The sequence below is a fragment of the Carassius auratus genome, chromosome 2 (assembly GCF_003368295.1).
Source record: "Carassius auratus strain Wakin chromosome 2, ASM336829v1, whole genome shotgun sequence".
Taxonomy (NCBI): Eukaryota; Metazoa; Chordata; class Actinopteri; order Cypriniformes; family Cyprinidae; genus Carassius; species Carassius auratus.
The window spans coordinates 1-115,000 of NC_039244.1; the positions used below are offsets into that span (position 1 = coordinate 1).

General features: G+C 33.2%; 6 protein-coding genes, 1 long non-coding RNA gene and 1 pseudogene across 11 annotated transcripts in view; 5 read left to right on the top strand and 3 right to left on the bottom strand.

Moving 5' to 3' along the window:
- Positions 1–3,756: 3,756 nt before the first annotated feature.
- LOC113111222 (protein-lysine 6-oxidase-like) lies at positions 3,757–16,054 on the bottom strand (annotated as a pseudogene).
- Positions 16,055–19,607: 3,553 nt separating this feature from the next.
- LOC113111247 (uncharacterized) lies at positions 19,608–36,354 on the top strand. The gene is made up of 3 exons (XR_003293291.1): positions 19,608–19,677; positions 19,918–20,109; positions 36,172–36,354. It is a non-coding gene; the product is annotated as an uncharacterized LOC113111247 (long non-coding RNA).
- On the bottom strand, positions 24,099–27,143 carry LOC113111231 (nicotinamide riboside kinase 2-like). Of its 2 annotated transcripts, XM_026275827.1 has the most exons (8): positions 26,993–27,143; positions 26,818–26,908; positions 26,027–26,075; positions 25,168–25,342; positions 25,012–25,083; positions 24,826–24,932; positions 24,665–24,750; positions 24,099–24,575 (listed from the first exon to the last, which is right to left on the bottom strand). In XM_026275827.1, the coding sequence occupies exons 1-7, from the start codon at positions 27,016–27,018 to the stop codon at positions 24,665–24,667; spliced, it is 606 nt and encodes a 201-aa protein (XP_026131612.1). In that variant the 5' UTR covers positions 27,019–27,143; the 3' UTR covers positions 24,099–24,575. The 2 variants fall into 2 exon arrangements, with proteins under 2 accessions (XP_026131612.1, XP_026131620.1); XM_026275835.1 differs by lacking the exon at positions 26,027–26,075 and having other exon boundaries at positions 26,993–27,123.
- LOC113111226 (caytaxin-like) lies at positions 31,062–47,565 on the bottom strand. The gene is made up of 13 exons (XM_026275813.1): positions 47,069–47,565; positions 45,750–45,844; positions 42,572–42,618; positions 40,999–41,226; positions 39,601–39,750; positions 38,344–38,446; positions 37,038–37,169; positions 36,406–36,492; positions 36,228–36,326; positions 34,779–34,805; positions 34,424–34,453; positions 32,847–32,893; positions 31,062–31,662 (listed from the first exon to the last, which is right to left on the bottom strand). The coding sequence occupies exons 2-12, from the start codon at positions 45,824–45,826 to the stop codon at positions 32,860–32,862; spliced, it is 1,014 nt and encodes a 337-aa protein (XP_026131598.1). The 5' UTR covers positions 45,827–45,844; positions 47,069–47,565; the 3' UTR covers positions 31,062–31,662; positions 32,847–32,859.
- Positions 47,566–50,291: 2,726 nt separating this feature from the next.
- Positions 50,292–56,527, top strand: LOC113110340 (complexin-4-like). The gene is made up of 3 exons (XM_026274466.1): positions 50,292–50,588; positions 55,289–55,376; positions 56,183–56,527. The coding sequence occupies exons 1-3, from the start codon at positions 50,425–50,427 to the stop codon at positions 56,405–56,407; spliced, it is 477 nt and encodes a 158-aa protein (XP_026130251.1). The 5' UTR covers positions 50,292–50,424; the 3' UTR covers positions 56,408–56,527.
- A 5,914-nt stretch (positions 56,528–62,441) lies between these two features.
- Positions 62,442–69,737, top strand: LOC113111251 (retinal homeobox protein Rx2-like). The gene is made up of 4 exons (XM_026275855.1): positions 62,442–62,897; positions 64,742–65,120; positions 67,844–68,097; positions 68,384–69,737. The coding sequence occupies exons 2-4, from the start codon at positions 64,844–64,846 to the stop codon at positions 68,825–68,827; spliced, it is 975 nt and encodes a 324-aa protein (XP_026131640.1). The 5' UTR covers positions 62,442–62,897; positions 64,742–64,843; the 3' UTR covers positions 68,828–69,737.
- A 5,682-nt stretch (positions 69,738–75,419) lies between these two features.
- On the top strand, positions 75,420–81,478 carry LOC113111259 (calreticulin-like). Its single transcript, XM_026275867.1, has 9 exons — positions 75,420–75,616; positions 77,247–77,348; positions 77,435–77,638; positions 77,735–77,829; positions 78,655–78,864; positions 78,945–79,058; positions 79,151–79,294; positions 80,289–80,381; positions 80,474–81,478. Exons 1-9 carry the CDS (start codon positions 75,520–75,522, stop codon positions 80,675–80,677), a joined length of 1,263 nt encoding a protein of 420 aa, XP_026131652.1. The 5' UTR covers positions 75,420–75,519; the 3' UTR covers positions 80,678–81,478.
- Positions 81,479–83,454: 1,976 nt separating this feature from the next.
- Positions 83,455–115,000, top strand: part of LOC113111268 (epidermal growth factor receptor substrate 15-like 1) — a 32,033-nt gene continuing 487 nt past the window's right edge. The window contains exons 1-24 of one of the 4 annotated variants that reach the window (XM_026275879.1): positions 83,455–83,533; positions 84,565–84,606; positions 84,783–84,872; positions 84,972–85,019; positions 86,039–86,140; positions 86,403–86,468; positions 86,584–86,709; positions 87,264–87,323; positions 87,927–88,181; positions 89,410–89,573; positions 89,708–89,864; positions 91,081–91,143; positions 91,765–91,850; positions 91,967–92,039; positions 92,257–92,418; positions 93,587–93,784; positions 94,810–94,959; positions 97,043–97,157; positions 98,754–98,854; positions 100,328–100,388; positions 103,441–103,523; positions 104,763–104,856; positions 110,518–110,642; positions 114,597–115,000. The exon at positions 114,597–115,000 is cut by the window's right edge and continues 487 nt beyond it. In XM_026275879.1, coding sequence (XP_026131664.1) covers positions 83,507–83,533; positions 84,565–84,606; positions 84,783–84,872; positions 84,972–85,019; positions 86,039–86,140; positions 86,403–86,468; positions 86,584–86,709; positions 87,264–87,323; positions 87,927–88,181; positions 89,410–89,573; positions 89,708–89,864; positions 91,081–91,143; positions 91,765–91,850; positions 91,967–92,039; positions 92,257–92,418; positions 93,587–93,784; positions 94,810–94,959; positions 97,043–97,157; positions 98,754–98,854; positions 100,328–100,388; positions 103,441–103,523; positions 104,763–104,856; positions 110,518–110,642; positions 114,597–114,743 — 2,595 coding nt within the window. In that variant the 5' untranslated portion in view covers positions 83,455–83,506 and the 3' untranslated portion in view covers positions 114,744–115,000. Of the gene's footprint in view, positions 83,534–84,564; positions 84,607–84,782; positions 84,873–84,971; positions 85,020–86,038; positions 86,141–86,402; positions 86,469–86,583; positions 86,710–87,263; positions 87,324–87,926; positions 88,182–89,409; positions 89,574–89,707; positions 89,865–91,080; positions 91,144–91,764; positions 91,851–91,966; positions 92,040–92,256; positions 92,419–93,586; positions 93,785–94,809; positions 94,960–97,042; positions 97,158–98,753; positions 98,855–100,327; positions 100,389–103,440; positions 103,524–104,762; positions 104,857–110,517; positions 110,643–113,132; positions 113,150–114,596 lie in introns of all 4 variants that reach the window. The other 3 variants (XM_026275895.1, XM_026275887.1, XM_026275905.1) reach the window with 3 other exon arrangements.

Sequence of the window (115,000 nt, forward strand, 5' to 3'; positions counted from 1 at the left end):
TAGTTTGTAGACAAAACATGAAATAAATTAGAAATTTGCTAAATTTACCTTCATGATATCACCATTATAAAGTGTCCGGTTGGATGCCAGGTTGTCGGTAAGATTATTTTTGTGTGTGTGTGTGTGTGTGTTGTGGTTTTGCATGTTGCTGTGTGGTTGATGAGATGTTCTGAGTGTAGTTTTGGCGGGTTGCTAGTGTGCATGTGTAAGACCTTTATTATTATTTAATATAAAATGTCTGGACATTGGTTGATTGAGGCTGTAGTTCCATTAGCTGTGGCATGCAGTGACTGGGAATGTCTTCATTAGGCTGTGTGTGTTTGTGATCCTCTGAACGCAGCTGTACAAACATGACATGTTTGAGAGGAGCAAACTGCTCACGAAACAACAGCTTTTCCTTCATCAAGTGATCATGCGTGCTCCATATGCTCTTGAGCACACTTCCAATTAGCACCTAACAGGGTTTACACCCTTACTGAGTTTCACCAATGTTTTAAAGAACCCATAATACTGTATACTAGCATTTCAACCATGTAATTTCATTGCAGTAATAAGAACAATATACTAGAATGCAGATCCAAATTCAGCACTGAGTAATTTGTCTATGTGACATCAAGGACTTTATACATTTTATGATTACGGATAATAGCAACACAAAGGTTCTTGTTGTTCAGGTAATATTTTGCATCGAAATCAAAATAAATATATAAAATTACATTTTGAGCAAAGAAAATATTTGGTATTACATATATTATTTCACAAAAATAAACAAGTAATTATATTTTGCTTGTAGAAATGTTAACAAAAATAAATAAACAAACAAACGAATAAAGCAAAAGCAAAATGTTTGCATAATTATGTTAACTTAGAACTAGCTTATTTTTCACGAACATATAAAAAAAAAATCATAATGGGACAAAAGATTGTGTTGATTTATATATTAGCCAAAAATCTTTTCTGATTTGTTTTCATGAGATTCACCACACCATGAAAAATGACTCTTGGTAAAAATAGGTTTATTTGCTAAAAAAACACAGAGCAACTTTTTTGAAGTTATAAATAAAATATTATTTAGTATGTTTTACGAGAAAATACTACTTCAGTCTTTCAAAATTTCAGATTTAATTTAATTAATTATTAATTATTTGTGCAATTAATAGCAAATTCTGAGTGAAAAATGTTCCAACACCAAACTTGTAATCTGTTGCATTTCTCAGTAATTGGCAATAAAAGATTGCTTGCAGTAAATGAGCATCTTCAACAGCTCTCTGTTCAACAACAAACGCTCGTCTATTGACCTGAGAGAGACAGTAAATAACATGTGGAGCATGTTCACATTTAATGTCCTATAAACATCATAAAAACATGTCAATTCTGAATGTAACCATGAGTCAATATTAGAGTGGAGCAGAGCGAGAGCAGCAGAGGAAAAGGACTTCTTCCAGACACATTCAAAAACATACATATATATATATATATATATATATATATATATATATATATATACTGTATATATATATGTGTATGTATTTCTTTATGTTAAGCCACTCTATGAGTGTGCTGCTGTTTAAATGTTAGCTGTCATGAACAGGCTATACAGTGACGTCAAAGAAGGGTGCTGAATACAAATGATAACATGTCCATGTTTCTAATCTGAATCTGTGAGAGGGTCAGTGCTGGACAGAAGAGAGATTCATTCATTGGTTTTGGAGCATTTAATAACATCTCGGCCTTCACAGCTCTGTGTCAGTAAAACAGACCAAGATCCTTCTCCAAACCGTCTGCAGAACGACAAAATCACACCGTCTTCAACAGCACACTACATGTAGGCTATACAGAAGACCATTTAATGGAACGGTTCACCTGGAGAAATGTAGCATTGCATCAGTGTCTCATCAATGGATGCTCTGCGGTGAATGGGTGCCGTCAGAATGAGAGTCTGATAAAAGCATCACAATAATCCACAGCACTCCAGTCCATCAGAGAACATCTTGAGCATTAACAAAAGTCAAAAGCTGTTTGTTTTAACATTTCTAACTGTAAACCGTTGCTTCCAGCTAAAATGGTCAATAATCCATAATTCCTCCAGTAAAAAAAAAAAAAAATCTCCTCTTGTCTCACACATCAAAATCATGCACATATTTGTTTGGAGGTGTGCAGATTTCTCTACTGATTCAGACCAGACCACTTTTTCACTCTAAGAAGATTATGATGGACTCATATTTTAGCTGGAAGCAATGGTTTGAAGTTAAAAATATCTTAATAATGGTTTTGCTTTGCTTTTGTCTTCTCCAGATGTTAACTGATGGACTGGAGTGCTGTGGATTATTGTGATGTTTTTATCAGCTGTTTGGACTCTCATTCTGACGGCACCCATTCACTGCTGAACATACATTGATGAGACACTGATGTAATGCTACATTTCTACAAACCTGATGAATCACTAAAATAAAAAAAAATTACTAAAAACTTGTACTTAAATTGAAAGTAAAATAAATCAAGCTAATGTCAAAATGTTAATTAAAACTATAAATAATGCTAAAATAACACTGGATCCCAAAGCATTGTGGGATTTCTTTCTCCATGCACCGACTGTTTGTCTTAGAGGAAGTTAAATATTAGGTGAACTGCATATAAATACTCAGAAAAGGAAAGTTTATCCTATTTACGTCTGCAGTTTTCTCCGTTTCAATCTCAGAGTTTGTAAAGATTGAAAAAAGAAATAGTTTTTGCTCATTATAAAATATTAAATACAATCTAGAAGTCAGAAGTCATGATCAGACAGATATCTAGTGTGAGGATTTTCATCCAGACGGTTCGACCCAGTTAAACTTTTCCTCTCCTGTGCAGTAAATACCGAAGGAGGCAGTAAAACGTCTCAGACTCTGATATCTTTGGCTCGATTTGATCTCAACTCTCATTCCTTTGGTGCTTGGGAATGTTTTCGTCCCACATCTACACGTCTTTCTTTTTTAAAACATCTCAACAGAGAGCTCATGTTGAACGCATTCTGTATTTAATGAACTCGTGATTCAATGAAGAAAGAGTTTAGAAAAAAACAACCCCAATCCATTTTTCTCTATTTACATTCTCTGCATTTACACAAAAGACCTCATCCATTCCAAGTCCAGCATTCATGGAAGGAGTCTTATAATCAAGGCAAAGACGAGGGAAGCTCGCAACAACATTTTCAAGATGTTAAAGACAGAACATCAACCGAAACAAACTCTTAATAGTGTATATTTACACTATGATCTGAGCTGGAGTAAACCACTCCAACCTCTATCTAATAAAAAGCTAAAATAATCCCTCAATATTATCTTAGTTTTTAAAATATGTTTATATTTTCATAACCTATGCAATAATACAAACACTAAAAATTACTGATCTATTCATTAATAGTTCTTCATTATTAAAATAAAGTAAAATTACATTCTATTATAATGCAAACATCACAAACACATGTAGATTTGACTTAAAATTGCTTGCACTAGGGCAAGAAATCAAAACTCATCTAAAATAGATACAGTACACTAGTCATAAATTTACTCCAACAACTATACAGAGTGTTTCAAGTTACTTAAAAAAAGCTTTGAATTAAATTCCTATAATTAACCTATTATATAGGCCTTTAAAAATCACCTCCGACCCAAGGGCTTTACATTCTGTGGAATATAGAAATGAGGGCATTATTGCTCCGGTCTCATATTTGTGAAATATTAATGAGATGAAGTAAATAAAAATGCATTTCCTCACCCAGTTTAAGACGCAGTTTCTGGTTTGGATGTAAACGCCGGTGTAAATGACCTCACATCGCACAACGTTGTTGGAGAAGTCAGACTCGGGCACCAGGAAGTCTGGATTGACTGTGACCTGGACAGGAAGTAACATGCACATCAACAACAGGATCCCGTTTGGAAATTGTCTACATCATTTATATCTCATACCTTGAGAATGTAGTTCCAGGAAGGGACGTCTGTGATGTCGAATCCACTGGCAGTCGATGTGGCAGCGTAATGTGTCGGTGGCAGCCTGGACTCAAACCCTGAAAACACAGCAATTAACATCTCTGTGAAACCATAAACACTGATATGATCAGCACAAGTCTGTCTTCTTTAGATTTATTGCTGTTAAAAATATAATTATTATTTTTTGTTAATTGAAATTGAGCTAAAATAAAATAAAAAATGAGTAGAAAAACTTAAATGAAAATTAGAATCAGAAATGTATTACAGTTAGTTGCCTTAGCTATAATATTCCTATAATAAAAAATACACCAAGCACAAATTCATCTCAACCATGGTTATTATTGTCTAAACTGAAATTATTTTTGTTAATTTAGATAAAATAAATATAAATATAAAATGAAGATGGTGCAACTAAATGTAATTATTGATGTATGCAAGAACAGCAATAATAATTCAATGATCAGCAATAATGTTTAATCCAGGGTTATATAATAAAACTAAAAGTGTTACTATTTATTTATGTTAATTGATGGAAATAAAATAAAATAAATTATGAATAAGATGTAAATATGAGATTTAAAAGAACTTTAATTAACTGGAAATAAATAAAAACTAAAACTGATAGTAATAGTAATATAAAAAACTAATTAATAAAAATGAACAAAAAAATATTCATAACATTAACTTAAAATTATAAAATTAAAAATATAAAAATAAAAGCTAATCCAAAATAATAAAATAAAAACTTTAATAGCATATAAATATTAATAAAAATAACACTGATCTCCTAGTGTATTGAAGATTCTATTATAATTTTCATTAATCTTTTGAGTGGAAATGTTTTTTAGTGGACCTATTAATAATGCTGCTGTGCATTGTGGGACACTGTGATGTGTGTGTGTGTGTGTGTACCTTGTTGTGTGTGCGGTGCAGGCGTATCTGCGGTGAAATCCAGGATCACAGCCCGTATCTTCCAGACAGAAAACTGGCCTTGTGACCCTCAGCGACCTTTCAGTCCGGTGTTGATGTCCAGCAGATCATAGTGACTGAAACGCATCCATGCTGTGATAGTGCCTGTCAGAATCACAAAGATCATGCACTGCCCATGAGTTATGAGTAACCCATTGAAATGCATCACATACATAAGATTTATAAAACTCATAATAAATGTAACTTAATGCATTTATAATATTGCTGTTGTGCTGATTTTATAAGAAGCAAGAAGCATGAATTGCAGTGAATGCATTACAATAGGGTTTTTATTATTTATCATTTTATCATAATTATAATTCACATCACCTATTTGCTGAATGAAATCCAATACTTGTTTCTTAATAATTTGGGCTGTTGATTTTAAAAATACTTCTTGTTTTGCAGCAGCAAGTAACACTTTCACACAAAAATATGTGCATTTCATAGCATTATTCCTTTCGACAAGTATTTGTGCAGTGAAGGAAGTCTATCTGTTCAATTCTAAGCCCGTTTCACATATATTACAGTATTTGATAAAGAAATGAGCCTCATGGTTTCTGTGTTGATTTTTTTTTTTTTTTTTGCAAATCATCTGATTTAATTTAAAGATGCATGGCTGTGTAATCACTAGAATGATGATAATCAGACTCACTGATGACAGCTGTGCCCACTCCCACTTGATGTCTGGGTTTGACGGGCAGGGAAGTTCAGTCGTTCCCATGTTTCTGACCTTCTGTGGGAAGCGCAGCAGAACCCTGTAGTCGATGTCTCTGACTGTGGGTCTGTATGCAGATCTGAAAGATTAAAGACGGCAGAAGATGAGGCTCATGGACCATTGGGTCACGAGAGGTCATGCACCACAAAAAAAATAAGTTTGCATATATTTTTAGCAAAATAGACCAACATACAAACCGTGCAACATTTATTTTGTTAGGGTACACTACGCTTGCTTCAACTGGTCCAGTATGGCATCTCAACATATTGTTGCCAAAAATGTATCTGTACAATGTCTGAACACCAATGCATAAGACGAAAAAACTCAAAGCAAGATCTTTTTTCTTCACTAACATTCACTTTTCATGATTTTTTAATTCTATGTGTGTTTGAATCCGCTGGTGTTTTAGTGATTTTAGTTCATGTATAAATTTTAAGTTCACACCAGGGTCATAGTTAGAAGAAACCACAAGGTGGTTACAATTATTGCATGAAATCATACGATGCATTATAAGGTGCTTAAATTAATGTATTAAAATAATATTATAATGCATAAAGGCTTCAAGTAAAGTGTTACAGTTTTAGAGTCAAATGTTTAGCTTTGTGTGTGTGAAATAAATGAAATTTCTTTTGATATTTGTATCTAGTGCAAATGATTTTCAGACATTTTTTAACCTACCTTGTGTTCTGGTCTCATGTCTTAAAATTGTCTCATTATGCTGTATTACAACCCATTCTCACTCCAAAGGCGTCAAAAAACCGAAGCATGGTCAAGCGCCCCTAGCGTCACTTTTATGACGCCAAATGTGCCTCTCGGCGTCGACTATCGAAGCACTACGACCTTCATTGCTTTCAGTGGGAAACTTTTGGCGTCAGAATTCGACACGAGGACATGAGATGTTTATCGCTATGAAATCACGTTCAAGAAGTCTCATTCAGCACACATCGCGCGATACTTGCTATCAGTTCCACAGTTTGGGTGAGTAGTCGTATATACGCTCTTTTAATGCCTTTTATCAAATGTATTTCTGTCTTCTTTATTAATCAGATTAGTGCCATATGTTTAATCGCTGTATTATATCGGTCATCCGCGGCTGTCTTTGAGTTTCATTGCGTTTAAATAAATGAACACAGCTGCTAATTAGTGTGATTAAACTCTATCTGTCACGTGACGTGCCATAGACCTTCGATCCGTTTTATATTATTATTAATTTCAGGATCAATGATGTAAGTTGTATTGTAGTAAAATCATGGTAATCACGACACAATAGTAATAAATGAAATGTGAAGTTAAAACACAGTAAATGGGACATTAGTAACTGTAACTGTAGTTTTACTATGATATATTAATAATCAATACAACAATACAATAATCACCAAACCAGCTATGTTTGTATCACTGTAATGTTAGTGGTTTTTATGTGCTTTTATATGACAGATATCACAGTAATCATGTGTTCTGTACCATGCTTTTAATACCTTTTAATGTGAATCCAAAAAAAAAAATCAAATTAAAAATAAATAATAAAACATGTATTTTTCCATCTTGCAGTTCATTCATATCAGTTTATATATATATATATATATATATATATATATATATATATATATATATATAATATTTTGCTCACAGATCATTATTAACATTCTGTATATAATTCAATTTTATTTCTCTCCCCTTTTTTATTATTTTATTTTTAGCTGAAAAGACGTAAAGGCAGTCAGCCCAGTGGGTGTTTCTGGAGAGGGATTCCTTCAGAAATGGAGAAGACAGAAAGCAGCGGAGGCAGATATTTGCAGCAGTAAGTCTGTGATAGTTTGTCTCTTTTATCAAAAATTCCTGCTGTTATAATTTGTACAGCATTTGTTGTTTCTTAAACTGTTGCACTGTCCAAATACCCACACTTGCCATCTTTTCACTTGACCACTTGATTACTTATTTGAAGTCTTTCCTGTATTTGGCCTAGTGTTCGATGTGAGCATTGATGACCACGAGTGTGTGTCGAACTTTTCATGACCTGATGACTGTGTTTTCCCAATCCTGATCCTGGAGAACCCCAGCACTGCACGGTTTTGGCGTCTCTCTTATCTGCCTTGGAGTCTTCACTGATGAGCTGATGAGTTGAATCAGGTGTGTTTGATCAGGGAGACATCTCAAATGTGCAGTGTTGGGGTTCTCCAGGACCAGGATTGGGAGCCACTTGCCTTATGGGACACTTATGTGTTTAAAGAGATTTTTAATATCTAATTATCAATATTTCAACATACTGTACATTGGACAGCTTTCCATGACCTCTTGTGAGATCTCGGCAAAAAGTCTGACGATTTATTCCAAAACATGATGCATGATGGGATACACTAAGCTTTGTATAGTGCTCCGGAAGCAGTATTGGAGAGGTTTAGTGTGTTTAAGGACGCTGTGCTTTGGCATTATTAAGACCGGGGACAGTCTTGTGCACACACTGTCACGTACACACACTCTCAAGTGGCCAAGACTGCAAGTGTGGGTATCTGGACAGGGTCAAAGTCTTAAAAATGATCCCTAAACACATCACAGTCTTAATAATCCAGTTTAACCACTTGTATGATATTGTACAAGCCCCAGGACTGTCTCATCTGACACTATCAAAGAATTCATATGACTATAGCTTGTTATTAATTACTTGCTTTCAATAATGGATTCATTTAACATTTAATTATACAGCATCTTTACAGAGGTTGTAATGTACAAGCTGCACGTAATTAATAATATGTCCTTCCTTCTGTCTTACAGGATTTTTTCCAGATAATGCTGTTCTTCTTTTTCAGGTCTAAAATATTGAGCTCAACAGCTATTTTAAGAGCCAAACCCTCACAAACCTTCCTAAAACCTAAAAAGAGCTATTACTGAGTCTCAGCGAATCTTGCCATGATCAGCTCTTCCCAGGTACATTTGTTTACTCCAAAAATGCTCTGGTCTGAATCTTACTTTAAATTAACTTAATTATGTTTAATGAGCAATATTAATTGCACAGAGAGTAAGTAGAGATTATTTTGTTTCACAGAAGAGAAGGAAGACCAAGGATATGATTTGCTCAGGATGAGGAATGAAGATGGCCATCTTGTGCTCAAACAAACAGAAGTCCTCTGGTATGTGTGTGTTGAAGCAATGTTATACAACATTTATGATGATCTCTCACAGAACTGGTCATGTCAGCCTTGATTTCGTTTATACTATTACAATTACAGCATGTTAGCAAAGTGTGACTGGACATTTTTAATATTATGTTTTTAAAAACACACCACCTGTTTTATCAGCAGACAAGTGTCATGAAATTGGTTTAGTTGATATAAACACCAATTGACATTATTTCATTGTTTGTAAATGTTATGTTATTAATTGTGAATTGATAGTTGATTGGTTTGAAGCCAGGCCTTACACTGCACCGACCTAAAACACATTTGTGAGAGAAGTCAGGAACTTTGGAGAAAGATTCTAGAGGAAAAAAACACATTTACTGCAACAACAGATGAATTCTAGAGTCTCTGAGAACTACACATGCTAATGTCTCATGAGCAAGACCTTTGCTTCTGTAACTTTTTCTTAATTCTTGCAGAATGACATATTTATTGCAGTATTTTTATTTGTACAGATGATCTCATCAGCCAAATGAGGGGTTTTGACCAAGTGATGCTCTTGAAAGGAGTGAAAGAAGAGGATGTGGTAAATTGTCTTCAGAGAAAAGCTTCTCAAAAGATCTTAAAACAGCTTGAAGAATGGTAAGTGTACAGTACTACAAGGGTCATAGTTACTCACCCTGCTAAAACCACACAGAACATAAGCTGCGCTCTCTGTCCATTAAACAACTTCTTCTGCATTGTTTGTTTCACTTTGACCAGGTCTGGGATCTTAGGACTGAGAGATCCTCTGGCTGAGAACAAGCTACACCTCATCAGTGCTGGACATCAACCACAAACTGTTTCCAGACACGAGAGAAGAAGATCACGATGGGGAGATGAAACCAGTTTAGATGTGATGATGGGAATCATTATTTTCTGAAACAGTATCACATGTCTTATATGTATCACATGATCTGTATCACAGTTGACTGGATGGGACTGTGTGACTTTTAAGGACATTTCATCACTCATCTGTGTGAACTGATTTATATATGAGGTTAATGTATCTTTGATGATAATTATTTTCATTGAATCTTATTTGTCTTGATGCTACTTTATCAAGTTTATAGTCTATGCTTCAATAAAATGAAAATGGTGAATATTGTGTTCTGAAGATTCTTGGTAAATACATCATTTTACTAGGTAGGCTCATATGTGTTTATTTTAGACTTGGAAAAACAACATATTAATTATTGGGATTATTTTTTTATTTAAGACATGAACATTTTTGATCGGATTAATAACATCTGGGACATCAGTACACCAGAAAAGTAATTTTTTTATATTTTAGTAACAAATATGCACATTTTTTGTGAAATACAGGGAGTTACAAGATTAATTATTCTGCATTACAAGATGGTGCCATGGGCTTTATTGTTACAAGCACTTGACGGATAACTGAGAATGTAGCAGGAATGATCAACGTGGATCTTGTACTGCATTAAAACCAAGAGCACCCACATTACTGATGTCCAGCACATGAGGAGCAAGATACAGGGGTGAGGAGGACATTTTTACACTGATTTCGGCTAATTAGTTATATATAATGCTAATATATATATATATATATATATATATATATATATATATATATATATATATATAAATTAATATTCTTAGCACTGCATGAATTTGTCCTTGTGTAATAGTGAAGTATCACAATGTGTATACATTGTCCTTGATTACTGCTTTACAGTGGGGAATAGATAATGGCAAGTTGTTGCAGGTTCATCCATTATATTTCTTGCCATTTACTTCAAAAATCAAAGAAATAATCTATTATTTTCATTATTAAATCATTTCTTTATAATTTTTCCATGTTTCATCAGATGGCCTCACAATGTCCTGTCAAAAGGTATAATAGCCATGATGAATAGAATAGAAAACAGAGGACTGTGAAAACTGTCAGATATAAATGTGACTCAGCTCAGTTTGTTGTTCATGATGAGGAGAATACATATATGTAGGTTTTACTGCCCTGCTACCCCCAGGGGCCCAGTAGCACCCCCCGGAAGAGCCCAAAACTGTACATTTCAAAGGGCTGTAATCAGAGTCCAATTAACATATCAAAGAGAAAATGGGCAGGATTATTACTTATGCTATGCTGATAAAATAATGTTGAGCTCAGTTTTCAAAAATAAGTGGAAAGCTGGCATAAAAGCATTTTAAATATTGCTCACTGTAAAATACCACATTTCAGCCTGCCTCTCAAATATATCATAGAGGTTTGCACAATAAACATATTTTAGATATCCAGTTTTCCTTAAAATAAATAATTTATTTCGTTTCGTTAATAAAAAGTTTTAAACTACATTACCCACAAGCCTCCGTCGTTCTATCTATGCAAAGGCAACACTAGGGGGCTGTTTTTGTAGTTCATTGAAGTTATGCTTAGGGTTAGGATTAGGATCTCGCTAAAGATGTCATTTTTCTCAAGATAGCAACACTTCATTGTTGACTTAATATATTACTAATGTGATGATAGGAGCAAAACATACTTTTTAACATGATGCGCTGTTTAATATGGGTTAAAAGATAGTCCAACCACAGACTGTCCTGAAAATTCATAGCCAATGACATCAAAGCTGAGCAGCAGCGTCACACTTCCTTATCCATGTATGACAGATGTCTTTCGTTTTTCGGCTGAAGGGATAGATTCGGTTAACAATAGATTAAGCTTGCTACTTATTAGATTGTGTTTTATTAACGTCTTCACCTTCCTCCGTTGTTCAGCTTGACAAAAATTGGGCAATATTGATGTGCACATGCCCAGCAGTCGCAGTTGTATCCAACAGATAGATTCCTCTCATTAAATATAAGACACATTTTTAAGATTTGTATATTTTTTTTTTGACCAAAGACAAATATATTTACTAATCAAATGACGTGCTTCTAAAATTTACATTGTATATTACATTGTGTTTTAAAGTTAAAATTGTTCACATTTGTGTTTCTGTGATTTACCATTCTCTACCATTTGAACCCTAGGAATAAAAACAGAAATTATAAATTAATGAATGAATGAATGAACAAATAAATACATAAAGCATAATAAACATGCATATTTTTGTAAGGATCTTCCATTATTTATTGATATGTCAAACTCATTTAAAGTCAACATGCCCAAATTACTACACTGCATCCTCTGTCACCAAGCTCGTTTTTGCCACCATAAAGAATAAAAAGGCAGTTATGTTGTAAACATTAACTATTTTCAGTATGCAAATGAAAATGCTTTTATTAAAAAACAAAACAGTAAATACAGTATGTCTTTCAGAGAACACTGGAAAAAGATCAATTTTATTAAAAAAATTAAATTGACCAAAATGTTATACAACACAATGTAAATGTTTCAAACTCACAAAAAAACACCATGAAGACATGCATGTCAAGTGTGCAATATCATCTATAAAACTCAATCAGCACAGCATCAAATAAACACTGATTGTCTGAACAATGGAAGACAGAGAAAGTGTTCAGGAAAACAAACACCTGCTAGCTTTGACAATAACATCATGAATTCACTTCATGACTGGAGCTAGGGGATGACTGTGTATGAATATCTCCTTTACTAAAACTCTTAATTAAAGTCTAAAAAGTTCACTGTATGAAGCTTGAAAAAGAGAACAAAATGCTTTATCAATACGAAAAATACTATTTTTAACTATTGTTTTCATCACTGGTTCTGTAATGTATTCATTATGAGCTTATAAATAAAACAAAGTTACATCTTCTGCAAAAATCAAACCACTGCAAAGTCTAATCACTGATCCAGGGACCATATCTGTGTGTGTGGGGGATAAAGAGTTAACGAGGTGAGTCCTTGTGCATGATGGAGAACTGCAGTGTTATCCTCAAACAATCCTGTAAAACAGAAATATTACATTACATTCAACTTATACATTACACTGTGTTTTGTTTAGACCATAAAAGCAGCCTCTGTAAAGATGCTGTAAAATTAAATGTTAAATGAATCCATTATTGAAAGCAAGTAATTAATAACAAGCTATAGTCATATGAATTCTTTTGATAGTGTCAGATGAGACCGTCCTGGGGCTTGTACAATATCATACAAGTGTTAAACTGGATTATTAAGACTGTGATGTGTTTAGTACAGTATGTGAAATATTGATAATTAGATATTAAAAATCTCTTTAAACACATAAGTGTCCCATAAGGCAGTGGCTCCCAATCCTGGTCCTGGAGAACCCCAACACTGCACATTTGAGATGTCTCCCTGATCAAACACACCTGATTCAACTCATCAGCTCATCAGTGAAGACTCCAAGGCAGATAAGAGAGACACCAAAACCGTGCAGTGCTGGGGTTCTCCAGGATCAGGATTGGGAAACACAGTCATCAGGTCATGAAAAGTTTGACACACACTCGTGGTCATCATGCTCACTCGAACACTAGGCCAAATACAGGAAAGACGTCAAATAAGTAATCAAGTGGTCAAGTGAAAAGATGGCAAGTGTGGGTATTTGGACAGTGCAACAGTTTAAGAAACAACAAATGCTGTACAAATTATAACAGCAGGAATTTTTGATAAAAGAGACAAACTATCACAGACTTACTGCTGCAAATATCTGCCTCCGCTGCTTTCTGTCTTCTCCATTTCTGAAGGAATCCCTCTCCAGAAACACCACTGGGCTGACTGCCTTTACGTCTTTTCAGCTAAAAATATAAATAATAAAAAAGGGGAGAGAAAATAAAATTGAATTATATACAGAATGTTAATAATGATCTGTGAGCAAAATATTATATATATATATATATATATATATATATATATATATATATATATATATATATATAAACTGATATGAATGAACTGCAAGATGGAAAAATACATGTTTTATTATTTATTTTTAATTTGATTTTTTTTTTTTTTTGGATTTACATTAAAAGGTATTAAAAGCATGGTACAGAACACATGATTACTGTGATATCTGTCATATAAAAGCACATAAAAACACTAACATTACAGTGATACAAACATAGCTGGTTTGGTGATTATTGTATTGTTGTATTGATTATTAATATATCATAGTAAAACTACAGTTACAGTTACTAATGTCCCATTTACTGTGTTTTAACTTCACATTTCATTTATTACTATTGTGTCGTGATTACCATGATTTTACTACAAATACAACTTACATCATTGATCCTGAAATTAATAATAATATAAAACGGATCGAAGGTCTATGGCACGTCACGTGACAGATAGAGTTTAATCACACTAATTAGCAGCTGTGTTCATTTATTTAAACGCAATGAAACTCAAAGACAGCCGCGGATGACCGATATAATACAGCGATTAAACATATGGCACTAATCTGATTAATAAAGAAGACAGAATACATTTGATAAAAGGCATTAAAAGAGCGTATATACGACTACTCACCCAAACTGTGGAACTGATAGCAAGTATCGCGCGATGTGTGCTGAATGAGACTTCTTGAACGTGATTTCATAGCGATAAACATCTCATGTCCTCGTGTCGAATTCTGACGCCAAAAGTTTCCCACTGAAAGCAATGAAGGTCGTAGTGCTTCGATAGTCGACGCCGAGAGGCACATTTGGCGTCATAAAAGTGACGCTAGGGGCGCTTGACCATGCTTCGGTTTTTGACGCCTTTGGAGTGAGAATGGGTTGTGTATTATCTTTTTATCAGCTTGTTTTCTTTGAATGAGCACATGTTTTCTGTTTCTTTTTGCAACTGATTGGTTATCTGAGCTTATGTACCTCATTGCCCAAATTATTCACAAATAATGCTTTTTTCACTTAGAAACTGATGCACATAAATTCAGATGATATATAATATTATAAATAATATTATTTGAAAAAATGCTGTCATTAAAGCAAATGAGACACAAAATATAGCTACTATAAAACGTTCTTTAAGTTTAAATACATTTTAAATAAAAAAATGCTGTCATAAATGCAAAAGACAGACTATGCTATAAAATATTTACAATTATAGGATTATACGTAAAAATAAAAATAAAATAAAAAAACTCTTTATGTGATTTATGACCGGAACTAAATTAAATAGGCAATTTAGCATAACGTAAGTGTCTAAAATGCTTGTTATGGTCGCTGTAAATCCACACAGATACTCATATAACGCACCGCGCCAGGCAGTTCTCCTCCGCCGCGCACCGGAGCGCGTACATCTGGACGCGCTGGATGTATGAACCTCCCTGGATGGAATATGGATCTGGCACGAGATCAGGAAGACCTATAGTAGAGCACAACACAAGCTGTGTTAAAGAAATCCCACACATCCCCCGAGATGCTGAGGCTAAAACCGTCTATTGCGCGCAGCTCACCGTTTTGGAAGTATCTGGTGCCGTAACCGGTGCCAGGCGGCGGGCGGCGCGGGATGAGCGTCCTGCCTCCAGGCGGGTAGATGTTATAGAAAACTGTATTCCTTCTCCACGGATCATCTCCTGCCATACTTTCAGACGTGGTTCCCTGCTCCACATTTGGAGTTTGCGCTCTGGGGATCCCCGCTTCATTATAGCTTCCATTAGATAAAGTGTTTGAATTATATCTGGGTGCTTCCAGGTGTTGGAGATTGGCAACCGCTGGAGTCCTCCGTGCGCTATTATACCCGTGTGCCGGGGTTATTCCTCCGCCGGAGTATTCAGACGGAGCGGTGGCGGTGGATCTGGTTCCTGGAGGCGCTCTGAGCCGCTGACGCACCTGCATTTGTCTGGCGCCAGGCGCGCGGCTGTTGGCCGCGATGTATTGCATGCGGTCCCGACCCAAGAGCGCGGTGCTGCCGCTATTAGTGCTCGCAGGATCGGACGCGTCCATTCGAATTTGCGCGGTCCTGTCTGTCCTGGACTGTCTTCTGGACGCCACCGGTGCTTGGTACTCCGAGCCGGTACTCATTAAACTGAACACCTGGCCGTTATTCACCCATTGGATCCGGTTCCTCCAGCGCGCGGAGTGTTGCGCGCTGATAAAGTTATTAAGTCCTTGAAGTAAATAGAAAACCAAAAGCAGGTTTGGCATCTTGAGATGAATTTTAGAGCTGGACGGTCACTGAGATGGGCTCCCAGCACAGATGTTCCTCTGCCAGTGGATGATGCACTCTGAGGCGCGTGAACGGCATAGTCCGGATCTTCCTCGAGATACTGGAAACGGACCGAAGGACCGCGGACGGACATTTATCAAATTGTGGGAGTCCACGCGCGCGTGCACAGTCAGGGATACGCGCGCTTAACTCTCTCATCGCCGGACAAACTGGTGGCTCATTAGTTTCGCTAAAGCAATGCAATAATAAATGAATAAATATAAACAAGTAAACAAAAAATAAAAGAAACACATTTAGTTAAAATGCTTTAATTAAAGCAAAATAAACAAACCAAATACTATAAAACTTTTGTTTACAGGAATTATTAATACGTTTTTTAGAATTCTTAAAAAACAGAGACACAAACTTATTAAAGTTATGGGATATATGTGTACAAGTTTTTTAGGGACAAAAAAAAAGATTTTGAAAAAAATGCTGTCAATAAAGCAAAAGAGAAAAACAAAATAAATACTATAAAACTTTATGGGATATATGCCTACATTTATCAGGACTGCAGCAGAGACAATAAAAAAGTTTTTTTGTTGTTGTTTTTTTACAAAAGTAAAATGAAAGAAATTAAATAAAAACAAAAGCTGGATTTTTAAACAAGAACAACAGCAACAAAAGACAGATTTGGAAAATTGCTTATGTTACAAATATGAATTATAATTAATTATGGAATTATGGAATTAATTATATACAAAATTATAATGATAATAAAAAGTATGAAAAAAGTGATATTGACGTATATATATAAACAATTTCAGGTTTCAGAAAAAATATAAGAAAAAAAAACATTTTTATACTATACATTTATCAGGATTGTGGGAGAAAAAATAAAAAAGATTTACAACAACAACAACAACATAAAAAAGAAAGAAGAAGAAGGAGGACAGAACAAAAAATTTAAAGAAAGACAAAACAAATGTTTTGTAATGTATGGGATATATAATATGTGTGTGTGTGTGTGTGTGTGTGTGTATATATATATATATATATATATATATATATATATATATATATATATATATATATATATATATATATATATATATATATATATATATATATATATATATATATATGGGCCTATATGTTTATAAGGACTGTGAGGGATAATAATACTATAAAACCTTACATGATTTAAATGCAAGTGTATATTTAACAGGATTGCAGGGGTGTCATTAAAGCAAAAGTGTGTGTTTGTTGAGGGGGGGGGGGGGTCTGTTATCAAAGCAAATGAGAGACACAAAGAAAAGTTAAAAAGGCAGATCTTTAAAAATGCTAATTATGTATATACTGTATGTAAGATAATGATAATACAAAATTACAATCCAAGTGCATATATGTATACATTTTTTCAGGATTCTAAAAACTAACTACAAACCAATATTTGATTCTACACTGGGGAACGTTTCCCAAAACCATAGTTGCTAACCTGTTAGGAACTAGTTGGTTGGCAATGGGAAATTAGCCCCTGGTTAGCCCCTATAGTTATACTTGAATGTAGGTTCAATCTGCAGCCCTGCATGCGCTCCATGATGGTGTATTTAATTTGCTATTCCAAAGTTATAATGCTGCAACATGAAAATAATAAAACCTTCTTTTGGACTTTCTGAGTTGAATAAACAACATTCTTAAGGTAAAGAACCTTTTTTTTTTTTTATAACAGTTGAGTTCTATTTGGCACTGTATATTTGTAGAAAGACTCTGGTGAGATGTTTGTGAGACTGACAGAGTCCATTAGATGGCAGCACACTAACAGAAAACACACAGCCTGAAGTAGATTCATGTCATTAAAATTCAACATGTCATGTCAGCAATTCATGTCTCTGACAGTGATTGTTTATACTGGTCTCAAACATCCATTCAACAGCAATAACAACACACTGACACACATTAAGAAGAAAATTACTGTATAAAAAGATAGGGGAAAAGTGTTTTTCATATTTTCAAAACAATATTTTTAAATGCTATTATTATTATTATTTTTATTATGTTTAATTAATTCATAATTGTCTGATAATTTAAATTAGGCTGAAAATCCCTTATAAGGTTAATTATAATAGCAGGTTCTAGGGATGCACGATAATATCGGCACAACATCGGTATCGGCCGATAAAAGCTTAAAATGACCATTATCGGTATCGGCCGATATGAATATTTCTGCCGATGAGCCAAACCGATATTCTCCAAGTGAAATAATTGACCTGTTTTTCAGATGTGAATGTCTGTCTACATTTGTAAAATAATAAATTTATGGTAGAATCAGTACAGAAGAGATACATGGATTTCTCTTCAGTAAAATTAAAGTTTAAATATATCAGTATATATTTGTATATATATCGATATCGGTATCGACATCGGCCAAAATTATTTAGAAAATATCGGCATATCGAATATCGGCCAAAATCCAATATCGTGCATCCCTAGCAGGTTCCCAACAAGGTTATTGTCAATAACTAAAACTAAAACATAAACATCATTGTTATTACTTGAATTAAAATAGAAATTGAAATAAACTTGAATATGATATTTTTGTTTAGTTTAAGTATAGTCTAAATAAACATAATAAACACGATTAGACAAATGAAAAAAGCAACACATGAAACATAAAAAACATAAAATTACTTAAGTTTAAAATGAAACCATAAAAGTACTAACTACAAATAAAATAAAAACCTAATCTAAAAGAGATTTAATAAATATGACAAAAGCACAACAAAATTGCTAAAACTAATTAAAAGTTGAATGAAAACAGGAAAATATTAAATATAAAAAATAAAAAAATAAAAAAATAATAATAATCATGAAAAACACTGGTTCCATGTGTCAACTTACCCCAGATAACATGAAAAATGGTATTTGATGCTTTGTTAACTGCATTTACTATAATATACTTTCAGTAAAACATTTGCATTGTGTTTAAACAGGCTAGTTTGATGCATTTACACAGGTTTGACCAGCAGGCGGCAGTGATCAGATTTAACTGAAATAAAAAGCTTTTGTAACTCTATACAATCTACCATTCAAAAGCCTGGAGTCAGTTTAATTGTACTTCTTCTTCTTTTTCTTTTTTCTTGCGGTTATAGGAATTATTACTTTTATTTAGCAATAATGATGATAAAGACATTTACAATGTTACAAAAGGGTTCTATTTTTAGAACTTTTTTATTCATCAAAGAATCCTGAAAAAATATATTCTCATCTGTTTTCAACATAACAATAATAATAAATATTTTTTGAGCAGCAAATCAGCATATTAGAATGATATCTAAAGATCACGTGACACTGAAGACTGGAGTAACGATGCTGAAAAATCAGCTTTGCATTAGATGAATAAAATACATTTGACCATATATTCAAATAGAAAGCAGTAATTTTGAATAGTAAAAATATTTCACAGTTTTACTGCTTTTAGTGTATTTTGGATTAAATAAATGCAGCCTTGATGAGCAGAAAAGTCTTCTTTCAAAAACATTAGAAATCTTACTGTTGTGCATATAACCAAGTTAGGAATTATGAAACACATTAACAGAGCACCATTTGTCACAGCATATTCAGTTTCACATTCCTTGTATGTGTCACTCAGTCAAATCACAGTGAGTACTTGGAAAGCCAAACATGGCCAGAGCTGCTGATAGAGTAACGTGACACTGCGAGCAGGAATAGAAATGAGCTGGAAACACCCCTGACACCCTCCATAAGAGCAGAGAGCCGAGCAGACACACACACTCCCTCAGCAGAAGAGACTAAGATACAGTTTAGACTACAGTAAGTATCAAACATTACATTGAGTCTTTACTTGTGTGTCGAAAAGTGCCAAATGTGTAAAACAAACCACAAGCAGAAGCGTTGCTTTCCACCAGGTTTTGGACATTGAATGTACAGTAGCGAATAAACTCTGTTTCTCTGTTTCTCTGTTGGGTTTGCTGAATAAAATCTTCCCCGTGTTTCCTCCCGACATCAAACTAACGCTGCTACGCTTTGAAATTATTTCATTCGTAAATCTAGGTGTCCAGAGCTGCACTGATCTTTGTGTGATTTCACCAAGATGGTCTTTAATGGTTTGAGCACAAGATTTCCCAAAAGGAATATATTTCCACACACCTGATGCAGAAACACTATTCTTCGAGGAATTGCCATCTAAATGATAGAGCCTAAAATAAGGGCTGAAGGTCACCTTTAATTTACTTCTGGAAGCAGGTGAGAAAACGCATTTTTGCCATTCAAGGAGATACTGTACGCAGCATAAACGAGCTCTCGGGCTTGTGGATCATGGGATATGTGCCTTGCATGGGAGAATAGTGCAAGCGGATTGCCAGAATGGATGTATGATCTATAATCCGATGAACAAAATGTTTATTTGTCTCATTTTGAAGCTTCAACTTTGTGCGTAAAGCGCGCGTCTCCAAAGGCGCGCGAGGATTATCATGCGCGCAAACGAGAAAACGATTACAGCAAAAAATTAATTGAACTAGAAAAAAACAGCACTTGCATTTGTAATTCGAAAAATATACTTTATTTACAAATTATATACTAGTGCTTCTGTATGAGAAAAGCGTGTAAATGCATTACTATTATTTATTTACTTCTGTAATTATTATTTACACCTAAATATGCCAGTCAGTTCAACGGTAAATACAGTTTTTAATTTATTTAGTTTTAGTGAATATATTTACAGGTATTTAAAATGTTATTTAATATCTATTTTGTTGCTATTTGCATAAAATATGTAGCATAACTCTAACATTTTGTTTTAATAAACTATATAATTGAATGAATTATTTACAGACATTTAAATATGAATTAATACTGTTTTGATATGCACTGTGTTGTGATTTGTTTTTATAAAACTATAAAAATAAACTGCACAAATATGCTATGAATAAATGCTATATATTTCTATGTTATCCACGACAACAACATAAATATAAATTGTTTAAAATGTAGCACTTATTTAAAACAAACAAAAAACAACAACTAAAAGAACAAAAAATAATAGAACTAATATAACCAAGCAAGTATTTTCGCATAATAAGACATTATTTTTTATTAATATAAAACACTTGTTCAACACTTGTTCAAGAGTCAAGTGTCAGCAGGAATGCATGCAAGTTTTTACTTGCAAACACGAAAGCGCGCGGACACGTGTGTGGATCATGCGACATATATAAACTTGCATGCATTCTTGCTGACACTTGTCTCTTGAAGGCCGTAATGTCCTTTAAATTCAACATCCAAATTTGTCAGTGTCCATACTCCCTCATTTAAAGCGTCCCGGAGACCCATGAGTCTGTGTCACGTGGTCTGCATCAACCCGAGACACTGCTTCTCATCTAGAAATGGAGGAAGATGAAGATTTTGTGCCTAATGGACAAAACGAAACCCAGTTTGAATTTGTTGCTCGTGCACACTGGTCAGCAGTGACCTGGTGCCTGTCCTGTGGGTAAACCAGTCATTCTGATTGACCAAGTTAATCTTGCTATTAAAGCAGGGCTGGGTCTGATACTAAAACACCAGTAAACCACCACCTGTCCAATAATGACCGACATATACTGGTTACAGCACATATTTTATAAGACAATTAAATATATCTATTTTTTATGATAATATGATAATATAGAGTATTCAACATTTGCCTATTAATAATTAGAAATATAATTTTGTAATGATAAGCATATCTCTAGTTTGTTCCATGAAGTATTAAATTTTATTGAAATAGAAATTAATAATAATAGAATAATACAAATTACTAAAACAGTAAACATATTGACAAATATACACACACACATATACACACACACACACACACACACACACATATATATATATATATATATATATATATATATATATATATATACAGATATTTAATCAGAATGAATATTTTATTGACTAGTTTGTATTTGACAAAAATATAAATATTGTTATAATATTATACACAGCATATATATATATATATGTGTGTGTGTGTGTGTGTGTGTGTTTATATATCAATTTAATGAATGTTTATACTTCATAAAACACACACACACACACACACACACACACACACACACAGATTACATAACCCCAGTAATGTTGCTTAAAGGTTTAGATTAAAGATTAGACATTTATACTGATAATTAAAAAGATATCAGTGTCTCATCTGATCCCTTGTATATCTACACAAACAATAATACTCTATCAAATTTCTTCTGAGTATTTATATACTCTCTAGACACAAATACTAATAGTTCCTAATAATCCAGGACAAATAATAACAATCATAATATACTGGAAATGTCGTTGTTCGAAAGTGTCAGGTTCTATTAATAATCCACAAAGATGCCTCACACATTTGCAGCTGCTGATGGTCTTCAGCTGTCTCAGATATGATGGTGTATGACAACAAATTCGGCACACAAAAAGTCCCTCACACACACACCACTTCCTGGAGGCTCACACAGAGCAGTTGAGACTAAATGTCTAAAACTGCGATTGAAAACATATGAATAACTCGCATTTCAATTAAAATAGGAAAAGCTGAGCCGCAGCTCTGCTACTTTTTTGAGGTCTTGGTGACAAACTATGACGTTGGAGACCGTCTCACCTTTCCTCCAGCCATTCCTCGTGGTCCAGGGTCTGACACAGGCTTGAACCTGTTCGAGATCAGAGCATGCACATCTATTTACATCTCACACAAGCCCTTCTCTTCTGACACTGAAGGCATGTCACCTAAATATAACGGCTCACACACATAACCGTGCTCTAGACCCCTGACAATGCATCAGCAGATACCCTCCAGTCCAATCCAGTCATAGAAATGCTTTCCAATCTGTTTGACAACCTGCAGGACTGCAACGAGATCACATGGAGAGCAAACAGGGACTCGTGCTTCAGAAGAGATCTCAAAAATCTGTGCTCAGATTTGCTAAGACACATTTGTATTCAAGCCAGAGATCTAAATATAAACGTAAACATTGCAAGTGGTAGAGCATTGCTTACCATGCGCAAAATTGGGGGTTCGAATCCCAGGGAACACATGTTAGGAAAAATTGTTAGACTGAATGCAATGTTAGTTGCTTTGGATAAAAGCGTGTGCGTTCTAATTTTTTTATAAACGTGCAAATTTGTAGCTAACATAGTAGTTTTGTCTTGTTTTCAGGTACAGATATTTAAGCATTCTTAAATCAAGGTACATTTACTTATGCAAAATGATGTTTTACTTGTTTTACAAAAATAAATAAAAAAAATTAAAAGTTTTTTGCTTACAACAATATCCTATCAAACATTAATTTACAATAAATAAATTAGCAAACTAAAATATGTTTCACGAAGTATTTATGTAAATGCATTTTCTAACAGAATTTTTTTTTTATTTTTATTTTGTATCTAAAATATAAATATATATATTTTTAAAGCATATAAGAAATACATTCACATTTGAAGAAAAAGTCAATTTGTCATCTATAACACATAGATGAACAGAAATCAGCGAAGGCTGCAAGCGTTGATACTAAAATGAGGCAAAACTGAGATAACCTTGAAGCCATAAAAGCTCTCTATCATGTTTGACATTCACACCTGGTATTAGATTCCAGTCTGCATGAACAGATGCCAGTATAGAGGCCTACTGTTACACAACACGGTCACAAATGACGTCCGTTTCCATTCCTCTGTTTATTATCATGCATCAAACACTATCAAAGTGCCTTCTGTTTCTTGATATTACTTAATATTATGCCACAAATAAATACTTCACTGTACCATAGACACAAATCAATGCATATACATCATACATAAAGTACTTGATGTTCAGAGGATAAAATAAGCAAGGGAAGTTTCTGATTGTTTGTGTGCACTGAATGTACGTCAATAAAGTTTAGTAGCCTTTTGACATTTCAAACAAGCTATAAATACTAACACACTGACCTTGTGTCTGAGTGTCTGATAAGTGTTTGTTTTCCTGTTACATGACATATAAAACTTTGGATAAATGCTTGAATAAATGTAATAAATTGCTGTACCAAGTATTTTGCCAGAGTAGTTTTTGATGTATTAAGTGAAGGGATATAAATATATCAGGAAATAATGAAATAAACGATGAAATGTAAACATAAATAAACAAACTAAAATGAGAAATTGCAAAAAATGCCCTGTAATTTAATTAAATAGCCTTCAATTAATAAATATACAACACATAAACCATAAAGGGTGTAATGTTCTTTTTATGAAGAATGAAAATTACACAAAATATGATACACTGGGAATTAAATCAATAATGAAATGCATACAGAAATGCATATTTACTGTATATTTATTTCAACATTTTTATTAAATGATTTGATTCAATATTTAGTTTATCCCATTACAGTCCTCCATCAAAGTCCAGAAACTGAAATCATAAAGAGTTTGATCTTTTCTACACAACACAGATGTCTGTTCTGATTGAAGATGAAGATGGTAGAGCTTTGGCTAATTTATAATTGCCATATACTGTTCGTCTCTGGGCATCCAAGAGAGTAATGCTTGTTTTTAATAAAACAAAGTTACATAGAGCAATATAAAATCACAGGCTTTTGCCATCCGTTTTAAAATAAGTTAGTATTTATTTACAAAATCCGTCTAGTGGCAGAAGCTATTTACAGTTCTATACACACACCATCTTCATTCCAACTAAAGAGATGCTGCAAAGAGAATAAGGAAAATAGATATGAAAAACATCTTTACAATGATGCACGTCATACTGTAAATATTAAAGGATGGAGGATCTTACCTATAAGACGTTCAACAGGGAGTTCTGAATGCCTTCATAAACTTGGTCATAGAGCTCGTCTTTTGTTCTCATTCCGTCCAGATATTCTGCAGAGAGGAGTCATGCATGTAATGAGTTACAGATCACAGAATGCCTTTCTAACGCTAGACTGGTTGACTTACGGATATCTAGTCCGCTGTTTTCCATCTCCAGCCTGTGTTTCAAGTACATGGGCCACACGTGGCCATCGAACAGACCAGGAGGGTCAGGAACGGTGTAAGTTCTCATACTGAAACAAAGGAGACGGATTTGTTCGAAAACCAGCTAAGAATCATCCTCAAAATCTGATCTTAAAAAGCCATTCTCACCTTCTTCTTCTTTTGCACTCCCCGTATGGAATGGTGACATAGTAGCACTTGCTGTAGACGTCAAGCAAAGGCCTGGAGGTGAAAACAAGAGGAAACCATCAAGCTGAATAAAACCATTAAGCTGAATAAACCCAACAAGTCTTAGAAGACTCCTACTTGTAGTTATAAAGAAGAAATCCCTCTATAATGAGTATGTGGATTTCACGCTCAGGGTCCGAGCCGTCAGATTCGGGGGAGACAGTCACGCCGTGGGAACGTGCAAACTTCACCGGGTTCTCCATCCATCCCTTAACCGTGTTCACCATGGCATCCATGTCCAAGGCGGTCATCACTACACAAGGAGACAAAGAAGACAAAGCGTGTCTCACATGCTTGGATAACCAGAAAGAAAATAATCCATTGAAGACTTTATGTCTTCTAATTGTCCTTTGTCTTTTAAGGGATGTTAATAATTAATATAATAGGACTGTGAGTCAAATTTACACTACCAGTCTAAAGTTTGGACACGCTTATTTTTTATTACTGCTAGTAATAAAATGGTAAAAAGAAAACTCTCACTCTAGATGCTCATCTTGTGATTCTTTTAAACACTAATGAAGGAGGAACATGTATAATGATGAAAAAAATCTAATTCATTCACACACTCTCAGAAAAAAGGTACAAAAGCTCTTTTCAAAAGACACATCTTTGTACCTAAAGACTCGATATTGGTTCCTTAAAGACACATAATAGTAGCTAAAGTTTACATATCAGTACCTAAAAGGTACAAAAGTGTACTTTTTGAAAAGGTACCACCCCAGTGCCAGCCTTTGTACCTTTTTTTCCTGAGATTGCAGGCTGTTTATATTCACCTACAGAGAGCATTTCAATCATTAAGTGTGTCCAGACTTTTGACGTGCAATGTAAGAGAAATAGTTTTGCTGGGTTTTAGGATTATGTTACTATAATGCAGAATGTTTATGGAAAGGTGGGAATACATTACTGTTTCTCTTCCCACAGCGAAAGCCATTCTTACCATCCCATTGTTTAAAGCCGTCCTCCCCGAGCTCTATTTGATCCTGGGGCTGCAATAACAGTGACCAATAAAACAAAAAGGTGTGGATCGCTCAGGCAGTGCTGGTCCCACCTGGACATGTGACGCCAAGCCCTCAGGCTAGTCCTCTAAAATCATCTTCAGTTTCAACTTAATTTGGTTGCAATGCACTAAATGTGCAGTTATGCATTCACTAGACTGAATTATCTCTAGGAGAGAAAGAAGAGCCTCTAATGACAGTTAGGAATGTGTGTGTGATGCACTTAAGAGGTGTTATTAAATATATCAGTATGGGTGCTTGGAGTGAATGGTGGTATGAAGGTTGCCAGATCCTCTCACATGCCACAGAATGATAAATGCATGAGCAAGAGAATCAGATAAGTGGAATTAGGAGTTTAATGCTGCGAATGAATGCCTGCTAGACTCGTTTAAGGGTGTTTGAGGTTGGCTGTCCAGGAGAACACCAGCATATGGTTCATGAACCACAATATGGACAATGGATCCATAAATACAACAAATGACTAAGTCCTAATTTCTTTACCTTTTCTGTTCCTTGGAACTGCTGTGGCATTAATAACATTAAGTATTTAGACACTTTAATCAAACGTAAAATGCATTAAATTGATTGCATTAAATGGTTTTGTTATCTGTAATGCAACAGCGTTCACACATTCTTAAGTTTGTCTTAAATGTCTAAATACTTCTTAAAGGGGCCACACAGCATATCTCTATATAAAAGTACTTTAAGTTAAAATTGTGGGATCTCTCCATACCTTGAAAAAATCATCCTGATGTACAACACAACAGTTTGGTAAGTTCTTTATGAGTCTTCCCGTCAAAGTCGTCTTGCCTCCATTGGTCACACTGTAAAAGACGGATTACACGTGTATTAAATGATGATATCGTACAATAGAAGTGCAATCTGTGGATCTTGTGTATTATACTCACCCTCCTATTCCAATAATGAACTTCATTCTGATCCCTTTTGATCTTGGTCTTCGCAGTAGGACACTAGCAAAGGAATCGCTTCCTTTAGTTGCAGTCGGGAATGCTTTCTCTCTCCCTCTCTTTACTATTTCATTGATCGACTAGTCTTTCGCTTTATTATATAGGCGGCCAGGTTTTGCGTCACGTAGACGCGAATCGCATGCCTATCGAGGAACCAATCAGCGTTTGAGCCGTCCTGCTCATTTGCATATTTGCACCTGTTCCACCTGTCGCTGCGCGTCAGTCGAGGGTCGCGCGCGCGGTGGGGGCAGCTCTGAGGGGCAACTAAAGAGTGGAAATATACCACTAAATCATGCCAGCTAGCACACAGTTTGTGTTTAGCACGCATTTCAAACACTACCGAGATGAAGGACGTCAATAAACGCAGGTGTAATGGAATAAACACTTAAGATTCAGAAATCAAAATATTTTGCTTCATATATATACATATTCAATTGTATAATCAATGCTATGAAAAAACAGACTACAACTGTAATAAATTAGCTTATCTTAATACTGAAGATTGATCATTTTATTATTAATACAATTGTGTATTTTTATGAATAATTTTATAAATTATTATTATTATTATTATATGTAATCTGATCTCCCTTCACCATAATTAGTACAAAAAATAAAGTTAAAATAATAATTTGCATTACATTTTTATCCAAACAATTAATAAAGTAATAAAATAATAAATAAAGGATTATTTTTTATTCCAAATAAATAATGGTGATATCATTATTTTAACAAATAAAGGTGTTTTTTTTTAATATGTCCTCAAACTTCTAGCTGTGATATGACATACAAGTATAATATATTTGTTCCCGAATGCACAGTATGTGGTACACTTGTTTCTACACATTATTTCTGCCCTACATTTCATGGGTCATTTTACTCTGTGAACTCCAGTCTGGCCAGAATCCCACATGTGATTATTCATTTTCAACATCATCAAGTACTTACACAGAATGTTTAAGCTTGTAGTTTACGAGAGAGAGAGAGAGAGAGAGAGAGAGAGAGAGAGAGATGACTGCAAGAACAGACCTATGATTGATTTATGTTTGTGATTTATGCAATTTGGATGGTTGTTAATCAATATGGAAGTGCAGATCTCAGAGCCACATGTTAAATAAAGACAAGACATGTGCGTGGTATTTCAGTATGTTTCCTCTCATGATACTTGACCATCCTGATCAAATTGTTTCCAATTACTTGCCTCGTCTTGTTGGAACAGTGTAAGGGAACTTTTCTCCTGGCCTGAGGTGAATAGTTCCATACTTAATCAGCTCTTAGCGGATGCAGCCAAAGAGCTATATTTGGCATGATGTCTATGTGTGACACGGTACAAATGCTTCTGATGCAACTCACATGAATACCAGACTATCATTTAAATATCAAAAGACCTGATGGCAATAGCTCTGTTCCAAAACATTGTCATAAATACATAAATTGCTTTGAAAATGATCAGTTTCTCCAGCTTGACTTTACTTGACTCTTGAGATTACAGATAGCATGAGGTGACGAAGCTCAGGTTGCATTAGTTTCTAATGTTTTGTTTCTGACATCCTGAGATCAGATGTATTTACACAAGAGTGTGTGAGTAAATGACTCATGCATGACTCACCTCATTCCTGACCCACGAACAGCTCACAACATACGCCTGCTGGGACACGTGTCACTGGCCCATACTGAATTATAGACGCACTATAACCTTTTGCCCTCAAGCAGTAAAAATAAAGCGTAGAAACTTCCGTTACTCGTGGAGGAACATTGTTTTGGTTTTTACGTGAGTTCGGCTCCGCTATAACGAGGTTCAACCAACTCCGAGTTGACTTAGCCTGAGATCGAAACCCAGAGATTTTCTCATTTCTGTGTTAACATGCTGAGAGCTTTCACTTAACCTCCTTTCTGAAATGGGCAAATGATCAACGCTTTATCAGAGCAGACACAAACAACATCAAAACTCAAACAATAACAAAACAAAGGCTGGAAAGTACAGTATCTTAGTGTATACAGTGTATGCTGCTGTTGTTTTGACTTGTTCAGTTGTTTTATAGTGCTACAAAAGTTTGACCACGCTGACATTATATAACGATAGCTATTCATATCATATAATCGTGAAAATTACATTAAGCTTTTTATATAAGCAAATAAACTAAAATAGTAACTGGTTTAGAGATTGGCATTTTTACCAAAGTAAACATTGTTTTGCAAATCTATTTAATGCACAGCAAGGTTGATTGCAAACACTTCTCGCTTCGAGGTTCAGACGAGGTTAAGTGAAAACTCTGAGTATGTTAACCCTGAAATGAGGAAAACTCTGAGTTTCTCATCTCAGGTTTAGTCAACTCAGGGTTGGTTGAACCTCCTTACTGAAAAGGAATCAAGAGACTGTAATACATAGTTTTACAGTTAAATTGACCTTTTATTAATTATCACATCATCGATGTTAGCAACTCATTCACTTATTGCATTTCCTATGATACAGATGATTTACACACAGTACACTGTTGTACAGTCTGATAATGTACATTATACAATAATGCGGCTTTAATTATCCCTTCAGAAAACATTATGAGCACTTGCATACTGATTGGTTAATCCACATCACATTTCAGTATTAATATTTGCTAACATTTCTTAAAAACCACTGTTTTTCTGTTAGTTCATGTAATTCAGGTTCATTAAATAATGCTAACAGATACATTTTTTAATTTTAACAATGTATTGAAATCTATGGAGGACCTTACGTGTGAGAATAAATAAATATAAAAATAATGCTACAAATAAATTACGAACATAATAAAATAAAGAGGAAATTTAGGATACTTTTAATTGTATCATTAAAAAAATGTTTTGTTTAATTTATTTTTCCATTATTATATTTATTTATTTTATTTTTATTTTATTTATTTTTGCAAGCTTGTCCTCCATACAGAAATTAAACATTTAGTGTGCTTTAATACAATGCTTAAGTTAATTAAATTATTAGTTTATTTTAACTGATGCAGTTCACTAATGATAACGAGTAGAACCTTCCTGTAAATTGTTATTGAAACATTTGTTATAAGAACTCACTGAATCCTCTCTCTGTACCCATAATGCATTATGAAGGGAAGGAAAATAAGCTCCGCCTCCTGTGACGTCATAATTAGGAAGTTTGAGTTGGAAGCACACAAGTTTGTACCGCAGAGCTGCATGAAAGAGTCTATGTACATGGTTTACTTCCAGTGATTTCAGACGACGCTCTGAGTGCAACACTTCTGCTGTGTTTGGAGTATCACACTACAGTGCTTCTTCTACAGTATGCATATTGTGCATGGAGTTTTCTGTACTGTATTGCACAATGAAACACACTCAACTTGATCTTCAATTTCGAGTGGGATGAAAAGTAAATCATATCAGCCATAAATGTTAAAATCTTGCCTCATTTGATTTGACGGACAAAGGTTAAGACATTTTCAGATTTAAGTGCATTAAAAAGAGTTGAATAAAACATGCAATACAATGAGGTCTTGTGACAGCAATATAGCAGTAAGAAGCGTTTATCATTGCATACTGTTCCAAATATGCTTAAAAAAATAAGTATGCATTGTGCATACTATGCAGTATGCCAGTATTCCATTCGGAACACAGCCCCTGATACTAAATAAGCACAAATATTACAGTTGTAAAGTTCCAGTGCCAGTGACACACAGTATGTACAGCTCACTTTATGAGCACATGACCTTCACATACTGTCTTGATGAGTTTAAAAGTCAACATGAAGGTCAAGCTTTTTTCTTTATAAAATCCTTATTTGCTATTATTGCTGTACACTAATATTATTATAGCTTAACCACTATTGAACTGCTGTATTAAAGGAATAGTCCACCCCGAAATTTGCTGAATATTTGCTTAATATGTCCTCTCCCTCAGGTAATTCAAGATGTAGATGAGTTTGTTTCTTCGCCAAATTTGGAGAAATGTAGCATTGCATCAGTGTCTGCAGTGAATGGGTGCCGTCAGTTTGGACTCTCATTTAGATGGCACCCATTCACTGCATACACTGATGCAATGCTACATTTCTCCAAATCGGATGAAAAAACAAATTCCCCTGCATCCTGAATGGGCTAATTGAACTATTCCTTTAACCAAGATGTTAGAAAATAATATGTTACCTTCGGCAACAACCCAAAACTGTGACTAAATAATTTTTGGTGCTTGGTTGTTTTTTATGTCAAGTTGTCCAATGAAAGATTATGAAGGCAAACAGGATTTCATGTAAACTGCTGCATAATGTAACAGGCTGAATGCGTTTCCCATCAAGTTAAAATCGTGCTGGTATTAAACATCCCACGTTTTACATCTGCACAACACAAATGACTGTGACACAAGATGTTTGAGTTTGCACAGATGTTCCTCTTCAGTCCTCTTGTTCACACTTACTCAGCTGCGGTCCGGCTGTGGTCCAGGTCAAAGGTCAGTGTGTATCGAAAAACGTCAGACAGAGTGTCACAAACATCGTTATTGTGTTTTGAGATGATGATGATGATTGTGTTCAGCCGCTGAACATGATTGTTCTTTAAAATCCAACATTTTTGGAAAATGGCATGCACAGATGAATCAATCGCCTCGAAGTGTATCTGTAAATGAGAAAAATATCATTCACAATCACTATATTTATCATTTAATTTATTAAAAAAAAAGTTTTTGTATTTATTAAAAGTAAAAAAAATAAAAAAAATAAATCCAAAGGTCATGAAAAAAGTATGTATGCATTAGTTTTGTTTTAAAATGTGTCTATATACAGTAGGATTTATTATTATTATTTTTTTTCAGTTTAAGTTGAGTGCATCAAATTAAACTAAATGAAAATTAGAATTTTAATTTATTTCAGTTAACTTCAGTTAGTTTTCCAAGTAACAAAAAACATTTTTTTATGATTTTATTATTATTATTATTATTATTATTATTATCTTTTTTAACTTCAATGACCCTTTTCGGGGTTACTATATTATTTAATATATGTTCAATATTTAATATATACAAAATTATTTTTTTGTATACATATATTTAAAAAATTTAATCTAAAATACATTCAATGAATATTTTAATAGTATTAAATATATAATAAATACATAAATAACACATTTTAATATTTAAACACTTATATTTCAATGTCAAATATGAAATGTATTTATATTTAGGGTCTTCAGAAGCTTCCTTTTTGCTTAAGCTCTCAAATCAAATAGTCAGTCAATATAATGCATGTCACACAAAGGTGGACGTCAATGACACCGTAACCGGTTTTCGCATGTCTTATGACTTATATTTCAGTCTGTTCCTCGCACAAAGCTATCAAATGACTTCAGATGACTTGGAATAAAGCCCATGAGTCATATGGACTAACTTTATGGGAGTTTTGTCCTTGAGATAGCCATTGAGAAGGAAATAGTTATAGAAGGAGCAATGAGAATGAAATATAATAACAGAATGCAGAGTAAATACTGACTGAATGTTCATTTTTGGGGGAATTTAAGTAACTCCCCAACACTGAAGACAGACAGACACGCCGGGTGATATGCGTGTGATGGGATATCGTCCATGTGCCGGTCAGTAGTCTGGTCAAAAATAGCATTGATTGGTAGCAAGGTCACTGCGGCTGCTGTTCTGACGAGAGCAGCAGATGTGTTTTATGCAACAGAGCAGATGAGACACCGCTCCTCTCGGCATTCAGAGACCCCAAATATGGCGTATGGTCCAGAGGTCATTAAACCCCCCCACCGCAGCTGAATCTACTGTTACAGTCAGGCGTTCACTCTCTTACCCAATGAGACGCGTCAGGGACAGGCCTCCGCAGCCACGGACGGCGGCCTGGAATATAATACACAAATCAACATTACATTCAAAACAAAGAGTGTGCATGCACATTAAACAATCACATCAGATTTCATAGCTTTTAACCTGTTAAAATGATGTAGGAAAAGTAATAGATTAATTTATGGCAAGAGTGCACCTCAAAAACCTGCATCACAAGAGGAGTTCTGACATTTGTTAAAAAAAAAGTCTTCTTTGTTGCCTTTTTCTCTATCACACTTATATGATATATCACTTAAAATCTCAAAATTCATCCTTTGAAACCCATTTTAAAATCAAACATTGCATTACCATGAAAATGGTACATCAGAATCATGTTACAAAATGTTCTTTTTTAGTCATGAATTATAAAATTTGGATCATGCACTTTCAAGTCTATGTTAAAAAACGTGAGTGACAAGTTAACAGGTTAAAATCAACAGGCAATAGTGTTTGCAACACATTTTACTTTCATAATTTGACATATTTCCTAAGATATTCAATGAGTAATTTTAACAATGTGGAATTAGTTTGATCTGGAGTTTTAGTGCTAGAAAAAAAAAAATTATTAATTAAAAAAAATATAAAAACAATTACATATATATATATATATATATAGATAGATAATTTGAAGAATAATAGAGAAAAATAAATGATAAAATAAAATACAAATAATTATATACAAATAAACATATCGTTATTTTGAATATAGATTAAAATAAAAATATTAAAATAAATAAGTTAATGAGTAAATAAAAAAAATGATACATAAGTACAGCACTGTAAGCCCATTCCTTGCACGGAATAAATTATTAAAAAGTTAATTGTGACTTCTCATCTCACAATTTCGAGTTATAAAGACAGAATTGCAAGATAAAAATTCTATATAATATTCTTGCAATTCTGAATAATAATTCAAAATATTTTCCAAAATAATATTTTTCTCTTTTTAACATTAGTTTTTCACTTTATGCAAGTTTTGTTTAGGGGTCCATGGCATCTAAAAGATTGAAAACCCTTGGGTTAGATGATGAAAAAATCAATTTTGATTGCATGTTGACTTTAAAGCACTGAATCATATATATGTACATGCACTGTAATAAAATGTCAATGCATGATGTTTTCTCATTAAGCTTTCGCTGTCAATGCAGTACCCTTTGAAATAGAAGTCTGTTTGATACACAAGTCAGATTATATTATGGGTGCATTACAGGTTGCATACTAATTGCTATTAAAAATAGTATGAGAGATAAGAATTATTTGACATTATAAAATGTCAAAGGTGCTCAGATGGTTTACTATTCATAAAGGATTTCTTGTGTGCATCCACCCGCACTGTGCTTGATAATTCGGTTTTTAAAAGAAGCCTCTTCTGCTCATCTAGGCTGCATTTATTTGATCAAAAAATACTGTAATACTGTATGTATACTTTCATAACCAGTAACATATATGCAGTATCTTTAGTATGGAGTATGCCTGTGATTCCAGACAGAACATATCTCAAACACTGCTGGGCTTCACTGTGTATATGGATGTAAAGGTTTTCACCTCTCCGATGTCTTGGCCAGTTGTTCAAGCCTGTGAGGACATAATCAAAGTAACATATTAGTGCACAACAAACTGATACAGAGCAACAACTCACTGCCTGATGTAGTCCATAAATGCAGTTATACATGTTCTTACAACAACACAGAAGATTTGTTTCTGAATGAATCTGCATTTGAACGAATCAGGTGAACTAATGATTCAAAGTCCCATTTATAAAGAGAGCCATTTACTTCCTTCCTGAATGAATCAATGCACTGAATGAATGACTCAATGACATTTCTGAAAGTTTTGTTATTATATATATATATATATATATATATATATATATATATATATATATATGCCATGGTTTTACCTTGCTTTATTTCGCTCCTCGTCACATCTGCAGAAAGAAGAAACCACAAACTGTTATCATGGTCACACATCACAAACACTGTCTATTTCTGAAACCTCACATCTTCAACACAGAGGAAAACTGTGTTCAGAACTGCCCAGTATGCTACAGTATGCAGTAGGTGTGCTTTGCATTTATTGTAATCCTGGAATACACAAAGATGACATACCGTATTTTCCGGGCTATAAGTCACACTTTTTTTCATAGTTTGGCTGGTCCTGCGACTTATAGTCAGATGCAACTTATTTATCAAAATTAATTTGAAATTAACAGAGAGAAAACATTACCGTCTCCAGCCACCAGAGGGCGCTCTATGCTGCTCAGTTCTCCTGTAGTCTACACTGAAGACACAGAGCGCCCTCTAGCGGCTGGAGACGGTAATGTTTTCTCTTGGTTCTAAATAAATGCGACTTATAGTCCAGTGCGACTTATATATGTTTTTTTTTCTCATCATGATGTATTTTTGGACGGATGCGACTTATATTATACTCATTTATTCAAACGAGATACTGTTTCCTACAATACAATGCACTTAAATTAACCTTTAATTTCCAGCTGCAATATTGAATAAGATTTGAAGTAAATACCCTAAACATTTATTAAAATGACATTTTTTTCTGATATGATAATGGTGCGCCACTTGGCAAATTAAACTTATTAAACCTACCATATCATATATAATATGCACATTTATAAAGCCTCTAAATGATCAGCATGATGAAAATGTCCTCCTTGCCTTCTGTCGTCTGATTTATAGTTTAGTGTAATTGTACAAACGTCCAGCTTGAGCTCGTGCTTCACATGTTTTCACATAATATTCCTTGAGATCCTGATCAAATGTGATTCTCAACTAGGATCTTTAGGTTTTTAAGGAATGTTTATTTTCTCTCGATCATTGCATTGGATTGCATTGCATTATATGTTTCGATCATTTAAATCTCATCTTACTGAGAGATATAAAGTGACGACATCACTTTATGTAAGAACCTGCTATACTGTTATAAATATCTAATCGATTTAGAGTACAAGCAGCAGATTTTTTTGTCACTTTTTGTGCATATGAAAATCAGCATCTGCACCGAATTGCATATTTTTGCTCAGTTTGGCTCTCTGAATAATAGTGTGCTTCTCATTATAACATACTGTCTTAGACATAAAAGTCTGATGCATCAAATATTCATTTATACTCTGCCTAATGGTTTAATAAACTCTTCCATTTAAAAAATAAAGGATGTTTTTCAGACTGTTATCTCATATGTCAGGCTTCTCGGGATTAAATATGCAACATAGTGAGATCATGTTAATCTGAAATGTTCATATCTGCAAAACTCCACCCTGCCCTTGTGTGTTTTAGATTGTGTAAACCAATAGACATCCATGTGTCTCCATCTGCTGGTGAAGTTCACTTACTGCAGCACACACTCGGGAATCTGCACGTGCTCCATGGGGACGATCTGAGCCAGCTCCTCCAAACTCTGGACGTACCGGATCTTATCCATGAATTTTACACTGCAGAGTGATGAAATGGCATTAAAACACATTCTACAAACTCTTGAGGGTGTTTATGTGCTGTATGGTGTTTTCTGACCTGATGAAGGGCCGCAGGATGGCCAGAACCGTCCGGATGAACCAGGAGGGATGTGCGATGATCAGACATTTCAGATTCTTTCTTAACCTGGATGTTAATTTAAAAAATATATATATATATATGAAATTCCACACCAAAAATGGTCATAATAACTAACATCAGTGTCCCCCACACAGTATAAACCCAAAGTTTTTTATGTGTCCCTGAAGCACAAAAGCAGTCTTAAGTCTCTGGGGTATATTTGTAGCAATAGTCTAAAATACATTGCATGGGTCAAAATGTATGATTTTTCTTTTATACCAAAAATCATTATGATATTAATAAGCTCATGCTCAATGAAGATATTTTATAAATTTCCTAACGTGAATATATCAAAACTTAATTTTTGATTAATAATATGCATTGCTAAGACCTTAATTTGAACAACTTTAAAGGTGATTTTCTCAGTATTTAGATTTTTTGCATCCTTTTCCGAATATTGTCCGATCATAACAAACCATACTGCAATGGAAAGCTTCTTTATCCAGCTTTCAGATGATGCATACATCTAAATCTAAAAAAATTGAATTCACTTAAGACTGGTTTTGTGGTCCAGGGTCACATATGGGGTTCTCATCTACGTTGATTTGTACCGTCTTTCGATCATCTGGTAGCATCTCTTGAGCCAGCTGATGCCCGGCATCCTTCTGCGCGGCGGTGCTCCGTTCAGGTAGATGATCATGTAGTCTTCAGCTACCAGCAGCTCCAAACTACTGATCACATACCTGCAGAGACAACACAATAAAGCATTGAGATAAAATATCCATGATCCATGAGGAAGTGCAAACCTGTAAAATATCCGCATTTGTTTGTTTGTTAAACATGGTCTTTAAAATCCATTCAAAATGCACTTGTGTTCACAGAGACTACATTTATTTAATCTAAAATACAGAAAAAACAGTAAAATTGTGATATATTATTTAAATTTAAAATAACTGTTTTCTATTTGAATATATTGTAAAGTTTAATTTATTTCTGCGATCAAAGCTGTATTTTCAGCATCATTCCTCCAGTCTTCAGTGTCACATGATCTTCAGAAATCATTCTGCTCAACAAACATTTCTGATTATCAATGTTGAAAGCAGGTTCATATTTCTGTGGAAGCTGTAATACTTTTTATCAATCTAATGCATCCTTGCTGAGTAAGACTATTCATTTCTTAAAAAGTGCTTTGTATGTATGTAGAACAAGGTTATTATAGTTAATAAAAATAAAAATAAAAACATTAAACTACTTGAAATAAGCAACCTTTTACTAGCAACCTTTTTTCATTTATATTTAGTATAACTTAATGCAGTAAAACAACTAAAACCGAAATATAATTAATAAAAACTACATAGACACATAAAAATAAAATTACTAAAAATGACAAAAACACAAAAAAAGACTAAAATTTACCAAAATGAAAAAGAAAATGGAAAATCTAAATATGAAAATTAATTCCAAAATATTAATAAAAACTATAATAGTAAATCAATGATATTAAAATAAAAACAACATATCTGTTTAAATAAATTACTACATCTATATGTTTCTGGAAATATTCGTGTGTGTGTGTATGAAAACACATTTATGGCTAATTCCTAGAGAAATAAACGAAATGTAAATAACATATTAATATTAATAATAACAATAATAATTGAACAAGATAATAAAAACTGTAAAGCAGTTATAATAATTCCTCTAACATTCCATTTGGATTCTGCTTCCACACATTCTAAATTTTCTAAAATTATGATTCTGAATCTGTTTGCTAACGTGATTTAATCTGAACTCTGTCTAGGACACACAGTCTCTCTCTCTGTAACACAAAGGTTCATGTTTATCTGATTTCAAATGCACACTGGTCTACTCTTTGACTAAAGTGTGTGTGTGTGTGTGTGTGTGTGTGTGTCTTACAGAAAGAGGTTCTCCATGATGTAACTGTAGTCTGCGCAGCCGCTGTCGGGCAGATAGCAGGCAGCAAACACGATGATGGCATTCAGTCCTTCACCGTAATAACCTGTGAACAGAAACAGTAGCAGGAGATCAAGCTCAACACTTTCCATGTTCACTGATCCCACTGTTTGCGTAAAACACCCTTGGAACACAATGAGCTGAAGTTTCCCTGAAGTCAACTTACAATCTACCAACAAACATGAAACATTAGTCATTCAACTGTTTTTACTACTGTACCTTTAAGATACGAATGGCCTTGTTTTTGTATGTAAAGAGTGGGACGAGTTAACTCAGAAAAAGCTGAATTTAGTGTTTTTTATATAGTTACAACACAAATTTGAAATAAAATAAACTTTAACACTTTAAGATAAGGTTCCAGCAGTGAATGTTAGTTAATTTATTAATGAATGAACAATGAGCAATATATTTATTACAGTATTTATTAATATTTGTTAATGTTAGTTAATTAAAAAACAGTGGTTCATTGTTAGTTAATTTTAGTTCATAGTGCATTAACTAATGTTAGAAAGCACAACTTTAGATTTTAATAATACATTAGTTTAGATTAAGAAATGCTGTAGAAGTATTGTTCATGCTTAGTTCATGGTAACTAAAGTAACTAACGAACCTTATTGTAAAGTGTTACCAAATCTATTTATATATATATAAACCTTTTCCAATGCATTCATTCTCATTTTCTTTTATTTTATCTAAAACTAAAATAACTAAATCTGAAATAAAAATGTATAAAACTATAGACATGAAAAAGAATAAAAATGACTAAAAGGTTAAGTTAAAATAAAATGAAAACAGAAAATATAAAACAAAAGCTGATTCAAATTATTAATAAAACTATAACAGTATCTTATTGATATGAAAATAACAAAGGTTTAAATCTCTTAATCTAGTAAACAGCATCAATAATCAATAAGTTGAAGAACAGATGTGTACGTAGAAATATATACAAATTAAATAAGTAAATAATTCTATGGGTTTTAAAAGTTATATTATTAGTTAACAAATTTTGTTTACAAATATAACTGTTTAAATAATTAAACATAAATTATAAAACATTTTTTAGAATTAGTATATATATATATATATATATATATATATATATATATATATATATATATATATATATATTTTTTTTTTTTTATAAATTTATAAATTTAAATAAAAGTTCTGTCATTTTAAATGATGATATCATGTCCTGACCTCCATGTGTGACGACACGCAGGTACGGCCTGATGACCTGCATGTCTATCCTGTGCTCCTGATCACCGATGAGCACTGTCCTCCACAGACGAGACGCACCGCCGTCTCCGTCGCCACCTGGACCCTTCGCACTGGCCACCGGAGTGTCGTCTGATAAAACAATATGATCTTTATTTAACTGGGCAATGTTGTATGTTATAAATCATGCATTTAACTGAGTATGATACGAACTAGACGAGAGAAGCTTGATGGCCTCGTCTGAAAGTTTGGAACTTTGAAAAGCCATATCAATGATTTCAATGTTTCTAGCATGATTTATCACAGTTACCATAATTTAACAGATTGCTAACATGATTTGATACAGTGCTAGCAATTTAATAGTATGATTTAGCACAATGCTAACATGTTTCTAGCATGATTTAGCACTTTGCTAGCACGTTTCCAGTGTGATTCAACACATTGCTAACATGTTTCTAGCATGATTAAGTACGTTGCTAGCATGTGTCTATTGTGATTTTACAAATTACTAAAGTGTTTCTAGCATGGTTTAGCACATTGCTAACGTTTATCGCACAGTTAACATAATTTCGCACATTGCTAACTTGATTTTAAAACAGTTCTAATATTTTACTAGTATGATTTACACATTGCTAGTATGTTTTCACAAGTTGTTAGCGTGATTTAAGACATTGCTGACATGTTTTAGCATGCTGCTAGCATGATTTATGACTTTTCTAGCACACTTCTAGCATGTTTAACATGTTTTAGCATGATTTAATATTGTACTAACATGTTTCTAGCATGAATTTGCACTTTTCAAGCATGTTTCTAGTGTGATTTTACACATTGCTAACATGTCTTAACAGGTTGTTAACATGATTTACCACATTGCTAACATGTGTATAGCCCAGTTAACATAATTTAGCATATTGTTAACATGATTTTGATACAGTTCTAGTATTTTACTAGAATAATTTAACACATTGCTGAATTTTTTTTTTGCATGTAGCTCTCATGATTTAATACACTGTTAGCATTATTAAGTATGGTGGTAGTAAGACGATTTAGCACATTACTAGCGCAATTTAACATGTTGCTAGCATGATTTAGGATATTTCTAGCACATTATTTCATATTGCACTAGCACGTTTCTAACATGATTTAACACATTGCTAACTCGTTTTAGTATTTTGTTTAAATGATTTAAAAAGTGCGGTGCTAGGATGTTGCTAGCATGTTCGTAACATGATTTAGCACATTAAAAGCATGTTTTAACATGTTGCTAACATGATATAGCAACTTGTTAGCATTATTAGGCACACCAACATAATGAGATTTGGTTTGTAATATTTTCTGGAGACAAAACCACATGACCTTTGACCTCCGAGTCTGACTGACCTTCCCATTCCAGCTCGTTGGTGTTGTTGAGGGAGCCGAGCGAGTCGTCGTCAGGCGTGTCGATGTCGTCCACGTTTATGTCCAGGTCGTCTGGGGTTTCCAGTAAGTCGTCAGAAAGCAGCGAACCTTCGCTTTTATCCAGCGACAGGTTGATGTCCGGAGCGATGAGCGTGCGGCGCTTCTGTCGACCCGAATCCGTGTGATCCGCCGTCAGAGCGGCTCGGTGAGCTGGACAGAGAAGTCACAAACATTCACAAAACAGACTTTACAAAACACATTTACATAAAAAAGAAACCCTTAAATTTATGAAAAACACTCTTCAACCAGAAGACAGCAGTGAATTTATAGTATCATTATTAATATACTTATATAGGATTCATTCATTATTTTATCAAATTCAGAGTGATATTTTAGTAATTTTAATACTTTAACTTAAACTATGCATATAAAATATGCTCTGACAACTATATATATATATATATATATATATATAAACATACATATTGTTTTTTATATTTAATTTCAGTTAACGTTTTTATCAACTAAAAATTCTTTTTTTATAATTTTGTTTTTGTACGTTTTCCTTTTTTTGTTTTCCTTTCTTAACTGTCTATTTTATTTAACTTTTAGTAATTTTACTACTTCGACTTAAACTAATTGATAACATAACAAGTCGCAAACATTCGGAAAAAAGGCTGTGAAAATAAAACACATTTACATAAAAAGAAACCCTTTAATTAATGAAAAACACTCTTCAACCAAAAGACAGAAATGAATTTATAGTATCATTAATATTAATATTTCAGTTTGTTTTAATGAATCATTTTTCTGTTTGTTTTCTTTTTATTTCATTTCAGAGTGATATTTCAGTACTTTTAGTATTTTAACTTAAACTGCAAAAAATATGAACCAGCAACTAATTGAAAAAATAATGATATATATACTATAATGTTTTTTTATATTTAATTTTATTTGTTTATTAACGAATTATTAATAATAATTATTTTAATAAAAATTTTTTTTTATTTTGTTCGTTTTAGTAATATTGTGTTTTTGTCAATTGTTTTGTATTTGTTTTCCTTTTTTAGATGTCTTTTTGCATTTAGTTTGAGTAATTTTACTACTTCGACTTAAACTAATTGATAACATTAATTATGTCATGATCATGAAATTTATTTTAAAATGTTATGATTATGATATGTAATGAAATTATGTTGAAAAACAATGTTGCCCCGGCAACTAATTGAAATAAAATGTTTATTTAAAAAAAATATTCTAATATTCTATAAATATTTAAAAAAATCTATTTTAATTCAGTTAACATTTATGTTTACTATTAATTGCTTTTAAAAATAAATATACTCTATCTATAATATAACAAAAAATATTTTTTCAATATTTTTAATTAATTAATGGTGATTCAACTTAGAACTTGAATCAGTTTCCTCTTCTTCTAATGAAATCTGTGGATTAACTCTTCTATTTTATTAGCAGTGTGTCCATAAATACTACATAATAAAAGTCTTTTTCACAGTGAAGAACACATGGATGAGATGCACTCAGATGAACGTACCGGTGTTGTCAGTGAGTCCATCTAAATCACCGTCTTCAGGAAGAGGCCTGGAAATCAAACCAGAGAAATTAAACAGACCACAACAACACATTCGCTGTCATTAGAGCCACTTCTTAAATGCACAATAATGACACTTTCATTTAGAGACCCACAATAATAATAAGCACCTTTTGGGGCACTTTTTAAGTCGTTTCTTACTAGTCAAGTGAAAAGAGTCATGCATCCTCAAGTCTTAATTATAAATAAAGCACTTTTAGCACAAAAAAGGGACAGTTAACAAGCTTTAGCCTCGAGATTACACAACAATTAAACACGATGATTATTGTAAATGATGCCGTTTGCACTTCTGTGTCGAGCCTGAACCACAGCGGCTTCTAAACAGTATGTTTCAGCAGATAATTAACCCATCATTCTCTGGCATTACGATCAGCAGTGTTTGTGTATCTCATGCTGACTGCATGTAATTACCCAGCAGTCTGTGCGGTGTCAAGGGACAAGGTTAATTAGAGAGTGCAGTGCAGTAATGAGGGTTACAGAACTCAGTTCAGACAGTTTTGGTGACAGGATGCTTATAAAGATGTCTGCTGAAGCCATTATCTGTGTAAACCATTATCATGAACGAAGTTTTAATGTTTGACACTAATATAAAAGAGACTATTCTTTGCATATGCACCATTATAATATGTAGTATCTGGTATATTAATATCAGTACACTGAAAGCTAAAATAAAACCATGCAGTTGTTAAAGTTCTATTTGAACTATTTTTTTATAATAAATAAATTTATCAATAAATTGCATAAAGACATATCATGAATCAATCATTTATTTAAATATTAATTATTGATATTATAAATTAAACTAAATAATATAATAATAAATATAAAATAATATAATATAAATTGCATAAAGACTGTTAACATGTGAAGCATTATTTTAATATTACTTATTAATATTATAAATAAAAACATAAATGAAACCAGTTACTAAATGAAACATTTATTTAAATATTATTATTGTTTAATATTATAAAAAATATATATTACCTTTCACAAAAACAGTTACCACGTTAAGCATTTATTTAAATAATACCTTTTTTTTAATTAATTAACAAATAAACCTAATAATAAAACAAGTTAATAAAAAAAATATTAAAATTAATTAATTAATTAACAAACAAACCTAATAATTAAACAAGTTACTACATAAAGCATTTATTTAAATAATACAAATAAAAAATATTAAAATTAATTAATTCATTAACAAACAAACCTATTAATAAAACCAGTAACTGCATGAAACATTTATTTACATATTATTATTAATATTATGTAATATATTAAATTCCATAACAACAGTTATCACATGAAGCATTTATTTAAATATTTAATATTATTTAAATATTTAATAAATGTTTACATTGTACCATAGTATATATCAAAGTATTACGATATTGCCATAGGATATAATCGCTATGCCATGGTGATTTAGGATTATTTCATAAGAAAGTGTGAGTTAGACATTTAATGCAAAATTATCAAAAGCAAAAACATAATCAGGTTCATCAGAGAGAATGTGTCATACAGTACATCATCATCAAAAACCTACTTCAGCGAGATTCTGTTTAATGTGGGTTTATGTGATAATGTGCATTAGTGCAGCATCAATTATTCAGCACTCTGTGTTTCTAACTCCCCCTGTTGTCATCGCAACACTGATGACCTCATATTTGCCCAGAAATGGTCATGCATTATGATGTAAGGCTGTGCTCTTTATGTCTTCATGTATGTTGACCCACATGCTGCTTCTGGACTGTTTATGCCACGATTCACCTTCACTTCTCGCTCATGTGCAGATAGATTACACGCTCTGAGCTCTAATACTGATCCCACATTATCAATCGTCCACGTCCACGATGTGCATATGTTTACACGCCTGGTGTCAGAGATGGAAATATGCTTATGAGCAAGGAAAAATCATTATTACCAAATAGCATCAACATATAGATCAATGCAGTGGTAATTAATTCTTGAATGAAGTCTCTTCTGCTTACCAAGGCTGATCAAAAAAATACAATAAAATGTGAAATATTTTTACAATTTAGAATAACTGTTTTCTTTGTGAATATATAGTAAAATGTAATTTATTTCTGTTATGCACAGCTGTATTTTCAGCATCATTACTCCAGTCTTCAGTGTCACATGATCTTCAGAAATCATTCTAATATGATGATTTGCTGCTCAAGATACATTTCTGATTATTATCAGTGTAGAAAACAGTTATTTTCAGGATTCTTTAATGAATACAAAGTTCAGAAGGACAGCATTTATCTGAAATGGAAATCTTTTGTAATATTATAAATGTCACTTTTGATCAATTTTTTCATCCTTGATTCAATTGATTTCTTTAAAATAAAACTCTCACTGACCCCAAACTTCTGAATCACAGTTCCAAGCAAAATATGAAGCAGCTCAACTGTTTTCAACACTGATCATAATCAGAAATGTTTTAGTATTACAGTAGCAAACAGTCAAAAGTCAGATCTCAATATGAACTCAAACATTTATCATAAATTCTTCAAAGACCAGCTTCCATCCACATTCACTTTAGCTTTTATTTACCGTATTTTCCGGACTATAAGTCACACTTCTTTCATAGTTTGGCTGGTCCTGCGACTTATAGTCAGGTGCGACTTATTTATCAAAATTAATTTGACATGAACCAAGAGAAATGAACCAAGAGCAAACATTACCGTCTCCAGCCGCCAGAGGGCGCTCTATGCTCTAAGACATAGAGCGCCCTCTCGTGGCTGGAGACGGTAATGTTTTCTCTTGGTTCTTGGTTCTAATTAATGCGACTTATAGTCCAGTGCGAATTATGTTTTTTTCCTTGTCATGACGTATTTTTGGACTGATGTGACTTATACTCAGGTGCGACATATAGTCAGAAAAATACGGTATATCAAAAACTATTAGCATTAATGCTACAATTACAACCTCTCTGTGTTGCATTTGAAGTTGAGCACAATGCATTGTGGGATACAGAATCTCATGCACTGCATACTGTATATCTGGAAATGTTGCAGGTCATATTCTTTGCAAACAGAAGATTCATACGCAGTAATAGCATGGTAGCATGTTATTCTGAGCACAGATCAGTGTTTATGTCTGAAGCTCTTACCGTGGGAAATCATCGTCTTGCCACTCATCTTTCACCTCCATGTTCTCCATGCGTAAAGTGGCTTCAGTGGTTCCCATCCTCTGCTCCGGATCACACTGAGCAACACAATCACAGAAGATCAGCACATTACTTCTCTTAAAAGAGCTAATGCATTGACTGGAACGAGTTTCACGCCAGAACTTGAGTTGATCTAACAGTCACAGTGTTGTTGTGTTTAAGGCAGAAACACTCTCAAATCACTCCCTATCAGGGGTTTACAGTCAACATGACAAATATTCATATTTGTTTTCAGCTTAAACTTATTTTTATTTAGTTTATTTTGATGTATTAAATAACTAAAACTAAAATGCAAATGAATAAAAAACTATATGGACAAATTTGAAAACACAATAAATATAAAGTGATGAAAACACACAACAAAATTAATAAAAATGAAAATGGAAAATACTAAAATAAAAACGAATTCAATATATATATATATATATATATATATATATATATATATATATATATATATATATATATATATATATATATATATATATAAAATCTAATAAAATATTACGAAAAAAAATAGTAGACTAAATGGTGTGAACAATTTTTTTTTTTTTTCTTGCATGTCATGTTCGGGGCTCCGTAAAATACAAAAATAACTTATTTTATTTTTTGAGCAAGTTACCAAAGCAACATTTCCCATGTTCATTTAGTTTCAATTGATTTACTAAAATAACTAAAATAAAAATAGAATGTATTTAAGAAATAAAAAATAAAAATGACAAAACACAGAACAAATTTTTTACATTTTTTAACTAAAATTAAAATACTGAAAAATAACTGAAACTGAAAATAATAAAAATAACAAATAACAAAATAACAAAAACACAACAAAATAAATTTTTTAACTACAACTAAAATTAATCAAAAATTAAAAAAGGAAAATACAAAGGTAAATACTTAACCATTTAATTACAGCTATAGTTGCAAAAGTAACATTTCACTAAAACTAAAATATTCTTAAAAATTAATAAAACCCACAGTATATTTTAATAATGAAATACCAAAAACACACAAAACTGAATGAATATAAAAATACCAAAATAAAAATATTACAATTAATATATATATTCTATATCTTTCTTTTTTTCATCAAAATATAATAACTTCTAATCTAAAATATTTTTTTTTTTGTTGACTCTCCTCCAAGCAGCTTTCAGCATCCAATCAATTCCAGACGGAAAAATCCACATTTATCTCACTGAAGGTCCTGTTTACTCAGAAATACGTCACACTGTGGAATGAAAATGAGTTCAGACACTCACAGCAGACGCTGGTTTCTCTGTGTTTCACCTTCAGGTCTGTCGATGTCTCAGCTCTCGATTAAATCCACTCATGCTTCAGATCTGTCAGTCAGTCTGTCTGTCTGTGGGGTGAAGCCGGTGCCGTCTGTGCTTCTCCTCAGACTAAGCGAGGCGTCTGGAGGATGTTCAGCTTCTGTGCATGACCGTTATCATCCAGAAACCACAACATACAGATTCCTTCAGAGCAGTTATCAGATGTGTTTTATAATTCTTCCCAGACTAGCGCATAATCCCGCTCCAGGTTACGTCATATCACCTGGTGTCTCCTCCCTTTCCTTCAGTCCTTCTCTCTCTTATGTGGTGCATTTATTTCCCTCCTTTATAAAAGCCAAACCTTTCTGAACCGTGCTGTATGTGGAGCAAGCTGCAAAAGATGGAGGTCTCCTCACTGTTCCCTAGCAACAGCATCCCTGCGTCTCCATCCAGGCACAATCTCTCCTCTGTACATTCATCCCTCGTTCTCTCTCTCTCTCTTTCACACACACACAGACAGCTGCTTCAGACTCCTCCCTCGGTCTCCTGTGATTGGCGGAGCCATGTTTCCTGCAGTGCTCTGATTGGCTGAGGCTCTGTGTGATGATGTCATCTGTTTAGTATTTAGGAGGCTTTTGTGCTGGTTCATGTTCTGTATGTGCTCAGTGCATCTAATATATCATTTACAGCTTAGTCAGAAAATGTGTCAAATAATGCTTAAAAAAATATTTTATTAGTACATTTAATACAGTTATTCATTCATTAAAATCAAGAAAATGCAACTACCTGTAATCTGCAAAATACATTTTAACTGTAACATAATAGTAGTAGCAATAATAATAAATATTATTATTATGGTAGTTTTTGTTGTTGTTGATATAATAATAATAATAATAATAATAATAATAATAATAATAAAATTAGAATAGAATATATTAAAATATATTAATATATTAAAATTATTATAAAAATGTATAATAAGCAATATCAGTTATACTATTACAATTACAATAATATTAAAGCAATTAATATAATAGTTATTGTTATTATTATATTTTAAAATGCTACTGTAAATAATATATTGATATCATGGTTATTATACCGTAATTTAAAATTATTTTATTTAAAGAAATGTAACAATATATATTATTGTTGTTATTAATATAATAACAAAAGTATTATTTTTATTAATAAAAATATATTATGAATAAAATCACAATTCTAAAAATAAAAAATAATGTTTTGTTAATATTAATAATAATAATAAGTAAAATAATAATAATTAAAAACATTTTATAGTTTTTAATTACTATTATTTTACTTAATAATAATAATAATAATTAGTAAAATAATAATGCTTTCTTAATAATAATAAGAAAGAAGAAGAAAACATTATATATATAGCATATACATATATGATTATTAACCACAGTTATATTATAATAATTTAATAATAATAATAATAAATGCATAGCATCATCAACAACATCAAAAGAAAATAAACTACATCAACAAAATTAATAATAAAAACAACAATAATACTTATTATTATTATTATTATTATTATTATTATTGTTCCTGAATAATGCATTGGTTTGTGCCATGTGTGCCATTCTGTCTTTTGAATGTATACAGCCATAAACATCATAAACTCTGTTTAAGACAGTCTTCAAAATGGTTTTGTCAATCACAAAGATGACTTTGTAATGGACGAGAGTGAGTTTAGAGAGATGCTGTCTGTTCGAGACGGAGCCTGAGGTTTTCTGTCAACTCACCAGATACATCAGAGCGTCCATTAAAAGCCACTCAATCATTCAGGACGGCCAGCCATGTGGAATTCAGCACTGAGTGCTTTTGTTTGTAGTTCAACCTCGCATAGTTCACCAAATACATGCAGTGTTCAAAAATATCAAAATGATTTATTTCAGTATTAGATAGTTGCATTTGTTTGCACAACATATACATTTGTAGTGTTCCTGTAGCTCAACTGGAAGAGCACTGCGCTAGCAAGCAAGCAAGCGCAAGGTTGGGGGTTCGATTCCCCGGGAACACATGATAAGTAAAAATTGATAGCCTGAATGCACTATAAGTCGCTTTGGATAAAAGCATCTGCTAAATGTATAAATTTAATTTGTACCAGAAGAACAGCTTTGAATATTAAACCCAATATGGTTTACAAAGTTATAAAATATTCTAAATAAAATTTTCAGAGTGATAAATATAATATTCAACTGTTGAAATGTTAAGTTCAGAGCTGTACTTCAGTATACTCACCACAAGATGGAGCTAGAGTTCAATCAAACCTCCAGGAGGATCCTGTCCACAGCAGCAGAGCAGAACTTGATCTGATTGAAGAGAAGATAAAAACATTCAGTATTTAAACCACTTCACAAAGAGACCAGTGGGGTAAGGTGTGCCAAGGTTTACTTTTACTCTAATCAAAGTGAAATGAGGTTAAATTTAAACATCCAATTGCATTTCAGAATTTGAATTTAAAATAATAATAATAAAAAAGAATCACTATGTGCCATAATAACATTAATGCTTAAAAAACATAATCAAAAAAATTAATGCTGCATACTTAATTTGCAGTGCTAATATATATATAGGGTTATTTTAGTATCCTTGAGAAACTGTTATATTTTTCATTAATATTTTGTATAATATGATCATATTTTTATTCTTTATAAATTTTGTGTTGAGATTTTCATCTAATATTTATATCAGTTTTTATTTAAGTCTTATTTTATAATTGCACAATAAATAATTATTTTCACCTAATATTTATATTTTATTTCAGCCTTATTGTAATTATCAAACACATTTTTAAATAGTTTTTATTTAAAAATGGTATAACAGTAAAAAAAATTTTACTAATTAGGTCTAATTATTAATTTAGGTACAACAGTATTTGTAATAAAAAACTTTTATTATATTAGAAAAGCATGCAAACCACATTTTTTCACTAGTTGTCTCAGAATGTCGGACAACTTTGCATATAGTTTCTTTTAATATAAAGAAAAAAACTCCTTGATAGGATATATGTATTTCAGTTCAGCAGAATTATGCATGAAGATAACAGCCGTTCGTCCTTGGCTCAAGGTGAAGCATTTATAATGAGTTAAGCTCTTGAGCCGTTTTCATCACTCTCATCTTCATCACAGGTGTCAAATCTGTAACTCGCACACCTCTGTTGTCTTCATATTGTTATCGTTGCTCAAAGACAAGCTGAAGTAGCTTGAACTTCTGAACCGGAAACTTGCTTCTGGAGAGCCGTGGGTCAAACTCTTGAACTAGTGGAGACTGGATAGTTCATCTGTTCTTCAGGCCTAAAAGCAGAGAAGATGTCCTTCCTCCTGCAGCAGATGTTGGGGGACAAACTGAAGAACATGACAGGAGGAGGAACCACCGATGGAGAGGAGAGCGAGGGCGGGAAAGAGTCGGCGGCGTCTAAAGGAATGAGCAGAGAAGAGTTCGAGGAGTATCAGAAACAACTGATTGAGGAGAAGTGAGTCACACTGTTGTGTCATGCATGCACGAAATGTGAAATGCATGAGAAGTGTTGCTTGCGGTGTTACATTTAATGTTAATTTGCCCGCGTTGCATAAAATTTCTTTTTATTACGCGCGGTTCGCACCGTTGTGCGTTTTAACCAATCACACGCGTTTTTGTTGAGTTTAAGAACGCGGTGGCCAATCAGAAGCGGTTTGATTGGTCAGTGCGGAGAACTCTTGACTCATTCAAGCGCGCGCTCTCGCTGACTGAGAACAGAATCAACATTCCCGAATTTTATAAACAGCAAAGAAATGCAGAAAACATGTAAGAGATTAATTTTGAGACAGCAGTGTTGAGTTAGTAAGTTAGACTACTTAAAAAAGTAATCAGCTACAAATTTCTAATTAGGCTTCTCCTTTAAAATCTCAGTTTAATTGAATTGCTAATTAGCTACTGCATTTAAAAAGTAATATTGACTGTAAAATAACAAAAGCAACTTGAAGGATCACTTGCATTTTTTTTCTAAATAACAGCGAAAAGAGCTTTAAATGTTCCATCAATTTTGATCGTACAGATAAGAGTATTTCATCCAGTGCTTTAAGTGGGCCAGGATGCACTGATACTCAGTATACCGCCACTTCCAAATATAGCTCTTGAGCATGCCACCTCTCCATGCGCCCAGAACTTGATTTTATCATACCGGTAAGTTCATTTGGACATCTGTTTTAACAGAGGTTTTAATCATTTGCCTGCGCTGCCGCTTTTCAGGGCGCCCTTCACAATGCACGCTTCCTAATTCTTCCTAGTTCGGAGTAATGAGCTTGAATCATTTGAATCAGTTTGGGAGTTCGGAGCGGCTTCGCGGATCATTTGAATCAGTTCGAGAAATCAGAGCGGGTTCGCGAATCATTTGAGTCAGTTTGGGGATCGCAAATCATTTGAGTCAGTTTGGGAGTTCGGAGCGGCTTTGCGGATCATTTGAATCAGTTCGGGAGTTCGTAGCGGGTTCGCAAATCATTTGAGTCAGTTTGGGGATCGCGAATCATTTGAATCAGTTCGGGAGTTCGGCGTGGGTTCGCGAATCATTTGAGCCAGTTTGGGAGTTCAAAGCGGGTTCGCGAATCATTTGAGTCAGTTTGGGGATCGCAAATCATTTGAATCAGTTCGGGAGTTCGGTGTGGGTTCGCGAATCATTTGAGTCAGTTTGGGAGTTCAAAGCGGGTTCGCGAATCATTTGAGTCAGTTTGGGGATCGCAAATCATTTGAATCAGTTCGGGAGTTCGGAGTGGGTTCGCGAATCATTTGAGTCAGTTTGGGAGTTTGAATGCAGTAATGCAGCTCTTTCTAAGGCTATTTTTTCAAAATTATTTTGCACATTTTATTTATGTTCATTAGTTCTTTCTAGCTCAAGCAAATCCACAAACTAATAAAATGATTTATATGTTGACTGCTGTATAAACCCCTTCAATATAGTTGTTACCTCAGGGGATAAGGGGAGTCATCAAAAAAAAAAAGAAAAAAAAAGAAAATTGGCTATAATAGAGTACCGGCACCTCTTTTGGGCCACTTAAAGCACTGATTACATCATTAATTAATACATACATTAAGTAGCATAATTTTATTGACATCAGAAACTGTAATCAAATCACATACATTTCAAATGTAATGCATTGCATTACTGTGTTATCAGGAAAAGTAATTAGAATACAGAAACACATTAAACTCAACTGATTATACCGGAACTTTATATTCACATCAGACTGAAGACAGTTCTGTGCTCGCTTTAATTTACTCCCAGTTTGAATAACCCTTTTATTTTTCATGCTACTTTAATAACCAAAGTAAAGTCAGAAATAAAAAGCAATGGACAAGTTCAAAAAAGCTTAGCATTTAAAATTAATAAACAGTTCTTGATAAACAACAACACTTTCTATTAATTGACATTATACGCTATCAAGAGCAATGATTAATAATTTATCTTCATGATATTGCAGCTTTGCTATCTAATGAGTTCCTGTTTGTTTAATTAATAATAGGCTTTTACATTACGCAATTCTTGCATTAAACAGTCTGTAAATAAACACAAATGCAGTGCAAAGATGTTTTTGTTGATGCTGGAAAAAAAAGACTGGTGAGTTTTTATTACAAAGGTTAAAAAAACAACAGCCTTGGAAATCAGCTAATAAAAAAACTTTAACCACAATATGTCCTAAACAAATTAGGCAGCAGATACAGAACTATTTTTGATTGCTTTCAGTGAATCTTATTGGAAGTTACACATCATTATTAAGCATCATAATGTTCTGATTAGCTGATTTTGTTTTTGAGTTTTTTCTTTCAGAGAGCATTAACACTGGTGGCAATTTAAGCAGTGATAAACTATAATTCAGTTTAATCCAAGTTAAAACTGAATAAATGCATAAAACTTCACGTAAATAAGTAGTGATGGAGAGATGACCAATGAGAGCGCAGAAAGAGGATGTCATGTGACCACATTTGTGTAGTACATCTACTAACAACAACACAATGCCAGAGATTTATGACTGTCATTAATGATCAGATCTCAGTCTCAAACTTTTTTTTTCATTTATTACAGTATTTATATATTTTTATTTTACTTTAATTTAACAAAACTTAATTTTTAGTTAATAATACATTTTATAATTGTAAAAAGAATTAATTTAATATTTTTTAAATATAATATTAGATTTTATTTCCGTTTTATTTCAATTAACAAAACAATTTTATAATTGTTTAGTTTTTAGTTTACAGTAATTTTATAATTGTAAAAATAATTAACTTAACAATACTTATTTTTCATCCAATATATGCACACACAGTTACTAGGTGGGAGCTTATTTTAGCAAAGTTAGCATAGTTTTTATATATATAGAAGAATAATCAACTAAATTAAATATTAAAATAATACATCATTTATAATTATTATTAATTTATAATAATATAATTGTAAGCATAATTACTCATAACTTTGGATGTCTGAGAATCCTACTGTATTATACTATACAGTACCAGAGTAAATAAATAAATACAATTTATAAAAGCCTGATTGTTACGTAAAAATATTACATTCTAATGTTTCTTCCAAAGTGCATCATTTACTGACAGCTTCATTGGATTTTATTGAGATCCTTTGAGTTCCACGCAGTGCACCGTGATGTTTATAAACAAGATGAAATCGTCTTAGTCTGTAATTATTGTCTTATCCTAATTCCCATTTCCTGTGGCATCCTGCCGGCCAAAACAGCGGGATCAGTCCGTTACAGACTCCTGACACTATATTACAATGATTGTTTGTCATGATTTAAGATATAAACAAACAGTCTTGTGTGTATTCATCTGATTCTGGGATATAAGGACCCTAAACTCTCCAGCTGGACATCTGAAGATCAGGAGTGAGATGAGAAAACTCTGTTACTGTGACATCTCGGAAAAAAAGTCCAGAACTGGGGCACGAGAGTCCTTACTGGGTCAAAGGTCACGGCCTTTAGTGTGATCCGACCACAACAACTAGTTACATCAGAAAACCATCAGATTTACACACAGGTGCAGGTTGGCAGTGTTTTTTATTTTATATTTTTATTCATTATTTTTATATCTAATTATTTATTATAAAATAAAATAAAAAAGCAGTGCCAAAGCTACTATAGTCATTTTTTATTATTATATTTTAAAAATTATAATTAATTGTTTAGTTAATTATGTGCTTTTGTCATTTTTATATTTATATATATAAATATTTATATATATTTTATATTCTATATTTGTTTATATTTATTTTTTAATTGTGTAATTCTAAAAATATTAACTAAATAATTACCCAAAATAATGAAATAATTATAATTAAACAATATATATATATTTTGTTAATATTTATGCATTTAATAATTTTTTATGAATACAATGAAATAGCTTTCTTTTCATTTTAATTTTAGTTCAGTTTTGTGCTTTTGTCATTTTATCACTTTTTTATTATTTCCTCAGTTTTTTTTAACACATTTTAACACCAACAAAAGAACATAAATATATAATCAGTAATATAATAAAGTCGTTTTAGGGACTGCAAAGGTTGCATTTATATGTTGTTTAATAGCTGGACTGGGTTTGGTTAGTAAGTATTACAGCGTCGTCCCTGTTTGACTGGAGATATAAGCCACCTGCTCCATATTTTAGCTCTAAACCCTTCTAACCTTCTTAGGCTCTGTCCTGCTCAGGTCAGCTAGTGCAGGTGCTGGACGATTGCTTATTTCTGTGAGCAACAGTCTGTAGATCCGTGTGAATGATGGTTAATCTCTGGTTCAGAGTAATACGATTGTGAGGACTTGTTAGGAAGATGCTCAGATTGATTGGTTTCAGGTAAAACCACTGAACAGCACTTAATTTCTGCCCTTGTAAATTAAGCTAATTATGTCGCTTCAGCAATAAGGAGCTCAACATTAGAGAACAACCTACAATTTCCTAAAATTGCAATTTTGAAGTTATCCTCACAGGAGCCGAAGAGCAGTTTTTAAGCATATTTCATAAATTAATTGCAATCTGAAGCACAGTGTGAAAAAACAAAAAATAGATATTTAAAAACTACACGGATAACACTTACAGTTATTGGTGTTAATTTGGCACCTGGTGCTAATTTCTTAATTATATGACAAACCCTTTTGAAACAATGCATTAACATGTTGCATGCTTTATTGACAGAATCACCAGGGACAAGGAGTTTGCAACAAAAAAAGCCGAGCGAGCAAACTTACGAGTGCTGATGCGTGACAAATACAGAATACCACAGGTAACAGATCACAGGTTCATCATGATAACCAACAGGAAATATTTCCATTAATAATAGAAGATGCTGGGATAATCTCATAAATAACATGCTCAGATTACACTGATTTGATTTTGGGGTGTCATTTGTTAATCTATTGAAATGTTTATGAAATCTAATTAACCCTATCTATACTGTAAATAAAGTTTCTAAGGCTTCTAAATGATTCTTTATCAAGTAAAAGTTATTGTAGTGTAATTGTACAAACGTCCAGCTTCAGCTTTTGCTTCTCGTGTCTTTTTGCTGTGAAATCTTCACTGATTTTTATAAAGTAAATGTGAGAATATCTTTGTTATTAAACATTGTTAAAATTTCCAGATGAAACCATACTGGACTGACGCAACATGCATGATTATCTATAAAATCCTGTAATATAAACCTGCTTTATAAAATCATCATTGCATTGCATTATGTTTTGATAATCAAACTAAGCATCTAAATCTCATGTATTGATTTTAATATAATTTTATGTAAGAATCTGCTTTACGGTTATAAAAATCTCATTGATTTACATTACAAGCATCAGAATTTCATCACCTTTTGATCATATAAATATATCAGAATCTGCACCAAATTGCATGTTTTTGCTCTAAATAAAACCGCTGTTTTTCCTCCATATTCTCACTATATTAGACTATATGAGCCTTAAAATCCTGATGGATCGAATAGAATGCAAAATGCATATGCAAGTTTGTGTTTTGTCTGAATTGCTCCATTTCAAACAGACTTTACAGGGTTAAAACCGTTTTGTTATGTCTGTTTTTGCACAGAGTGCTCAAGATGAAGCCACCGTGCAGATGGCCGGAGACGACCTGGACATTCCCGAGGAGCTGGCGAAGATGGTGGATGAAGACGAGGAACAGGAAGAGATGAATGATTCTTTTCTGGGAAAACTCCAGAACATGGACGTGGACTTTGATTCGATCAAAGCCAAAGCTCAGAGCACGATGACGGAGGTGAAACAGGTGGCGGAAGAAAAATGTGTCATGATGTGATAATAAAGTTAAACAAACCAACAAGCGTGTATTAAAAAAAATCTATATTTTTTTTAATAATAAAGGAATATTTTACTCAAATGGAAATTCCGTCCACATTTCATCACCTTTTACCTCTAGTATGACTTATTAATATTATTCTGAACAACATAATACTGTATGCAGTGACACCAAGGTGACTGAAAAATGACTGAATTTTCATTTTCGAGTATACTGTCCCTTTAAGAGGGTTATAGTGTACTGTACCTTTAAGAGGGTTATATCGCAATATACTATAGAGGTTACAAGGCTTTCTACATGCTTCAGCCAAGCAGGAATTTCTGGATTAATATCTTGTATCACAGGAAAATAAACTAACAAACATGAATGTTGTCCAAACTGAGCTCTTAAAATCTGACTGAACTAGAATCATGTCCTAACTGGACAAACCATATAAACCAATGCAAAGCTGAAAATCAATAAGCATCAGTGGACATGTTCAAATAATGTTGCTTCATCTGAAGTAGTTTGCACTAATGAAACACTTAAAATTAGTGAAAATACAAATCATTTAAATAATATATCATTCTTTTTTCCACATTTGCATAACAAATATGCTTTATTTTCAATAAAATAATGGAAAAATGCAATGCAAAAAAATGTTTTTTTTTGTTTTTGTTTCTTCTAAGTGTTATTGATGGGTTGAAGTCCACAATTGGTTTGGGAATTGTTTTACAAATTATTATTATTTGGCTTCATTGTTTCATTCTTTATGTTTTAAGTCAGCATTACATTTCCAGATTAATTTAATATGCTTTACTGTATTATTCTATTGTCAACATGAATTCAAAATAAACTATTTGCCATCTTTACATACAGAACGAGTCCAAGTCCAAGTGTTTGATTGTATTTAAAGTACTTAAGATTAGAAAAATACCTCAGAATCTTATGTTTAATTCAGTGTGTTACTTACCATCAATTTGTAATTATTTGTAAAATGTACTAGCCATTTCTAAGTGAAAATAGTTTTAAAGAAAAAACTTATATAACACAAATTGTATGCAGTTGAGCAGTACTTGCATAAAGATGATGCACACTTTTAAAGCATGATTTAACCCTTGACGAGCTGGACTTTTCTGCACTTTTTAAAATTAAACATTTATTTTCTAAACTTTAAGACCAAAATGGCACATGATTCCTTAAACCTTACGTTTAGGTACGATTAAACATTGTTTCAAGACTTAACATTTACCTAATTCCAAGCCTGACCCTAAAAATGAACCGCTTCCTGACCCGCATTTTTTACAAGTAGTAAATGCGTCGCCCCTTTATATTAATTTAATTACTTAAATAGACTTTAGCATACAGGATAATAAGCGTTATGACGCACACATAAAGCTTGCCACAAAGAACTAGTTAAAGTAATAATTATTAATGTGTCTAAATTAGCAAGGAGACATTTAATTGTTTAGTAATAAACTGGTGTTTTTTGTGTCGCTGTGGATTATTGTGATGTTTTCATCAGCTGTTTTGACTCTCATTCTGACGGCACCCATTCACTACAGAGCATCCATTGATGAGATACTGATGCAATGCTACATTTCTCCGAATCTGATGATGAAACAAACTCATCTACATCTTGGATGGCATGAGGGTGAGCAAATTTAGGGCAGATATAAAAAAAATTTGCATTGACTATTGCTTTTAATATGAGCACCTGTAAATGATATGGTAGTAAACATAAAACATTCACAACCATAAACTTCCATAATGAGACAAATGCAAAAACCATTGTAGACTCACTTTCATTCATGAAATGAACAAACGTAATCTCTGTGAGCAGTGTGTGTATGGAAGGATGGAGTAGGTGGAGGAAATTAGCGCATAGAGACTAGCATTAATCCTGCTGGAACACCAAAGCATGTCAGTGTCTCACCGGGATTTGACGTCATCAGCAACCTAAAATTACACACACAAGATCCAGTTGTCCGGATTTAACAGAGCTGCTTGACAGGAAAACCCCAAAATCATTAAAAGCATGTGAGTCGTTTACATAGATACATGGAAGGCTGAAGACATGAGTGCAATGCTCTTGGTTTAATTTGATTTTCAGCCATAACAGGATTAATTACCTGCTTTCATTCTTGTCTTTGGTGTCTATCTATCTATCTATCTATCTATCTCTCTTTCTCTCTCTCTCTCTCTCTCTCTCTGTCTCTCTCTCTCTCTCTCTGTCTCTCTCTCTCTCTCTCTCTCTGTCTCTCTCTCCCTCTCTCTGTCTCTCTCTCTCTCTCTCTCTCTGTCCTGTGGTGGTAAGCTGACGCAGCTCCTTCAAGCGTTATCTGTTTTGTCACTAATAGGATCTGCGAGGCTTAAATTGTCTTCTGCTAAAACTAAGGAGCTTGATAGCTGCACTGCACCTCTTAGCTAATTTGCTCTCAATTAGGATAATGAGGAAACAAGCAAAGAAGGGCAGCCTTAATATTTTAATGTGATAACATGATTATTAGCCTCTTCTCTCACTAAGCGAAGCCAACTATCGATCACGTTTTTCACAGTGATTTTTGACGTTAATGATAAAGAATAATTGGATTTTGGAGAAGAGAGCATAAAGTCGATGATGCATGTGATGATGCATTCACTTTTACTTTTTCTCAGTGACATAAACATTTATTCATTAAAATTAATTTTAAATATAGCAGTCACATGCACAGAAATGAACTAAGTTTCAATCTAAGAAAGTTAATAACGTTGGAGATAACACTCTATTTCAATAACAGGCTTTGCATTTAATTAACAGCAACAGGTTGAGGGCAAATGTGCACCAATAAAATGCCCTTAAAATAAACTGATTGTGTTTCAGTTCCACCAGTTACAAAAATGTGACACACATTGCTAAACTTTACTGTAGCCTCCTGTGATCTTCCTTGATCCTCATTGTATAGCATCTCTGTATTTAATAAATAACAGAATTATTGTGTCTTTGATGGATTTTATTAAAAACACCATTCTATAAAAACACACAGGGTGGGGTGCTTTGCAACCCTTTTTATGATATTTCATACTACAGTGATTCAAATAAAATGCATGTTTTATCATTTACATGTAAAAAAAAACATAAACATTATATTTATCTTGCGTCTAGTTCGTGCAGTCAAACAGTAAGCTTGCGATATGCTTTCAAATGGTCAAGGGTTGAGAAGAAACCAGTGTTTAATTTAGGGTGTGTGGGTGTGATTGGATTATCTACAGGGTAAATATAACAGGCCAGTCCTGTGCGTCACGTCCAGACACCTGCATGCACGGCAGGTCTTCATTAACACACACCAGTTCATTGAATTTGTGTGTGAGAAGCCTAGATATACTATCGAGATACATGTCGTTACAAATGTAGTGCAATTACAGAAAATCAAAAAAAAAAAAAAAAAAAAACACCAACAACAAAACAAATGTAGAATTGTATTTGACTAGATTTGAGTTCCTGAAGGAAAAACAGTTTTGCAAGAAAACAAATGAAGCGACTGAGAAAGAAAGATTATTGATGTATGTTATACAAGACAATACAATTCCAGTTTTTCTACTTCATATATTTTTCATGTTTAAATTCAACATTTTACTTGCCATGTCTTTTTAATTAACTGTGCTATTTGCTAGCAATTTCTGAGTGAAATTTCTTTGTGTAATGCAAAATAATTAATAAATTTAATTCAATGTATTATTTCTGTATTACAATATTAATATTGCAATGATTATATAAACAATAAAAACAATCTTATTATGTTTATTCATTTATGTTTTTACAAATATTTTTTTAGGCTATTCATTTTGCACCTACACTGTAAAATGAATAAAAAAATTAAATATATATTTAAATATATATTTTTATTTATTTATACCATTTCAGCCTTTCAACTTAAAAATGCTATGTTTAATTCAATGTGTGTTTGCCATTTTTAAATTAATTGCGAAAAATGGTGAAAATGGTTTCTTTATTTTGTAATACTTTATTAAAATATTTTCCTCTAGTTAACATCAGAGCAACCTGAAATGCTCAGAAATATAAACAACACAAAATAATAATTAATAACTCGATTAGTTATTAGCAGAAGTGCTCTGACTTCCTGTTCTGGTTTGGCCTTTCACTGATGCTCAGATGGTCTAAAAGCCTCTTTTATCAAAAAAAAAAAAAAAAAAAATCCCACTCCAAGAGACTCCTTGGGGTTTGTTAAGAAGTCTGTAATTGGCTGGTCTATAAAGTGATTTGGCCCTCGAATCACTTCTGTCCATGTGTAGTGACACAGATGCAATCTGTTTTGTGTTTAGACTTGAGCACTGGAATGGAAATAAATCGCTCTTGTCTTTTGCCTGCGGTGTTTTAAGCTGAGGTCAAACTGACAGCAGATTCATGGTTCAACCTGAACATCCTGAACACATGCAACAAAACCTGTGCAATCACAAACTATATGTTTTTGCAATGCACTTAAAATAAGTTCATTAAAAAAAAGGTAGTTTCATTTTTAATTGCAATTTCTGTACAGATTCACACATTAAAGTATTGTCTACAAAAAAGAAAAGAAAAGGTGGTGCACAATAGTGGGGCAAGTTGTCACAACAGAACCTGCCATTAAAGAGTAATTATGGGCAGGTAAAGCCAATCGTATTACATAATTTTACACAGTCAGCTAATAAACACCAACAGTGAATTCATCAGTGATGAATATGTGTGTGTGTGTGTGTGTGTGTGTGTGTGTGCATTCAAATAGAAAACACATTCAAAAAAATTACTCTTTGGCTGAACATGATTCTTTCATGGACAGTGGTTCCACATGTTTGTACCATGTTATTTGGACAAGAATAAATCAAGTTATAAGGACATTTTACTTTTAGTTGAGTTTACTCAGTTTGCTTTAGTTCATCCTTCATGAAATATCTGAGTAGAGATAATATGTTTACATCAAGTAGAACCACTGTCCATGCAAGTTTAGAGTTATAAAAACATTAGCAAGTAAGATATAACTTTTCTTTACACATGATGTTAGTTGTTTGCAGTTTAAGGATGTTACTATGTGTACATCATGCACTAGCACTCTCATTAAAGTTGCTTTTTTCAAATTAAGTATTTTAGACTTTCTTTTAACCAGGTCCTCAACCCAACCACAAGCTCCACACTTCACCACAATGGCAACTCGCACCAAATACACCAATATAAAGTCTTTTAAAATGCCCACATAATAGAGCATTATACATGAAAAAGTCTCCTTATTATCACATTTTATTAAAAACTGCATAAAATAACACTTTATTTCAACATTTTCTCTCCCCATATCCAGTCCTGTGCAAAGCATGATGAGAAGTGTAAAACTTATTTTGAAGTACTTGATTGAAACATGTTCTTTCAAAATGAAAACTTTATGTTAAACCAGCGAGTGACAGTTTTAAGTCAGTTTAACATGACACAATCATGTTGAAATGAAAAATAGCCAAAATGGCATTAATTCAACATGAAAAAATTTTTTTTTTGAGTGCAGCTATTTAAAATGTAACATTAGTTTTTACTGTGTTTTGATCAAAATATGACCATTTAAACTTTTAAACAGTAGCATATATACAGTATATATACATCTATGTGTGGTTGTGTGTGTGTGTACATATATATATACACACACACACACACACACACACACACACAAATACAGTATGCTACTAAAAATGACTAAAACACAACAGATTTTTCAAATGAAAATAATAAAGTAAAAAATAAATAAAAGCTGATTCAAAATATTCTAAAAACAAATTCATAGTTTTCACAAAACTAAAAATATTTTAAAATGTAATATTTTGGATGCTACACTGAATCCAATGATTTATGCTGAGACATGTAACAGGTCATTAAGTTATGCACGTGGCAAACAAATGACCAATAACCAAACTCCTTTAAAACAACAATGTCTTTCACTGTTATCACCAATACAAGACTTTATCTCTATGTATGTCTGTTTATGCTGATCATTTTTGTGAAGCACTGAAGACAGTTGGATGCACAGGAAACACACGGTGTTTTAAGGACACTTTCAGTAGGTCACCATTATCATTTAGACAAAAGAGTGTTGAAAGGACGTTCTGTCGGTGCTTCATTAGCGCAGGCCTCCCTCTGTGGCCAAACCACGGCCAGCGTTTAGTGCAATTACCCCAGCAGAGAACACCTGTCAATCATCCTTAAAGGGGAAGGATTCCAATTATTAAACCTCTTAAGTCTTTTCCTCTCGCTACCGGCTCTCAGCGCGTCAGGCCAGTTTTCATGGCTTCATCCTAAAGATCAAGACCTACATATGCTGCAGGAATGGGACGGCTTCGGAATATCTGCTCACTTTTGGGATCCTCAAAACATTAGTTAATGGTCATTACACAGTCTGGAGCAGGTGCACTGTGGGTAAAAAGCTGCGGTGTGTCATTTGCACCGAGTGGCGACAACACTGTGTGATTCTGATGAGCCGGAAAGTTGAAGAAAAAGGTACGTGAAGTTTAGTTTTTCTGATTTAAAGAGACCATATTCACTTAGATTTAAATTGCATTTAAATTAGTTTTAAAATAGGTGAAACTAGACAAATAAAACTTCGTATTTACTTCTATTTGTGCATTTAAAGCATATTCATTTTATCATGCAACAAACTGTACTTTTGGTTTATTGAGTTAATTATCTGTTGGCTGAAAGTATATATAATATGTAAAATATTCAATAGCATAATTGCCCTCAAACTTAAAAAAAAAAAATCGTCAAATTTTGTCGAATTTATAATTTTATGAACGTGCTAATGCATGACTGATTCTGATGAAAACAGAGTGTGCAAAGTTTTAATTAAATTACTTTTAATTTGTAAACTAGAGCTGGATAGTTTGATACAATGTTGAGATTTTATTTGTCAATCTAGTGATTAGAGAAACATCTATGAAATATGATAAATAAAATTCACCGTGCAAGACTTGATACATAGATAGATAGAAGATCCCTTTGTATTTGTATATTATTAATTATATTATAATTTATTATATATAAAAATATATGGTATTATATATTAAATTATAACAATTTTAATAAAAGATTAAAATTAAAAATAAAACATAAATAAATATTATATTTAAAGATAAAATAAAAGTAACATCACTTCTACACAGAAACTAAACAAATAAGACTTTAGATTTGAACATGATACATGATTTTGGTTGATTAATCTTAACTGGTGACTAAACAATAACATTGAAACAAAAGTCATACTGAGTCAAATCATAAATTCAACTCTCATGCACAATGAGTTTCTTTTATATTTCATGTCATTCAGCATCAATCAATGCAGAAGAATAAAGCATCTGCACTCTGTGTCAGTTGTCTTTTACTGAAACTTTTGAAGCATGCAACCATGAAGGGTCAGAGCAGCTTCTTTAACTTGAGGTTAACTTTAGTTTAATTTGACAAAGATTTTTTTTTTTTTTTTTTTGAGAAAATGATCATCATTTTAAATATTTAAGAAAATACAACAATTATTAGATTTTTCTTTTTTATGGGTATAAAATAAAATAAAATATATATAAATTTTTTTAACTTTTTTTACAATTATTTTTTTAAATTAATTTAAAAATAATAAATAAAAAAAGACATAAAAAGGAACAGATACTGTCTGAATGTATAAATGTATGCATTCTTTTAAAAAATATATTTAAGAAAATACAAAAATTATTAGATATTTCTTTTTTATGGGTATAAATATATATATATATATATATATATATATATATATATATATATATATATATATATATATATATATATATATATATATATATATTAAAACGTATTTTTAATTATTTTTTTAGAATTAATTGTAAAATAATAAATAAATAAAAAATACATAAAAAAGGAACAGACACTGTCAGCACTGCTCTTAATGGAGATTTCATGGATTCACAAACAGTTGATAATATCCAGTAAAAATATATAGCAATAAAATGATCTAATGTTTTATGTTATATGGGTTTATGATATAATTGTATGATATTATACTTTTTATTGCAATTCCAAATCATTCAAACAAAATAAACCATAACAAGCAATGAATAGATACTTTCAACACTGCTACAAAATATTGCAAATATACAATAATTTTTACATCATGAAAAATGACCATATATATACAGTTTCACATAGCTGGGAAACCAAACTTTCGACTGTATATATAATAAGACATTGCTTTATCTGATTTTGTCAAATACTGTTGCACTGACCATAACTAAAATGTAAAAATATTAACCCCTTTTTTGGACGTCTTTAAAGTCTCATTAACCCCTGCTCTTCTTGTACAGATCTTTGTAAGGGAATCTCTGCCACAAACTGGAACCAGATACTGTTTTGGACATAACTTGCACACATTTCCCCCGAGGAGACTTACCGTAAGGGCAGATTGGATGCATTTGTCACCGGATATGATGAACATGGTGGACGATGGCTGCCTCTCAACGGACAACTACCACGACCTCGGGAAAGGTTGTGCGTCAGGGATGGGAGGCCGTGTCCACAGCATCGACGTGATTCTGGGCTTCAGTAAGGACCAGGATCCTCTGCTCGACCCGGTGGGGCCTGTTGGCACACACAAAGTGGACGAAGAGGAGAAACAAGTGACATCTGACCTCTACGGTCACCTGCAAAGTCTTCCGGATAGTTCACAGCAGTCAGCGTTTCATGGTGAGAATCGACCGCTTTAATAAATCTCATCTCACTTTCTGGAAAGTCACACATAAAGACACAGTACTTGCACAGAAATATCTTGAATGGCTCGATGCAAAAAGTGCTTTTAAATCCATACATTAATGAATGATGTATTATCCTGTGGAAAACCCAATGCCACAGCGTTATAGAGAGTCCTACTGTCTTGCATGATCTTCCGGTTTCGGCTTCTGAATTACCTGCCGTGTAAGACTGAGGGTTTTTCCACCTGTTTAAGTCTGATGACTGATAACAGCATACCGTTCCACTTTGAAGAGTCACTCACACTGTAAGAGGTGAAGTATATAACATAATGTAATGCTTAGGTTAGATTTGTTCAGATTTCTAATCCTAAAAACACGTTATAGTTAAAATAGTGATGCATTACTTGAAAAGTCAGTGTTTTTGAAGGTATAAGAGATGTCAAATGCATGTTTATTAGAAAATGGGGTTATGAACAATTAACAATTTTTTACCTAAAAACATTTTGATACATTAATAGCAATCACTGTAAATAGACTGAAAAAAAGATTTTCTTATTCAGTATTTTTGACTTGTTTTTTATTGCAAATATCTAAACATTCTTCAACTTAGAGAGATATTTGATTATTATTCCTCATCCTTCTATCGTGACTTGTTTATTGGTGGAAAAATAATTCACACACACACACACACACACACACACACAACATATTTATAAGTCTGATAAATATTAATCACTGTAAATAGTTATCACAATGACAATTTATTATTGTTATAATTTTCAATGCCTCGTCAAAAGAGAGCAGTGTTTTATTTTCCAGTTTTTAATATATCTATTTATCACTCTGATTCAGTGCTTAAGATTTGCAGGCTTCATAAATAATGAAACAAGCTTACAAAGCGATTCTTTTTAAACCTGTAGACATTAATGCCACTGCAGGTGTATTTAGTTTGTGCATGCATGACATTTAACATTTAAACTAGTGAACTGATTCTGATCCTGCCTAACTTAATTAGACTCAACCAGGATCTGCTTCAGCTCAACGTGGCGTGGTTTGCTCTCAGCTGTTTCTGTGAAATGACAATCTCTGCTGTTGTCGGGCTCTTGGAGGAAACGCTGCTGTACTGAGTTAACCTCTTAACGGCTGGATTAGCAGTCTTGGCCACATGAGGTCTACGGGGTTAACCGGTGACATCTGCGTGCTTGGATTAGACGGAGGACTTACTTACCACGGCAGAAGTGATGGAACGCACAAATCTCTTATTTTCTAGGAATACATAAAATCGAAAGGTTAACATCTGACTCCATCGCTGTACCTTTTGGTGAAGGCACAAGAAACATATAAGTAGTCGGTAACACTTTAGAATAAGGTTCCATTAGTTAATGTTAGTTAATGTATTAATTAACATGAACAAACAATGAATAATACATTTATTACTGTATTTATTCATCCTTGTTAATGTTAGTAAATGAAAATACAGTTATTCATTGTTAGTTGATGGTAATTCACAGTGCATTAACTAATGTTAACAAGCACGACTTTTGATTTAAATAATGCATTAGTAAATGTTGAAATTAACATGAACTAAGACTTATAAATGCTGAAGAAGGATTGTTCTTGTTTAGTTCATGTTAACGAAAGTAGTTAACTAACATTAACTAATGGAACCTTATTCTAAAGTGTTACCAAGTAGTCTAATTAATAATGCTTGTAGAAGGGCTAGTTTATCCAAAAATTAAAATTCTGTCATTATTTACTAACCTCAAGTTGTTCCAAACCTGTGTGAGTTTCTTTCTTCCGTTTAGCGGAATATAAGATATTTTGAAGAACGTTGGTAACTTAACAATCGACGGTAGCCATTCACTTATACAATGTTTTTTTTTACACTATGGAAGTCAATGGCAAGCATTTTTTTTCCCTCAACATTTATCATAATACCTTCTATTGTGTTCAACATAACATATAAATAAAGGATGAACGAATTTTCATTTTTGGGTAAACAATAACTTTAAGACTCCACATTTAAACTTTCAAATGTACCTTATCCCGTAAGTGTCTATAGTAAATATATCCATGTTTAAAAGTTATATTCACCTAAGATTGCTAGAGAAACATGCATGGATGAGAAAATAAAGATTGGGACATGTTAGATGTTAAATATTAAACAAAGCTCTCGCTGACTGAAACCTTTTAACTCTTTCACACTGAATGGTCAAATACATGCAAAGTTATGTCTAAATGTCCATTGTATGGAGTATTCATGTTAAAACAGTCGGTTATGTGTTAAAAAGTTTAAATTGGCAGAAAACCAGATATGTTTTAGTGTATTGGGTCTATGCAGTCGGTCTTAAAGTGACAGCAGTCTTATTTACCTGCTTCTGTCCACCATTAGTGTTAAAAAACATATATATTTAATAAGTATTTCTGTTCAGTTGTGTTTGTAATTTGCTTCTTCGTCTTATTTTTAATTATAAAAAAAATAAGAATAGCTATATTGAGATATACTGTATCAATATCCCGAATTAAAATTTCTAATAATGTGGAATACGATTTTGGTCATAAATCGGCCACACCCCAAAAAAAAAAAAAAAAATACAGGCAACACCCTGGCAACTACATAAAAACAGGTTAAACCTCATTAGCAACGCACTAATGCTTTAATTAACTTCACAAGTGTGCCTGGGAAATAAAGACACCTCTGTTTATCCTGTGCTGTAGATACTGAACTTTTCTCCACGGAGAAGTGCGACGCAGATTTGGGAGATCCTCAGAGCAATGTGGAGAGCGACAGCCGCTCCCCGGACCCTCCTGATGAGGATCAACCTAAAAAGAAACACAGACGCAACAGAACAACCTTCACCACCTATCAGCTACACGAGCTGGAGCGCGCCTTTGAGAAGTCCCACTACCCGGATGTCTACAGTCGAGAGGAGCTGGCGATGAAAATCAACCTCCCAGAAGTCCGCGTTCAGGTATGTTTTGCATGATACAAGCCTGGAGACTTGATGGTATTGGATAAACATAGTGATCAATATCTGTTTATTTATCACAACCTTGACATTGGTGTTATTTAATGGACTAATGTTGCTGTTTAACAATGGGGTATTGATTCAGTAAAGCTCAAGTTCACTCATTCATAACTCTCATGCACACTCACCTCATTGACTTCTGTGGACAGGCGAGTTGAAATGAGTTTCTGTGCAACTTGAGATTATAAGGTTGAGACTTAATGGTTCTCATCTTTTTCCCGTCATGCAGGTGTGGTTCCAGAATCGACGTGCTAAATGGCGGAGGCAAGAAAAAATGGACACTGGGAGCATGAAGCTCCATGATTCGTCCATGCTGTCCTTCAACAGACCGACCATGGCTCCCAACATAGGGCCAATGACCAATTCTCTGCCTCTGGACCCTTGGTTGTCCTCGTCGCTCTCCAGTGCCACTCCTATGCACAGCATCACGGGCTTCATGGGACCAGGCCAAAGTCTCCAGCCCACCTATACGGGTCATCCCGGCTTTCTGAACTCTTCTCCAGGCATGGTGCAGGGAATGCAACCCATGCCACCACCTCCTTACCAGTGTCCCCCAGCATTTAATGACAAATACCCTCTGGAAGACGTGGACCGCAGCTCTAGTATCGCAGCTTTGAGGATGAAGGCCAAGGAGCACATTCAGTCCATGGACAAAACCTGGCAACCCATGTAACAGGAAAACGGGGAGCGGTAGATTTTATTTGGGTCTCATGGATACATTTTTAGAAGGGTATCTTCACAGCACTACATGCTTGGATTTACACCCGAGGAATTGGTTTTGTTTTGGCACCAAACAGGGTTGACAAGTCTGCGGTTTTACATTTAGAATTGAACTACTTACAGTACACTTACTAGGTTTTTACTAGGTTTCTTACTAGGTGGGTTAAAGCTATCTCTCATCCACAAAAGGCGGTTTTGATGGAGTGGACCCTCGACAAACTATGGAAAAAAACATGAATTGTCTATTTTTGGGCTATTTTTTCGTCCAGATCTGACAAACAAAGCACTAACAGTTTGTGATCATGGCATCTACAGTAAGGTGTTTCTTACTTATTCCCCACAAAATGTTGAACTCCTTAGGATTCAGGATCGTAGTCTGTGCCAAGCTTCTCTTCTCCTCCAGGTCGAAGACTCGCATTTGAAGAGGCACATTTGTAATTTAACAGGACAGCGCAGCTCAGGACAACTGATACCTCAATGCCTGTTCAGAGGTTAATTTCACGTATTACCATAAATGAGAAATCACTTGACTTTGATTTAAAAGAAAATGACTCTCTATGGTCAAATACTCTAGAAACAGAATGTTTTTTATTGAATTGTTATTTTACACGAGTAGCTGCCTCATCAAGCTATAGAGTGGAGTTGTTTCTAAATTATTAGCACATATTTCAATCGTGCCACAATCCTGTTCTTGCAATTCGACGTGTTCATAAGATAATTAAAAATGAGTCTGAGGTTCAGCGTTTCACTGTCTGTGGTGTCTGTTTCAAGCAATGTTGGACGAACCTCTCAAAAAGGTGAATTTTATGAGGAAAGTCCGTTATATTTTACCCCAGAAAGGGTTAAAAATGTGTGTGTGTGTGTGTGTGTGAGGAGAATGAATGAGCGGCTCCCCGCCGGGTCTCTTCATTGTTAAAGATTATCGATTGCCCCTCTGCTCTGAACTAATGGGCGTCCATGCAACCAGGTGTCAGTCATTTAAATGTGCAAACACTGTTCTTCGAAAAGATTTGAGGAACAAGTGTTGCCTTATCATATTGCTTTTCAATTCTAACCGATGGTATCATGATCATTTGAATACTTTGTGGACACTGTAACTATATGCAAACTGGAAATATACATATAATTCATGATCCATAATACACTTTTCTTATGCACTGTGATGATGCAAATGATACAAAACCAAAGCTTGAAGTTGGATGCAAAAAATATAGAATTCATTCTACTCTTTATTTAGTAGGTGTGTATTCAAGAGTATTATTAATAAAAAAGAGTTATTTTTGAAGCATTGTCTGTGAAATGCAATGAAGCCAAAGAAGATTGAGTTTTCTTTAAAGATGTGTACAATTAGACGTCATAGGAGTGGATTCTGTCGCAATCATTGCAGCTTTATCACTGTATGACGTGCACATAAACTGTCATTATGCTTGGTATGAAGTTTTTGGGGACGGGAAATTAGAATGTTATTGAATACATCTTTAGATTTTTTTTTTTTTGCACTAAAAGTTGGAATAAAGATGAATGATAAAAATGGATGATTTGGTTACCTTTTATAATAAATATAAAGTTACGACAACAAACTAGAATTAAAAGAATATGAAATATCAATCATTTATGAGATTTTTTTACATCAATCCAATGCTACAAATACATTGCAATTCCCAAACTATATTCCTAACATAATTTGAGCAGTGTTTAAGGACATCTGATTTATTATTTGAGCTTTTTAAATCAATAATTTAGAGTGTAGGTGTTGTCTGGTCTTAAAGGGACAGTTCACCCAAAAAATGAAAGTTTGCTAAAAATGTAATCACGCTCATCAAGATGTAGATGAGTTTGTTTCAGATTTGGAGAAATGTAGCCTTGCATCAGTGTCTCATCAATGGATGCTCTGCAGTGAATGGGTGCCGTCAGAATGAGAGCTGATAAAAACATCACAATGATCCACAAGTAATCAACAAATAAATAATTAAGACTTTTTTCACTTCAAACTGTTGTTTTGGCTAAAATGCATGTCTGCTATCCATAATATTGTTTTCCTAATTTAATTACCTAGTAATTTAAATCTTTTAATTACTTTAAGTAATTTAATGCAGAAGTGATGCATTATCACTTCTGCATTAAATTATCTTCTCAAGACATTAACTGATGGACTGGAGTGCTGTGGATTACTTGTGGATTATTGTGATGTTTTTATCAGCTTTTCTGACTCTCATTCTGACGGCACCCATTCATCGCAGAGCAACCATTGCTGAGACACTGATGCAATGTTTCTCCAAATCTGATGAAGAAACAAACTCAACTACATCTTGGACGACCTGAGGATGAGATTAAGATTTTTGGATGAACTGTTCCTTTAAATATCAAACATAAACTAAGGCACCGAGCTCAACTAGTGACTGAAAGAGTTTCCCCCTCATTAGTGAGCGTGTTCAGTTGTGGGTGTAGTGACCTGTCCTCGCCTTCCCTTGCAAGTTAATGGCACCAAGCCAGCCTGTTAAGATGATGAGACCGGCCGTCCATCAGCTCTCCGCAGGGGACAGAGCGAGGGGGGCAGCTCTTCGCCCCTAGGATCCAGCCTAATTGCCCTATGTTTGGTTGCTGGCTTCCATGCTTCAGTGACACAAAACACACACACTAACACACGTCCCTCCTAAATCAAATTACATAATGACAGAATTTAACACAGTAATGGCCATGTAGAAAAATATATTTACATAATCTATTTCCTCTCAAACATCCTATTTTGCAAGACAGAATATTATATAATGGAAGTATGGGAACTGACCACATACCAATGATAGTTTTGTTTGAGTTGTAGTGTAAAACAAATCTTTTGTGATGTTGTGACGTGGTTAAACTTGCTGTTATGGCGTCCTGTTACATGTGACGAGCGTTGATTGACGAATGTGAAGTAAAGGCCAGAGCAGAGGTCAAGAGGCTGACCGCTGCTCATTTTGACAGATGATGTCAGTTCAGGGATTTCTACATGGATGCTGACTGGTTTAATTAAAGGAATTTAGCTTTAGTTAACAATACGTGACAGGTGACTAAAATGAAACTCACATTATTTATCGGACCTGCATCTCCAGAATGAATAGAAATGCTAAAATAAAGAGAACTAGAGTTACACTTTTACAAAGAAACATATGGTGCTCATCCATGCAAAACATCCCGCCACTGATTGTTAAACTATTGTTCTTTTTTTCCACCCATTTATTATCTACATAGCAGAAATCAAAAGTCTAATGTCTTAGAATATTATCAGCAAACACTGCTTTTTAATTAGTATTTTTGTCTTGTTTCTCATTGCAAAAATTTCTTTGTGTGTGTGTGTGTGTATTAATCGAGAAAAAAAAATATTATGTGTTTATATATATATATATTCTTCTGGGTTCTTCTGATAATAATGAATTGATTGTGTGGCTTTTTCGGTCTTCATGCTGTGCAGGGATGGGGAACTTGTGATGAAGTTAACTCTCTGATTAGTGGAACATGCTCTATGGTGCAAATAATAAGGGAAGCAAGCGGAATTAATCAGGTTTGATTTCTACAGCTTTTCTATGTCTGCTTCGTATGCCATAATGAGAAGGTTTGGCAAGGGGGAGTGAGAACGTGCTTGTTCATTGATTTCCCTTTTTTTGTGGCTTGTAAGGACATGCGGTATGTTAGGTATTGCATTTTGCCATCCTCAAAATGTTTTTGTGTATGCAGTGTGTATACATGCAATGCAGGCAAACTTTTAACATACATACCTTGACCTTCCAGTTCCAGTGTGAACCAGAAGCAAAAGAAAAATGCAATTTCCTTCCAACATCAGACTTTACATTTTATTTAAAATGCAAAACAACTGTATTTAATATTTATTGGAATAAACATGCAACATAATCTCAAGAAATCATAGCATGAATATATTTAAAATAGCCGTACTTTAGTTTTCGAAACATTTTTTAATTGATCTCTCTAGAAAAAATAGGCTGCAATATAATACTGAATTGGAATAGATCATCAATGTGTATCATGTATCAAATAAGCAGCTTCTAACTTGTACAATTTTAGGTTAAATTTTAGCTTCTGTATATTTGTGTACTCCTAAAAGTAGACAAAATAAAGAATTAGAGGTTAAAATTTCTATTCTGGGGACATTGAACCAGAGGTTCTGATGACCCGTCTTGCACGGAGGGGCGTGTCCAAAATGTTTGTCCAATAAAGTGATCTGCTGAATGAGAAGCCACGCCCACCGAGACCCTCACTGTTGTGATGAAAACTAAATCCTATTACCTGTTGAAATTGTTTGGCATGTCACAACACACACCTCAGTAGCTGCTTAAATTCCATGTGCCCACTTAATAATTTCAGGCCTTGTCTAATTGGTTTGTTAATGAACAAGATGTGTTTATGTATATGCATTTAATCATTTAATTATGCTGGTGCAAATGAAAGCAAAAGTTGCATTATTACATACATGTGTCTATCAAGAAGAACAGGAAGTTTCTTAAGTTATTCCACAAACTTCCTTAAATATCAATCATTAAACGTGTGTGGAATGTGATTGGACCTGCAATCCACATAAATTCATCTTGTTTCCTCTTCAAGTTTATAGATAAAGGCTTTATTGTACATATGTTTTTTATTAAATAAAGTCTTTTTAAATCATTTTTTATATATAAAAATGTAAAAAGTATTTTTACTGATTATTTAGCACCTCATTTTAATATGTATTTTTTATTGTCATTTGCTATTATTATTATATTGTATAGTTATTGTCTTGTTTTAAAGCTTTGCCAATACTTTATATTAAAATGTATTTTTAATGCAATTTACTTTTTAGGAAGGTAATCATGTTTCAGTTAACATTTATTTTATTGCATGTATTTTAAGTAAACTGGAATAACTCTGGTTTGTTTCATAACTGATGAACTTTGCAACACTGACACATTTATCGAACTGAATTGAATCTAAATTGAACGTAATAATGACACAGTTGTCTTCTGTACTTGACATTCCAGTTCCAATGTGAACCAGAAACTGAAAGAAAATGCAGTTTCCTTCTAACCTCAGACTTTAAATTGGATTTAAAATGCAAAACAATTGTATTTAATATTTATTGGATTAAACATGCAACATAATCTCAAAAAAATCATAGCATGAATATATTTAAAATAGCCTTACTTTAGTTTTGGAAAAAAAAAAGGCTGTAATTTAAAAGTGAATTGAAATACATCATCAGTGTGCATCATGAATGAAGCAGCTTCTAACACCTGATCACAGAGTCACAGCGCCATCTACAGCTAAACAACTGAACTGTGAACCTCTCAAATGAACCCCCAGCACATCAACTCTAACAACATTCAGAAATCATTTTACTTTTGTAATGTTACATCATTTAAGACTGATACAGGATATTCAGTGTAAGAAAATGTAGTGTAGGACTTGATTTTATTCACTGGATTTATTGCAAGTCTAAATTGTATTACTATTATTTCTATATTTATATCTTTGCAGTGTGCACACTGTATGTGCATGCTTTATGGGCTAATAATTGCTATGCAGGACGATTTTGTGACTGTTTGCATACATTTTTTCAGATGAATGTGAGACAGAAGATGCATCAAGTATGATCCGACAAGTAATAAGTAATTTTATAGTGTTATTATAAAAAATTAAATTCATTTATTTAACCGTCAACTCCCTCGGAAGCATGCATGATTTTCTTTTTTTTACCGTTTCGCAATTCAATATTTTTATTTCCTTGTCATATCAGCTATGAAAACAAACAAATGCATGACAGTCCTGCAATGACTTTTACTGTAGAAATTATAGGAAACTCCCAATCCAGATATGAGCATGCAGAACTGGTCAAACTGACTTTTAGACCTCAAATCTAGATTTCTACTTTTGGAGGATCCACAAGATCTTGATTCCATCTGGATTAAGGCTTTGAAAATAATGGCCATCAAACTATAACAAAAGATATGACCTTTATATAAGACTGAATATACAGTATTACATTTTATACAGGCCCATAAAGTTAACTATTAGAATTAGTTTACAGAAAAGCCTTGGATTAAGCTAAATTTGGCATTATACTCTCATTCTGATTCATTTTATAGATTATTTTAGATCCAGCACGTTGTTTTATGCAATTACTTAAGGGTTTCATTGTCTTTTCCACAAGTTGTCTTCAAACACAATACGCAGTTTATTGTCTTTGATGGTTAACCACATCAAAGTCTGTCAACAGATGAAGCAGAGCAGGCTGAATTCAGAGGAAACAACACCCCTTATTTGTATAAGACTTGTTTTCCGCGTTCTCCTTCAAACGGCCTTCTATCCGCTGTTGTCCTGATAAACTGATCCTGAGTCAGTTCTGCACTGTCAAGTGACGCGACCGCGAGTCATTGCGTACAGTAACGGCTGATCTGAGAGCAGCACAAGAGGCGGATACGGTATCCGGGCTAGAGGCGAGCCAGGCACTTCGTGGTCTCTTGTGATTGGTCGAGAGCGTCAGCTGTGGACCAATCAGCGGCAGACATCTGTGCAGCCACGCGCTTCTCTAGGAGCCACGGATAAACCGAGCTCAGCAGAGCGCGAGCGTGAGTCGCAGAGAGGGAGTGTGCGGGTTCATTCCTGAAATTAACAAATATGCAAATAATTACATTATTCCCGATCGTTTCTGCTTTATTATTAGCACTGGCTGCCAATGCAGAGGTGTACTTTAAAGAGCAGTTTCTGGATGGAGGTGAGTGTTTCATTTAGTCTTGGATGTCATGGTTGATTTGTAGGTCACAACATTAAAAGTAATATTAAAATGGGTTATCGAATGGATAATTAATAGGCTGTGATGTTTAATTGTAATTTTGTTATCTTTGGAAAGTGCATCTGATTACTTAGTATTGGTTTATGCATATTAGTTTGACAGAGCAAAAATGAAACCATCAAAAATTATGCATCTTTCTTTCTTTCTTTCTTTCTTTCTTTCTTTCCTTTGCACAATGTATGTTACAGTACTAAAGTAGTAAATTATGGCACATGTCGGATATTTGTTAACTTAAAAAAAAAATAGGTAAAATTTTAGCTTTCTGTATGTTTGTGTACTCCTAAAAGTAGCCAAATAAACAATTAGAGGTTACAATTTATATTTTGGGACAATGATCCAGAGGTTCTGATGACTGTCTTTCACTCAGGGGCGTGTTGAATGAGAAGCCACGCCCACCGAGACCCCTGCAGCAGTGATGCTCACTAAATCCTATTACCTGTTGAAATAGTTTAATGGCATGTCACAACACACACCTCAGTAGCTGCTTAAATTCCCTGTGCCCACTTAATCATTTCAGGCCTTGTCTAATTGGTTTGTTAAAGAACAAGATGTGTTTATGTATATGCATTTAATCATTTAATTATGCTGGTGCAAATGAAAGCAAAAGGTGCATTATCACAAACATATGTCTATCAAGAAGAACAGGAAGTTTCTTAAGTTATTCCCCAAACTTCCTTAAATATCAATCATTAAACATGTGTGGAATGTGATTGGACCTGCAATCCACATTAATTCATCTTGTTTCCTCTTCAAGTTTATAGATAAAGGCTTTATCGTACAATTTGGGTTAGTTAGTTTTTTTGACGATTAGATAAATATAAATTGTAAATAAATAAATATGTTTATGTTGTGTATGTCTTAAAAAAACAAAACAAAACTATATATATATATATATATATATATATATATATATATACTTTTTTATATATAAAAAATTAAAAATAGTATTTTTACTGATTATTTAGGACCTCATTTTAATATAATCTTTTTATTGTCATTTGTTATTATTATTTTATTGTATATTTCTTGTCATTTCTTTTATTGTTTTAAAGCTTTGGCAATACTTTATATAAACACAATCATGTCAAAAAAAGATTTGTAAAAATTGATGTGCATGCAATTTCCTTTTTAGGAAGGTAATCATATTTCAACATTTATAACATGTTAACATTTACTTTATTTCAAGTAATGGAAATGTTTTTAAATAATTCTAGTTTTAGATTTAGTAAACTGTAATAACTTTGGTTTGTTTCATTAAAGATGAAATTTGCAACACTGACACGTTTATTGAACTGAATTGAATCTAAATTGAACGGAATAATGACACCGTTGTCTTCTGTAGAGCTGCTTTACAGCTAAAATTGTATTTATTTGATAAAAGTTGAATTTTACGACATAAACAGTTATTTTTCTTGTTTTTAGTGTGCAGCTGCTTTGAAACAGTTTGTATATTTCAATGCAATTTCCCTTTTTAGGATGCTATTCATGTTGCATTCACTTTATCTTTTTAGCCTCATTTCTTTGCTTCTAACTTTTTTATCCACATTCACAGATGCCTGGAAGACTCGATGGCTGAACTCCGAGCACAAATCTGACTATGGCCAGTTCAAACTGACTGCTGGAAACTTCTACGGAGACGCTGAGAAAGACAAGGGTAGGCGTTTGCATCCCTAAAAACCTTTGGTTCAGCAAAAGAAGCTGAGTTTACTTGACTTTTGCGATCTCTTTATCCACTGACAGGTCTGCAGAGCAGTCAGGATGCCCATTTCTACGCCACCTCCGCCCGCTTCGAGCCCTTCAGCAACGAGGGCAAACCTCTGGTGATCCAGTTCACCGTCAAACACGAGCAGAAGATCGACTGCGGAGGCGGATACGTTAAAGTCTTCCCGGCTGATCTCAACCAGGCGGACATGCACGGAGACTCCCAGTATTACATCATGTTCGGTACGTCAGCCAAGACTCATTCGTGTGTGAACACCTGGAGTTATTAAAGGAAACGGGTTATTTATTTATGTTTTCTCGTATAAATCACCTCAACAGGGCCGGATATCTGTGGCTACAGCACTAAGAAGGTCCACGTCATCTTCAACTACAAAGGAAAGAACCACCTCATCAAGAAAGATATCAAATGCAAGGTGAGGTCCAAGGGTTTGGTTAAAATTCAGTAATATCATTGATGTAATGCAAGGACACTGTCATACAAGAACAAAGTTTGATTGGATAATGACTCTGATTTTTAGCACTGTTATTGAATTGAACTGAATCCTGACATAATTCACTTCTGTGGACTTTACATACATTTTTGTTATTGTGGTTTCACTGCGACATTTATTATTTTATCAATATCGTGAATCATTGTTTTATTTTTGTATTTAATATTTGTATTTTTTTTTTTTTTATATGCACGCATATAGTTTTTATAAAAAAAAAATCCCATTTTAATTGTACTTATTTTAGTACATCGGATTAAACTGAATTAAAATGTTGAAATGCTGCTATTATGATTTTAAATTTAGTTATTAATTAGATTTTATTTGTAAACCTTGGTTTGTTTTGTGTTGAACTTAACTGAATTCTAATTTGAAACGATCTGTATATATAATAGAACTTTATAAAAAAATAAAAATAAATACAAAAAATTAAAATAAAAAGTTTAGACAAAAAAAAATTGTCATCTTATCATCTACACATTTGAAAAAAATATTTTGTTGTTTAAATGTTAACACATAAATAAATAAAACGAAGTAATAAATAAATTAATTGATATTGTAGCCCCTGTAATGTATTCAAAAATTTATTTTAATGTATGAAGTTTGAAAGTAAAAAAATTTGAACTTTCAAAAATACTTAAAAAAAAAAAAATAGCCCTGTTAGTTGAGAGCATCAGTAATACAAAAATGTCATGGAATGAAATTAAAATGTTCAAATCGTCTCTAACTGAACGCTCTCGTTCTCCTCAGGATGATGAATTGACTCACTTGTACACATTGATCCTGAATCCGGATCAGACGTACGAGGTGAAGATCGACAATGAGAAGGTGGAGTCTGGCTCTCTGGAGGAGGACTGGGACTTCCTGCCCCCAAAGAAGATCAAGGACCCCGAAGCCAAGAAACCTGAGGACTGGGACGACCGCGCCAAGATCGACGACGAGTCGGACACCAAACCCGAGGTTCGATTCTGTTTCCCATCACCTGTGAGGCACAGCTGCCTCGGTTTCATCTTTTAACACTGACTGTCTGATGTTGTCAGGACTGGGATAAGCCAGAGAACATTCCCGATCCTGATGCCAAGAAGCCAGACGACTGGGATGAGGATATGGATGGAGAGTGGGAACCTGCCGTGATCCCAAACCCGGAGTATAAGGTACAGATTCACATGCTTGAAGATGCCTCAACAGGACGCTTCCACAGCGCTTCAGGCCTCTGAAAGTCATTTACTGTTGTGTTTTGGTGCAGGGCGAGTGGAAACCCAAACAGATCGACAACCCCAACTACAAGGGCATCTGGGTGCATCCTGAAATCGACAACCCTGAATACTCTCCTGACGCCGAGATCTACAAATTCGACAACATTGGAGTCATTGGGCTGGATCTCTGGCAGGTGAGACGCCTTAGTGCTGTCATTAAAATAACCTTTCATTTTTCTTGATTATAAAAAAAATATATATTAGTGGACATCTGGAAGTATTAGCATATAGCAGATAATTTTTAAATATTTATTTATTTAATTGTTTATTATTTAACATAAAATAGCCTTCTATTTTTGAATTATGAAAATTGCACTTCAGGAAGTGTGTGTGTGTATATTTCTGATTCTGATGCACATTTTCTTATAGTTTAGTAGGGTTTTCATAATAATGAAATACAAAGCTATTTTATGCTAATATTGATAGTAAAAATAATAATAAATAAGTAAATCATAAATTATTTTTTATTTATTTACTTATTATTTTTTATTTATTTACTTATTTGTTTTATTCTTTTTATTATTAATATTACCGTAAAATAGCCTTGTATTTCATAATTATGAAAACCCTACTAACTATATAAGTGAACCTCAGGAAGCATTATATAAAATTTAAAAAATAATGCAATTCAGGAATACATGTCGATGAGATTTTGAGAAGCGTATTTTGAATATTGTGTTGATTGTAAAGTGCTTTTAATGAGGCCAGTTCAGATTCCTGAAAACTTTGGCACCTGTTGATGTTAATAAGATTTTTATTGAATTTTAGTTTTTGGTTTAATTTTTTTTCCCATCTATTTATTTGATTTGAAATGATGGTTCCTCTTTTACACCTTTAAGCCATTTCAGAAGAATTACTAAATATCAGGATTAGTTAAATGAAATGTGTTATTTGAAATAAAATAAATGTTAACTGAAATTAAATAAATGTAATTAAAAGCTATGTAAACAAAATTATAAAATCACAACATATTACTTAGACTTAAAATTGTTTAAATATAAATATTAGTTTATTTATTTGATTTAAACATTTTCATAAATGTTATAATCTGTATTTAATATTATTATTATTATCATTAAACTAGATCATCCAGTCCGATTTATATCTGTTTCTGTTTCATCACTCCAGGTGAAATCCGGCACTATATTTGACAACTTCTTCATCACGGATGACGTGAAGGAAGCTGAGGATTTCGGAAATGAAACGTGGGGTGCTACAAAGGTAAGAGCTGGATTTGAGCGTCTTGTTGAGCTAGTGAATATGCAATAAACATGCATTTATTACAAAACAAAACAAAAATATTCTTGCCGCAGGGTCCCGAGAAGAAAATGAAAGAGGAACAGGATGAGAAGAAACGCAAAGAGGAGGAGGAGAAGAACAAGGAGCAGAGCACAGAAGCAGATGAAGGGGAGGAGGAGGAGGATGAAGGTGAGGAGGAGGAAGAGGAGGAGGACGAGACGGACGAGTCTCCAGAGGAGGAGGGAGACCCTGATGCGCTTCCCAAAGACGAACTGTAACACAGGATCTAGATTACCGTCCACATTCCGTGGTTGCCAGGAAACGACTGCAGTGCATTCATTCTAAACTCCGCGTCCTTAGAGACGGCGATGATGTCGTGATGATGTCATAGAGGGCAAAAGGGCGACCGGAAGTTCTTAACCTATACATTTAATTTTTTTGTTATTGAAGAGTTTTCTGTACAGCTGCAGGAGTCTGATCTGTTTGAAATCTATTATCAGGTTTTTTGTGCCTTTCATGTTTCTAAAATCGATACCCATATTAGTACGAGATGTTGGTGTTAGTTTGAAGGAACTAGACTAAATTCATGAAGTTTATTTGATTTACTGTTGTAATTATGGAAGCCTGTTTTCACCACGGAATACAAAAAAAAAAAAAAGTAATTCTCAGCTTATATCTCACAATTGGGACTTTTTGTCTGAGGGGAAAAAAAGTAAAAATTGTGAGATTTAAAATAATATGAATTGTGAGATTTAAACTCAAAATTGCAAGATATAAGCTCGAAATAATGAGGAAAATGTCAGAATTGTTTGGTTTAAAGTCAAAATTGCAAGATAGAAACAAAATATTGTGAGATATAAACTGATAATATTGAGGAAAAAGTCTGAATTTTAAGATTTAAACTTAAAATTGTGAGATAGAAGCTCATAGCTCTTTGAGTCGTGTTTATTGGAATGTTTTTATTCTGTGGTGGAAAAAAACGCTTTTCAGAATTACAGGCAAAATTTTTTCAAATGGGTTTATATCTCGCAATTCTGACTTTTTTTGTGAGAAATTAAGTCCGAACTGTGACATAAAAAGTCAAAAATATATATAAATATATATATATATGTTATAAATGTTTTGTATTTTCCCATAGTGGAAACAGACTTCCATACACAGTAAAGAATGTTACTGGGATGTTACACCGCTTGAGCAGTTGTTTCTCTGCGTTGCAGAAATGTGATGAGCGCAAAGTGCACTGAAACGGAAGAATGGAGGATGGTGATTTTCGCCCTTTTGTTATTAATAAGAGATTAATCAAATCACAGGCTGGGTTTCAAACTGGAGTCCTCATTTCTGAAACACGAGCAGAACAAAATCTTTTTTGTGAAAATTATTGCAAGAAAACACAAGGATTTACGCAAATTCATTCTGCCTGTATTTCATCAATGAGGACTGATTAATGTTTGTACTGTAGTGCAAAAGAAATGTACAATGACATAATGTTCCTTTGGCACTTATGATTTAGTTTTGTTCTGTTATTTTATGAATCTCCCAAACAAGATATTCAGTAAAATTCCTTTTATTTTCCATCTCTATTTATTACAAATGTCTTGCAGTTTGAGTTTCAGAGTTTTATGTTCAGTATGTAGTTGATATAATTTTTTTTTTTTGTTTCTTGAAAATAAATGAGCTAAATTAAGGGATGCGGGGATATTTGCAGAGGTGTCCAGGCTGCATTAAAATAAACACTGTGAACTAAAACCCAGATGTTCAAATCGGATTAGTACTGAAAATCCTGTTTAGTGACATTAAAACACCTTTTTACATATTGAGAGAGTTGCCAAAGTTTTAATAAAAAACTTTATTGTACATTCAGTTGTGATTTTTTTTGTGAGTTTGAGCACATCATGGTTTCATAATCAGAACATTTTACTATTACTTTTTTTATACTAATACGATTCAGGTTGGTTATTATTACACTGAAAGAACAGATGAAGATGTTTACACATTACACATTTTCATAAATTCATCATTTCTCCAGAAGGTTTGCTCATCATCAGCTTTAGTCACATGCATCTGAATAAATATTTGGACTTGTACTCACTTTTGTTTGGTTTGGTTGATAAGTTTGTGTTTGCAACAAAGAAGCTGATCCCAAAAAAAAAAAAAAAAAAAAAAAAAAATGATGAATGCATTAGGTTGTTTCTGGGAGTTGCTTGTATTATTTTCACCACATGTTTTCTGTAATAAAACAAGCTGATTTATATTACATTATTTGTTTCTAGATGTCATGCATTTACAAATTTGGTACACAAGGTGGAGACATTTTACAGTTTACAGTACAGGCTATGTACGATCAAACCAAAAATGATTCAGACACCAGATATCATTTTTGATATTTGTTTTACTAGTGGTTGCAGGACACTATGGTTCATTTATGTAGGCAAAGATAGCTAAAAAGAGTGAACCGTGACAAATTATACCCGTAATTTGTACTAAAAATTATTCAGACACTTTGACCTGATCATATTTTGGTTAAGTATTATCGGACATTGTCAAGATAAATTTGTGCTAAACACAGTTTAACTCACATTATCACAAATAAACTTTGATAATGTGTGCAAAGTTGAAGCTGTATTTCATAGGAAATTTAGATACATGAACTGATATTTTTCTTTTCTGTTTTCCTTTTCTTTATTTTACTACATTGAACTACAGTAAATTTATAACACATTCTCCCATAACAGTTTAACATATACAATTTATTATAATTATATATGATTAAATATATTATATAATTTAATATTTTCTAGATATTTTCTGTTCTGTGTTATGTTTTACATGCTTTTTACCTGATTTTAAATTTTAGATTAATAATATAAATAATAATTAACTATTTGTCCACATGCGTACGTTTGTTTCAGAATAGCTTAGTAGGGCCAATGCGTTAAGAATTCGGTAATAACTTAATTAAAATTACTTTAGTAAAATAAACCGCCTCTTTCATGAACATCTAAAATACGATCTTTAATGAATTCGTAACTCAGGCTTTTACATTTGACATTGCGCGTTCACGAGACAGGCTCCTGACTGGCTGCGCGCGTGCTAGTGAATCAGGAAATATGGCGGCGCTCACGCCACTCAGTCAGGTAAAGACTTTAAAAGTTTGATTAAAACTGAACTGTAAAGTACATTTTGGGAGGATTTATCTAAATCTTGTTCCCCGGTTGTAGAAAACGCGGTTATGTCGTGTTTAAGTGTAAACGCGCGGAGATTGGGCTCTCCGGTGAAACGGGCGCAGTTATCGGTTGTTGTTAGCGATTATGTCATAGTTATATTTTCAGTTTTGCCTAGTTATGTATCGTAATGATGTCTAATAATTGATTTCTGACTGATTTTCTTCTTCAAGGTCGCTGTTTTACAACTTTTCGACTGTTTCTGTGTCGTGACAGCTGTTTGTGTAGCACCACGACGGAACTAATCAGTGTTTTTTATGTGATTTCTGGCTCTGGATTGTTCAGAATTTTGTTCAGAAACATTATTCTGATTTTGTTCGATGTATTATGTCCGCAAACCGTTTATCTATTCTGTCTTTATCGAGAGAAACCAGTGTTTTAATCACATGTCGTCATCGATGTGACGTCATCGATTTTTTGATACTACAAGAAATAAGTATTTTTTCACCCTTGTCCCATTTTTTTTTTTTTTTGTTGTTGTTTTTTTACGACGGCGTTTTAGTGCCACGTTGAATAAAAAAGAAAATGACAAGAATAAAGTCGAAATGTTTCGAGAATAAAGTTTATTTTTTTATTTTATTTACGATTTTAATCTTGTAGTATTACGAATTTATTCTCGTAATATTTAGATTTTTTTCTCGTAATATTTCGATTTTATTCTCGAAATATTTTGACTTTATTCTTGAAATATTTCGGCTTTATTCTCATAGTATTAGGACTTAATTCTCAAAACATTTCAACTTTATTCTCGTAGTATTATGACTTGAAATATTTCGACTATATTATTTTTTTTTCAATGTAGCACTTAAACACTGTCGTATTTTTGATATTTAACTGCTACTTGTTTTTTATTATACTGCTAACACTTTACAGTAAAGTCTGATTAGTTGAATATACGTTAATGCATTAACTAACAATATTCATTTTCTCTTCTATTTATGCAGTTATCAAGTGGAAACCCTGCATATGAGAGCTTCTACAGACAGGTAAATTACCTGTTTAAAAGCTGTTTAAAATGGAATTATTGCTGATATTATGCGCTCCCACTGTCAGTCATCAAGTATAGTATCATGCTATTGGCTGATACTTATGATGTGTTGTTCATCTTTAGTTTCTTCTTGACATTATAAGTGACGCTGATGGCCTTTTGACTCTGTTGCAGGTGGATCCGGGAAACACTGGGAAAGTGGGTGCCGCAGAAGCTGCTCAGTTCTTGAAGAAATCAGGGCTTTCAGACAGCACACTGGGTCAGGTGCGAGCGAATTATCCCATGTCTGAACATCTGAAAGCCTGGAGACGCAGCGCTAGAGCTCTTGGCAGAAACTGACTGTGTGTTTGCTTCTCTATACAGATCTGGGAGCTGTCAGACCCTGAGAGAAAAGGTTACTTGGATAAAAAGGTAAATACCATTGTTTCATGTCAGAATAGACCTTTACACAAGTAGATAATCTTTGACGTCTTAAATTCATTTATATCAGCTCTTCATTTACCTGAAGTGCCAAATGGTCTAACAAGCTACGGCACACCAAAATAAAAGTGCCGTTTACTTTGAAAAATAGTGTGTACTACTCAAAGAAATAATGATAAAATTTCTTAAAATATAATTTTAAGGAATATCACAAATGTTTTGTAAACATTGATTGTGCAGCGCTTAGTCTGCTAAAAATAAAAGGAATTGTTACATGTTAATTTGATTTACATTTGAAAGATTAGTTAATTTGTTTTATGTGATCATTTGATTACAATCATTTTTTATATACATTTGTATTCAGTCATAAAACACGGAATCCAATTAAAACAGAAAAAGAATTTCAGGGGAAAAAAAGCATTTTATAGAGCCCTATTATTGTTACAATTTTAATAAATGTAAACGTTGAAAACTGCAGACACTGAATTTGGGGAAAAAAAGTAATTGGCCCACTCGCTCATAAACAAAAAAAATTGCAATGTTCAAACTATAGAAATGGAAGCATTAGTTAAATTAAAAGGCTGCCAAGCACTGTAATGTCTAAGAAATGAATATAATAATTAATAGCCTAAATTGTCTTCTAGTTGAAGATTATGCGCTCGGTAGGGGCTTATATGAACATTAATTGCATTTTGTAATGTTTTTATTAATATTTTAAAATTTGTTTTTATATTTTCTGATTGCATTTTAAAGTTTTAGTAATTTAGTTTTTGTTAATTTCTGTATTTCTTTTATTTCATTTTTTGTAGTTATTTTTGCAAATCAAGTTAAACTAAATAAAAATGTTGCTTTGGCTGCTAGCTGAAATAAAATGGGTTTAATGTTTGTTTTTATTAAAAATTTGAGACATTTTTTTCAAGTAACAAAACTATTTTCATTTTAAATATATGTATTTTTTTCTAGTTTTAAAGAACTGTAATAACCTTGGTTTAACTGCGTTCTCTATGAAGGGTTTCTTCTCTGCTCTGAGGCTGGTGGCTTCTGCTCAAGGAGGAAGTGATGTCAGTCTAAACAGTTCAAGCCAGAACATCTCTGCACCCATCCCTAAATTTGTGAGTATTGCCACTTTATATATCTGAGCTGAAAATTCAATGATCCACACATGTTTATCTGTAGATTTTAGCCGAATAGCATGTGTATAAATAAAGATGATGCTTTGTAAATAACACTTATGTGCTCCAATCACTGTCAACCCGTTGAATAATGATAGCTGATATTAACAGTTAAGCGCTTGTGTTTGCATGATGATTTGTAAGTTATTTGGGTTAAAAGCATCTGTTAAAGCAAATGCATGTAAATGTCTGTGTTTTCCAGAGAGACGTCGTTAGCCCGTCCCTGAACATCACAACCTCAGCTTCTGATTCCAGCTGGACAATAAAGGTACAGAATTACTGCAATAAAATCTGATTTGTAATAATAAAAAAAAAACGTTTAAATATTCTCAGGTTTTTTTCAACACACATTGTTTCTTTTCTATTCTGCTTGGCTTCTCCAGCCGGAGGATAAAGCAAAGTATGATGGGATATTTGAGAGTCTGTCTCCGATTGGTGGGCTGCTGTCAGGTGATAAAGTGAAACCAGTCCTAATGAACTCAAACCTGCCTCTCGATGTGCTTGGAAAGGTGAATATCTGTTTTAATGTATAGAAGGCTCACACTGACACTTTAGTCCAATAAGCCCCTTAATTTTACTTATATTTGCCTGATATTGTAAGATATTGTTTCTTGAGTAGTAAATCTGTATATTATTCTGTTTCTGAAGATCATGTGACACTGAAGACTGGAGAAATTATGCTGAAAATACAGCTGTGCATCACAGAAATAAATTACGTTTTAACATATTCACACAGAAAAGTTATTTTAAATTTGTATAATATTTAACTGTATTAGCGTTTTTAGTGTATTCGTGGTCAAATAAATGCAGCCTTGATGAGCAGAAAATACTTTTTTATTTTTTATTTTTATAAAAACATTTGAATGCTAGTGTATACAGTTTATACATAATTAAAAAATATAATATTACCTCTGATATTATTCGACCAATTCTGACTGATTTACAAAATGTTAACATTGCCAATATTTGACTTGCTTTGTAGCTTAGATCTTTAGTATATTCATAAATGAAATATGATACCACAAAGTTTTATTTTTTTGACTTCTCTCTCTCCGTTTTGTAGATTTGGGATCTCAGTGACATTGACAAAGATGGACACTTGGATAAAGATGAGTTTTCAGTGGTGAGTCCAACAAAAGAGCATGTGCTTTTATTAGTAGAAGTTAATGGTTGATGTGATCAAACCTCAAACACTAAGTATTAAAGTAGTGTGTGTGTTCTCCTAACAGCGTTTGTGCTCATTACTTTTAATGTTTAATGTTATTGACACTGTTCAATGTGTATATTAGTGACCGTGGAGCACAAACGCAGTCTGAAGTCTCTGGGGTATATTAGTAGCAATAGTCAAAAATACATTGTATGGGTCAGAATAATCAATATTTCTTTTATGCCAAAAATCATTAGGATATTAAGTAAAGATCATGTTGAATTAAGATATTTTGTAAATTTCCTACTGTAAATATATCAAAACATGTGTTTTGATTAGTAATATGCATTGCTAAAAACTTTATATGGAGAACTGTAAAAGCGATTTTTCTCAATATTTAGATATTTTTTCTGCACCCTCAGATTCCAGATTTTCAAATAGTTGTATCTCAGACAAATGTTGTCCGACCCTAACAAACCACACATCAATGGAAAGATTGTTTATTCATCTTGCAGATGAATTTCTAACTATTGAGAAAAAGGAAACACTCATTTTATTAATTGTCACATCTTTTTGCAGGCGATGCACTTGGTTTATGCAGCCCGAGAGAAGGAGTCTGTGCCATCCACCCTCCCTACCGCTCTCATCCCTCCTCTCAAGCGGAAGAAGATGGCAAGCGCTCTTCCGGGATCAGTTCCCGTTCTTCCCTCTAGTCCGTTCCTCCTGAAGGAGAACCTGCGGCCAGCGCTTTTGGGAAGCAGCACAAATTTGTCTCCTTCGAGCTCATTCAAGCGCTCCAGCCCGACCCCAGCGCAGCCTCAAACACACACACAGGTGAACACAACAGCAGTCGTCCTGCATGTAAACCTGTCTGTCTCGCTCGAACACTCATGAAACCAGTCCGGCCACATTCCTATCAGCTCCTGGAGCTCTAGTCTTCATGCTTACAGAGTTACTGCAAAATAGTGTTTGAAAGGGAACGATTGTTTCTGCTTGATTTTAAACGTTGTTTGGAAGCCAAACACAACCTACAGTTCTTTGACCAAGTAATGCAGTTCATTATTAGTTACTCAGTGCCTAACATATACAGAACTATTCTCATTTAAAATATCTTTTACTTATTTAACTACATGAGCATTCAGAGAGCAAAAGATATTGAACCATTTGAAGTTTATGAACGATGAAGTTTTTGGCATTTATGCATTCTGAAAGGAATATTAGTGTGCTATATTTACTGTTAAATTAATATTAGGTGAAGTATCATGCAAACTTCACTGATGTCACATGGTGTAGCTATTTTGCATATTTATTGTAAAAAGTGATGTGTATTTTACACATATAAAAAGCAATCAGAGGAATTATGATACTAAATATCAGAGTAATTATCAAAAACCTAAAAAATAAGGCTAAAATCAAATATAAATATTAGATGAAAAACTTCTAGTTTAGTTAAACTTCAAGCAGCAAAATTACTAATTGGAAATAAATAAACTTATTTTATCTATATATTAATTTATAAATAAAATATAAAGTCACTAATTACTAAAAACCTGAAATATGAATAGAAAAATGTAGTAATATATAAATAATACTAGAATTAAACTGCTCAGAATGATTTCTGCATGTGCCATTTTTACGTACAGTTCAACAAAACTAGATCTACAAATTAATAATGTGCATCTGTTTTTGTTTTTATTCCATTTCTGAAGGTGCTGTAAATTGAATCGTTATATGTTCTCTTGCTATTGGACAAAACTATGCTATTTTGTACATGCAACTTAGATTTAGTTTTTATTGCAAATACAAAAAACAAACAATTTCATTAATTTGAACACATTTACCATTAATACAGATGCTGCATCCGACATGTTTTCTCACTGACACGACCCCAACTGTCAAATGTGGTTATGTGCGTAAATGTGATCTTTCTGACTTTGTGGGATAAAGTATCTCAGACAGTGTGCTCTGCAGATTTTGGCTTTGGCTGATGCATAAAGAAAATAATCATAGAATGCACATACGAGTTGTATGCTATTCCAGACGTTCCCTATATTTATCCCAGCAGCCGTTTTCTGATGTCTGGGTGGTGCCAGCAGAAGACCGAGAGCAGTACGAGGAGATCTTTGAACTGGCTGACTCTGATTTTGATGGGATGGTTGGAGGAGGTGAAGTGAAGGATATCTTCATGAACTCCCGGCTGCCTCAGAGCGTGCTGGCACACATATGGTGAGGCAGTCAAGTTTGGGTTAAAGAGGAAAATACAATCTCATTCCTGAAGTCACCCACAGCCTTAGGGTTTTTAATTATGCTACACTTAATCGTGTTCTTAGAGTTATATTTTCTGTTGTTTGTGTCTGCAGGTCGCTGGCTGACACTCAGCGCACCGGTAAACTCACCAAAGAGCAGTTCTGTCTGGCGATGCACCTGATTCAGGAGAAGGTGAAAGGAGTGGATCCTCCTCAGAGTCTGACCCCTGACATGATCCCACCGTCAGAGAGAGGAGCTGTCAGCACCCCGGTGAGGAGATAAAACACACATGCATTTCATGCATCCTGTCACGATCAAAAGCACGCTCCCTTTAGCCTTAAGGACTCCTCATTTATGATAATGTTTTGGTAAAATTTTATAATAAGGTCCCATCATTTTTTTAAATAGGATATAGAGCTATGCAGTTCATCACAATATGATTATTGCGCCCTATTCCGCTTATGCATGTAAACACTTGTAAGTTATGTCTTAAGTGAGTGTAAACCTTTGAGAATAATAATAAAAAATCCTTCTGTGTAACAGAAGTTTTGCATCCGTGCAGCTCTTAAAGTGACAGCAGCCTAATATTCCTGCTGCTGACTGTGCTAAACATAAATCAAACAACAAAAGACAGAGAAAATCACTCACTGCTGTTGACTTTTGTAGCTTTAATGAGAAACAAAGGAAGATGAATCAAAACACTGTTATGTGTCATTTGTATTTTTTTTGTTAAATTGTATTTGTCCCTTGCTTTTTTTGTTTTTATTGTGTTACTGAGTTTAATTATTTTCAATCATTTTTGAGGACATTTTTTTTTTTACTAATATGAGTTTCTCTGTGGTATTGAGAAATGTTAGATTTCGCTGGTCTCTAAAATCTAAATGTTATAGCAACTTTATTTAAAGTTGTATAAAGTATACATTTTTAGTCATAATCGTGTTAAAAAAAATCCCAATTACAGTATTGACCATTTTAATCGTGATTATGATTTTTGCCATAATCAAACAGCTCTAATAGGTTTGTTCACTTAAATAATTTTTAATTCTGTCATTATTTGCTCACCATCAAGTTGTCCCAAACCTGTATGAGTTTCTTTGTTCCGTTGAACACAAAAGAAGATATTTTGAAGAATGTGGGTATCCAAACAGTTGACGGTACCCATTGACTCCCATAGATTTTTTTATTTTTTCTATGGAAGTCAATGGCTACCGTTAACTGTTTGGTTACCAACTAGAGTTACAGTGTTTATTAATCTTTATTTTAACTTATTCTTATGCAAATATACAATAATATTACTAAACCTGAACTTACTCTATATATTTTTAAAGTTAGGATAATGGTTTAGTTTAGGGTTAGTCATATGTAACGATGCTTAATTTACTGGTATTACTATAATGAATGCTCGTAATGTATGACAAGGACACTGTAAAATAGTGTCTGATATTTCTGGTTTGTCAGTCTCCGTTCTCTGTTTTTTCTTCTCCAGATTCTCTCTGGATTCACGCCATCAGTCGTGTCTGAATTGACTCCGTTGACCAGTCTGAGCAGGGTAATTGCTTCTGACACGTCATTGAGTGGAAATGAGATTTTCTAAATTCATGCAATATTTTAAATGGGTGTAATCATTGAAAACGTGGAATAATATCAACACTGCATTGCCATTTTAATGAATGGCTGCACATTGAACTTGTGTCTGGGTTGAGCCTGGGGTAATTGATATAAATTAACCACAATACATAGCTACAATATTCCAGCAATTATTTGCATGCATGTTAACAGTTGGTTTTTAAAACCATTTATCAGATGTTACATAGTGCATGGTCTGAAAGATTTACAAAGAGGCATTTTTTTCTTCAAGCACTCTATAAAAGTATTGAAGTTTGAAATGGAAAATACACTGTGATAATAAATGTAATAAATGTGAAACCCTCAGAATACATTTTAATGAAAAATTTTAAAATCATATTTGTTTTCATAAAAAAAATATTTAGAACGAGACTGTTGGAATGCAAATAGTCTGTTTTGATTTTATTTTGCATGAAGTCTGTCTCTTTATGTTCAGCCGATGAGAACGCCCCCTAGTGATCATCTCTGTGTACTGCATAATTATATACACGTCTACTGGAGATGACAGAGAATGGCTGTCTCTAACATAACATGATTTTTCCAGGACAGCAGCAGTTCAGTTGGGTTGGTTGAGCCGACGGGAGTCAAGGATCTCGATGACATCAACCAGGAAATCTCCCAGCTGCAGAGGTCAGAGAGTTCATGCACAGAGAATTATACGCTACACATAACCATCCATCTGGCATCACTTATTTTGCTCTCTTACTTTTTGCTTTTTACTCATTTTACTTTTTTTTTGTACATAGTGAGAAACGCATATTGGAGACCGAAATCCGGCAGAAAGAGGAAGCCCTGCGACAGAGGAACAGCGAGGTTCAGGTGAGGCTCCTCTGTACTTTGTCCCACTTGTTAAAGAGCCAAACATATACCTTGAAATCAAACACTTAAGTTATTAAATTGTCATGTAGCATGTAGCTTAAGTTGCACAACATGAACTGTTCATGCTGCTCTTTTCATGCTTTTAATTAAACGGAGGCTCTGTAAAAGTGTCTTTAAAAGTCCAAATGTATTAAACTGAAATAGTGATTGTGTGCAGGAGGTGCAGAGAGATCTTGAGCGTGAAAACGTGGGTCTTCAGGATTTGGAGCACCAGAAATGGGACGCTCAGGAGCGACTCGGTGAGATGGAGCAGCAGAGAGCCAAACTGGAGAGCACACTGGACGAGACCAAGAGCAAGTGGCAGGAGGAGAACGCCAAAGTGAGACGCGCTCGATTTGAGCTTGCATTGAAGACAGGAAAGAATTTAACTGTATTAAAATCAGTTGTTTGTAGCATTAATCATTTTTTTAATCTACTTCTAGTAATCTTTGAACTCCTTTTAGTTCACTTTAACTCAATTTTTACTTGAGTTTTTCATCTAATATGTATTATTTTAGTTTATTTCTGCTCTTATTTTAATTACAGTTTTAGTATTTTTACTTATTTTAGTTTAGTTATTTGCCTAGACAAAATGTCTCATTTTCACTTCGGTTTTTCATTCAAGGTTTCCTTTTTTTTTTTACTTCAGTTTTAGTAAGTTTGGTATTTTTAACTTTTATATCAGTTAGTTGCCAAGAGAAAATTTCAAAGTTTAGTTTTTAAGTCTATATTAAATGGTACATTTTTCAAAATAAAAAGAAATAGTAACTATATTTGTAAAAAGACAAAAGCTGTCAATAAAGACTGAAGTCAAATTACATTTAACACATTTTCCAACTATAAAAGTCAATGAGAACCAGCAACCATTTGGTTACACAAAATATTATTTTGTGTTCAGCACAAGAAAAAAATTAATACAGGTTTGGGACAACATGGACAGTGAGTACATAATGACAGAATTGACATTTTTGGGTGAACTTTCCCTTTAATGACAAGCGGCAGCATGTAAAGTACTATTAGTCTACTGTCTCTTTAAGACCTGCATGCAATCCATTCTTCTCTCGACTGTTTACTTTGATTACTGTGTTTATATGTAAACCTTGGTTGTTTTTGAAAGTATTAGCACAATCAGATGCAAAAGATAACTTAGTCCAGTAATCAGGTGCTGTTTGACAGGTTTTACTGTGTACCTGCTCCGAAAAAGCACATGTCAGAACAGCACACGAATGAAATGTTTCACAGGCAAAGCTTTAAAGCACATGCAAATAATGTACTTTTGTGAATGCAAAATACGTGCAGTGCCCTGTGAGTGATTACAATAGAGTAAATCTCCAATGCAAATTTTATTGAACCCAGAATAACCCTTACATTATGAAGGAAATTTGGTTTGAATGACTTGAAATGCTGGAAATCAAATGTCTTTGTGTCTCAAAGAGGAATGATTATTGTTGTATATTATTGACTGAATCATTCACAGCGTTTGATTGTGTGTGTGTGTGTGTGTGTAGATCACATCGCTGCAGACGCAGATCTTGTCTCAGGAGTCGGACGTACAGATGCAGGAGAAGGAGGTGAGCAGAACGAAGACAGACCTGTACTGTCTGGAGCAAGAGGAACAGCGTTTGGAGGAGAGTCTGCATGCTGGGAAAGCCAAGCTGGACAGCATCCTCAAACTGCTGAAGACATCGCAGGACGAGATGGACCAGGTCACACACACCAGCACGTATCACACACACATTTATCAAGCTGTTTTTGCTAGGTGCCATGTAGATCATCCACAATTTATGGACTGTACCAGGTTATTATATTTAAGTTTAGTTGCAATAAAATAGACATTAGCTGAATGAAATGATAGTAAAATAATAATAAATTTTTGTATGTATGTGTGTGTGTGTGTGTGTGTGTATATATATATATATATATATATATATATATATATATATATATATATATATATATATATATATATATATATATATATATATATATATATGCATGGCAATATGTTTTGTTTTATTTAGTTTAACTTAATGTACTAAAATAACAAACTTATACTGAAAAAAATAAATAAAAAAATCACTAAAACTTAAAATAGAAAATATAAAATATAATAACAAAAAAAATTATATTTATATCTTATCTATATATATTATAGTATCACTTGAATATATTTTAGAATCTTTATCTTGTAATAATGTGAAAAGTAGTTTTAAAATATAGTTTTTATTATAGTTTTTAACCTTTGTTAATATTTGCTGTTGCCAATTTAGTCTTGCTAAAAATTACAAATAAATATAAATCCACCACACATTTGATATCAATAATACATTTCAATTGGCCTTTCAGAGACCGATGCATATGCATGAATATTTAAATACCAAGTGATAAAATTACAAAAAATATATATATAAAAAAAAAAATGACGTTTATGTCCCGAATCTTTTTTATAAATGCAATGTGGCACTACAGGTGATGTTGAATTGAGAATATTGAGCCACATCTTTTTCTTAATTACACAAAAGCTGTTATTTTTAATGATTTTAGCATAATTTTTTTCCAAATTACATATTACCATCAGTTCAATAGGAATAACACCATTTCAAAAGTAGAACAAATAAATAAAGAAACTGCAATATCAGTAAATTTCAGTAAATCAAACGCCTTCTAAACTTGAAGTACCTGCAGGAAAGTCATGCAAAGTGAGGTTTTGCTTGTGAACTTGTTTCCTCAGACGCGCAGTGAGCTCAGTGAGATACAGGACGCCCAGCGGGAGCTCAATCAAACCATCGAACGCTTCAGTAAAGTGCTGAACGACAGCGTGACTAGTCTGGCCGATCTGGACCAGCTCATCGCTGAGGAGAGCTCCACCGCTGGCACCAAGGTCAGGAGTCACGGCACGCTTCACAAAACTCTCCATCATGTGCTCATGGGGTTTGAGCTGTACCTCATTTTGAGAGACACGGGTGCACGTGTGTGTTGAACTTTAAGGAGTTTTTCCAGGTTGTTTAAGTTTGATTGTCTCTTCCTGTTGACCGGAGTGAAACCATGCGAAAAATATCCAGGTTTACCTGTTTAACTGGTTGAGAAATGAGTTTAACCTGTTAACTGCCAGGGGCCGCCTACGTTTACTTCACTATATTACAGTTAAATCCTAATCTAATTATGACTAACTATATATCGTTGGAAAGGTCCAAGACTCCTAAATAGATATTTTATCAATCGTTTTTGTTAAAAATTATGTAGGAAAAGTAATAGATTAATTTATGTAAAGAGTGCACCTCAAAAACCAGGAGTTCTGACCTTTGTCAGAAAAAAGTCTTCTTTGTTGCCTTTCTCTGTCACACTTTAGAAATCATCAGAAATTATATATCACTTGAAAACATAAAATCTCAAACTTCATCCTTTGAAACCCATTTTAAAATCAGACATTGCATGTATGTTATAGAAGTTTATTTGTAGCAATGGCCTTTGTTTTTAAATGAATACATTTAAATATTTTAAATTTGAAAGTTATATTTTATATTTAAAATAAACTTGGTCTGTTACCGCTTTTCATCATTTAGCTTATTCTAGTAATTTTGCTTATTCTAGTCATTTACGTTGACTGTTATTATTTTTGTATTACTTTTATGCTATTATAGTATTAATTTTTTAAATTTTTCAGGTTTCATTTTATTATTTTGTCTTTTTCATTATTTTAATTCATATTTCAATTTCTATATTTACTATTTCAGTTTTAGCTTTTGTACTTTAACTTGTTTTAGTTCAGTTTTACACCAAGGTTTTATTTTGTATTTTAAATGCTATTTTATTTTAGCTTTATTTCAATTTACTGATTCATTTTTAATAGTTTTAATTAACAATAACAACACTGCTAATATTCTGTGCCGTTTCGGACTAAATGTAATAATTATGATGAAAGCTTGTCTGAATTAAAAAAAAAAAAAAATTAGTTAAAAGACAAAATGGTTTTGAAATTTTGATAACAAAGCTTTAAGTTTTTAACACATTTTTGTTTAAATTAATAAATGTTTTTTAAAAATAAAAACTTTTTTTTTATTAATATTTTGTCTCTTACATTGATACATTAAGTTTTAATTCCTTGTTTTAGTAATGTCCATTGGCCAGTGTTGTTTTATTATTATTTACACACTAATAGAGTATTTATTCATATTTTGAATTATACTTTTTAATACTAAATTGACTTGTATATCATTTTTGACAATATTATTGAATATGATAAAATACTGACAAAAAAAAACATGTCAAAAGTAATAAACTTTGATTAAAGTGAATTTAAACTTAACACTTTCCGTTATACAGGCGACCCGAAGGTCATAGAAAACCTGGAATAAATACATTGTGATTTTAATTGTATTTAATTGTGATTTTCAGTCCTCGAAAAAAAAGCGTTGAAATGTAATCATGCAAACTATAACACATTTATTTGGCTAAAAATAATGACCTCATCCAGTAATAATGAATGATGGAAAAGTCGCAGTCAAAAGATTTGGGAACTGGTTTTCAGTGTATTTACTGTAAACATGTTTACTGTTTGTTTTGACTAATTGAGGAGTAATTTACTAAGTGCCTTTAGTGAATATTTTAACTTTAGAAATCACCTCTACAGTAATGCACCTCCACGAGTTTTGAAGAATCTGTCAAATCATGAAGGAAATATGGTTTGAATGTTTGGTCTTATTATGTTTCATCCTCATGTTTGTTCTCATTTAAGTTCACTTCAGTTTGGCCTTTCATGCAAAGGTTAAAGAAAACACACACACGTGTCCGTCAGAGTGCCTTTACTCTTGTTATTGTTAATGTAATTACGCCACACACTGGCCCACTGTCAAACGGCTCACTTTTTCCTCGTCTGTGACGTCTGACATCAGAAGATCCAGCGCAGGAAACGAAGCTGAACGATGGCTTCTTCATACTCGTGCTGAAAGCTGTGTGTGTTTCAGGAGGATTCGTTGGTTAAGTCCAGGATGGCCATGTTTAACAGTAGCGGCTCTCAAGGCCTGAATGCAGACCCCTTCCAGAGCGAAGACCCCTTCAGAAGTGACCCCTTCAATAAAGGTGGGATTGTGACAAGCACATTCAGTTCACACTCAGTAGTTATGTTTCCATCCATTATATTGCATAAAAATAAGTGCAAACATCAGGCATCCAAATGCAAGATACTGTACCATGATTGTGTTTTTTTTTTTTTTTTGCCTGTGTGCTGTGAGGCGCAAGTCATTTATTTTGTAGAAAAAAAGAGCCACAGACTTGCCCAGTTGCACCAGGTTTAATTTTTATTATTGATGATTTGCTCAAGTGAAGATTTTGTTCTCTTGAAGACTTTATCTGCAAATATTTGATGCAATATTCAGATATTCTGCATGCATTAAATGCACAGCTTTGGATGGAAACATAGCTATTGTTCACTAGGAATGAAGCTGGTTTCTGTCATGGGAATAAAAAAAGAAAAAAAAAAGAAGTTAATTGAGGGTTTTTATCTCCTGAGTTTATATGTCACAATTCTCAGAAAAAAGTCAAAATTAAAAGATAATTCAATTCATTTGGATTATTAATGGAATTTAACTATTAAAATGTAATCCAAAGAACTTAAAATGGAGAAAACAGCTGTTTTATTTTTTTGCTAAAAATAAAACCGACTTTAAGAAAAAATAAATAAATAAATAAATAAAAATATATATATATATATATTTCATAGGGCCCTAAAAATTTACTTATTATTAACTTTTAATAAATGTTGTTTAATTGTATAAGTTTCATGACTTTAATTAATTAGGCATGCTTTTGATTACAAAAATGTAATTTAACCGTTAAACAGAGTGAAATTCTGAGACAAAGTCAAAGTTATGAAATATGAAGTCTAGATATAAACTCGCATTTTTAAGAAAAAATAATTGAGAGTAAAAGTTGCAACTAACCTTTTTATTTATTTTATTAGTGGAAAAAACGAACAAACTGCATTTCGTGATTTTAGACTCAGAAATCAGAAAAAAATAGTGAGATGTAAACTTGGGACTGAGATAAAAGTCTGAATTTATATTTCCACGTTTTTTTGTTTTCCAAATCAGATTTTGTTTGATTAAATAAAAAATAAAAAAAGAACGAAAATCAGTCCCAAAATAAATACTTTACAAAAAGTTGTAAATACTTATTTATTTATTTGTTTATTTTTAGTGGCTGTTGTAAGCTTAAAATTGTGAGGGGGAAAAAAAGTTATGAATAAATTATGAGAAAAAAAAAAATCACAAAATTCTCAAAAACCTTAACAAAATTGTTAGAGAAAAACTTGATGACTTTTTTTAATCCCTTTTCAAATCCACATTTCAGTCCCATGCATATAAGCTTCCATGGGACAGAAATGTGTTTCACTGGCACTTTTTTCCCGTCGGTTTTGTTTTTGGAAACCAGTTCATTCGCAATGTACATTTCACTGAAATATCTGGAAAAATGATTCATGAGTCATCGTTCATTAGCATTTTTTAGATTTCTTCTAATGTTGTAAATCCTATGTATTTGTTAATATTATACTATAGAATATGAAATCGTTTTTTATTTTGTCTTAATTAGTTGTATTTGCCAAGACAAATATGTCTGTTTCTAGATTTTAACAAACCATGAATCAGAAATATTAACCCATGAATGACTGTTCTCCAGCGGATCCGTTTGGAGGAGATCCGTTCCAGCGGAGCGACCCGTTCAAAGACCCCTTCGCTAATTCTGATCCCTTCGGTGAGACTTCCTCAAGTCAGCTCAAGGTAAAATAACAAATACCGGGCATCTGAAGCCATGCTGTACTAGAAACTACATGTTTTTTGCACATTTATACAAATCAACCATAACAAACGATTGCTTTTAAATTAGTTCCATCAGTGGAAAATCAGAGCAGGATCCAATTGTACTTGTGTATTTTCATGCTTCTGTCATTCTCACACAATATGTGGGTGGGAATTATTATTTTTTCATTATGTTCATTTATTATTGTAGCTTTAAAATGTCATGCACATGTCTATGATGATTTTGTGTTTTACTATTGAATGTCTGCATCTAGCGTAAACTTTAATTTAGGACTGTCAAAAATAGCGCGTTAACGATGTTAATTAGTTGTTTGTTGTTTGTTGTTAATTACGTCAATTTTTTTAACGCATTTCACGCATGCGCAGTGTGACAAATTATTCAGGGCAGGAAAGTCTCGTCGATCTCTGAATTCTCAAGATAGTAAAACACAGAAGAAGCTTAAGGTTTTACCCCAGTTACTCTCCAATACATTCATGCCAAGCTCGATAAACAGAGAAGACTTTGGTAGTTGATACGCTGGAGCTTCTTCCTGTTATAGCGTCCTGTGTTTCACACTGCGCATGTGCAGAACACATACATGCAATGCAGCGAAAATTACAGCTGTTTGGAAAAGCATATGCATTTTTACTTGGTTTTACTGGCACTTGAAGCCTTCAGAATGTGAAAATATCGATCCTAAAGTATTGTGGCAGAGCAAATGAACCCCTCCCAAAAACAAGAGTGCCCAGAGTGCTGCTTATGTGATGGTGGCGCATGTTTGTGTTTCTGAGTTCATTCTTTCGAGTTTCTCTATCCATAATTTCATAGATATGTGGCTATATTTAACCACTGGTTCACCTAAAACTCTTACACTATCTGTAGTTAAATGGCATGGTTTGATATGGTGCTCAGATAAATTTGATTAAGTAAATGTTAAACTTTTGAAATTCAGAAAAAAAGAACCACATATTGATGAATCAATACATGAAAATTATGTATCTGTGTCCTGTTGTTTATCTTTTGGTATGCATTTCAGAAAAAAATGGTTCAGAATCAGGTGTAATTGCAAATAGTGATTAATCATGATTAATCCACTGAAAATTCTGATTAATTTGATTAAAAATTTTAATCATTTGGCAGCTCTACTTTAAATATATAAAAGGCATTTGAAAAACAGTTAAAAGAAATGAAAGCATGCTTAAAAAATGTTGAAATTGTTAGTTTTAATAAAGTCTGTCTCTGTGGGGAACCGATCACAGTTTGGTTTTGGGGCTTTTTTTTCATGTGAAACATTAAATCAAACTCAAGTAAATTCTTCTTCTGGAGAGCTTGCGTGTGGCAGCATGTGAGCTGATATTTTGGGGAATGTGGTGAGAAACATGTCATAATGTACGGTTAGTGCTCTGTCATTGTCTCTCTCTCTCTCTCTCTCTCTCTCTCTCTCTCTCTCTCAGGCCAGTCCCTTCAGCAGAAGAGTCACCCAGACATCGATGAGTCCCAAACCTAAAGACTCGGGTACGGTGTTTATTCGGTTGCTGTTCAGTCCCCGTCTTCATTATTGTTCATCAAACAGTTCAAACAAGTCAGATTAGTTGCAGATTTCACTTATTTAACTAGGCTAGTATTCAAATAGAGTAACATTATAAATGTCTTTACTGTACTTTTTTTTTTTCTTACTGAACCCAAACTTTTGAATGATTTATTTCTGCAATGAAGCATTGAAAATAATATTGTTTCTTGCAAATCGGCATATTAGAATGATTTCTGGAGGGTCATGTGACACTGAAGACTGGAGGAATGATGCTGGAAATTCAGCTTTGAACACAGAAATAAAATCCAGTTAAACAGATATCCACATAGAAAACATTTATTTTAAATTGTAATATGTTTTCAGAATATCACTGATTTTACAGTATTTTTTATTCAAATGAATGCAGCCTTATTGAGACTTCATTCTAAAACATTAAGGATATTAAACTTTTACCCAGTAGTGTGTAATCATTTGACGCATCAAAAACTTTTGTTTGAGAGATAAAATATTGTAAGTGATGTTGCGCCACGTCTCTTTGTTTGTTGTTCATCATCTCTTCTTATCGTTTCGTCTCGTTGTCTGTTAGAGGAAGCTAGCTGGTCTTCTTAGTACCACAGTGATGCATGATTCAGAGAATAGATCAAAGATAGAGGCGTAAGAACCAGGGGTCACACAAACACTTTAATACTCAAGTTCATGAAGACTGGAGAATAATTATAACTCTTAACTCAGACCTCAAAGTCTTCAATAACACAAAGCCACGTTCTGATTGGACACTGTAATAATGTTTACAGTTTAAAACTCTTACGATTCCTTTCAAATATGTTTAAAAACATTAAAAAATGTAAAGTCTTTTTACAATTGATTTCTCTCAATGCTACTGCAGTATTAAATGGCTATAGTCAGTGGTTAAAGGAATGGTTTACCCAAAAGTGACAGCTCTGTCATGAAGTTCTCACCTCTGTGTCGTTCCAAACCCCTAAAGACCTATGAAGAATTTATTCAACCATTTCTTCTCTTCCAAGTCGGTCTCCAACGCCATTCACAAAAGTATCTCCCATTTTAATTTCAGAAGAAACGTATGAATTAATTAGCTATTTTTTTTTATCTACTGATAGCACTCATTTTTATTTTATTTTATGCTCTTTCAGAAATTTTATATTTTAAAAAATTTTTAATTCCAGAATAAACGTATGATTTAATTAGCATTTTTTTTTTATCTACTGATAGCACTAATTTATATTTCATTAATTTTATTTTATTTTATGCTCTTTGCCAGAAAATGTATATTTTTTTTAACATTTTAATTTCATAATAAACATGATTTAATTAGCTATTTTTTTATCTACTGATAGTACAAATTATTATTTTATTTTTATTTTATTTATTTTTTATTTTATTTTATTTTATGCTCTTTGCCAGAAATGATATAATTTATAAACATAGCATTCAGGGTTTTTTGTTTTTCGATGCATTGCATTGAATCAAACTTTCCTTTTGCATTATTGCATTATTACTGATAGCACAAATTTTTATTTTATTATTTTTTTATTTTTTTATTTATTTTTAAAAATTGTTTTATTTTATTTTATGCTCTTTGTCAGAAATGTTATATTTTTTAAACATAGCATTCAGGGTTTTTTGTTTTTCGATGCATTGAATCAAACTTTCCTTTTGCATTATTCTATTAATAGCACTTTTCATACACGTTTAGTTACAGGCCTCCCGAAAATAGTCCCGTCAGAACAGGGAAAGCTTTGTGGCTAAGAGCAATGGAAAAGCTGTCTTCTCTCTCTCTGTTTGTGCCCTGCTCACGCTGAACAGGTAAACTCTTTCTGCGTATCTCGGCTAAAGAAGCGTGGTTCATTTATGGGAAACACGCAGACTGATGTGTTCCTGGAGTACCTCTTTTTTACAAGAACACTAGAGAGTGTGTTTGGAGCTGTTAGTGGTCTCACACGTACAGATAGATGCAGGAAACGGACACGGTTTACTAGCTCCGCTTTCTCACAGCAAACACATGGATTACAACAGCTTGTCTTTTTTACCTCCTTCATAAATTCATCTATGTTCATAATTGGCTTATTCTTGTTGTGAACCTTTTGCGCTCTAGCTTTTGCATTTAATTGTAATTTTAGGAAGAGTTTCTATGGTGACAGTAAAGACATTTATAATGGTACTTTTTCAAATAAATGCTTTCTATTCAAAATTATTAAGGGGTACAACTGTTTTCAATATTGATAGTAATCATAAGCAGCAAATCAGCGTATTATACTGGTTTCTGAAGATCATGTGACACTGAAGACTGGAGGAATGATGCTGAAAATACAGCTTTGATCTCAGAAATAAATTACATTTTACAATATATTCAAATAGAAAATATTTATTTTAAATTGTAATATTTTTTTACAATATTACAGATTTTACTGTATTAATAAATGCAGTCTTGATGAGCATAAGTCTTCTTTGAAACCATTAAAATAAATGATGACCCCAGAGAAATAACATGTTAAGTTTGAAAAATTTGTAAAAGTAAAAAAGAAGAAATATGAGTAATATTTAATACAATATTTATGATTAAGATTCTTCAATTTTACAAGTTGCACCAGTTATTATAGTGAACTGAACAAAAAAATAATAATAAAAAAAATTAAATCCATAAATGAATGTTAACTAAAATAAAATATGTAACACAAATAATTACATAACCACAAAATAAAATGCAAAATTACATTCACAAAAATAAAAATTACCAAAAACTAATTTCTAAATTATATTAAGATGACTGCGTAGTTCGTAGAAATGGCTCAGCTGTATGACTCTCTCAAAAGATCATCATTAGTTAATCAGAAACATACGTCACAGATGGAAAACAAAACGTGTGCTTTTTCAAGAGCTGAAAGTGATGGAAAATGAGAAACACTGGCCACATACAAGCCTCTCTCTCTCTTTAAACAGCACCTGTGTTTGTGCCACACGTGTTACTAGATGTTTCCATCAAATCATTTGCTTGTGCTTCCTCTCGTTCACAAACAGACCCGTTTGCTGCATCAGACCCATTCGGCAGCGGCTCTTTTGGAGGGAAAGGTGGTTTCGCTGATTTCTCTCAAATGTCAAAGGTATGTTCAAAAGATAGCGTGCATTTGGGAAATTACTCCGCTAATAGCATACTGCTTGTGCTGTTTTGTAGTATGCATTATGCACACTCTGAATCGAATGTGAACTTGTTTTTATTCATGGAATATCTGGATGATGTGCAACTTTTGTCAAATGTAAGTTATGCAAGCAGAGCACACTGCGTGGATCACTATATCCCACAATGCAATGAACCCAACCTCACCTTCCATCGCGCATATATATATATATATAGGACATTCCATGCACAATGATAAATCAAAGTGCATTACATAAAAAGGATTTAAATAATAATAAAATGATCACAACAGAGGTATAAAAAAATAAAAATGTAACAATAAAAGCAAACATTTAAAATGTATTAATGAACATTTTTTACACCAAAAGTACTTTAAATATGCAAAAGAAACTGATATTGAATCCTCTGACCGACATAAACATCCAATGTGAAACATTAAACATTAAAGTGTTCATAGTATTCATTATGGTTATTGTAGTTTCCATATCACAGGGTTTCTGCGGCTCTTAAAAAGTATTTTTTTTAATTAAATCCGAGCAGAAACTCTCATGGCATCAAATGTTGCATGCAGTGCTAAAACTTAATATCTTCCTCTTGTTTTCTAATACAAATATCTAAACATACATAAATCAACATGCATTTATACTTAGATGTTATGTTATGATATAAGATATGAAGTCTTCTTTTTGAAGTGAGTTTGTTTAAAACATGCAAAAAAAAAAAAAAAAAAAAACCATAAAACATGAAAATTTTTTAAATTATATGTTTACTTAATTTTGGTCCGTTTCACCTAAAACAAGATTGTCAAGTGAATTTATCTTGATTTCAGGATCTTAAGACATCTGCACTCGAAAAAAACTGAAAATAATAAAACTGGTGAAGAACAACACTTGTTTTTTGTTTTTTTTTGTGATCAGAAGGTGCATTAAAAAAAGTTATTTCCACATTCTAGTATTTTTTTTTTGCAAAATGAATTAAAAACTTTGAGGTGTTGCTTCTAAACAAATAGTGTTCCTTAATTAATCTTTGTAAAATCTTCAGAAACCCAAACCGAAAATGTCAATCGGGTTCATTACTGCACACTGTTTTATTTCTTACAGTATGCAGTATACACGTTGCAGTATGCAGCTAGCGGTTGTTTTGTGTGTGATTATTGATCAGTAGCTTGTGTAGATGAAGTGTTGTGATTGGTTTCTGTTCTCAGAGCTCGAGCTCGGAGCCTCAGAGCCGAAAGCCGACGTATCCGCTGCCTCCTCCCAAAAAACCCGGACCACAGAGACCAGCGCCGCCTCCTTACGGTGAGAAACAAACCCTGCGTGATTTACTGATTTAATACCACATTCATATCTGATAAGCATGAGAGTGTGTGTGTGTGTGTGTGTGTGTGTGTGTGTGTGTGTGAGAGTTTTATGCATTATGACATTTATCTTGTCTGTTTACTTATGTAGTGAGGAAGAGTGAAATGAAATGTTTATCTGGTGTAGTAATATTATTATAATTATGTGTGCAACATGCTATAGCTGTGATATCTGGAGCAAAATCTTTATTTTATATGAAATCTTTGGATTTGATCGATTTATTCTTCATTAGAGCGGAAATGTCAGGGAGTTGTCAGACTCATCCTTGAGCAAAGTTGTGTTATTTGAGTATAAATCATCTTTGAATACTCTTTGGATGAGCGTCTGGTTATACTTTGCCAATTATATTCAAATGAATTGATTTCGAACATTATTATTAAACATTATTAAATATTATTTTTATACTGTAATATTAATTGATGTAAAAAAACGTAACTTTTAGAACGGAATTTTATTAATTCTATCAGTTAGCTGCCATTGCAACATTTATTTTTTTCTTTTTATATTTGCAATTTTAATTTTGTTTTTTATTTTAGTAATTTTGTTTTGTGCTTTATCATTTTTATTAGTTCTATATTTTTATATATATATATTTAATATATCAATTTGTTTTATATATATTTTTTCATATTTGCAGTTTAATTAACGATTACAGTTAGCTGCCAATTTTTTCTTCTTTTTTTTTCTCAGTTTTAATTTGTTTTAGTAATTTCGTTTTGGGCTTTTGTCATTTTTATTAGTTAGTTAGCAGTCATTTTATGTTCTGTCCTGAGAGAAAACTTGACTGATGGGAAACTTCCTGATAGGTTTGTATAACACTATTCCTATTCCTACATTTTCAGAGTGTATATATTATATTTTTAAGTTTACTTTTTTTTTTTCAAATAATTTTAGTACTTAATTTTTTTTTTTTTTTTTAGTATTTTTTTTTTTCAAGTTTAAGTACGTTTTTCATTTAATATTAGCATTTTTATTCTATTTTGCTTACTGAAATTGTTGTTTAAAAGTTTGTTGTATATATAATATTATAAAAAATTTGAATTATAATTATTAGTTATAAAATATATAATATGATAATAACAATAACAGCACTGGCAAGTGTTTCTTATAGTTATGTCACAAGTCTCCTTGCAATCTGTTTATTTCTAGTAAAATGCAACATAGACCTCCATTGAAAGTATGTTATTGATGAATTACTCTTTGTGCTAAATACTGATTTATATTAATACTGGAGTATTCAAAGAAGTAATAATTATAAACACCTTCAGACTTGTAGCAGATTTCACCACACGTAAACAAGCTCAATAAAATGACAGATCATGCATCAGAGTGATTGTGATCATGGAAGGGCAAAGACTTCCCCATTTTAACGATATCGAAGCGCATCAGAGCATGTTGAGCTCATCATCGGACAGCTGTGACTGGAAAGATAAGAGTCGTTTTGGTATGAGATAATCAGACGCTGCTTAGGGGAAGAACGGATTATTTCTCTATACTTCACCCAAAAATGAAAATTCTTGTCGTTTTGAACCTGAATAACTTGCTTTCCTCCGTGTTCACACTTTGTTTGCATGCAATGAAATCATATACAGTACTTGTTAAAAGCACTAAAAAAAACCGTAATATTATGAAAACATTTTTACAGTTTAAAAGAGCTGTTTTCAATGTGAATAATAATAAAATGTAATTTTATTGATTCGATTTAAAATGGATTTCCTTCAGAAATCTTTCTAATATGCTGATTTGCTGCTCAATGATTATAATCTGATTAATATCAGTGTTGAAAACCTTGATAAATGAAACCATGTATAGAAATGAATGCTTTTACTCCGCAAATATGCAAATTTATCAAAAGTGCCAGTAAATACATTTTATAATGCTACAAACAATTTCTGTTTCTGTTTTGAACTATTCATCAAAGAATCCTGAAGAAAAAAAAAATCCACAAAATATTAAGCGGCAAAAAACTTTTTTAGTATTGATGATGAGATCCATTATTAATAACTGAGCGCCAATAAAAATAAAAAAATATATAAAGCAGTAAATCAGTGTATTAGAATCATTTCTGAAGGATCGTGTGATGTTGAAGACTGGAGTAATAATGCTGAAAATTAATGGAATAAATTATATTTGAACAGATATTCACATAGAAAACAGCTATTTTAAATTAAAATAATATTTCACAATTTTAATGTATTTTTGAGCAAATAAATGAAGCCTTGGTGAACAGAAGAGACCATATTAAAAACTTGTGAAAACTGTACTGTATGAAAAGTACTGTAGTCCTACAAATTCAGGTCGTGGATGACACTAGGTTGAGTAAATGATGCCAAAATTGAAATTTTGGGGTGATAATGGAGTAAATAAGGGTGTTTTTTTTTCCATTAAGAGATTGCTTTGCTTTGTGTATTTGCAGGATTTGCATATGTGAAAAATTGTTTGTGTTTTCACATGTGCAAGTGTGTGTGTGTGTGTGTGTGTGGCCTTGATGAACCACATCCACATATAGAATGAGTGAATCCAGAATCACATCATCAAAGTCTGTTCTCTTCCTCTGTTTTGGTGCACACTGTGAATCTCTGTTTCCTGTGGCGCTATCAGCGGTGTAGAGGTTACCCGACCTTACACCTCTGTCACCATTTATACATTTAGCTGATGCTTTTATTCACACACCAGGAGTTAAACAAAGTGATTTGTGCTGCAAGTTCTCAAATTGTTCAGATGGTGAAAGTACAGAGATTTTGTTGTTTGTTGTTGTTGTTGGATAAAACACTTTACAATAAGGTTGCAATTGTTTACATTAGTTGACTACATAAGCATGAACTAACAAAAAAAAAAAAGCATTTGCTAATCTTACTTTATTTTCCAATTTTATTTTAACACTATATATTAAACTTCAGAAATAGAGCTTTGCAATTATTTATGTATATTTATATGTGTGTGTGTGTGTTTAATACATCTTTAAAGATTAAATAATAATTATATATATATATATATATATATATATATATATATATATATATATATACTTCATATTTATGTATAATTAAAATAAAAATATTTTTATTTCACATTTATTTTACAATTAAAATGTATGTAATATAAAATAAAAATTATTTCATCACAATCATTAATTTAATTAATCATTAATACAATATTTTTAAATGTCAAAATCAACAAAGAATTAATTACTAATTAAATAATTATATATAAATGTACTTAATAGTATGTATGTATGTATGTATGTATGTATAACTACAATTTATAAATTAGAAGATTAGATTTGATTTATAGTATATATGTAGTATATATATATACTCGCACATAATGTAAGTGGAAATACTTATTATTTAATTAGCTTCCTTATTATTAATTTGTGATTTTCTTTTTTTTTTTTTTTTTAAGTTTAAGTGTTCATATAAGCCCAAAAATAAATTTTATGTACATGCTATATATATCCAACCATATATAAAGAGCTCGGTGATTCAGTGTATATTTTGTGACATCATAAACAATTAAGATGTATGATTAATCATTAATAATTCAAATAGATTTGCTATAGAGTAAGCAGTAGTTTACGTGAGTCAATGTGTTTGTATTAAAGGCTCAAATACAGTCTGAGATCAACATCTGAATTGAGTTTGTTTTGCACGTTGAGCTCCAGGCTTTGTCCTCTCCAGCTCCAGCTTGTGTTCACGCTCTTAACGTCAGGACTGTTCTGATGCGCAGGTGTTTACACTACTGCTGTGTTTATTACTGTAAGGGGCACAGAAAGGGCAAGGGTGCGGCGCTGGTAGTTTCACTACTATCTCTGAGTTAAGACAGAAAACAGCTCTTCCTCTCATGGCACACGAGGCCTGTGTGGTGGTGCGAGAGATATAGAGAAGTGAGTTCCTCTAAAGTTCGTGGTTCACACCCTTCCACTGAGCACCAGTGTTCCCACGGCTGGCTAAATATGTTTGTGCCAGGTTCTCACACGCCTCTGGAACTGTAAATACTGTACGCTTCTGATCTGTGTGACCCTTTGAAACTTCTCTTCACATCATTTCTTTTCTAAGCCACTTTAATTCTCTGTTTTTCTTTTAATGCATTTCTTTTTCAGGTACAAAATCTGTATAGGTCACATTTTATCCTCGAGTTAAATCATTTTAGGACCATTTAAGTTTTTTTTGCATTGTGACATTTAAGCTATTTTATAAATTATTTTAGTTATTTTGCTAGTTTTTATTTTTTCCTGATTTGAGTGGTTTATTCTCAATAATGATGATGTAATTTTTGCATATTTTCTTTAAATCCCATTATAAAACAATTTTAAAGTGATTAAATTAACAAAAATAGTATTTTACAATTGAAATATATACCTAATTATATATATTATACATGCATGCATACAAAAAATGCATTAAAATAATTATTTGCATAATGAGTTATATTTTGTAAAAACACAACAATATAAAAAGCATTACTACTGGAATGTAGCATTTAAGATTTCTATTATACAATTTACATTTTTTTTTTTGGCCTACATTTTAATTTATTTTACAATTAAAATCTATATAATATAAAATACAATTAATATCATTATAATAATGAGTTTAATTGCATTTTTATTTATTGTCACTATCATTAGAACATCACAGTAATACCGTTTTTTATTACAAGAAACATTAAAACATATATTTTGCAATGAGAAATTCTATAATACAATTTACAATTAAAATTTTGCATTTAAATGTATTTTACAATCAAAAATTATAGTTTAATCATCTAAATAAAAAAACAAAAATTAATAAAGTATAATGCATTTAATTGCATATGTGTTTTTGCTGCTTGTTCTTGACAGGGTTTGTGAGATTCAGTAAATACTTCTCATATTTTGAAGAAATGAAACTTATGCAGTGGTTTTGATACACAAAAAAAATGTATGAAGAAAATGTATCTAATAGAAATATTATTATTTACTATACATATTTATTTATTATAAATAATAAATACTTATTATAAAATTATTATTCAGCAATTTATACAGTGTATTATAATTTATTTAAATATATTTATTTCATGCAATAGCAAATATAATTAATACAAATTTTAAATAATCAATAATGTACTATTTTACTGTAATATTTGGGGTTTTGCATGTTAATATATTGAATATATCTTGAGTCTGAAATGCTGCTGAACTCTTGTGGATTTTTATATTTTGTTTTCTTGATTGCTGTCACTTTTTTTCTTCCACAAATCAAGGGTGTCCTTCATCTTCATCACCTTCGAATCACTTTGTGAAGGTCTTGATCATCAGAATTATTACAGAATTTGGAGAAAAGCAACTGGACTACATTTATTATAGATGTTTTGCCTTTGTTAGTTGATCGAAATAAAACAGCCATAATATTACATAGAAATAATAAATAGCCGATCATTAGAGCTTATATTTGATTAAATGTTTGGTCAAGTCATATGAGATCCACGGTTATCAGAGAAATACATTTCAGCTGCTTTTAACTGAATTCTACAACACTGAATTTACTGATCTTTTCTTGTTCCTGAACTGCTCTGTTGGTGTTTGGGGGTCATCTTTGTTTTCTTTGACACTTTCAGGGAAGAATAGCGGTTCAGGGGTACATAGTCAAGGTTTTGGTGCTCCAGCTGTTCGAAAGACACAACCCGTCTCCTCGTCCTCGACGTTACCGTCTGCGGTTAACCCGTCCTCAGCGTTTAGAGCTGTAAGTCCAGTGTGATGTCGTCTGATCATCTCTGTCTAGCTACTTCCTGTTGTCTTAATGTGTAGTTGCATCCGCTTCATCCGCTTCATCCCGACATGTGCCATCGCTGCTTCCTGCTGTTTTGCCGTTGTCCTGCGCACGCTGATGCCAGAATCATGCCACGCTTTACACCGCTGTAAGATTTGCTTACGATGTGCTCACCCTCAATCCATCCGAGTTTGTTTCTTCATCAGATTTGGAGAAAAGTAGCATTGCATCAGTGTCTCACCAAAGGATGCTCTGCAGTGAATGGGTGCCGTCAGAATGAGAGCTGATAAAAACATCACAATAATCCACACCAGTTAATATCTGTAAACGAATACAGCATTAAGACGTTTTTTAATGTTAAACTGTGCGTAATCTATATTAAGTGAACAAGTGGTCTGAATCAGGAGAGAAATCTGCTCGTATTTTAGTCACCAGAAGCGACTGCTTTTAAGTTAAAACATCTTAATGCTGGATTTGTTTCAGCTTTTGTCGTCTCCAGATGTTCACTGATGAGTGCTGTGGATTATTGTGATGTTTTTATCAGATTCTCATTCTGACGGCACCCATTCACTGCAGAGCATCCATTGATGACACACTGATGCAATGCTACATTTCTCCAAATCTGATGCAGAAACTCATTTTCATCAAATGTTAATTATTCCTTTAAAATGACAATACATAACTTTTTCACCCTCATGTTGTTCTAAACTTGTACAGGTCAGAAGTTCATACAAATGGTGCACTATAATGTCTTTGCTAAGAAATGCTTTCAGAACACACTTCAATGGTGCTTTTTTGGAGCGACATCAAAACATGATTAATCTGTAGTTGAAGGATTTTTAAACTGACGCAGCAAGAGGAAGTTCTGTGGTGGAACCGATCCTTTGTGCCTGTTTGTTTTCAGCCAAACCTTTGATTTCATGCGAACTGGACTCAAGAACAAACATGGGTCATTCTCAGACTTCGGTAATATTTATGACCCTCCGTCTTTTTAAAGTTAGTTCAACACAATGTAATAACCTTTTCAAGTCTGTGGAACAAAAATAGTTCTGAATTTCATAAAAACAGTAAGACCAATGATGCACAAATTCTGCAGACGAAACATCATTTACACACCGTATTCTCCGGACTATAAGTTGCACTTTTTTTCATAGTTTGGCTGGTCCTGCGACTTATAGTCAGGTGCGACTTATTTATCAAAATTAATTTGACATGAACCGAGAGAAATGAACCAAGAGGAAACATTACCGTCTCCAGCCGCCAGAGGGCGCTCTATGCTGCTCAGTTCTCCTGTAGTCTACACTGAAGACATAGAGCGCCCTCTCGTGGCTGGAGACGGTAATGTTTTCTCTTGGTTCTAAATAAATGCGACTTATAGTCCAGTGCGACAGTGTTTTTTTCCTCATCATGACGTATTTTTGGAGTGATGCGACTTATATTCAGGTGCAACTTATAGTCAGAAAAATACGGTAGTTTATATTCAGTATTCATTAATCTGATTAGAATCGGTAAGAGCTGTTTGGTGTTTATTAAGCATGCATCATAGTAATTTTCACAAATCTTCAGACCGTGGCATCCATAACAGACTTGAATATTAAAAATAAGTGTATTTGTCTTACCCCAATAGTTGTTTATTGTTTTAGACAGTGCATTTGATGCATGCATTTGATTTATGCTTTGAATAACACAATTTGCAACAAAGGCACAAAAAATCAATTGTATTCCAGATAGATTCTCTAAAAGCAGGTCTGATTTGTTTTAGGACGTCTAAAGGTTTCTTCACTGGTTTCTGCAACAATTTTAGCACCATCTTTCCTGTGCAATATTATTTTCTTTGACTCAATCATTACATAATTTAGAAAACAGCATATGAAAACTCCTTATGCATGAATACCCATGACTCTCGTGGTGAGAATAAAACTTTAGGATCATTTTAAATGCTCTTTCATATTCTTGAAGTACATTAAAGTGACCTTACAAAAACTCATCATGACAATATGACCTCAGAATGACACTTTGGTTTAGAAAAGTGAGAAGCTTTTACAAAAGCACTTCCTGTTTTCTGACACGTAGTAGCAACTTGTTTCACCACAGTGTCACAGTTACTTTACATTGTTTTTGCATATGTGTATACCTTATATATATTTGTATTTTTTGAATAAATGAATTAAATCAGTGGAATTAAGTGCTACAGAACTTTTGAAGTATCCTTGCTAAAGTGTTGTGCACAACCTTATTATTTCAGATCAGGAGTAAACAGTTTAGTAGAATTTAACTTTAATATTTAAACGCATCAAATCCAGGTCATCTGGGCCAAAAGTGGCTCGTTTGACCTGAATGCACCCTGTGTTGCATGGCGTCTGTGCTGTGCTGATGCAGTTTGCATGTTGCATGAGGCTTTGTGTTGTGTATGCCGTGCTGCTTGTGTCTTCAGAGCTGTGCTGTAATTTGTCTTTCTCCCAGGCACTGAACACACAAAGGTAAGGTGAAACACAAGTCTGTCGACCACATCTGAGCTGCTGCATGTGTTTGTCAACAATTAAACACCTGCTCCACCCTGCGTGCACACAAACCCTGTATATTGAAGCTCTTTAAAAGAGCGGCAGCAAATGTAAGACCAGCTGACCAACCACAGTGAGAAAAGAGCAAACAGTTTGTGATTGATTCAAGTTTTATTCTGCATTGTGTGTAATAGGAAGTACAGTATTTAGACAGAAATTGCACTTAGTGTCTGAATGCATTTGCATTAATTAATTAATGCATTTAGCAGACACTTTTATCCAAAGCGACTTACAGTGCATTCAGGCTAACCTTTTTAACCTAACGTGTTCCCTGGGATTCGAACCCACAACCTTGTGATGCTAATGCAATGCTCTACCACTTGAGCTACAGAACAGTAGATGCATTTAATGTAAAATAGCACACTTAAAAGTAGTGGAAAGGAAAAAGGTTTTTTTTAACTAAATGCATTTCATTCCCTGTGTGTTCGGTCACTGGTAACTTACATTTGATGGAAACCAAAGGCTTCACAGCGTTTGGTTGTTTTCATGGCTGTTGATCTCTGCTTGCACTACAGATGATATAAATGATAATCGGTGTGTTTTTGACCAATAAAAAAAATTACATCAGATCGGATGTTATATAATTTTGCACACATGTGCATGTGAAATGAGTGATTTTATATTCTCCCTGTTATGTGATTTGATATGAGGGCTGGGCTATATTTATATATTCAATAGTCACAATGTGTTCATGATGTTTTTAATGGTGGTGTAAAATGAAGCAATGTTTTATTCGGCTATTAAATAGGGCTGCATGATTTAATCCAAATAAAATCAGAATCATGCACTTATAAACAAAAGAGAAGCATTAAAGGAGGCATGAACTGCCATTTGTGATTATTTTACACTGTTCTCACAGATCAACATAATGTTGACAGATGGACTCTGCTGTGATTTAGATAAAAATGCATAAATACGAAGTACATATCCGTAATAACAGGCAAAGCAACTGCGATCACATAATAAAAACAGTTCCTCACACTTGTGTGTTGCGACATTACCGTCGGATCCAATATAGTCTCACAGCATCGTCTTTTAATTTTAATCTTTCTGAAAATCCTGTTGAATTGTGCCTGGTTTATAAACGAATCCACAGTGAAAGCAGATGAACAAAAGACCAGTTTCCCCTCAAATCATGCAGCGCTATTTATTCCTATAGTTGTTTATTTTTCAAATTAAACATGTTGAATCTACGAATTAATGTCTGTTTAAATGCATAATGCAAATGCATGAATATCAAGATCGTTCCGGGTGAAAGATGTCAATATATATGCTTCCGTTATATATATCGCCCAGCCCTCCAGTGATGCATTCTGCTGTGTGCGTGTGATGAATTGTAGTTTCTGTGGTTTATTTTCCGGTTCAGTTCGGAAGTGAGACGGAGCAGCTGGAGTGGGCCAAACGCGAGAGCCAGAGAGAGGAGGCGGAGCGACTCCGCAGGCTCCGCCTACAAGAACAGCTGGACCTGGAACTGGCTCTGGCTCTCAGTCGAGCTGAAATGCCCAGAACATGACGCTGCTAGGTTTATGATTCAATCCTTCAACTTTCAGATGAAGCTTCTTCCCCAATCACGCGCTCTTCCTGAAGATCTCTCTCAGGTTTGCTGTGACGATCACTGAACCAATGAAGTACAACAAAACCAAAGGCTATAGTTACAGATCCACTTATAAAATGCACAGAATACTTAACCACTGAGTTATGCTTTATGAATATTATATACAGCTTCACCAAATACTGTAGGACCAGTCAGACTCCAGTGCTTCATTAGTT

Excerpts from the sequence above, each read along its gene's own strand:
- LOC113110340 (XM_026274466.1), top strand. The coding sequence starts at position 50,425 with ATGTCCTTCCTCCTGCAGCAGATGTTGGGGGACAAACTGAAGAACATG. Across the intron at positions 50,589-55,288 it reads AAACAACTGATTGAGGAGAA|AATCACCAGGGACAAGGAGT; the intron begins GTGAGTCACACT and ends CTTTATTGACAG. Across the intron at positions 55,377-56,182 it reads ACAAATACAGAATACCACAG|AGTGCTCAAGATGAAGCCAC; the intron begins GTAACAGATCAC and ends GTTTTTGCACAG.
- LOC113111251 (XM_026275855.1), top strand. The coding sequence starts at position 64,844 with ATGCATTTGTCACCGGATATGATGAACATGGTGGACGATGGCTGCCTC. Across the intron at positions 65,121-67,843 it reads ACAGCAGTCAGCGTTTCATG|ATACTGAACTTTTCTCCACG; the intron begins GTGAGAATCGAC and ends CCTGTGCTGTAG. Across the intron at positions 68,098-68,383 it reads TCCCAGAAGTCCGCGTTCAG|GTGTGGTTCCAGAATCGACG; the intron begins GTATGTTTTGCA and ends CCCGTCATGCAG.
- LOC113111231 (XM_026275827.1), bottom strand. The coding sequence starts at position 27,018 with ATGAAGTTCATTATTGGAATAGGAGG. Across the intron at positions 25,084-25,167 it reads TTTCTTCTTTATAACTACAA|GCCTTTGCTTGACGTCTACA; the intron begins GTAGGAGTCTTC and ends TTTCACCTCCAG. Across the intron at positions 24,751-24,825 it reads AAACAGCGGACTAGATATCC|AATATCTGGACGGAATGAGA; the intron begins GTAAGTCAACCA and ends TCCTCTCTGCAG.
- LOC113111226 (XM_026275813.1), bottom strand. The coding sequence starts at position 45,826 with ATGGGAACCACTGAAGCCACTTTACGCATGGAGAACATGGAGGTGAAA. Across the intron at positions 36,327-36,405 it reads ATCCTGCGGCCCTTCATCAG|TGTAAAATTCATGGATAAGA; the intron begins GTCAGAAAACAC and ends ATCACTCTGCAG. Across the intron at positions 34,454-34,778 it reads GAGGAGCGAAATAAAGCAAG|GCTTGAACAACTGGCCAAGA; the intron begins GTAAAACCATGG and ends ATGTCCTCACAG.
- LOC113111259 (XM_026275867.1), top strand. The coding sequence starts at position 75,520 with ATGCAAATAATTACATTATTCCCGATCGTTTCTGCTTTATTATTAGCA. Across the intron at positions 78,865-78,944 it reads AGTCGGACACCAAACCCGAG|GACTGGGATAAGCCAGAGAA; the intron begins GTTCGATTCTGT and ends TGATGTTGTCAG. Across the intron at positions 80,382-80,473 it reads AAACGTGGGGTGCTACAAAG|GGTCCCGAGAAGAAAATGAA; the intron begins GTAAGAGCTGGA and ends TTCTTGCCGCAG.